This window comes from Calonectris borealis, chromosome 16 (assembly GCF_964195595.1).
Source record: "Calonectris borealis chromosome 16, bCalBor7.hap1.2, whole genome shotgun sequence".
In the NCBI taxonomy this organism is placed as follows: domain Eukaryota; kingdom Metazoa; phylum Chordata; class Aves; order Procellariiformes; family Procellariidae; genus Calonectris; species Calonectris borealis.
In genome coordinates, this window is record NC_134327.1 from 3,978,419 (window position 1) to 4,122,597 (window position 144,179).

Consider the following 144,179-nt stretch of genomic DNA (forward strand, 5'->3'; position numbering starts at 1 on the left):
CTATAATTTCTCTGTAGCACATGGAATCTTCAGTTATAACTACTAATGTCTATACAACTTTTCCTTGTATCTTTTTAATATAATCTAATAAGATTCTAGGGTTTTTTCACTACTAGAAAATTTTCTGCCAAAATACATTTCTTCTTATTTTTGACTTTGATCAATTGTCTATCTTTTTTTCTTTTTCTTTTTTTTTCTCCCCACTATAAACTACTGTCTGGTTTCATTTTAATATTGTTAGTTTCTTACCATGCACCAATATAATATGGAAAATGCTGCTGTGATCCTGAGATAGTCATACCATGAGGAATTTGCTTTCAACACGAAACAATACAATTTGTAGAAAATATGAGAGAGGACCCCAGGTCTCCAGATCATATTGGTTAATAGATTGATTCTGGTCCCAGGGGCCAATCTTATTAGTCTTGTTCACTTGTGGGGGTGTGAGAAGCTTGCTGAGACAGCACACTCCAGCACATATAGGTACTGGGTTTTCTGCTACTCTTTCGACGCATTTGTAAGATTTGAAGCTTGGTTCACTGCAAATAAGAATCTTACTTTTTAACACAAATTCAGATAAATGTTTAAGGTATATCTCTTCTAGAAAGATGTCCAAAAATGTATTCACTAGGGCTGAACTTCTGAGTGGACAAAATTGGCCACATCTTTCTTAATGCGTTTGTTTATAACTGTATTAATTGGAGTAGGAAAAGGGAAAAATGTCCTGAATCTGGGACTTTGGCCAGAGCTGAGCCCAAGAGATGAATTATTTAAGAAACAAAGCAAGATGATAGGTTCCAGTAAATGTGGTAGATAATTTTTTTTATGAGCTATCATATCGCAGTTGAAGAACGCTGTCAGAGCTATGAGCTGCCTGCCCCAAGGGCACTAATGGGTCTGAATGGCCCTGAACAGGCTCCCTTGGTCCTAACCACCCTCTGCCCCCGGACCCAGGAGCCCCACGGTGCTCGGCCCCAGCCGGCCTGGCCTGAAGCCGGTATGGAGCACCTGCCGCCATCGCTGCCCGCGGGGCCCCGGGGCCTGCCCTGCGGCTCCTCTCCAGTCCTCCGTTCTTGCTGCTCCTGACAGGGCTGCCCCGCAGGCAGCCGGCCCGGTTCACCCCCTTGTTTGGGGCTGTCGATGGTCCCTGCTGGCAGCAGGGCACCCGGCTCTGTGGGCAAAGTCTACGGGGCCGCACCCTGTTGGGGAGGGCATGGCTGGCACTGGGGCCACCCTCCACTCCCAGCTGCCTGACACCCCTCTGCGAGCTGAAGTTTGCTTAGAGAAACCTCCTCATAGAAAACTTCTCCCGAGTGCTGAAGCTCTCTCGCTCTGCCAGCAGCAGCATGAGCGAATGAAGGCAAGAAATGACATAAGTAAACTGGAGCCTCTGGAGGCACTCCAGTGCCCCAGCAGCGTGTCATGGGATAAGCCAGGAGGGAGGATGTTATGCCATCGTCTCGAGTTCTGCCATGAGTGCAGGCGTTCATGCCACACCTCACAGCACTTCGTCTAGGACGTCTTGGCTCATCAGGAACCCACTGGTTCTGGCTACAGGATGCCCACAGCCATGTGCTGTGGTTCAGGGGAGCAACACGGGGTTTTTCTGCTGTGTGAAGGCATGGTGGGGGCTATTAGATGGTGGCTATGGAGGTGCCCAGTGGGTGCCTGCCAGGAGTTGTCGGGGCTCCCCTTCATCCTGCCAGATGGGAGATTTCCCTTCACCAGGAGACAACCTGCCCATTGCGGGGCACAGAAAGCAGGGAGGAGATGGTCGGGCCCGCTTTCTCCTGCAGCATTGGCACAGGCTGACTCTCCCCTCAGCCTTTAAAGTAAATTCGGACATTTGGACTAACTGCTTTTTTTGAAGGTAAAAGGTTTCATAGTTTCACCTTTCTGACAGGCAGCCTGTGGCTCTGCTTGCCCCTTCCCACAGCTGTTCCTGCCATTTTGTTCCCCTTCTTCCCCAGCTGCGGGTAAAATGCTAACAAAGCAGCCAGTGTCTTCCTCTCAGATGGGTCTTTATTTTTCCCCTCCTGTTGCTATTGTGTTGGCAATTCTGGCTGCAAATGTTGTGTTTGACCTTCAGTAAGGGAGCCTGGTGATTTGAATTCATTTTGAGCAGTTTTCTGACAGCAAGCCTTAACCAAAGCCCTTAAGGTTTCCCCTACAAAAGCTTCATGACAGCTTTGCTTGAGGCTTACAATGGTCAATGCAAGTGGAAGTAGTTTGTAAACTGTAAATGGCCTTATTAGCTTCCTTGCAGTACTGGAACAAAGCCCAGGTCTTTGCCTAGGCTAGGTCTCAGGAGGTGAAGCAGGAACCCCCTTGCACTTATCATCATAGCAAATCAAGCTGTGTGGGAGATGCATGACACTGCTGAGGCTCTCCTGACACAAGAATGAGATGGAAAATGGGAATATTTGGAAAATACGTTAATTAGTCAGGGTTTCAACCTTTTGCTTATTCATTTGTCATGGTCAGAGCCAGACAATTGTCAGTTTTCGTGGTAAAACCAGGTGGTTGCATTACCAATACACTGCTGTGCCTGGCCATGCTTACTATCAATGTGATAATGTAAAAGGCAGCCTTGCACTTTATCCTGCTTTTGGCTGTTGGGCTGCTTGCCTGTTTTTTTTTTTATTCCAGTTCTGCAGCCACAGCATTAGGACAGTTTCATTGGAAGGTCCAGGAGGAAATAAGTAGTGTTCAGACTCCTCTCGGGTTAGGTGCTGGGACTTGGCAGTTTAGCTCTAGTATGTAAAAAAACCATTGGGTGAGATGCTTATTTTCCCACCTCTTGATAGTTTCCACCTATCTTCCCTTTATTTTTTCTTCAGACCAGATGCTTATAAACACTGATTATGAATGCTAAAAATTCTGTCTTACTAACCATAACGTTAATATCTATGTCGTGTCATATTTGTTACTCACCAGAACTGCTATGAATACACATCACAACTACAAAAAGAGGATTCTGTCCTCAAAAATAATTGCAGTCCTTATGAGAGCGAGAATTTTTTTCTTAGCTGCCCAGGTAGGCAGCCACAACCATGAATTGTATGTTTGTGAGCTAAATTACAGATGATAATCTGGAGCATCTAATCGCTGGCCTAAACTTGTAGTTAATTTATACCTACTTGTCTTGCTGTTCAGGTGTCAATTTCTTCCTTCTCAGTATTTACAGTTTTCTTGTCTCAGTATATTCAGGGAGCATCCTCTAAACTCTTATCATTAATTTTTTTCCCTTCAGAACTTGTTCCATTGTTAGACGTACCAGCTTGCAATTACCCAACTTGCTTTTATTTTTTGCTTTTTAAATTCAACATTTGCTATTCTCCAGCTGTACAGTAGCAATTCCAACATCAAAGGGTTATTTAAAATGCCCTGAAGCCAAATGAGTGACTTCGGAGGGAGCGGGCAGATCTAGCAGTTTACAACTGATATGAGGTCAGCCTTGGATCCTTTTGTCTACCACATTTTATATTTCCTTGTTTTTGTGGGTTCAGCGTAACCGAGAGCTGTCTTCTAACAGAACTTGTTCTTCATGGTTTCATTTATTTTATTTTAAAACGCTTGTGACACAAGAATAAGGTTGGAAATGAGAGATTTCTCTACAGAGAATATTATAGTCTGAGAACATACCTCTATAGTATTTCCAGTTTTGCTTTGGAAACTAATTTACTAGTTTATTATCTAATGTGGGAAATTAATGGTAGAAATTCTTGGGAAACAACAAAAGGATTGGCACCATGTAGTTTTATTATTTCAAGCAATAGGAAATTTTTCATAGGCAGACATTTTTGGCTTAGGAATTAGAACCAGATGAAATATTGAACTTTGACTTTGGCAGAATTCCAAACAAAAACATATTGTCTGGAAAATTCTTGGAGAAAAAATTGTTATCTACAACAGACAATATGGTCTACATTGCTCATAGCCTCTAAGGCTGGAAGGAAATCAGAGAAAATTTGGGATGAAGATATCAGTTATGGTGAATAAGAATCATTCTCATCTTCTTTTGAAATTTCAGCAAGATTTTAATATAGCCTTTTAATCTGTTTGTTTGTTAGGTTGAACAACTTGATACAGAATTCTCAGTAAGACTGACGAGAAGTAAAAGTCTTGTAATGCTGGCATATTGAGAGTACCTTCATTACTTTTAGCTCAATTTCTGCATTTAAACCAAACCTTTAAGCATTCCAAATGCTTTTCTAAACCAGACCTAAAATGACATTATAATATGGCTATTCTTAATCAGTCTAATTGTTCTCCGTCTTAGGGAACTTGGCAACGGTCAGGCTCTGTACTGAGTTCTCTTAGAAGTAGGAGCTTGAGTTGTCTCAGCTCTTCCGGGGAGCTGTACTCACACACGAAGGAGAAGTCGAGCAAACCTCAGGGTGTTCCAAAGCTTGAAAGACTTCAGCTTACTCAGACTTAGTATTTTGTTTTTACATTGGTAGATAATATAAAATATGTCCTGTATGCGTTAGTTAATTGCTAATGTTTTAAATCTATTTTTAAAATAATGTGTTCTAAATTTAACAGATTCAGGAAGTCTAGAAGAAGCAGATAGTGAAACTGCACGAAAAAGAGAGCCAAGAACAGTCTTACTTAGTATGTAGTCATTGTTTTTACTATTTTTCTTGTGTACTAATAGTACCAAAGAGGTTTATACTGTTTGCTGTTCAGCTAGGAATTCTAAGCAGACCATTCTGTTCCGTTCTAACGTTGTATGGCTCCACCTGCTTGACATGTTTGTAAATAGGCCTAGACTTATTTTGGTGCTGATATGTGACATTTTACAGAAATTTTGAGCAAGTTCATGGAACTCCTTGTGGGCTGTCCAGTGACAGCACTATATTTCACTGTGAGTGCCAATTTCCCAGAGCGAGCTCCTAACCTTTCAGAAGCATGTCCAGGGAGACCTGTCAAAGATCTGAATGTCCTTCTTCCTCAACTCCTTCCCCCTGTAATTTCCCCTTGTGGATATTACTATCAAATCCAATACGGTTTTTGGAAAAAAATTTTCCAGCTTGTTCTATGGCAAGAGAAATGTCTTTTCAGAGGAGCTTTGAAAGTTGTAACTTACTACCTTCTAAGCAATTTGGAAACACCTAACTTTGGATATTTTACTTACAGTGCAGGAATTCTGGATTATGTTTTCAGGAAACTTAATAGCATTTTATATATCTGGAGAACTTGCTTTCAATGAAAGACTGCTGTGGAAAAAAAATTGAAAGCAATGTTATTGTTGATATGGGAACTGTACCTTTCACAAAATCTGTTTTCTTTCTCTTCCTTGCAGCAATTCAGAAATCTCTGTTGAAATCTCTGGAGAAGAATGGCAATGTGGCTGACTTCTCTCAGAATAATCGTGCAGATGATATGCACAATATACTTGTGATCTGTCATTTCCTAAACATTTGACTTTGCACAGGAATCCATTTCTATTTAAACACATTGCACCCCTCGACTATGGTTCAGATCTGTGTGAGCTGGCTGACTAGAGTCCATGGAAACCTCCTAGGCACTATAGAAAGGTGAAACCTCTGGTTAATTAACATTAAGCGTTCACTCACCCGAATGTTACACATGCAAATTTGAGAAGGCTTTTTAAACTTTGGCTTGATGTGTGATGTGACAGGGTATCCTGTGATATTTTATTGCCTAGAGCCATAGGGTTAATGTGAGCTACTGCTTTTTCTCTTTTTTTTTTTGGAATTAATATGCTGTCATGCAACTATAGCAAACAGTGTTGTGTAAAAGTGTTGAATTATGAAACCAAAGTTGGATTAAATCTGGACTTCCTAACAGAAAGTGCACTTAAGAAATCATTTCCTCCTCGGTGGAGTGTCACCCCACAGGCAGGAACACTGTTTTTGTGCTCTCTTTCATCTTGCTTATAAGTCCAATGATAAAAATCAGTTTGATCTGTGCACTCTGTGTGATCCTAGGCAAAATACTGGTTCTGCCATCTGTAATAACAAATTGGAGTCTGCAAACATACTTAATTAACATGATAAAATATTTACTGTTCAAAATTTTAAGAAAGTAACACTGCTTTAATGTTCTAAAAGAAACACTTTTTTTTGTTGTTGTTACAGCTAAGTGGATAAATTGCTTAAGGCACTACATGCTTAGAGAATTGAGGCTAATGGAATAACTTCACTTTTGTAGTGTTTCGCTAGCTGGTAGAATTAATCTAGAAAATGCTTTTAAGAGGCGCACTTTGTGCATTGTGGTTCCTTCTGCCTTTTTTTTTTTTTTGTAAAGAATTAAAGTGCTTCCAGAGCTCCTACATTGTTCTTAAAAATACAACAGAATTTACAAAAAAAATCGCATTCATTTTGGAGAAACAAATCAGGTGCTAGATGCTAGATTTTAGAAACTTTCAGTGGAGGGAAGAAATACTTATCAGTGCTCTCTTTGCAGAAGGAAAGAAACTCTAAGTTAATTTAATTAGGATTTTGAGCTGATGCATGTGTGTGACAAAAGCGTGACCTGTATATGTGAATTTTTATTTCTTTATTTTGGGTGACTGAATCTGGAACCGACTCTGAGCTTGTGACATAATTAGTACAATAGTGCAAATCAGCCATTTTTGAAAAGAGTAATTTACTCCATATACAGCTTCTCAGCAAGAGCCCTCATTAATCAAAGAAGGCCATGTACATCAAAGTGTTCCTTGCTTGCTACAACAACATCCATCATACAGCTAGTAAATATGCTGTGGCAGGGTTTGATAAATATAATGCCTTTGATGTGCTGATAATTCTGTATATTGGCATGCTGCTGCCTGGAACACCCTGGGTATGCACAAAAATCTAAACCAGCCCAGGTCTCTGTTCTAAAATTGTACCTAGGTTCACTCCTAACTCTCTCAAAAGCCAGCTATATCTGAAGTAGGACTCAAGTGCATTTTCACTCTCACTTATGATTCAATGGGGCCAATTTTTTAATTTATTTTTAATCTAGGTCCCCAGATGCTACAAAATTCCTTTGTGGATATATTTATGTACAGATGCAGCTTTAGCTGACAAGAGCTTCTGTTTGTTGAGGCACTTGTATTTAACAGGGTATATTCATTATTCTGTATGAATGTGCAGTAGAGATTTAATGTAAAACTTGTGAGAGACCTCATGTGATATGAGAAGATAAAGCATAACGTGGTAGACATTGGAGGGGGTATAGTTTTATGGAAAAAAATCGTAAATAAACTTTGTTAGATGAAAGTGAATTTGTTTTTTAGGAGCTCAGTCCTTCAGGCACACAGAATACGATCCATTCATTTATATTAATTCACTGCCCTCTCTACAGTTTGTCTACTGCCAAAGTGAATGACTGAAAACTCATCTTCAGCAAATAACAAAAATGATTACATATGAAGATTTGTGACATGTCAGAGAGGGGAACTCAAATTTTTGCTCCGTTTAATGCAAATTGTGATGTTTCAGGTCTGAATCCATAAAGAATAGCAGCTGTGCACTGAAAAGCAGTACTGGTGCATTTTCAGTTACACTATTTACTCAATTATAGTTTAATTGATTTACTGAATTGTAGTTTAATGGAAGGACAAATTACAAACTAGGAATTTTCATCCTGTGTTATAGGTACAGTATGTCAAGTCCCTGTTTCTTTTGCTTCCTCACAAGCTGCAGAAGCTTGCTTTCCACTGCTGCTCACATTTTTTCCTAGAGGGGCGTGTGAAAGCAAAGCAGGGAAGAGGCTTGGAGAAAAATCTTTGCCCCCAGGTGTAGCAGAGCCCCTCAGCAGCTGCCACTTCAGCCTGTGGTTTAGAAGAACATCTGCCATCCTTCCCTCTTCCACCATATGTGGTATGTTGGGGGTTACAAGACTAGCGTAAGTGAAGATCCCAAAGCCCTCTCCTCCCACTTTCTAGCCTGCTGGGTCCTGCTTTACCTGCTTGGGCCTGTGGTGACCCTTAAGTGGGATGCATGGAAAGCAGGGGCAGATGTTACCTGCCAGTGCCACAAGCAATTTCATTTACTCAAGAGATATCTGAAAAGAAAGGGAGGAATGGGGGAGTGGAAGAGTGTTTCTATGCAAGATCTCAACTGGCTGCTCCTCTGGGAGGTTTAACAAACTTTTCTTTGCCCCTCTAGGTGCTTTGACTGGGCAAAATTTTTCTGCCTCATGGTCCTAGTGGAAACTGGTGGAGAGGAAGGGAAATGAGACTGACTGATAGACAACAGGTCTTTAGTCTTTCTGCATTATCAGTGAGTTCTGATCCTTGTGTTAGGGCTTCTAGGGGTTACTGCAGTATGATTAATTGGAGGGCAGGAGAGAACTGTCTTGCTCTATGGTTTTATGGTCATGTCATAGTTAGGAGGGAAAAGTCCTGAACAAAGCCTTTTGCTCACCTTGCTCTTGCGTATGTGTTTGGTTCGAAAGCATTTGCTAAATGTGGCCCTCCTGTGAAAGTATGAGGGCCGCTGAATACCAAGAGGCTTTCCAATGCATCTCAATTACAATGCCAGCTGTGCTGAGCAACTGTATGCTCCTCCATTGTTAACATTTGCAGAGTGTTCAGTCATCCTCTAAATGTGTCATTTGTTATCTCTGATAGCTTGCAGTAAGAAAATATGGAAGAACTTCAAGAAAGAGTGCATGTGGTTCATAAGCGCCCAGAAAATGTTGAATAGTTTGCTTCTCCTTTGACTAGTTTTTTTTTAAAGTTAAGCGACAATTGAGATATAATTTTTCTGTAGCTTATGGCATAGCAACTGCTTCCTAGGAAAGTAAAACTTAAAGTGAACAGATCTTTTAAAAATGTGGTAGAAATTTTAAATGAGACTTGGCAGGAACATACTCAAATTATACTCAGGCAAGCCAATAAATGCATCTCAGTGGAAACAATGGTATTGATGGAGAAGGATAATCTAGACTAGTTTGTAGCCTGAAAGTTGTTGGCTGTGTGCTTACTGCATGCTTGTTATGGTTGGAATGTAACTGGATAAGCACAAATACTAATGCTGTGACTCCTGCATTTTGTTAGTTTGAATATGCATGTCTGATGTGCAAGTACAGTGTGCTGCTTGCATTGTTGCTTCTCTGTGAGCTAGCTCTGCAATTAAACATTAAGATATTATTAAAGTAATTTAAAAAATCAGAATGAGGATTCACTGGAGTTTTCTCTGGTTTCTCTCTTTCTTGGTGTGATCTCTGGTGTTCTTGCATGCTAACTTTGATGTTGAACTTTTTAATGGCAACTGACTAAACTTTTCTGAAACAGTTGGGCCTCTGCTGAACAATGTGTTTATATAGATAACTGGTTAAAAGCATTTATCTTGTACCACTGCATCATGTAAAAGAAATTAGGCACTATAATTCTGAACTATGTGCATAGGGTTACCAATACAAGATGCTATAGCAATAGGTAGTATTGGGTAGAAAAAAGGAATTAAGTTCTATCTACAAGATGACTAAAGCCCAGGTCTCCTAGACATGCAAATAGACTGAATAGTCTCTGCTCCATGTGAATAAGATGGAAATCAACATGAGGCTTTGGCAGCTCCTAATCATATAATCATAAATTAGATCAAATGTGCTTTTATCAGCTCTGTTCTGAAGGCTGAGATGCTGGGGTTTGTTTATTCTTCTGACGATAACAGAGTAGTTTAAAAATTGTACAAGAAACATCTATCTTACCTTTTCCTATTGCATCACCTCCCATATGCTTATAAATACCTTCTTGATTGGCATCATAGTTTTGAATAAAACTAGGAAAAGCTGGGTCCTTTTTGCTTTAGAAAGAGTATCTGAAGCTACAGCTTGGTCTTTTGTCCTTCCAGATAAAACTACTGAATGACTTAACAATTGCCTTGAAGACAGTAATGGGTACATTTAAATGGTATCATTTGGAAACTGTGTAATATCTGGAGAAAGATATCCATTTTAATGGAATAATCTAGCTAAACTATGATAAAAGTAAAAATGTTCCAACCTACCTTGTCTTTTTTTAATAAATTTTGAAAGCGTAGAAATTTAATCTTACTCTGTCAATCATTCAATTTAAACAAAGCCTGAACTCTAAGATTTTGAAACCCTGAGGAGCCGCAAAAAGCGTAGCCATGTAAATTGTTTGACATTGACAGTGCCTTTGCCTTATCTCAACTAGTTCGGTAACTTCTGAGACCAACATGACAACCTTTGTTAAAACCAGGAGAACAAGTGGACTCGATTAAGCAAAGGTCTCACATAAGTATATTAATATGCACACTATAACTAAGCTTTTCAAAAGTGACAGGTGATTTTTTTTTTCATTATCACATTTTTGAATGATTGATTAGCAAGGATAGCTGAGTATCCATCCTCAGAAGCCGGGTCTGCTTCAGGATGTGACCTACATCATGAACACAAGAGATGAGTCATTCGAAATCAGTTGATTACTTTTGAAAATCTCTGTTTGCCTGTCCTAGCCTGGTGTGTAATATTGCTGCTAGGGAGTGTGCCATCTTTTCTTTAGGTAGCATGCAAAGGGCATTTCATATGTTGGAAAAGTGGTCTTTCTTCTGCTTTGTCACAACCTGAGAGAGAAAATCATTTATGGTGAGGAATCAACTAACTGTGAGAAGCAGTGGGCTTTTCAGAGGAACTTGAATGAGGACAGGATATGGCAGTTACACTGCTAACCATGTTTCTTGCTGCTGTAATATTCACAGGGTAAAAGACCCAGTGAAAATTGTCTTCTGTTGAATTTAAGCCTCGGGTATGCTATATACAAAAGTGTACAGCAATGGAAAAATGTAACTTGAATTTGTATATCAAAATAGAGAATATTACTAATTTTAAATTGTCAACAGTCATTTCCTGAACTTGAAGCAAAGAAACGACTGATCAAAGTTTTTCCTTTGAGTGATATGACAGCAGCCTGATTCTTGTCGTCTTTTTTTTTTTTTTAAGATGATGAATGTTTTATCATGATCTGTGCATAACAGAACAACACCTATTCACAGTACAGCAGACACGCATTCATCAGCATACTGAGTCTGGCTGTTCAGTGCCAGGTTCTGGAGATGCCAGACAATTCCAAACTTTTGCTGTATAAAGAACATTCATTATTATTATTTATCTACTTTATGGGCAGAGTGCAAATGATGATACTTATAATCAATTTTTGCATCTTTCTTTGTAAGACTTTCCCCACCCACAATCTGGCAGGCATGCATATTGCCAGCCTAAGGGGGTCTATCAGGAAGATATAATAAACTATCTTGAGAAGTGGGGAGCATTCACAATTGCAAGGCACTGGGTAACATGAACTCCTACTGAAAATCATTCATCAGAATTCTTAGCTTTCCAGTGATAACTTTTTTTTTGTGCCTGTACCAGTGTTTACTCAAATCTTAATAAGTCTTCCCCCCCAAAAATGTCATATTCTGAGCATGGGGACTCCCATACTGCAGGGGAGAAGCTGTGGCACCAAAACCTGTTGTTTATTCCCAGATATTTTAAAAGTGTGATTCAAAATCTTTTCATTTCTTTCATTGGCCATGAAGCATTTTGGGTTGGGCCACTAGGAGTGCAGCCACACTACTGCTTCAGTTCAGATTGGGGTGTGCTTATGAGGGAAATCTCCCAATTTTTCCCTTGGTGAGCTTTGCTTTGGAGCAGTCATGGAAGATGTGGTTTGGATACCTTACAAATGAAACTGTACTGGAAGATATTCTCCAGGAGCATGCATAATGCACCGCAGTCCATGGGATTAGACTAAAGTTAGTTTTGAGTTTTACACACACACACACGGGTGTCTGGGCCTCTGTACTAAGTGCTTCATTCATAGATCTGCTCCTGCTGATCTGTACTACTTGCTAATGTAAACAAAGTCTAAGTCCATGAGTTGTGAAGATCTAGGATTAAGTTTAATTTGTTCTTTAGTATTGAGATAAGGCAAAACTAGGTAGAGGTGAAAATGTCTTATAAATTCCCTGCCTATAGTTCAGGTAGCATGTACCTGAGCAGCGAGAATTCAGTATTGTTCAGATCTCGCTTGAGTCTATTGCAACATATTTTTAAAAGTAGGATGATGTTCTAAAATACAGGGGAAAAATAAATGGTATGAAACGCGTTAGAGGATAACAATCTCATAGAAAATATTAAAATACAACATTATTTGTCCAACTGTAACTGTCAACTTATTTTGCCAAATTACATTACACGGGCATGAATTTACAAAGCAGGAGACTAAAGTTTATGGCTCATTAACAATAACAGTTGTACACCTACACTGTAATTCCTGAAAATGTATTTTCTCCTTTAGTACTGCATATACTGTGTGGAATGACAATAATTACAGAAACTAATTGAATGGGATAGTCATAGCTCTAAAAGTCATATTACTCACTTCAAAATGGTTTATTCCTGAAATAAACAATCTTTACGGAGTGAAGAGACATAACATCCCTTTAAGTTTATTAAACTCATTAAATTTCCTTAAATATGTTGAAAAGTGAATGCTGTGCATTTAATAGAGGGTATAGATACATGCAAGTATGACATTTATAAAAATTAAAATCCTTAAAAAGAAATTTCAGTGAAGCAGTTTTTCTCAAAAGTTTGTTTTTCTATAGCTAATGGAAGATAGGATAAGTTTGCAGAATTTAATAGCAAAAGTTTGTTGAAAAATGAAATCTATGTTTTTGTCCTTGCATGGGCACAAGTGATATCCTCACCCAATGGAAGTTTTAATGATTGCATGGTCAAAACAAATCAATCCTTCCTCATTAATGCAGAGTTATACTTCCTCAGAGGTTGTCCCTTCAAGTGTGCAGTTGCAGGTTTGAGGAAAAACTCCAATTCTGAAAACAAGGGACGTGGATGACACGCGTTGCCTCCCTCTCTCCCCGGATCTTGCAGTAGCCCACAGGAAACACCTACAAACAGTGTGTTGGATGTTCCTGTATCGAAAGGTGGAGGGATCAACTGCAGTGCTTCAGCAAAGGCTCAGTGCAGCGTGAAGCAGTCAGGCAGAGCCCTGCTGCTTGGGGAGTAGCTGAGCCCTTCTTACAATTGCAGCATAACTTTGGAAGGAAGGGAGCTTCTGAACGTTTCATTTCACTACCATGTTGTGGAGGCCTTTTCAGCCAGAAGACACAACCCTTTTCATGCTGTAGAGGGGAGATGACTGTAGGTTGAGGTTTTAATGAAGAAGAGGTAGAGACTTGCATTTCACGGCGTTGTACGGAGGAATGTGAAGGAACTGTTGTATCGGCGAGTTCCGGTGGTGCTGCGTGTGAAGCACAGAAAATGCTACCCTGTAGTTCCTGTTAAAAGATGAGTGTGTAATGGAGCATTGCTTGATGAATGCGTGGTTGGGGTTGGATGGGTCCACCTTCTCTCTGCAATTAGCTTCAAAAACTTGGGGTTTATGTGTTTTGTTTTTTTTTTCTGCTGAAAAGGTTTGAGAGTACATCAGGCAATCCTAATTCTGCACTAGGTTTTTGATTTTTTTTTTTTTTTAAATTGCCGAGTCTTGCTTTTTTTGTTGTTTTTTTAATAGATGATGAAGGGTTATTTGTAGGAGTTAGTAATGATTTCAACAATTCTCATTTCCAGAGGTTGTTTCCTATTTCAATTGAAGATGCTATATATGAATTCGGACTCTTGTTAGTTGGTATGCTGTTGTTTAATAGTAATGGACTACTGTAAAACAATATAATGTATGATGTGTTTACATGTAGTGCAGTTCTACTTTTCCCACTGCACACTTCTGAGAGTATACTTGATTGTTGCTAGTAGTGCACTCATTTTTTTTTTTTAATGCACTGTGTTTTTTAATGCTGCTATTATTTTCAAAGATGTTGGTCTGATCGTTGTATGCTTATCACAGGTGCGTTGTCTTCAGTAAATGGGAGCCCACATTTTGAACTAAGTTAACTGTTGATTAAAGATAATTTTTTATCTGCTTTGCTCCATTTTGTAGGGTTTTTTTATTTATAAAATAATCATGTCATTTCCTCCTGGTGGAGAGTCTTTTAATACAAACTCTTTTACTTGTGGAATGCTTTCACTGACATTGATGCTGACAATCTTCATCAACATTTATCCAGTGTGTCATATAAAACAAGGTGATAAATGTACCCTTGCACCCTAGGGTGTTACATGTACAATCATTTTTCTCCACTCTGCTTTCTTTTACCAGTCACTATATCGTTGGACAGCAAAACCTAATTGTAGTATCTTCTGCTCTCCTAAACAAGCTCATTTTTCTCCAACCTAACCCATCAGAGATGCTGTCAATCAATGAGAAACATGTCACACACAGATCAGGGTGGCAAAGGGCTGCAGTGTGTAGGCTATTCACAGGAAATGCTTTAAACCATTTTGCGTTAAAACTTAGTTTTTTCTATTTGCAGTCTTATCAAATGAATCCTAAATTTTTATCTGCTCTGTGTCTTCAACAACAAATTGTAAACAAAACAGATAAATGCTAAGAATACATCTGTATAATGCAAGAAAAAAATCCAAGGCTAAGAAGGTATTTCCTCCTAATAATTTTGAATATGGTACCTGGATACAATTCCCTGTCGTATCTCAAGTGACTATAATGGAATATAATAACCATTAGAAATTCTATTACTTTGCGCTCTCCCTGTATCTAAGGGGGACAGAAACCTAAAAGCAAGTGGATGGATCAAAATAGGGTGACTTTGACTCAAACTCATTGGCTACAAGTATTCATTATAAACAAAATCTCTCAACTCTTTTCACTAATAAGGGTGTAGATCTTATTACAGCCTCGGGACAGTAGTAACTTATTCTCTGACATATTATGTGAATTTTATGTGCCTACTCTGTAAAAAGTGCACAGGTTCTGTAGCAATTTTGATACTTCTATGATACATGATGTGACAGCATGTACCATTTTTCCTTCTTCCATGATAAATTGTCCCCACCACTCTCACTCACACGCTAGATTGCTGCTAGAAATCAGAATTTCATTTCGATGTCTCTAAAAGCTAATAACAATAATTAGGCTTAGATGTTTGCTCTGGCAAGAATAACTTCTTTATTATTATTGCACTGCTTCATTACTTAGGTTAGCAGTTTTGAAACCATAAATCAAGAATGAAAGGATGAAGTCTAAGAATTGATTTAGAAAACATTAGGGATAATCCCAAACTTATAGGAGGAAGAGGTCCCATATTAATATTGAAAATTTGGGGGTGTGGGGGGGTCATTTAAGAGTATCTCCCCACATTTCTTTGTCTCTGATCAGCATTTACACATAGCTAAACAAGAGATATGAAAGAAAGGTATCAGATGGCTCCTTGCCCTTGGTGACTAATGGCATCTCACTACAGACGTAGAAGCACAGGTTTGAGGTTTGCTCCAAACTGCTGTGAAACGCCTCTCTCCTTAGATTTGGGTGTAAAAACGACTCCCTGATCACGTCAGCTGGGAAATTGAAACTGGTGGACACAGTGCTATCTGTTTTGCCCCTTTGGATGCATTCAGCGACAGACAGATCTGACAAAACTGTTTGTTAGCTCCAGCTGCTGGTTGGGACTGTGCAGACGGTGGTAGGATGCTCTAGGTAAGACTGGAGCGTGTTCTTTTTGGCCAAAACCATGCACCTGGGTAAAAGGTTCCTGAGCCTGCCATGCCCTGCACTTTTCACTTGGCCAAGCCTCCCCAGTGTTCTGCGGCTTCTCTGAAATAATGGTGATGTGGAGTGCTTGAAATGTCAACTTAGTTTTGTTTGGTGGGTTTTTAAACACAGTCATTTTTTATAGTTTTGGTTTTGTTGTTGCCCTGAAACTCATGAAAATTGATTTAGTGCTGGTTTGGTGAAAGCACAAAACCAATATGGGCTCACTGAGATCCTGGGAAAGTTAATTCAGTTCCCCATGCCCCAATTTACTCGTTTGAAAATTTGATATGTACAGTTACTCTCCTTGGAAGGTACTCTTACTAAGTTTTAACTAAGTATCACATGTTTTTGATGATTCTATTAATGAATCAAAATATATTTATCAGTAAATAAATAGTGTAAGCATTTTGCTAATACTTTGTTAATTTTAATAAGGGAAAATATAGACTACATGAAGAAATATTGAGATATGTTGTTAATATAAAAGCGTTTTGGCAGAAAAACCTATTCAAAATATTTCAGCCTTGTTTATTCTATGCATATAAAAGTATCACTTCTTGAATTTCAGTCTGGTGGACATTCCGAGTCACTTGATATCTCTCTTGAAATGTATCATAGAGGACTCTTGAACTAAGAGCATGATAACTCGCTGAACTGTCATTATAGCAGCTTTTTGTTTGGTAAAAGACAAAAAGACCTTTCTTTGGAAGCCTCTTGTGGCATGCGTAGCTCATTGGGTGAGGACAGGGCAACTGAAACAGGAGATGTAGTAGTCTTATAGGCTTGTAAAAATAGGGCCCCAGACAGGACACTAATCTACTGCTACCTGTAAATATGTCTTCCATTAAAATGTAGTGCCAAATCATACCAAGGTATCATCAGGTGTGTCTGAGTTTAGATCCCACTATCTCCTGCAGTAGTTGAAATTAATTGTTAAGGTTAATTTTTTCTGGGAGAAACTTTTTATAAAGTGAACAGACTGTAGATTGCCAAGCATGCCTACTGTTGCTTCACTTTGAAAGTACACAGTAAACTAATTAAAAGTTACATGTCAAAGCGGGTAGAGATGAAGCAGGAATAGGAAAGACATTCACTGCTAATGAATGTGATGTTAACCTTTGAGAGGAGAGTTTGTTTATCACACTCCTGTAGTTCTTGTATCTATTTTACTGTTATACTACTCAGTGTATCGATGCATCGAAATTTTGAGACTGTTCAAGGCTTAATTTTTTTACCTGAGAGAAATGAACATTATTTTGGTTTGCTTTTGCTTTGTATGTTGCCTTTAGCTACAGTGTTTTTCTAGCTGTAACGTTTCCAGCAGTATGGAAAGTCAATTAGCAAAGAAGTTCAGTAGATGGCTAACCCGAAGGACATCTGAATCCCAAAACAATGAGTAGGACTGCAGTAAGACATCAAGGTTGAATAGGAATCATGTACCTACTGTTTGCAGGGCTGAACTTTCTTTTCTCTAAACCAGATTTTAAACACGTGTTTAATGCTATCCATGTTAGTAGCCAGTGTTGTTCTGGATGGATCAATGTTTGTTTGTAATAGATCATATTAAGGGTAAAATATGAGTTTGCGTAAAAATCTCATTGTTTGATGTTATTAAATTATGCAGTATAGAAGGTACATTGATTTACAGGTGTAATATACTGTTATGTCAGACAGCTGTATTGGTTTCTGTTAAGTATATTTTCAGTGAAAATTACTCATTCTACATAAATATATGGATTAATTTGTAGGGCACTTGGAAGCTTTAAATTTATGTTGATTTTTATGTACCAAAAAGTGTTGTTCCATAGTGCATGCCAGTAATATTGGTTTACATTGTTTTTTGTATTAAAAAGAAAAGAAGTTGATCATCTCTCATTTATTGATTTAGCAGTTAATTGTATTGCTTTTGCAAAAAAGCCTCAAAATAGAATGTAATCTTATTCTGATAGGCTAACGCAGATTCCAATTTATGAAAAGTGAAACAGGAGGAACTTGTCAGCATTATTATTGCTTTTATTATTGTTGCAAATATAGTCTTGTCATATTATTTTTCAGTAGAATAAATGCTCCTAGCAAAACCAATTTAACATGACCTTGCTATTGCACATTCCTAACTAGCTAAATATATTTTGGGGTTTCAACTACTGATATTTCAGTTTCCTGGTGACCTAGGGAAAGCTGTTGAAAAGCTTGGCAAGTCTCCATTAAACAAAAAGAAGGGAAAATTGGGCTTTGGAAATATAGTCCACACATTATTTTTGAAAATATCCCTTATTTCTCCTTCAGTTATATGTATCTTTATGGACATAATGGGGCTGTGTTCTAGGCGGCATTATAATATATGTTGTCTCTTTTTGCTGATGGTGTGGGTTCAAGCTCTTGCTGTTCTTGAAGCCTTTTCCACAAGGGCAGGGCAAGCACAGAGGTGGAGGACAGGGAAAGAACAGTGACAAAGGAATGCATCTCCTGTTCCTGATGCTGACTTTCATTTATAAGCTTGGTATAGGAGAGACAGCCCTCTGTCTGTTCTGAGATACCACTGCCCCTTGAGAGAGAGGGTCTCGGAGAATACTGTGAGAGCAGCCCGAGAGCACAGGAATTTAGAGGAGGAGGACGTGAATGGAAAACAGGTCTTATTCTCTGGCGTGACTTTAAACTTTTGTGAACTTACAACCAGCTATTTCAATTGATTCATTTACCTTAGTTTTGGACTTGCATCATAGAAATATAAATCCTGGAAAAATAGCCTGTTTCAGTTTTCTGTTCTTTTCCTTCTTTACTTTTTCATGGATTTTATTTTTGTGGGAAATAGGAAATGCTGGGACATTGACCAATATTATTCTTGTTAAAATTTAGTCCGTCGTCTCTTGGTAGCAAAAGCCCTTCGCCTTACCTTGTTTGCAATGTACTCTCTACTAGCGTATGTGCTAACATGGTGGTAAATTTGTTCCTCTGCACCCTTTGCAAATGCAGTTTAAAAGAACAATAAACTGTATAACAATAGACTGCGTTATCTGAGAAAAAAATTGCCTAGACAGACAATGGGGGTGTTTGGCAGAGCTACGTTGAAGCCTCAGTGAATTCCTGAACTTTGCTTTGTTAAACAGAAGGGCAAGACCTCAATGGTTGGTGTTGATTTTTACCATTTTTGTTTTTCTGGAAGAAGAAGTTTTGCTGAGGTGCAATGATCTAATCCTCTCTGACTTTCGGCTCTGTCTGCTTGCGTGCATCTGCCCCACCACTCTAATAATTTTGCCAGTGCACAGAGCTATTTAACCAGATGATTCTTTAGCAGAGTTACTAGAAAGCTTTTTTATTGTTTAATGGAGGGTTAATGACACATTTCATCATGTTTTTTTCCTGTATGTAAAATTCCAGGTTGGCATGATCTTTCAAATTCAGCCAGGCATTTAGGTTAAATGGGAAGTTGCTGAGAAATTTTGAAGAAAAAGTAGTTTGAACATAAGATGACTAATTTGATAGAAGTCAACTTGTTTTCTGCTTTCATTAGATTCAGATTTGCTTTAATAATATAATTTCTATCTTCAAAGAGTTCAAAACCCAAGAATTCATTTTGTTTATAGTACATTTATGGATTAGATACATCCATTTAATTATCTTGGTAGTTTTCAGTTCCGTGTTATGATGAATTCTATCTGCAACTATTGAGAAATGACAAATCAGAAGTGACAAGTATTGATCAAATATTTTCAGCAATCAAATTTTTTCAAGCAAAACTGAAATGTGAAAACTGAAGTGTTTTTCTGGATCATATCTCTTTTCAATAAGTTTTTCTAGGGAGAAAACTAAAGATTGCAGTTGGTCTCTTTTTGTTATGATTAATTTCATTTTGGTTTTTTTGTAAAGTGAAATCAATACAAATACCTTACCAATCATTATAATATCATTGACTGTGCTACATATAAACCAAATTATATACGTGTAGATCAGGGAACTGCACAGTAAAATCAAACCCAAACAAATAACTGTAAAGCAACAGCCTGGTAGAGATCTCACATAAACCACCATGTTTCATTGACAAAGCAATATATTTAGTAGGCAAAATAATATGTAACTCTAATGAGGTGTTTAAATTTCAGTCCATGTTTCACCTTGTAGTATTTCTATTTTATGAATGAACAGAACCATTAAATTAAAAATGAAATGAGGTGGTAAATCATTGATTTGGTTGTATGTGAAGTTGTCGTATGCCTTTGGATTTTTCTGAGAGAAAAAAAAAGCTTGCAAAGCTGTTCTACAAGTGTTGCCTTCAGCTTGGCTATTTTCCTTTTATTTAACTAAAACCTCATTCCTTCTTTAAATTCTGGTCTCTTGGAAATCAACAATAGTCAGGCACTCTAACTAACCATGGTTTAGTTTAATGGTCAGGTAGCTCAAACCTCTAGAGCACTGGTTATCTCATTACTTTGTTAAGGAGTGGCACTCGCTGGTATTCCAGAAATCTCTTCTATTTTGCCACTTAATGGTTCCAACTTTTCCAAGGATTCTGGCTGCTTTAGAAAAATCAGAATTTGAATTTTACAATTTTAGGCAGATCTTTATATGTAATTAGACAATCAAGGTGTTGCTGCACTTGCAAAAATCCCGGCTGACACTCGTAGTTTCACTTGTGCAGCAACAAGTTAGTTTGGCCCCTGGTTTCAGGAGTGCAGTGGCTGGTCATCTTCCTGCCAGGGCTTGTTCTCATACTACCGCTTTGGAACAGGCCAGTCTTAGGGCCTCCCCGTAAACTGATTGCCATAATGTTGAATTCTTCATGGGTTTAATGGCATAGTGGCATGGGTCTGATTTCAAGAAGTGTCTGAGGTCTTGCTAATGCTGTACTTATTCAGAGGGAGCACTGAAATGGAAACTTCACACAATTCTGATCGTAGTCAACATATTGAAACCTTTGGGCTGCACGATGTTCAGAATTTCTGGTTGGGCATAGCATGATAGAAAAAAGCCTTAAAGCCTGGGGTTGATAACTGGCTATCTACCTATTTCTTTAAATACCTACCATTGTAGTAATATTCTACTTCAGTTTCAGCACTTGAAAGATGATGTACTGGATCCTGTTACAGTAGGTGACACTGACAGGAAAAAGCAGTATGCCATTTCTTTGGGCAACTGATGTTTTCTCCTGGCAAGTTGCTATAACTCTTCAGTAATTCCCCTTAAACCTTCAAATCTGCGTGTCTTGCTGGAATCTGCCTCTTCAAGATATCTCTTAAATCAAACATACTGTCAAAGAACCAAGAAGTTAAACCAAGAAACACCTGCTTCCTCTGTGAAAAGTGGTCATTCTCTTAATCTTGGTAGTGGCCCTAGGTGAAAATTGTTGCGAGAAACTTGTGAGTCCTAACAAGACTGTTATTGCACCTGGCTTATTGTCTTCCAGTTTAGCTCAGAGCTGCTCAGTGGCCTTCAAGACATCACACACAAATCATTCCATCCAGGTAATTATTCTTTTTCTACTGTAAGAATAAAGGCACAACAGTTCTCTACAATTGTAGTCTCCATAACATTTAAAGGCTTCTTTAGGGTCAGCAGCCATGGAAGTGAGGGTATTCATATGCATTGTGATGATCCCAAAGTCTGCAACTGTCACCTCTAAGTGAAACAGAAACAAATGGTACTATCTGTCTTTGGAAAATTTTTGACGGGCATCAGGCATAAAACCCAAAACCTCTTTCTGCCATCCAACCCCAGTAGTACTGGCCTGTCCAGTACTGCAGGTGGGTTAGTCAGTATGATACTGCAGCCTGTACAATGGTAGAATTTACATTTGAAATAGCAACTACATGATAAACTTCAAACTTAATGGGGAGACTCTGAACTTCAAAGTTCTTCTTTTTCCATTAAATCGACTGGATTAATAGAATCTCCTTAGTACCTTGAAGATAAGGGTTATTCTGTCACTGATACATGTAGCTACTGGAAGTAGACTTGATTAAGCATGTGCTAAGGATTTTGGTGACTGAATTTCTGCATATAAGTGTGTGTACTTGCGTTTCAGCTTTCCAAAGTTCAAGATCTCTTTGTGTTCACTTTCTCTGAGCAGCAAGGCCTGAGTTTTTGTATTCAACATTCTGGTCTTGACGTCCAAATCATCAGGTCCCAAGTTGTGGAAGGGAACTGACTTTGCCTCTGAAAATCAGGCTCTTTTAAGTGCCTAAAAGCAGTCACTGTGGGGAAACTTGAGCCTGAAACAATACATTTCTACTGATGCAGAATGACCTGCGAGTAAGTTAGCATTGTGTACTCGGTTGTAAAATGTATGTTGGATACATGACATGACATTTTTGTTCGTTCTTTTCCTGATTGCATGATCTATGTACTTTGCTGTCACGCAAAAAACTTCAAATATGCACATGCTAAATGGTATATTCTACTCAAATAAATTGCAGAGAGAATTGTGTAATTTACTTGCACTTTTGTAACTAAGCAGTCTACGGAGAGAGAATAATTTGTTGAAAGAAAAAAGTAATTTTGAATGACAAAGTCAGGACAGACTCTTTTGCAAGACAGTTCATGAACAGAAAATGACAAGATCTGTTGCAAATCTTCTTTGCTTTTTTTTAATACAAAAAAAAGCTGGTTGTTCTGAGTCAGTATACTTACCAAACTGATTTCTGACAGTTGTGTACCTTTAGCATGTTCCTCAAAGGCTTAGAAGTCTGGCAACTTCCTGATCAGGAATCACAAAAAGCAGTTAGATAGTTAATTAATCACTTGCAAAATTTAGGCTGGTTTCTTAATGTTTAATATATTTCCTTTTCCTAGGAACATGCTGAAAATGCAACACGCTGTGAGATTTGCGTATATATTACAATTGGTCTTAAGCTTTTAACACCCCAGCACAGAAATGACCCATGGTTCTTTTGTGGACGTAGTGTGCCTGTCTCCTGTGCCACCGAGCCTTGTCATTGATGTGACGTGGCCTGGATTTGCCAAAAGGGGCTGCCTGAGTTACCATTTCTTGGTCATTTTTCCACTGGAGGTCACTTACAGCCTTTTTTCCCCACTGTTTGAAAAATGCTTTGTGAGTCTGTAAAGAGCCTCTGAAATGAATAACAATGAGATCAAAAGAAATAAAATGAGCTTGTTACCATGATGGCTATTGAAAAATTATGAGACCTGCTTTGTGCCAGCAAAACAAACTCATCTGCCTTCTGCCTGGCTGCAAGAAAAATGCCCTGTATATAAAAAAAAAAACAACCCAAAACAAAACCAAAAAACAAACACCACCAAAAAACCAAACCCAAGAAATCTTACATTGTTTAAGTGCAAAGGTGTGGGAACTTCTCAGCTGGAACAGCTGTTAGATTCTTCATGCTTCAGTTTTCCTTTTTCGTCAGACATCATTACAGAGCTCTGTTTGATTTGGGTTGTCTTTTTAAGGAATCCCATTCAAAAATCAAACAGAATCCATTTGCTCATTTAAGGGAAAAAAAACCAAAACAAACCACCAAAAGCAAAACTGGTTTGCATTGATTGATAAAATCCTAAAGCAGGTATTCTGTGATCACTTATTCTGTGATAATCCATTTATATCCGGCATTGGAATATTGTGGAAATTGGGGCCTTGCTGTGCGAAAAGCCACATAAACTCATGCGAGCATAGTCCCTGTCTTGAAAGCAAAATGGACATAGAGGAATGGGAGGAAAAGGGTGATTACAGAGGGAAGTGTACAGACATCAAGTGACTTAAACTTAAGGTCATAGAAGGAATTTGTGCCAGAGCTGGGAGCTGTAGATTGGCTGAACCCTAGTCAACGTCCTTGTCATGGAGTTATCTAGTCTTCTGAAGATGTACTTTTTTTTTTTAGTGAAAAGTATTATTTATGTGTCAACATATTTACTCAGTTCCAGTCATGTTTGCAATGATACATATTAACTTTATCATTATAATTCTGCTGAATGGACACTTACCACAGCATCCAAGATCCAAATTATTATGAAAGTATTTTTGTCTTATTTTCCTTTGAAAAATCCTGTAAGGTCAGGGTTGAGGCACAGTGGTGAAAGTAAGGAAACGCAGCTCTGCCATTGCTTGTGCCACCCCTGTTTTGCTATATCCACAGCCTCTTTCCTGGGATTTCAAATGAAACACAAAGAATGGCAATGTGCTTTAGAAATCTTGAAGATCAGTTTGCTTCAGAGATCACCCAACAAAGAATGTTGGGATAGTCTATAGCCTTTAAGGAATGTTATTGTGTTGACTCTGATTTCTCCATACAGTGTTAATACAGTGTTCGATGCTGCGGCACCTCATGTATGCTGACTAGTATCATAGAAATATATATGCTGGGTCTGGTTGAGATGGAGTTAATTTTCTTCATAGCAGCCTGTACGGTGCTGTGTTTCTGATTTGTGACCAAAACAGTGTTAATAACACACCAGCATTTTATCTGTCGCTGAAGAGTGTCAAGACCTCCTCTGTTTCTTACTCTGCCACCCTCCAGCAGGTAGCATAGGTGTGGACAAGAAGGTGGCAGGGAACACAACTAGGACAGCTGACTTGAACTGACCAAAGAGATATTCCATACCATATAACGTCATGCTCAGCAATAAAACTGGAGGGAAGGGCAGTTAGCTTTGACTGGCAGTTTACGGCACTGTCTTCAACTTCCTCTGTTTTATTGGTTGATGTGTGATCAACACTGTTTTGGTCACCAATGCAAGATACAGCACTACGAAGAAAACTAACTCCATCCCAAACAGCCCCAGTACAGTTCATGATCTCAGCTTGTCTTTGCCGAATGCAAAGTTCTGGGGTAATACCCCTGGGTCATGTGAATAAAGAAACGCATAGCAGTTAGAAGCGCTGGACCAGCTGGGGGGAAAAACCCAACAAACAAACAACTGTGCACAATCTTTTAAATGAAGTGTCCTAAAACTGGCTTTGTGAGGCTTATGAGGCATGTGGGGCTTTCTTAGTAGATTACTGTTTTTCTACTTCATAGCCAAAAAACACTTGTTTGTTTTCTGAGCTTACTTGCAGAAATGAATTAGAGGAAAGCGTGGAAGAGAATGGGGAATTTAGATCTGTGAAACAGTTATTATACACAAACTGGGTCTTTTTTGGTATTCTTTTTTCATTCTGTTCCACTTATAATGTGATCAAATTTCTGTCTCTCCAGCTGATGAATCCAATTTCATTAGAAACTCAGTTTTCTGAAACCTATGTCCCTTTCTCCTCACCTTTGAAGTTTCCTTTTAATATAATTCATTTACACGTTTGACTGTTTATTTCCTTCATTGTCCTTTTTTATCTGTCTGCATTTCATTCTCTTGCTGAGTCCTAACAGGACTCATTTTTCCCCACAAGGTCTATATCAGTACAGTGCCACCGGTGCAAGACATTCCAGTGATGTATTGCACCTATATATCATCAAAGCAACAGGGTTTTGATAAACAGCTTTCTAATACATCATTAGATCATCACTGATGGCACTTTGATGATGTATTATATTAGTACATCATCAGAGCACTGTCATTCCAGTGATGTATTTATAAACAGATGGTGCTGTCATGCAAGAAAGAAGGGAAAGAAGAAGAGAACATTTCACTCTGTTACAGTACAAAATGTGTCCCCACCATTCGTTCAATGAGATTCAAGACAAAGACCCTGTGAAGGCATAATTGTCTCATTAGGTGTGCTGGCTCTAAGTCCATTGACTTCTCTATCCCAGCACCCGGAAAGCAGGCAGATAATCTTTTTTGGCCAGAGCTCTTTGAAATATATTTTCATGTTCGTTGTCACCCAGTCATAATGTTAGGATTATATATAATTTTTCATAGTTGTATGTATAATTAAAATAAATATTGTTTTATATAGACATACTAAAATTGTATTTTTAGCATAGGTTGTTGTGCTCAAACAATCAAGTTAGGAGACTCCAGCAGCAGCAGATGCACCTGGCACACCACTGGACGTTAAGCATTTACTCCAGAAGCTCACTAGAATGTTTTCCCCTAGTTCCATAGCATTGTTTTCTCCCCTCAAAGCCATGGCTTTGAATGAGTTTGAAGCTGCAGAGATTGATGAATCTCTGATGCTCCTAAGAGCGAAATATCTGTACTTGTTAAGCAATCTTCCTCTGTAGTAGGGGCAAATTTTTTTAGGTACAAAAAAAAAGAGCAAATTATCATTTTCATTTTAAGAGATACAGATCTTGTTTTGTGTAGTATCATAACTGCTAAGATAATTATTGAATTTACAGTCAATATTCACCGTTTTGAAAACTAGCTGTGTAGATTGTTAGATAAACTCTTCCATTATTATTTCCCCTAAATGAATAAGATCAACACTTTCATTTGCTGGTTTTGTGCAGCTGTTGCTCTTGTATTGTCTTGTTGAACTGTACTAGTTTAACTACTTTTGCTGAGGAAGTCTTTTCATGTTTCTTTTATAGGTGAGGAAACTGAGAAAGACAAAGATCAGGTGAACTGTCCAAATCACACAGAAGTTGACACTGGGGCTGACGAACTCCAAAGACTCTCAACCTTGGTCCAAAAGCACAAATGATGCAGCAGGTAGGCCAGTTTTACGCCATGATGTATTTACAAGGCTATGATTTGGGATGACTGTGGTGCAATATGACCAAAGTTCTTACATAATATTATTGTTGAACGTCTGTTTTGGACATTTGATTTTCATATACTTTTGGTAGAGTTCTCCCTTTCTCCAATTAAAAAGGAGAATGTTTTTAGGAAGATATTTTTCAAGATTCTTTACAAGTTTAGTCATCAAAATTAAAATTTTGTCCCAGCAAAAGATACACTTGCAAATATATAATATACTTAAAAACAATTATTATAAAAAATGTATTCCAAATATCTAGGACAGGAGGTGATATGCAGTGAGATTTGCTTTCCTAATTGTGTCTTATTCCTATAAACTACGAGTAAAAACTTATTGTGCAAGGTTAAACATAGCTTCATTTTGCACATAGAGAAATTTGCCACATAGAATTGTGGATGAATCTGTGCTTTCTGAGAAAGGACATTCCATCAAAACTGGGGGGAAAAATGTACATTTCTTTCAGCAAAGATTTGTCAAAAGGAACATAAGCATGCTGCCTAATCAAAACAGGAGCCAGCGCAATGTAGTATCTAGCTAGAAGTTTATAAAATCACTGGCAGTGTGGGGCTAATTCCCTTCTTGTTTGCTTTGAGTAATTATTGTTCTAGTTCTTGTATTCCAGTATGCCTTGTAAAGTCACAGAATAGAAATAATTTCAAGGAAGTGAATTTTGTGATTGAAATACATGAGAAAAATTAGCAAAGAAGGAGATACTGTTACATTAATTCTACAGATAGAGAACGGAGCACAGAGAAATAGAATATTTTCCCTGACATCCCTGTGTCTGTAGTAGAGATGAGACTTAGAGAGGAGAAGATATGCTGATCTTCAGTGTTTGGTTCTAGCGTCTCCACTATAATTTCATCTTGCTGCTTGCCACACGCAGTGAAAGCACCGTGCTTATATAGAGGGAGGAAAAACCAAATCAAAGGTGTACTGCAGCTGCATTCTTTTTAATGCAAGAGTCTCTGACTTGGGAAATGCTAACACATTCCCAGGTCCGCAGGGCCCTCCTCAAAACTTCTGTTGTGGAACTCAAGAGCTGGGGCAAGCTCCAGTCAAACTGAGCTTGTGCTAAAATCCTTATTGCATTGAGGGAGGAGTTTGAAATATATTACCATATTGCATTTTACCAGACCTGAAAACAAGTCACAGAAGACATCAGTGCTAGGTTGTGTTAGCAAGAGTGTAGCCAGCACCTCAAGGGAAGTGATTCTTCTCCTCTGCTGCTCTCCAGAGTACATCTGGAGGCTTGTGTGCTGTTTACGGTACAAGTCAGGCATTGACAAAGTGGAGTGAGTCCAGCTAAGGGCTACCAAGATAGTCGGGGGCTGCAGCACATGACTGACGAAGAGAGGCTGAAAAAGCTTCCTCTTCTGAGGAAGACCTCGTACTTAGTGCAGTGGGTCTTCAGGGACAGCTCAATATGCCTAAATATTGTGCAGCTTTCCCTCCTAGAGGTGCTGTTCTATGTTGCTTGGGGATTCAACCAATATGGTATGAAACAGGGAAAATAGTGTTCCAGCTATGTTTGGTAGAGGTAGTGGATCTTATACTGTGGAGATTTGCTGGCCAAATAGGAAACAGGAAACTGGATATATGCAAGTTTTGTGAAATTCTCTGAAGCTTGGCATTTGGAGAAAGATAATTTAGTTTATTGGAGGTAATGAAAAATATTGCTTGGCAATCACTGTTCAGTGGTGTTTTGTGCTCAGAGAAGAAACAAAACTGGTGACAAAACCATTCATGTTAGATTTATGTGGTCATTAAAATTGAGAGTAGTGGGGTACTCTGTACTTAATGTATTTTCTGATGTGGAGATGCAAACAACTTCTTTTAACCCTGGTGAGCATTTTCTGCTTGAAAGGTCTATCAGGTTGAACTGTAATGTATAAGCTACTACGTGACTATTCAAAGAGTGCAGCAGACTCTGAATTTTTCTCAGGTCTTTCTGTATAGCATGCTGCAGTAGCCATGACATTTGTAAGAAGAGCAGGCAGGGTCATCTAAGTCATAGTAGCAACCTGATTAGGTGGTTTTAATCACACAAACGTTTTTGGCTCAGTAGGGAGTGCAGGATGGTTGTCTCTAAATCTTCCAAAAATCAGTTTTAGGGAATATTGTGACAGTTATTGTAACAAAGAGGAATAACATGATGTAGTAGAAACATTCCCTTCAGGAGGGAACAGTCTTAATGCTAACAAAAGGATCTCATAGGTCATTCAAGCTTTTTTTTTCCCCTATTATAGACAATGCGGTTATCTGTTTTAAGATATAATCATATATTAAAACCAAAATTTACTCAGTCAAAATGGAAATTGCCACCAAATATGAGTATCCGATTGCTTTTTATACAAATGGAAATAGAAAAATGTATTCTTAATTAATGGTCACTTTCCCATTATTTTGTACAAAAGGTGGATGAAAAGGAAACTGAAATTCTCTTCATGTTTTAAAAATTTCATTCATTGGTCATTTGCTTCTTTAGATTACGGTCTATTTGGTGTAGTCAAAGACAAACACATAACTAAATGGAAAAAATTGGCTTCAAGGAATTGATGAGTATAGGAGCATAAAATAGTGCTAGTGCTTGCAGTCCAGGCAGGCTCACCCCAAATTGAGGTGTATTTTATGCACAAGGGTGAAAGCATATCTAAAGAAAGCATGAGATTTTCTAATTTTTTTTTTTTCCTCCCTTTGGTGAAATTGAGAGGGATAGCAGTGTTGGGCTACTTGAAATACATACATTGCTCTGATGACAACATTTTAAAATAATGTAAGGATTTCTGTTACGTGAAAGGAGATAGTGTTCTCTGGTAGAGAGAAGTAGACTAGATCATGTAGATAGAAGGAAGTATACCATGACATGCAAACATTTCCCTTTACTTGGCACTTTTTAACTCAGATTTGTGATACTGTGTCTGGTTTTGGACCCCCAGTACAAGATGTTGATAGACTTGATCAAGCCCAGAGATGGGCCCCAAGATAGTCGGGGGCTGGAAGGGAGGAAGGCAAGGGAAAGAGGCTCCATTAGAAAAGTTAAAGGTGGCTTTAAATTTATAGCTGTAGCCTTTCTCTGGAGTTTTCTTGTGGATAAACCTGTCATAACTGGTTTATCATAACCGGTTTATCATAACCATATTCTTTCCAAATGTTACATTAATTGATATGACCTAACATTTTCTACTCATTTGAAATGTGAAGCCTTCCTTTTTGAAACAGTGAGGTTTAAATGGGAAATGCCAAAATTTTTTGGCATGTGGGCAATAGGGAAATATCTCCCAAATGGATGTCTGAGGTTGTGTGTGAAAAGATTGAAAATATATTTTCATTTTAAGTATGCAAAATAGAAATATGAGATATTTGGAGTCACGGTAGGATTTGTCAGCTGCAAGAGGCAAGTATTATTTAATACCAGTTATGAGTAAAATGAAATAATTTGTTATTCTCGACTTGTCTCGTTTGTTTTTTATCCAACATAAAATGATTCCACAAGCTTTCAGCAATTATTTTCTGTATTGATCCAGGTTAAGGAAATAAACTCCTTTCTGGTCTTTTGCTTTAAAACTAAAATGAAAGTGTTGGAGGTCTTAAGCACTTTTTCAGATACAAAAGAACATTTATATCAATGTAAGAATAAAGGAATAGATCTGAAATGTTGGTCAGCCAACTGTGTGTGTCGAAATTATTAGTGAAAATGGAAATCATGCAGTTTGTTGCTGCAAATGGGACAGACAAAGGGAAATCATGCTTTCTGTCAGAAATGTGAAATAAGATTGATACTGGATAGTATTCCATTATTTCAAGATGCCAACAGTTTTGACACTCCAATTGCAATTACCGGAGATAGTGGCTCAGCAAATTGAGACGGAAATTAGGTTTGATCGCATGAGAGAGAGCGAGCCATAAAGAGCCCTCCCTCCTCTTTTTTAAAGGCATGCAGATTTGCCAGTAAGCTTTTTCCTCAGGGGGAGGAGGGAAGGGGAATAAAAAAAAAAAAAAATCAGAGAAATCTCCGACACTATGGAAATTCAGGTGAGTTCATCACCTCCCTACAAATAATGTTGATAAACACGTTTGTTAATGTGGCCTGCTGTTCTATGTCACGTCTAATTTTCATCTAGGGCCAGGCTCAGGCTAGCTCCTTGTGTCCTGCCAACATATTCGGTCAACTCAAACAGCAATATAAATTTTTTTCTTCTACTTTAGAAACCATGATCTTGATGAATTTCTTTCCCTTGTTGACATATGGTGGTTTTATACAGTTCCTATAGAGATCTTTACAGTTATCTGTAAAATTTGTTTTTCAGAAATTTCTTTGGGGGGAGCTGGGAGGTTAATTCCATGGTTGAATCAAGAACAAATAAAGATGACATATATGGCAAGATACATTACGCCATTTCAAGTATTTAAGAATCTAAGTAAGCCTAGTACTTTGCACTGGGTCTTCAGAACTGATGCAAAGAAAAAAGGGATCCTTTTGACATCTCCCCCTGTAATATCTTGAAAGATATTTTAATTGTTTTGATACTGGCATTGGTAAAAATGAAATGTAAAGATAGAATGCAATGTTTGACGTGGAGAGCGGGAGAAACCCTGCAAGCCAAAAATAAAAGCTGAAGCAGATGCCATCCTTTCCAGGCCAGCTGAATTTAACACTCATTGCTATGTATTTAGGGAGGTTATTTTGTTAGACTCGCAAAAGTCTACCATACTGCCAAACAAAATAATAATCATTCAGTTGTCCAAAAAGATAAACATACAATATTAGAGGCATAAAAGCACATTGTTGCATAGTCGCATCTGAGCTGCTGCTGTTGTGGTTCTGTAACTCATATCATTTGCTGGTCAGTTGCTATATAAACACATTTTTGCACAGTATTTTAAAGTTTGAATTTAATGTCGTCTTTTAAACCTAAGTGTTGATGATAAACATCTAATATGTCTAACTACATGCTTAGATATATATGGTTAGCAAACAATTTCATGACTGTTTATTTCAAGCCAGGATTTATACATGAGGCTTGATTTCTTTTCATAAGTGAGCAGTGGATCTAAATCATGTAGAACTGGCAAATTCCCCTGCCTCAGATCACTGGTACCCTATGCAGATGTGGTGAACCTCCCCTGGGAGTCAGGTTTGTAATGGCCAAATTTCATCTCATTTTACTTAGTCTGTCATGCACTATTAATTATAGCTTTACAAGCACAGCCTTTCCTTAATGTGATACAGGATTTTAAAAGCTTATGCAATTAAATGGGCATACAACAATCAGCAGATACTACAGTTTAGAATAATAATATTTATTAACTTGTATAAATTACAGTGATTACAATCCAAGTAAATGTTACAGAAAACATGGAAAGCTCTGGCTCTGCCTCAGCTGCAGTGGTAAGGAGCTCCTGTGTCCCTGCCCTTCAAGAACTGGACCTCACTAACTTAGAGCAAATGTACTTCCCCAAGTAAACTGCCTGAGAAGTTTAAAAAAAAAAAAAAAAAAAAGAAGGAAAAAAATAAAGCGCTATTGCTGTGGGCCTCCTATTCTCAAGGTATAACTAGCAGAAACGGCGGATGGGCGTTACATCTGTCGTAATGTTGTTAGGTGAATGCAGCACATGATAGTGCTGAACCCAGGACAGTTTCTCTATTCTCTAACATCCTGCATATTCTTGGAAATGTGGGCCTCTGATCACCTCCCAGTACTACAAAAATAACTGTCTAATGAAAGAAGGAGGCTTTAAATGTCATTAGACATAACAGAAAGGTCATAATTACAGCAGAATGCTGTGTGGTCATGCAAGACGTCAAAGTCTGAGGTGGTTTTGCTGTAGCATTTATGTAGCCTCCAGGGACCATTATTCTTTAGGAATATTCAAATTCATGACGCTGCTAGCAACAACTGTCATCTCTGTCACCCTCTGTCATCTTGGCAGTGGGGGGACCTTGCAGATAGTTATCTTGAAGATTGAGAAGTGTGTGCAATTTTTGTATGAGAGTTTGGGGGGTGAATCTGCAGTCAGTGCCCTTTGTTCTTCTGACCACATATTTTTCTCTGTGAGGAGTTAAACTCTGATTTCTGAAGCAGCAGGCTGCTGTGGTGTGAGGTGGAAACAGAAATTTCATCTTTACCAGCAGTGAAAGCAGGCAGTACGATTCACTGCATAGAAGCAGCAATAGTAGGTTTTTGTCATACCAAGGCTGTGAGAGGGCTTCATTTGTCTTGGGAAGGAATTATGTTCAGAAGAGTGGTTGTGCAGTGTACCCTGCCGCTTTCAGAGTCTGTATCACTATAGAAGGGGGCAACTGCAGGTAATATCGACAAAAATAGGCGTGGTTTTGGTCACTGGAATTAAGTTAATTCCTTATAGATTCCAAAAGGCATGCTAATTGACCATCACAATAGTAATATGAAGAATTAGTTCTGAAACACAAGGTGTAAAGTACAGTTAAATTTATAATCAAATAAGTACACAGGATTCCAATACCTTAGGTACTCCGTTTACTTATAAGGTGACTTAACCTGTCTTCCCAGGATACAATTTTTTGTCCAAATGCTTGTGCAGTAGTTAAAGTATCAATCAAAAATTGCTGTAATTTGTGGTTCCAGCACAATCTAAAAATTACAGGGAATGAGCCGTTACATGTATGTATATAAAGAGACAGCTTTTGCAACTGTGTCAGGCTAACTCCTGCTTGTTGACCTTTATTGACCTTTCTGTGTCAGGGAGTTCCCTTTATAACCTTTTTCCATTTATCTGCCTGCCCACTGCAGTCCTTTTCTGAAGGACTAAGGGAGGTATTAAATGCCTCTCGAAAGCCATGGATAAACAGAATAGAGGTGATACAATAGAGGTGGATTTTCACCATCTTTAGATAAAGGAGGAGAGACTTGCAAGTGTATTTTAGGTTTTTTAATTTGTTAATCTAGGGTCTACTCTATTTAAAGAAAATTATCAGAACCTTACTAGGTAAGACTTATATACCATGTCAGTGGGAGGTTTGATTTAATGACCTCAGAAGCTCTTTTTTGGAGACGTTTCAGTGATATCTGACAATCTGCTCTAAAAATGACCAAATGAGTACCTTTACTATCATTATAGTACACCTGTAGGTTTCAAAAATATGCAGAAGGAATAAGTATATTCTAGACGGGAGGATTTATGAATAACTCTTAAGAAAATTATTACTGACAGATAGCATTAGGCATTTTTAGGCAACAGTCCTACCAAATGTTGGGTTCATTAGAGAAGTTTAAACATATGATTTCCTTTCCCATAAGGAAATAATTTTAAATGTCACATTTAATTTTTGTCATTATTGTCTCTTAACCTTGTATTGCTAGTAAAAAATGGGAATGCAAATGACCAAATTAGCAATTCATTAAAAAAAAAAAAAAAATCAGAAATTTCAGGACTTAATTCTATCTTTTTTGTGAAATAATTTCTTATTGGGGAAAAAAGTCATTAGTACACAAAAGCCAATTGTTATTGGAACAGAAAGGCCAAAGGCATTCCAGACACAACTATAGATGGTATCTATGCATGTGTGTTTGAGAGAAGGAGAATATTTGCAATAAGTGATTAAGAGACAAGATAGTTTATATTCAGAATGTCATGGGTCATAATTTTTTTCAGAATTGCTTAGCATTACCCATGTTCAAAACAGCCAAAATTGCAATGTGGGGAGCTACAGGTCAGCTTTGCTTTGGTCTTCCTGACCGTGAAAGAGAAGATTATAAGTGGGAGGATTCACATGAATTTACCAGGGGTAAAGCATGCCTGCCCAACTTGATTGCCTTCTCTGAAAAAGGACTGGATTTATGAACAAGAGGAGAGCAGAGATATCACTTGTCTTGACTTTAGCAAGGCATTTGACATGGTTTCCCACAATATTCTTGTATCCAAGTAAGGATATTCCAGTCTGGGTGGGTGGGCAACCAGATGGGTAAAAACTGGTTGTGTGATCGTGGTCAGAGGGTAGAGGTCAATGGATCAGACTCTATCTGGAGACTGATACCAAGTGGAACACTGCAGGGTCTGCATGGAAAACCTGTCCTGTTTAACATCTTTATTCACGACCTGCAACAGGTGAGGGATCACACTTATGTCAAGTTTGGAGATTAATGAAACTGGAGGGGAGGGGACGAGTTAATAGAGCAAAGGCAGGGCTGCCATCCAGAGAGACCTGGATAGGCTGGAGGAGTGGGCTGACTGGAACCTTACAAAATCCAACAAGGAGAAATGTGAAGTCTTGCACCCAGCAAGGAAGAAGCCCTTGTGAAAACAGCCTGAAGAGCAGCAGCTCTGCTGAAAAGGGTCTGGATGCCTTAGTGGACAGCAAACTGAACACAAGCCAGCAGTGTGCCTTGGCAGCAAAGTGGACTGACAGTATCATGGGCTGTGTTATAAGGAGCATAGCCAGTAGATCCAGAGACGTGGTTAGTCCCCTCTACTCAGCAGTCATTAGTCTGTGTCTACAGTACTGCATCCAGTTTTAGGTCCTACAATACAGGAAAGGCACTGATAAACTGGGGGATTTCAGTGAACAGCTCCCCAGATGGTCAGGGCTGGAGCACATACTATGTGAGGAGAGACTGTAGGAATGGGGCTTGTTCAACCTGGACAGGAAAAGGTTTAGCAGGACCTAACAGTAGCCCACTAGTACCTAGAGGAGGTCATCAAGGGCACAGAGGCAGGCTTTCCACAGAGGTCTATGGCAGGAGGAAGAGATACATACACAAATTGAAACAAGAGAGTTTCAGACCAGAGATAGAGAAAACGCGTCCATGTGAAGGAATGGAGCACGTGGCAGAGAGGTGGTTCAGCCTCCATCCTTGGAGGTTCTCAAGCCCTGATGGGATCGAGCCCTGAGCTACCTGGCCTGATCTCACAGCAGGCCCTGCTTTGAGCAGGAGCTTGGGCTAGATACCTCCCAAAGTCTCTTCCAACCTGAGTTTTCCTCATGTTTTGTGAAGATCTTAGGGTTTCTCATACCATAGGTTGGCAGAATTAAGATAGCGTTCCTCAATTTACAACTGCATATCTACAAAAGCTAGCAATTTAATTTTAATCTTAACCAAAATTCATGGCTCTGTAAAACTTCTTGGTTTTTCTGCACCTATGTATATCTTACACATAAGGTACCAAAATTGGCTCCCTAAATTAATTCAGAGCATGTTTCTATCTAAAAATTAGAATACCAATTGTAATAGATATTGTATGCTAAACTCCTCAATACAAACTTTTCATTTAAAATCTGCTTTCATTCATTTATTTCCAGGTTATTAAAATCTAGAGTTACCTGGTTTTCTCAGGTGGTCTTTTGTTTCTTTAGGCAGAAATTACATGAGCACTTCCAAAACACCCAGGCCATGGAAAGAAATATATATTGATTTATTCTGAAATTGAATGAACTACAATATACAGATGATATACAGAGATAAGAAAATTATGATTCCTCAGCATTCTGATTGGCTACTGATGATGTAATGGTGCATTATTAAGTGATAATTGTTTTATTATGGTGTTTACAAGGAGACAAATGGTTTGTGAATCAATGCACATGGAGACCGCAAAACAAGTTGCTTATTGATCCACAGGCTGTTTGAGTCAGTTTGCTGCTCAGAAGAGAAAACAAAACCAAAGTACTCCAGGGTGTATTCATAAGGATAATAATTTTGAAAGCACAGAGTCTGAATTTACATTCTAAATTGGCTCAACTCTGAAATATGCTTTGCTCTTTAAAATATTCAATTGAAACACACATACTGAGCCATGGAAAGCAAGTCATAGCATACCTTTCTCTGCCATTGACTTTCATCAGCCATGAGGTTGTGGGGGTTCAGTAAACTCTCATTTCCTTAAGTTGTCTCAGAAGTATACTTTGTCACTATTTCTACGACATATTAAAGTTAAAAATGCTTTGCTAAAAAGATCGGCCTTTTTGGAGACTGCAGACCTTTAAAAGTTGGTGAAATCAGATTAGTAGAGGGGCACATTTCCACTCTTTCAAATGGAATATTAAAGAGCATAAAATTGTTGGCCTACATAAACAGAGAGTGCTAGATCAGCCCTTTGGTCTCATGCACACAACTTCCACTAATTTCAAGAGTACTGCACTGGAATATTCTACCAATGTAATCTATCACTGGCTTTCTGATTTTGCAGATCAGTGTCTTTAAGAATTCATATTCACAGGCAAGTCACTGAAGCTTAATCAATGGCTATCCATCTGCTGAATAGGCAAAACCCCATTTACTAGGTACTGCAATTTAGCTTATATGTTGGAAATCCTTAGGAAAAAGCTTCAACAATGTCAGTTTAACTTGCAACTAAGATTAAAATAGGCAACACAGAAGTAGATATTGAGTTTAAGCAGGGCAATGTAGTGAATCGCCTTAACTCAGCAAAATGTTTGAGTCTTCATGGTTTAATAACACACTGAAAAAATCCCAAATCCCTCTTCTTTCCAAAGTCATATTACATTCTACATTGAAGAGAAAGTTTGTGTAAAACTAAGCCACCTGAAAGAGGAAAAGAGTTGAATGACGTTTTGTACCTGAGCATTTTTGGTAGAATAGAAATATTTTTATTCAAGGCTAAGGAGTAGTTGTGTTCCTTTGATGTCTGTTTTTTTCTTTAATAAGAATTGCTCACACATTTGAGGGCCTTTGCAAACTGATGCCTGCTTGTGTTCAACAGCTTGATCTTTTTGCATGCGTTGTGTAGGGACTATTACAAAAAATATGGTCTATTGAAATGTCTTATTCTGTTTCCTTTAGAGATGTTTTTAATCTAAGCACAATGTCAAGGAAGGTATTAGCAGATAATTCTAAAGTAACAGTTAAGAAAAAATACAAACTTTTAGCAACTAAATGATAAATATCTTGGGTTTGATTGTATATAAATACAAGGTGGGGCTTTATAAGATGCAGATAATCTCACAAATGTGTCTTCTGTACCCAAAACAGGCAGGATTTGAATGGCATGATCATGTACTGGTCATTATCTCCTGCAAACCCCTCACTGCAATCAGCAGGAATTTTAGGAAGCTTAAATAGACAATATAAAGCTGTAAATTTCAATACGAGATGGTAACTTGATTTTTTGCATCCTGACACTTGTGTATGAAGTCCAAAGCATGAATAATTTTACTCTAGAGTCTCTTAATTATTCATGTGCATAAGCATTTTCAGGATTGAACCTTTGCTTTCATTTTTATAGCTTTTGGTTTTTAACATATCGGTCAAACCTAGTATAATAATTCCAACTTTTTGCTTCCTAGTGAAAAATCAAATGTTAAATATTACTTTATTTCAGTTTATTTTACTTCAGCATTTTATTTATTTTTGTTTTATTTAAAGCTGTATGAGCAATGCTACAAGAATACTAAAGACTCTTTGATATGTTTAGACCAATTTGCAGAAAAAATAACCCAATTAGGGAAACTTTTCTAACAGTCTAACAATTCTAAGTTTTGGCTCATAAATATAGTCTTCCACTACCTGGTCTTAGGAAAATTACTGTTCTCATAGAACAGAGGGAGTAATAGTGAATTGTACTGGGCTAAGAGCTATGGGATTAAAAATATTTTCTTAGAAAGGGAAAAAGAAAAAAAGAATCGCCAGTGCTACATCCTTTGCCAGCGTAGTCACTGTCGGATTTTCTCTGGTCTGTTGTACAACTGCTTCAAATCTAATACTCCTGCCATAACATAACACACAGTCAGCCTGCCTCTTCCTCTTCCCCTTTGAATTTCAGAAGTGTTGGAAGTCTTGACTGTCTCTGCTAGTAGAACAACTTCTTGTCTCCACTGGTGCTTTTTTGTCTCCACCTGCAATGCTGATTTAGAGCCTCTTTCTGAGAAGACAATTAACAACATCTTAAACAAGGCCTGAGCATTTACCTAAAGTCAAACACCTTGTTGTATGTTTTTAGAAAGACAGCTGGCCTTGGCATATTCTTAGCTGTTTTCCTAAATCAAAACTTAAGTTCTTCCCATCTTAAGTCAGGTATAGTAGATATTGCACTGTATCTTCACATTATCTTCATTTTCTTAACATCACTGTTTCTGGAAGTCCCTAATTTATTCACCCTGTGACCAAAGGAGACTGAACTTTTTCTCCACAACAGTATCCACAGTGACCTTCCATGCATCTCTTCCTCACTGAAAATCTGATTAACCTCTTAACAAACCATACGTTGTAAACAGGTCATTACTGTGTCCTGGCTCAGACTGCCCTCTTGCCCACTATCCCACACATGCAGTTCCTGTGGAGAACAGCTATCGTACCTGTGTTAGCCTTCAGCACCTTGTACAAGGATCACACACGTAGCTCTTTGAAACTATGCTTGCAGACAGGAAGGCCCATTTTGATATCCAAGGGAGGAGTGTGTGTTGAAAGCTGACTGCCACTTGCTGAGAAGGAATGTTTGGGGGAACATATATTTGTACAGTTTGTTTGTAATCACAGGTACCTCTTAGATTTGCAGTCAAAGGCACTGGACCAGGGTGAGTCACAAGGTGTCAACTATGTATATATAATCCTTTTATAGAATCACAAAATGACAGAATGGTTGAGGTTAGTAGGCACATCTGGAGATCATCTAGTCATCCTCCCTGCTAAAGCAGGGTCAAATAGGGCAGTTTGTTTAGGGTAATATCCAAATGGGTGTTGAATATCTCCAAGAATGGAAAATTCACAGCCTCTTTAGGCAGCATGTTCCAGTGTTCAACCACATCCGGGGAAAAAAGCTTTTTCTGATATTTAAATAGAATGTCTTTTATTTTGGTTTGTGCCTGCCATCTCTTGTTCTTTCACTGGATACCACTGAGCTCCATCTGGCTTAGACTTCACTGCTTGTGAATAAGGAATTGATAGGAAGACTAGAAAAGGTCTATTGATTATTTATTATTTAAGTCAGCAAAAGGACAGTTTTTCAGGCTGATGAATAGGCAGAGGTCAACTACAGTAGTGAGAAATAGACATTGAAATGAATGTACAGGACTTTCTGGCACCCACATTGCCTGTGTTCTGCTTGGTAAGGACCAACTCAAGAGCGGAAAATAGATTCTACTATGTGGTTATGTCCTTACTGAATTATTTGGCAAGGTGTAAAGATCTGGTTTACAAACCTCTATGACCCCAGGTGCGTGGTTAGAAAGCCAATTCTTTTTGTTAAATAAAAGCCTTTGCTACCAGACTAAGCCATAAACTTGTAAAAACTATTTGTTATGCTGCTTTCTTCACCCACCTGTGGACTGTGTTCTCTGAAACATAATCCTGCAGAAACATTTTTATCAGATTATTGCCTGCCTTCCTTGAGACATGGCCAAAATACCTCTGCTCCTCTGCTATTCCATCAGTAGTACACCAATTGTACCCAGCTTTTGAAGCATTTTCTCATTGATCTTTCCTCCTTCAAGAACATGTGGAGAAGTTGCTAATAGCGTCATGTTTCTAAAGGCTTCAGCTGACACCAGTTCTGACGTTTGTAAAGCGAATGACACGCGTTCATGGGTATAATATTTTAGAGTCCCAGTAACTGTATGACTTGCAGTATTCTCTATTCTCCCCCCTACAACAGACTTTTGTAATATTAATAAAAATCACAGGATCCCAAGATATGCTCAGTAGAGATATTTTGCTGAAACTTGAGGTATAATACTATGCTTTTTAATTCTTTTATCAAAAATAAAGATCCAATCAGGAAGGACTAAATTTTTGTGGAAAATGAATTATTGTCAGAGTTAATCAGGAAAAATCATTCAGCAAAATTATTCAATTCAGTTTCAGGTTTTCCCCACCCTGGGCACAAACTGAACATGAAAAAGTGAATAATGGCATCTTATGTGATTTTTGGATGGAAATAACTGTCTATAGATTGATTATGATCAGAATATTAGGACATTCAACATTCAAATCGCATTTGTTTTGTTTACTACGTGTTTTGGACTGATCACAACACATTTGAGTCCAACATTGTCCCTGTTTCTAATTACCTTACCTCATGAAGTAATGGTAATAGCACTAAGCTTGAACCGTTTGACACTCCAGCATATCACATGGTATTCAGAAATGCATCCATTCAGAAATTCACCCATTACATTAATACATTATTATTTATTTCTAAATCATTAAGCATAATGTGATTTTTTATGCAGGTTTACAGATACATCAGTAAGTAGTAATGACTGTTATTTCACTTGAGCATATGCTTGGAAAGTTTTGGGGTGTATCAAGCTTTTATAACATGACAAACCTATATTTTTAGTGGGTGGGAAAATCAGAGGCAGAATTTTTGAGACCTGTCAATTGAAAATAACTGGTTTATGAAAACTCTTAGGAAAACTGTTGAACACTTACAATTTTTAACTAGGCTTAATGCCTAGTCTCACTTGACAAATTTTTGTGGTCATGTTTGGTATCCATTCCTTTCTTTCTCTTAGAGATTTTGGTGGTATGTTTCAGCTTTTAAATATTAATTTGCAGTCTCCATAATTCTTAACATTTTATATACTCTAAATGGCAAATTAGATCCACAGTGATGGAGGTTTCTCCTCTGAATCCATGTAGTATTCATTATGAAATCAGCCCAACTATGACTCAGTTATAATTTCTTTACACATTTTTCTCAAAGATGCACTGTTATATCTTGTACTGGTTCAACTCAGTGTGTTGTCTGAAATTGCTGTTGACTAAGGCATCATATACAGGTGTGGTAAAGAACTGCTTATATAAACTGGATAATTTTAACACAGCAGTTTTACATTTATCTTTCTTAAATTCACTGTATTCTTTTTCTCTTCAATGCCATACTTGAAATTCTTTCTCAGCTCACCTCGTAGAAAACCTGTAGCAAGTGTTAATCACGTTAAGCATAATAATTATTGGTTTTCACTCAAGAATTCAAGCACCCCCTTTATAGTAACCTCCAAAAAAAAGAAGACTTGAGATATGAAATTCTTGAGAACACTGAAGAGCAGCACAATATACTGTGTCTCAGTCTCTTAGATCAGACTCTACTTCCTTTACTTCAAATAATTTTCCAGATTAATTTTTTGAATAAACAGTGTAAGAATATTAATAATTTAGAAGTTGCATATGCTCTGTAGGCAAAAAATAGGAATAGATGGGATAACTCTGCATATGGACTGGAAAGTGGAATAATACTTGATGTTGAGTTGAACGAGACAAAAACCTTTCTCTCTATATAACTATACCTACAGACATACATATACATATATGTATGTATGTATGCATGCATTTTTTTCTTCCAGCAGGTACATTTAAGTTAGGTTCCCATGAAGGTTTCTGTAACATACTCCTTTTTTATTTTCAGACCTGCTTGTCTCTCTTGTATGTTTAGCAAGTTGTGAGCTACATCGATTGCAGCAGGCTCTTTCCCAGAGAATTGCACTGAGTTTCAGCAGCAGCAGAACACTATTTTAGTACCGTGCCCTGTGACTGGGAGGGAGAGAGGGGGAGAAGCCATGGCTGAAATGCATCTGCAAGGGCTCTTTTATCACCTCTGTAGCACAAATGTTAATTCAAGCCATTTTGTACCAGCTGGAAATCTGGCCTCTGATTACACTGCTTGCCCAAATGCTTTTGCAAAATGGATAAAGTTTCTGAATTTCTGGTTTAAATTAAGATTTCCTTCCCCTGCCATTTTTATTGTAAGCGGAATGCAGAATATAGTGTACTTGGAAAGGTGCTATACAGAGGACCGCCCCCCCAGAATGTTTTATGCATGCTGATGACTTCCACAAGGCAGAAACAAGTAACTTAAACAATACAATAAATTTTACTGAGACATAGATACAGGTCTTTTCTGGCTTGTCTATAAAGTGAAAAATATGGAATGATTTGCTTCCCCTTTAAGGAGGTTATTAGCTTGCTTGTATCTACCAAAGGAATAGAGGTGCACACAGTCTCCCATTATTCACCGGGTTTTTAATCTTGATCCCTGGCTTCTGTGATAAGTTATTGCTGGGGACTGAAATTGCTTGGGGAGTGATGCAGGTGCCTGAGGGCCAGCAAGTGGCTCTGTTATGAGAACTGGCTCTAATGATTAATGGTAGGATGCAGTGCACTACTGCTGACTTCATTGGGAAATACAACATTGTTAATTTTATCATTATAAACTCCCAGCACTGCAAGAGAATGTGTCTGCCTCCAGGATGGTGAATTTGATAAGAAGGCTTTTCTGATAAGATATCTCGTACTCCCAGGGAAAAGCATTCATGTTTAATCAGGGAGTATTTAACTTGCAATCCAAATGTTACCAAGTAATATGTACAGGTCATTTTAAATTTGTGCTCTGCAGTTCAGGTCATAACATTATAAATGAGTTTGTATACACACTGAAGAAAGAATCAATATAGCACTGCTCTTTACAAAGACCGTCATAAGCCAGAGAAACTAAATATTTTTTCACTTGAAAAGGGGACAGACTTTTTAATGATTAGTAATACTACAAGCAGATAAATACACATACACTGAGAACATTCTGTAAAGTACTTGGTAACTTTTGCTCTTGCTGATGTCAGTGTCTGTGATTTCAAAGCAAACCACTGAGGACAAGAGGGATTGCATGCTCTCCCTATTGAATACATAAAACAGTCATAGGACTAGTATGCAGCATTAAGAATCATAGAATCATAGAATCATACAGGTTGGAAAAGACCTCTAAGATCATCGTGTCCAACTGTCAACCCAACACCACCATGCCCACTACACCATGTCCCTAAGGGCCTCATCTACACGTCTTTTAAATACCTCCAGGGATGGTGACTCCACCACTTTCCTGGGCAGCCTGTTCCAAGGCCTGACCTTGAAAAAAGAAAAGACTATAGTCCTTAGCATGCCACCTTTTTTAGGTGTTTGTGGGATCAACATATACACTGCTGACTTGCAGAGACGTTTGTACTGTTTTTGTCTGGGATAGAGTTAATTTTCTTCACAGTACCTTGTATGGTGCTGTATTTTGGATTTGTCATGAAAACAGTGTTGGTAACACACCCGTATTTTAGTTATTGCTGAGCAGTGCTTATACAGCGTCAAGGCCTTTTCTGTTTCTCACGCTGTCCCACCAGCGAATAGGCTGGGGGTGCACAAGAAGTTGGGAGGGGACACCACTGACTCCAACTGACTAAAGGGATATTTCATAATACATGACATCGTGCTTGGCAATAAAAGCCCCAGGGAAGGAGGAGGAAGGGGTATGTTCCCCAAAGATGAAATTCCTCTTCCATCTCAGTAAATACCTAACTTATATCAAGGATTTTGTCCAGTCTTGGCTCAGCCTCACCTTAAGCGTTCCTACATCTTCGCTACTCTTTACAGTATCTTCACCCCAGTTTAGATCTGTACCTTTCCTTCCATGCCCTCATCTCCCACACCTCCCCAAGTACCTCATACCATCCTAGCTACTTTTTTGTTTCCAAAAGCTGTTGAATGATCAGTATTTTGTTCATTCAGCTTGTGTTACATGTCTTTCTCCTATGTATTGTTTTTTTTTTTTCTCTCTTTAAATTAAAATTCTTCAGATTATGGTCCTTCTGCCTTTTTACAATGCCTGGAACAGTTTGGCTGTTATTTAATAGCTTGTTAGGCCATGCTAATACATATGATGAAGACTTTATCAAATTTTCCATGAAGGTAATATCAACAGTTATAAAAAAAATTTTGAAATAGTGAAGAAGTTTGTCTTTTCATGAAAGATATCCCGTCTAGGAGTTATGACATAAAGCAGAGAACAGCATTTGAACGTAATAAGGTGATTTTTGTGGAAAACTTAATAGGGTAGTGTGACTTAGTAGGTCATTTTAAAACTAGGATTACTTGTCTTGAAACTGGAATAGCTTTATAAAACTGAATGCAGAATGTCTTGCATTGTGACTCATATTCTCTATGTACTATTTTAATCATTTGATCTGACTCTAACAAAATAGATTTTGTTAATAATGTAGATATTGCACTTGCCTTTTGTTTGAATGCAAACTACTTTGTTGTGACTCATTTTGTAACCTTGTCACACTTTTCAAGTGATGTATTTGGTACATGGATGGGGAAAGCTGTGGAAACTTGAGAGTCCTGTCATTCAGTGGACCAACTGAACAAAACACTAGAGCGAGAAGAACATGTCTGGTTCTTCCATTCTGGTTTAGACCTATAGCAAGAGTTTCTTTTGTGAGCGAAAATTTTGACATATCAGTACTGAAACAAGTATGGTTACCTACTGATAACCAAGAAATCAAAATTATAGCTAACAAATTCCGAAGCTTAGGTTTTGCCATTTCAGGTTGTTTTATAAGCTCTAAGCTAAATGCTGCAACACTTCCTGACTTTACATCCTCTGGAAGAGGGAGGAATGGCAGGTTGATGTCTAACTCCAGTATTCATAACACAGAAGTAATGGCAGCTGGTAGTATCAGCTTAAGTTAAGTGGATGATATAGTAAAAGCATGTAGCTAAGTGGATAATGGGAATGCCATCCTGAATCTCCGGAGAGAATGGTAATCCATAGCAATCGGGATGACTCAGAGGCACAGAAGAAGTGCTTAGATGACTTGGATGTTAATATGTGCAGACAGAAACTGCTGTGCACTTTTCCTGATAGCCCTGAGACTGTTGTATTATCTGTGTTGTATATGCATCTGTTTGTCAGCCTTGGAGTATCCTTTGGCGCATTGTTGGAAATGCAATTTGTGCACTTGCACAAAAGAACTTCATGGTTTAGTAAATGAGTAGCGGAAAGAGACAGCTGACTACTTGAGAGGTGAATCTCAAAAAGCTGAAGCTTTAGAAGTCATCACAGGAAGAAAGAGTTGATGTAGGTTTGAAAAGGGAACATGTGCTGAACTAGACCAGATTTCAAATTGCCTAACAACTTGTGCAAAAATAAACACTAGTGCCTTGTGACTGTAAGCAATCGTACCTGATCAAAACAGTGGGAGTGTTTTAAACTCATTTTTCACTGGTATAATACTATACAATATACAGAGCCATTGAAACTCAGGATGAGATTCTGTGCTCAGTTACTTGTACCTTAGTCTCCTACAGACATTAGAAGGATTTTTTTCCTCCAGTGTGTACTTGGCTATATGTATTCTGTTTGTTTTTCTCCCTTCCTCTGAAGCAATAAAAATCAGCCATGGCTGGAAACAGAACACCAGATAGGATAGGAAAGTGCTTTGAAGCAATACAGAGAATCCTGTACCCTCAGTGTCTGAGGTCAGGAATGAAGGCTTGTTTGGGTTTGGAGGGTGATTTTATTTTGTTCTCCTCTTCTTACCCTCCTTCCTGCCCCCATCCCCAACACCAGTCATATTGTCAGAGCCCTTTGAGAGAGATTTATTCTTATGGAAGGTGGAGAGTAGTTTAAGAGCTGACTTCATTTAGATCTATATCTCTCCCTCAGAGTGTGTCTAGTGTCCTTAAGAAGAAAGTAGTAAAGTGATGTTTACCTCTGACAGCTTTATTAAGAGATTAAACATTAACTTTTATGTGATTCTTAAGAAACTGATGAGCTAGAGAGCCACTAGTCCCTCAAAAAGGCTGTTCCCTGATGTGGTTAGGGCTGCACTGGTTGTACAGTGCAGGCTCGTGCAGTGCTCAGGGCAGACCTGTGCTGGGTGGAAGGCCTTCCAAACGCCTTGACACCAGGAATATAATCAAAGACAAGTGTGCTGGCATAAAAAAGGCCTGGATGTAGTAAAGACAGACTGAGGTAAATCTGAACCATGTCGATGTGCTTCGTTTCTCTGCTAAAAAGTTTGTCTCTTTTAGGTTTAACTTGAAGCCTAACAAATGAGAATCTGAGCAGAATACGTTGATTAATATTGAAGTTCTAGCTTGACTGAACTATGATCCTGTTTTGGGAATTAAGGCAGGCTGCAACCACCACATCACCTCAGGCAGTAAGGAGTATCTGTCCTTATCACTTACTACTCACTATGTGCTCAGATATCCAAATCATTCTTGGTTATTTCACAGCAGCTGAGCTGCAGTACTTTTCCTCTTTCACAAATATGAGGAAGAACAACTTCGGTTGAACCCATTCATTTAGGCTAATGCATTTAGAGGTGTTTTCTGCTGTAGGCTAGGAGTATGAAAACAGCACAGCTCAAGCAGTGAATTGTAACTAAATGATGCATCCTGACCCTCTAGTCTTTCTGGCTATGCCATGTTACTTAGTCTTCTGAGGACTAAAGTTTTTAGGAATAAGAGGATATTTGGATGAAACATGACAGATGATTGGAGTGGATGGTCAGTTTTCCCTCTCTAAAACAAAGCTTTACAAAAATCTACATATCTCTACACGGCATGTAACCCAGTACAAGTACTGCTGTCCTTGTAGTGTGACATGCATATGTACATTGTACTTCTGATACATGGTTGACAGGTCTAAGAGAGACAAAGGTCTTATATTAGCACCACAGACTCCTTGGGTCCCAGTGTATAATGGCAACATTTCATCTTGAAGGTGCCCAGACTACAGTGTTCCTTGTTTAAACAAAAGAACCAATTCTCTTGTAGCCCGCTTTTCCCATATCTACTTGCAAAATGCATATCTGACAAAACACTACTATTATATGTAACCCTTTCCAAAAGACAGAAAATGCCACCAAAATAGTAATAATCCTTCCCCACCACTACCAAACTGTGCACTCTGATTTTTGAGAGAGGGAAGAGCAGAACTTTTTGAAGATTTCGTAGGCAACATCTAAATTCATCCTGGATATAGTATTCCACTGTGGTTCTGGGGCCTTGCTGTGCTATTTGAAATACCATTCTTCTCCTTATTTTCCTATATGTTATTGTTTGATCTTATCAATTATATCTTCTACCTACCTCAGGAAAGCTCTTGATGGTATAAAACATAGCTTAGAGTTTTTACCCTAGCAGACTTTATTGAATAGTCTGTTCGGGTGTCAGAGTAGTTAGGAAGTGATGCACTTTTCAGTAGAAACAAACTTGATCCAATTTAGAAGAGACAATATATATTGAAATACAATTTCAAAGCCCGCTTGGATCATGAAGGCCACGTTCTTTGCCAGCTCAAGTATTCATGTACAGTTGACTAGCACAGGTAGGAATAATGGCACAAAGTGTACGGCAGTGGAGATTCAAACTGTGAATTTCTGCTAAAAGAGAGAATCTGTATTTTTGTGAAACACTTAGATTTGATATGAATGCTGAGAAATAGAAGCATGCATCCACCTCAAAGTAGTCACAGACTTACCCTATTCTTGTCAGTCAGGCTTTGTGATCTATAAGAGCAGTTTTCTTGTAGTCTTTTACACATTGGTAGTTACTGTAGCTATGCATGAACAGGAGTATGAAAAAGGAGCAAGACATGGAATGGAGGTTTTTTCTTTTTCTCTCGGAGATAACAGTGTGAAGCCAGGAGGCTGTTCTCTGCTCTGTGACATGTGTGTTCTGGGCTGATGTGTTTTCACATAGAAGTTGCAGAATGACAAACTGAGGCAACATTAGGATTTTGCTGTTCCATACCCTGTGGTGTATGAAAAATAGTCCAGTTATTGACATAAATAGGCTTCCATTTTCTACTCTATTGCTCGAAAAGCCCTTACATCTCTCAAGGCATCTTCTCATCCGGAGTTCTTCATAGAAAATGGAGAAAAATCATTGCTTCTAGGTTGTGATTCCTCTGACCTATTATAGATGTCCCTCTCTGGACAAGATGATCTATGCTCTAGTAGAAGTGTCAGTTGCCTTCCACTGGTTATGCAAGGCTAACTAACTGAGATGTCACCATCTACTTTGTGAGCACCTTAGATTAGGCAAGATGAATCCCCTTGTGACTGAGTAATACGCTATGAGTCAACATAGAGCTGCTTCTAGCAGTGGGAGGAACACAGGTGTTGGGCTTTTCAAGTGCTAGTTAACTCCGTATATCAGTGTGTCCCTGGAGGCATTTGTTGTCTTGCCTTCTTACATACTTAGGATCATTGCCAAGAGTTGCACTGCTTTGTTTTTCGACTCCCATAGTGACAGTAGCTATATAGTGCAGCATCCAGCCTAAAGTCTTGTTTGCAGAGGCTTGTTCGTGAACTTAGGACAAAACTTACTTGCCCTGTCAGCATCCTCTGCACTGCTGAGTGTTTAGAAGCAAATGTGATAAAGAAAGTAGAAATGCAATTAACAAAGACCAATAGATACAAAAGCCCAGAGCCAGTTTTAGCTACTGTTTGTCGATCTAGGCTGCCATCGTACCAATGCTGAGACATAAAGTTATTGCAAAGTCAATAGTAGTGGCATGGCTTTCAGTAATGATTTCAAGTCAGTCGTGATATGCTGCGGAAAGTACTGCAGTTGGTTTGTAGTGTTCATCCTTGCCGTAAGAAGTTTTGAAGTAGAGTCTTTTCTCCTTGTTCCAGTGACATATGCTGCCTGAAAGCTTTGTAGCCTGCCAATGTAGGCCACACATCTCATTGTCTGCTTTATCCACAAAGAAGGTTTTTTTTTTTTTAAAAAAAAAAAAAGTCTTGACCACAATGCATGTGCCTCTTTGGATGGAACTAACCAATTTACTTTTCACCAGTAACCATAGAGATTTGTCAAACCCTAGCCTAAGGGCAATTGCTGCCCTTTATGGAGACCCCCTTGTATTTTCCTACAATATTTTGAAGATTTTTAGAAAAGAGTGAGTTTCCACTTTCGGTTTCTAGTGCTGAAATATTAGGGTAATCCTTGTCATACATTGTGACTACCCTATGAAGATTAGACAGTCTTTAAACAAAAATCAGAGATCATCTGGGTGTATGTTAATGTTAATGCCCTACAGTGGAGCTGAAGCTCTCTAAACAGTAACGAAGTTGGAAAGCATCTGTAAGGAGCACCAAGGACCTTGTGGCCTGAGGGCTTAAAGTTTACACTTTGTGTATCCCAAACACCATTTAGTGTTTTATAATATTTACAGTGCTTCTGGTGTGCAGGAGATATTCAGTCTCCCAAGGCTCTGTTCAGTATTCTTTAAAAATGTCTTGAGAACTATTATCATCTACTTATCAGGGTTCTGCAAACAATATCCCTGTTGTTTAGGTTGCTGAAATACTTTTTGAAAAGTCCAGCACTGTGACAGAAGAGAACTGTGCGTGGGTCTTCTGTAATGATTAAGGAAAGGCGCAGAAGAGAAAGAGAATCTTGTAGGTTATATGTGATTCTTTTTTCAATGTTTTGTTGCTCCATAAAAATACAAAGGCTGAGGTAATCCTTGATATGAAAAATGTAAAGGCTGAGAAAAGAAGAGCTGCATAAAGGAAAAGAAGGTGTTTTTTGATACAGAAAATTCAGTGTAGTATTAGTGCTAGTGGTGTGATTTATACTTTACCACAGAATCACCAGAAATAAGAAGGATCTTTTAATACTGTAATACGCTTTCCACAATAGCAGAAGGAGTTCTCACGACAGAGGTTGGGTCAAGGAAATGTATTTAAGGGTGGAAAAGCAAACTGCTTATTTGCACTGAAGATGGAGGCCAAGTTGGACATCAAGGCTTTCTGTTAAGCTAAAAGTACGTGCCAGGCTTTTTTATTATTTCACTCATTAAAATTTATGGAGGTAATGTTTAACCACATTCACAGTCACAACAGAGGGCCATATAAACAAGGATCTGCCTCCTTGGCAGAGACGTTTGGGGATGTGACTGGAAAATACTGAACACCAATTGTGGGGAATCTCCTTTCTTCAATTCAGCAGTTTTGGAGACTGGTGTGCTTACCAGCTAGTCCCACACCTGAATGCCTTGTAGAGGCCAAAGGAATGCAGTTCTTGGTTACCTCACTAATTTCACTGAACCTGTTTCAATGAAGGGTACCAGTAAGTCCAGTCCTGTTCACAGAGTTCTTATTTCCAATCCTTTGAAATTGGGTGGAACTAAATGTAGAAGGAGAGGGAAACCCAGTGTTAGAAATTTTTGCTATTAAAACAAAAAAAACCCACAACCTCCATACTTGGCCATAATAAGCATAAGGTAAATAGGTTGATCCGAGATTGCAAACTACAAATAAAAGAATAAGTGATACTTATTCCTTGCCCGTTCCTGTTTAAAAATCAGTTGACTGTTGGGAAGAATTGGATACATCAGGAGAAAATGTCAAGAGCCCTGCCTCCAGACTATGGCTTTTGGGTTTTCTGCTGTAGGCTTTAAAATTAGCTCTGGGTAGGATATCTTCAGTTGAGGCGAGTGAATCTGGTCAGCATGAAAAAAAAATTGAGCTTTTTTGAGAGGATGGATTGACTCATGACCAAAATAGTAGCTTTGATTTCATAGTGTTTTGTGGCATTTCTGCTTAATTCTTTTCATTTCAGAGAGTCTTGTTTCTTAAGGTGTCTTATCTAATCATGACTTTTAACTATTATGATGAATAAGATCCATTCTGAATGCATCAGCCTATTTCAGTCAAGTCTGATGGAGAATTAATAGTTTAAACATATTCACTTCTTGAAAGTAGCTGCTAGCATCGAGAATTAGTTCCCCTTCTCCTTCCCTTCCCCCATAGCAAAATTTCCATCAAAGTTTCAGAGTTTACACTGTATTCAATTTCAATAAAATCCCATCACAAAATAGAAATCTATAGGAAACCAGCTTTATTAACTCTCCTGTGCACTCAACTATTTCCTTTAAAAAGAAACAAAGACAACCTCTAAAAAGACCTTGAAACGTTAGAGGTAACTCGCCCACACTTCCCTGGAACTGTACCTGGACTACCAGTAAAATTACTTTCTTGCTTTACCTGATCACTCTTCTGTCTGCTGAGAAGGATAAAGGTGTGCAAGAGAAGTTGCCACAGCAAAATTCCCAAGCTGACCTTTATCTTTTTCTTTTTCTTTCTTCTTTTTTTTTTTTTTTTCTTCCCTTCTTTCCTAGCATATATAATCACTCTGCTTCCAGGCTGCAAAAGCCAAATGCTTCTCCCTGTCATTGGCCCAGGATTTAACATTTATCTTTTCTCTGGAAACCTTTTTCCCCTTTGCTGAATTTGGAGCCAGCGTAGCTTAATCTCTTTTAAACTCAAATCTATGCGAAGTGCAAGTGAGAACACAGGTGTGAGTGGAGCTCTGGCTTAAAATAGCAAACAGTAGTAAAAGTAGCTGCTGTTCATTTGGGAGAAGATAACAAATGAGACCTCCCAGGAGTCAGCACTGCGACTTCACACTGTTTCTCATCTATATAAATGATCTAAATAGAGATAGCAATGGTAAACAAGCAAATTCTACTGATAGCAAAAGTATCAGGGAGTAATAAGCCCAGAGCAAACACCAGAGCGTTCAGGGGATTTTGATCTACTACATCTGCAAATGCATAATTGTCAGTCTTTCCTGAAAAAAATAACAGCATAAGATAATAAACACAAATAAATGTGACTGAGCAGCAATATGTTGTACAGATATTTTAGCAAAGACCTTGAAATAAAAAAACAGAACTGTGATTTGAACTTTAAAATGTAACTGAAGTCCTAAGGTGCTAAGCGAGCCAGGGTAACACAGCAAATTGCTATAAAATACTCAGGTTTGAAGGGCTATTGTTTGTAAAGTTGCACCATTATAAATAGGACCTTTCTGAATATGAGCACCCTTGTGATGAAACAGCCTGTCAAAATTAAATGAAAGTTTCCTTTCCTTAAGTTTGTTTATTTTTTGCCTGGGGTTTAATTTATTTACACTATTTTGATCAAAACATTAAAACCAATTTAGACAACCGTGAACTAAAGATTGTTCATCAAATAACAATATTTTGCTCCTGTGGTTTTTTTGTTTTTATCTCTTTTATAATGCTACGAGATGAGTAAGTATATTCTGATGACCTTCACGATGCTGCTTCTTATTTTAAATGTCTCTATAAGCTCTGTCTCATAAGCAGATGTTTTCCTGATCATTTCCCTTTTACTCTGCTGCCCTTCCTCTATTCCTGTTGTATGTTTTTTTGTGAAGGGTGGGCAAAATGAAACTCGATGGTTAAAGCATCCAAGAATACTAGCATCTAGAAGACTTTAGTTAGAATTATTGCATGGCACCAAATCATATGAAGATATATTGCATGATCTTAAGAAATGCTGTCTGGATCATGGAGTATGTGAACAGATGGGTAAAAGAAAACAAATCTACACATATACTTTTTGTGAGGGACAGATGCAAGGTGTTTATTTCGGAAGCAGAAGGGATACCAAGCTCCAAGATTATTTTATACTCTGCATTTGTAATCTGAAAGTGGGTGAGGCTCTTGGATGTCTGAACAAAAATCAGACTTCAGAACAAGAGAATTCTGTGGATTTCTGGTCAGGAAGAGAGAAGCCTGAGCATGCTGGCCAACAGAGCTGGAAGAGAAAGGGAAGCAAGTAAAATATAATTTTGCTGAATATCAAAGTATTGATCTGCTGATATTGCAAGATTTTTTTTTTTTTTTTTAAATATTTCAGACGCTCCCCTCCAGGATGAAGGCTGTCCCTGTTTGATACAGTGAGGAAAATTCTAAGCAACTGTAGAAGCCCTTTGCCAGGGAGTAGCCCTGGTGCAGTTACCCACAGTGCCAGGGAACAAAATGTGATGCAAAGGAGGTTTTGGGATTTTGGTTGGTTTGTTTGGGGTTTTTTGGGGGGAAGAGGGGTGGTGGTGTTTTTTTGTGGGTTTTCTTCCACAGATACCTTGTTCTTGACAACCCTCTCTGCCTTTTGGCATTATAATACAATGCATTTTAAGCATTACTATTACTGAAGAAACTTCTCTACTTCAGTTGACAGCATGTCTTCTCCCTTGCGTGCTTGCGATACTTTAACTGCTGTTTGGTACTTTTCGTGTAGTATTTCATCCTGTAGATCACCTTTGTATTACTCTGCATTCCCTCTTACCCTCCCATCTCTGATCTGCTCTCAAGAGCTCTGCTTGGTTTGATGTGCTCAGAAAGCCCATCTAGCACCCTCACTTTGTGTGTTGCCGTGGAAATCTATAGCATAATGTAAATAACTAATAATGACATGGTACTGGGGAGATAATTTTAACACAAACTTAACGAAAGCAATATTGGAAATGATAGTTACCTGAAAATGACTTTATCAAAACCAATTAGGTGTTACAGTGTATGTTAGAATCAGGTTCTTGAGTTTGCCTTTATGTAATCAACTATTAAGATTTTATTCTCATCGGTGGCATTAGTGGTTTTGGCAAGCCTTGACACCTCCCTTTGTACAGCAACTATGAAGAACAACTAACAGCTATTTTGGCAGTAAATTACTGGTAGCCGTGAGAGACCTGAAGATTGAGAAAACAGCCAGTTGTCAGGGGACAAGAAAAAAAAATATTTAAAGAAAATACATATGTTTAAAACTTTTAAAATACTGTTATTTTTGGACCTTTCAGGCTATTCAGTTTTCCTGAATAGAAGACATTTCTTATTTATTTGTATTACAGTTGTGTCTGAGTTACTGTCATGGACCAATGCCCTGTTGTGCTAGGAACTCCAGAAACATCAAACAGAAATATAAAATCAAACAGATAAGGAGCAGAAAGAAGCCACAAGACAATCTTGGTTAGTCTCATCTTGCCATTGTTGAGATTCTGTAGGCGGTGTAAGACAGGAGCTGAAAAGAGAGGAGATTATTTTGTTATTGTTTATGGGGGGTAAGGGTGAGGGGTCCTTTCACTTTCAAAAGGAAAACTATGGAAAAAAAAAAAAAAACAGCTTGAAAAGTAAAGGTTTAGAGCTTTTCACCCTTTTCACTGATATATCACCTCATTAAAGTATAAGGGAAGAGATAGGTAGGATATATACTTGTGCAAAATTGTATAGTGGTACTGACCTGAAATATTGAATGAGCATGGTCCATCCTTCAGTTTTCTTTAATTAAAACAAATGTATTGAGGACATAGTGGTATAATCCATCACTGGATTAATGGGAAGGAGAAAAGCTTCAGTCTGAAATTCTATATAAGTACACTAATTTTCCATCTTATCACCTTCTGATTTTTACCTAATTGTTTTGTGGAGATATGTGTTCTCTTCTGCTGATATGTCGACACCATATAGAAGCCACCCAAACTGAGCTTCTTGGCCTGATTCCAGCATGTGCTCTGCTTTGTTGTTATGGTAATTCAACTAGCAGAGGAACAATATCCATCAACTGAGCAAGTGTGGATTTTTACTTTACAAAACTTCCTGACAAACAAAAGCTGTGAAAGACCTGAAGTCTGATGCAGCAAAATCTGGGGCAGAGGGAGGAACCAACATCCTTCTCTTTCACTCCTTGCTGGGCATATAACTCATATAACTCGGTGAAGTGCGTTTTGCTCCTATTCACATCTACAGCCAATCCATCTGTGTGTTTTGAGATGTAAATTATAGAGGAAGTAGGTTCAGATTCTGCTCTGGTTTAGCTCTGATGTGGGTTACCTGAAGTATCAAGTGAGGCATTGCTTCACTATGTTCATCTCTGAAATCTCTTTTCCTTAACTCTTTAGAAGCGGTGATGTGTTTTCTCTGAAATGCAAAATGCAGTACCACTGATACTGTGCAGTCTGAATGACTCCTATAACTGACCTGATGTAATACAGGACCATTTTCTGCTGGTGGTTGGCACCTCCGTGAAGTCTTAGGAAAAGAAACAAAAGCCTTCTAAGTAAATTGCAGCATTTCTGGAAAGGTTTAACTTCTAATTTTTAATGACTTTTTTGAGGAGAAAGAGCTATACCAAATTGTAAAATTATATTAAATAATTTTCACAATTTTTCTCAATCTTTCTAAGCTTATGGTATTTTATAAAAATGATTCTTGGAGGCTTTTTGCTGCGAATTTCTATGTGTCCCATTGCTTAACTGGAGCAAAAATCGTATGATATATAGCATAACTAATTAGTGACTGTGAGATAAAAAGGTACATTTGTGCTCTACATTTGCATCACACAAGGTTAGGCCTTGTAAATTAGATGAAACACCATTAATAATCAAACAAATGAGGTCAGATCCATTGTTCTTTTCATTTTCTCCGCTTCTGTTATGACAATTTTACACTTGTGCTCCACAACTGAACAATGATTAGTTTCCTAAATACTACATGAGTTTTGACAAAACAAACCCCTGCAGAATCAAAATAAGTAATTTCTATTCAGCAGAAATGATTTCACATTAGCCTGCATGGGATATTATACAACCCAATTATCACAATATGTGGACATGTATAATAAATAAGATACAGGAGATCTAATACACTATGATGCTGTATCAACAGTGTTTTGCAACAGAAATGCGTAATGGTCTTATCTGTATCCAGTGAAATGTGAGGTGTGAAGTAATAAATTGCTTCCCCCAGTTGAGTTTTTGATACCCAGAGAGTGCAGCACCAACGGTGGGGAACGCGTGTCACCCGTTCTGCCTAGAGCTTCTGGTGTTTTCTGTATGGCAACACTCTTGGCCAAAAGGGATGTGCTGATATTTCCTCTAACAGAATTTTCATAAATTATTAAATCTAGTCTAGGTGTTGGTTGGGGGGCTTGGGGGTCAGGGATGACTTTTTATTAAGGGAGCAGGAAAGGCATGATTTACAATTGTCAATAATATGTAGTTGTTTCTGTTTGTGAAAGTGAGTGTGGGTCCGGGAGGAGATATTGCTTGAACAACCCAAGCTTACGTCAGGGCTGGGGAAGGACTCGGGCTCCTGGGGAGTGACACAGGCAGTTATGGAAAACGCTGTCTGCCTCCTCGACCAGTTTTGTCGTGCATGTGGAGATGCGAGTTACCTGGCAAACAGAAGAGAGCACAGCTGATAAAACTGCTTGGAGTTTAAGTAAAAAGAATAGACAAAATGCTAAGAATTAATTGGGAAGAAGAGTGCAAGGATTGAGGGAACCTTAAATCTTATAGTTCCTAAAAAGATTTAGAACTAATAAAATGTACGGGGTGCCCGTGCCCAGCGCTGGCAGCGGGGCTGGGGGGGGCCTGTGAGGAGAGGCCGGGGCTGCTCCGTGCCGGGCACAGCCGGTTCCAGCCGGTTCCGGCCGCCCCAGCGCAGGCACCACTGAGCCCCTCGGCGAGGCTGGTGGCACCTCTGGGAAAACGCGTTCAAGAAAGGGCAAAACGCTGCACGGCTGTGAGGAAAAGGGTGTGAGAGCCAGCCCTGCGAGCCCCCGGGGAGGGCAGGAGAGGGGCAGGGGGTGCTGCCGGCGCCGGGGCAGAGATTCCCCTGCAGCCCCTGGGGAGACCACGGCGGCGCGGGGGAAGCCTGTGAGGAGGGAGGAGCGGCAGAGAGGAGCTGTGACGGGCTGGCCACAGCCCCCATTCCCCATCCCTCCGCACCTCTTGGGGTTGGGGAGAGGGTAGAGGAGTCAGGAAGGAAGGAGTGAAGTTGAGCCTGGGAAGAAAGGAGAGGTGGAGAAAAGGGTTTTGTCTTTGTTTCTCACTATCCGATGCCATTTTAATTGGCAATAAACTAAATTAATTTTCCCCAGGTGGAGTCTGTTTTCCCCATAATCGTAGTTTGTAAGCAATCTCCCTGTCATTATCTTGACCTCTGAGCTTTTCCATCCTATTTTCTCCCCCATCCTGTGTTGAATGGAGGAGTGAGAGAACAGCTGGATGGGCATCTGGCAGCCAGACAAGGTCAGCCCACCACATTAGACAATGTGAAAAATTTCATCACCAAAAATCCTGGGAAACTAGTTCATTGCATCATATACTATAATGTAAAGAACAGTTATAACTCATTCTAAGCCAGGGCTCTAGTTTATACGAGCATGCTCTCTGTACGTTGAGTTGATGTTTATCAAATTACACTTTTGGAAAACTGAAGTTAGAACTACTGCGTAAAACTAATGTGTTAGATTTTATTATTACTTGTGATGGTTGATTTGGTTTGTATGATGGTTTGGTTTGGGTCCCCGAATGAGACATTCTTTGCAATGTCTTTTCCAAACAGGATGATGTCACATTCTGCTTTTTTTTAAAACATAAGACAAAAGGCATCTCCCCTTCACCTGCTGAATACTTTTGAAATTTGGAGGAAATGCTACAGTATTTTTCCCTCATAGTTAGGTTTCTACAAGTAGCTTTATTTTCATCTGATGGTGAATCAGTTACGAATCTTCAGCTTAGGAAGGTATGGAATAAACAGTTGTTCATTTTTTTTATGAGGGAATTCTCCTTGAATTATCAGATGGTGGATGACTGTAGTACTGATTGATCCCAAATATTCAGGTACCTAGATTCTTAACCCCATGAGAAACCTGTGAATGGGCTGTGCAGAACGACTTACCTGGCCTTTAGTACCATGGAGACCATGGAGACCCAATTCTGAAAGACATGACACCTTATTCACAACCAGTGGCAGAAGCAAGGTGCTATTTCCTTTTATGCATAGGTATATAATTTTATCTTCATAAATTAAACATGTATTAGGAAGCTGTAGATTTGTTATCCCTGCCATTCCTTTGCCTTTCTAGTTAAGCCTAGCTCATGCTCATTTTCGTCTTCCAGTCCTATTCATTACCATTTTATCTTCTGGCTCTAAAATGCTCCAGTAGTCCATCTTCCCTTTCTGGCTAATTATATTTGCTCCACGTGTTTCCACTTTGCCAGTTCAGCACCTCTGGGAGCAAAATCAGCTGTTGAACACTTAAGACTCTTTTCTTTCACATAAAGTATTTTATTTAACATAGTTGGACAGCCAGAGGACAACAGGAGAGTCAGGATGAAACAAGAAAGAATTTAATGGCCTAACATTTTTAGGCTAACTGTTCCAGGGTGATGCTTCACTTGTATTGCATGTGATGTAAAACAGTACTAAAGTTAATCTTCTTTCCTTCCTCTTTTGCCCAAACCCATGTTGTTATTCTCCAATTATCTTTTTTTCTCTTAAGAATACTTTTAGTGAAAGTTTTACACCAAGCCTGTCTTGTTTTATACTTGTCCTCAAATCACAAGTCTTAGCAGTAATTATCAATAATTCTTAAAATTTTCACTGCATGTTCAAAACAAGACAAAAAAAACCAGATTAACCAAGAGACTGAATTACAAAACAACGGTGAGACAGCACAGTATTTTTTAAAGATACACGTTTAAAAAGGGGGACTTTTAGAGCTCTAGAGCTACATGGAAAGGCAAAAAGGATCTAGATCTTAATCTGTCAGTTTTTTTGCTGATAAATCTGTTCTTTGTTTAGAGTACTCTGAAAATCCTAGAAAAGTGTATTTGCAGTTAGTCCTAAAGGGAAATAGATTTAGGAAGGAATTAATTTTAGTGAGTTTCAGCAGAAGATTTTTGGGACATTGCAATTAGGCTGAGATGAAAAGCACTGCCAGGAAGTAATTTACCTTTGTTACGGATGTGTTGTGTGTATTATTGAGTAGTTTCACACTTTAATCTATATAAAGTTAGCATTTCAAAGAGAAAGGAATCTCATTTTCTCACACATGCATTATGTTTCGGAGCTCCCAGATACCTTGAACAAAAGTGTGACCCTTACCCCTAAGCAAAGTGTTAAAGACTCAATGCATTTCACTTTAATTTTGGGGGGTTTTATATGTCAATAGCGACAATTGACTAAAAAAATATAATTAAAAAATCAAAATTGTCTGATGAAAAGTGACTTTTGTTTTCTAGGGCAATAAACTTTGCCAAAATCTTAATTTGTCAGTGAAGATCAGAATATAAGTGTCTGAGAGACTGGAATTGAGAAGGGGGCAGGGGGATGTATTTCACTCCTCTGCTAATTGTAACCAGGTTATCTACCTGGCATAGCAAGTTTATGTAGGTATCACCAGGCAGTCAAAACACTATTATAGTCTATCAATTTTGTGGGGATTTTTATATACAAGTAAGTTTACCTGAAAAAAGTAAGTGTTTCTATGAGTAAAGCTTTTCTGAATTTGTGCATTGTGTGATTGACAATAGGATGCGAGCTTCAGTGGATCAGTGGATTCTGTTTGACCTACTAATGAGTGACTTTTGTACTGCAGCTTCTCTCTGTGTTTTGGTGTGTGCCACCTTTACCTAACAACCTACACCCATAGAACACACAGGAAAATAATTCTTTTTGCATTTTTTGTCTGACTTAGTTGAAATTAGCAAATAGGTTCCAAAGTTGCTAGGTTAGGCATACTCTGGTGCAAATGCAAGCATGAATGTGTACTCTTTGCTTTAACAAGACTTATTTCTATATGAAACCTGGCTAAAAATGGGTTTTACAATGTGCTAAAGACCTTGCTAGCCAAGTTAAGTCCATAGAAACCTTTTCACGTCTGAGTTACATGCCCTCAAAGACTGATTTTTGTATTGAAAATACTGAGACAACCTTAATGTAAAAGTCTGGACAGCATCGTTCTAATTAGAGTTTACCTTTTCATTTTATCAGAATTCAAATCCTGAGTACTTTGTGTAAAGATTCCAAAAGAAACAAAGGATTAAATACTCATATCGCAGCTTAAGGTCCCTTCAGATGTTTATTGACTTTTGTAAGTTCACATACTATGTACTTTTAGAGGATTCAGAATCCTTAATGACAGCTATGGAATGAATAATTCCTTTATGGGCTAGCTGCCCCAGCTAAGAGGCAGTCCAAGAGATGCAAGGTTGATTTTGTCAAACACTCTGTTCCACAGGACAATTTTATCCATGCTGAACATGGTGACAAAATGACACAAGGGACAGGATGAGGAGAGAAGAGAGGAGCAATAAGGGGAGACTGCTCCAAAATTACATTAATTAATATAGCTGGAGATTACATTATGTGTGACACTAACAGTAGAAGTCCTATGAATAATAATAAGATTCAGTGATCAGTAGAAGCTTAAGACTTATTTTAATATATCTCCCCGAGAAATTCTGTCTTCTCAATTAGAGATGCAAACATTTAAGAGAAGTTAACTGGCCTCGTGTAGATTATACAATAGATACATTTCATTTTTGCTATTGGGGTTGGCTGTCCTCTTTCATATAACCACAGAACACTCCTATCTTAATTAAGCAATTTTTGCTTGATTGTAAAGAATTAGTCTTTTTATATAACAACCTAATTTCCAGAAGTCATGGTCCTGGTTTTGTTATGTTAGTGCCCAGGCTTTACTTGGATTAAAGCATAAATTAGAGCCATGGTTTCAAATAAAATTTAACTTACCTTCAACTATTCTCTTTTTGTTGAAAACTCTTACAAACAAATATAAAATGAAACATCTTTAAGAATTGACTGTGCTATACACAATAAATAGAAGCATTTCTAAATATTTCCCTTACAGTAACTGTGTTTCTCACCTTCCAGCAAGTGAGAAGGCATCCTTAGAGACTGTATCATCATTTTTTCAAAGGGGTAGCATTCAGCTAAACTGCGAGTTACGCTGCAGATTTTATGTTCTAATGCTCTTAACACATCTGTCTGTCCCTCTAGTTTCATTTTATCCTCATAATCTGACTGATTCTTGGATAATTTACTCAGCGGAACTAAAATCAGCTTTGAAAAGTGATCAAGGTTGGGAAAACTTGCATAGGGAGTTTTGTGTCCTAAATCGCATTAAAATATGGGATTTTTATCCTTAAACTCAGTATAATCCTACTTTACAAAGAACTCCGGTGGCTTATTCTTTCACGATAAGCCAAGGTCTATATTTCCTTTTCTTCCAAGACATACAATACTATAATTCCCAAATAAAAAGAGTTGCCTAAGCATGTTTGACAAATTGAACTGTTTTCTTCCATTTGTGGTAGCCCATTGTGTGCGTACAAGGCTTCCAAGTACCTTCATAATCATATCTTTTGAGGCATACCTGAAGGTGCTTTACAACTGACTTCCTCAATCTATATGCAGATTTATACTAAGCTAGTAAATAACTTGTAACTATTCGTATGGTTTGTACTCTTTGCAGTCCAATTCTGTTCATTTGTAAACTGCTTCTGTTCTTGTGCACATCAACAGTAATAAGATTGCTAATGAAAAGCAGTTAATATAATATATAATGGGAATACCAAGTGTAACTTAGAGGGGTGATTTTTGACACAAAAGCTTTTTCAAGCTTTGGGCAAAAATAGATTAATACAATTTTATTTGTTCTTTTGTTTTGCTTTTGCGGTCTAAATACAGCCTTGTGGCAAAACTTCTGTTTCTAATCCCATTTCTCTTTCTCTTATGTATGTTATGACTCTCTCGTTCATTTCAATATTTCTGTGCTTTGACAGTGTCTTGAGGTCAGGTGCCAAAATGAGGCAATTGTACACTTCTGAAAATGTTCACACAATGTTTTCGGTCAAATTTTGTTCCAAAACAGAAGCTATTGAAAATGGACCTCTTCTATACTGTTGACTCTGAGCATAAACAAAACTCGCAGTTGCAAAGTATATGTACGGAGACTTCCTTGGTAACAGCATCATTAATGGTGCCCATGCAATCTCTTCAGGGGACGCTCGAAATTATTTTGCCATCTGTGTTACTCCAGTTTCCAAGAACATCAGTATATGTTGGTGGGAAGGGAATAATCTAATCTACTGTAAAAAAAACACCTCCAATCTTCCTCCTTTGAGGCAGTCCAAAAACTAGTTTACTTTCAGTCTTTCGTTAGTCTGATTTGTAACGTCTAAGGACTAAATTGTCTCACTGTAGTGATGAGTGCAGCACTAAAACTTGAAAACCTATTTTTTTTTCTAGCTAGCGCAATGCAGCCAATGTGTGCAGATTGTCTTATGTCATGCTGATTGTGGCTGTGTCCTAGCTATTGGGATTGCTTCTCTTCTCACCACCACCGCTGCAGACATACTCCTGGCATTTTGATTGCATTGCTGTGACCTGAGTGGCTTGAATGCTGCAATCTGATTTCTCAGAATCCTCTTCAGATCTCTGCACATAGTGAAGTCCCTGAACTTCTCTCCATCTAAACCTCAGAAGAATAGGAGAGAACTCATCAGGAACTGATGTTCTATGGGTCCGAGATAAGGCTTTGTCAAGGGGAAAACTGGAAAAACACATAATTTTTTCAGTTTCTCCTTGCATAAGGAGAAATCTCTTTGAAGTACAGTCTAATGATTTTGGCTGTTGGTTTCCGTCGAATTTAATGCAAAACCTTTCACAACTGTTAACATTTACTTAGAAAAGACCATATAGCCCTGATCCTGTGATGACATCTCTATGCTTATATTTGAAGATCCCCACAGGAACTCGGGGACTTTAAATGGAACCCACTTTCACCAACATAATTATAGGTGTGGGCTTCAGAACATATTTTTGCTCAGCAGCAAGATATCAAGAGACGCCTACACTCTCACTTTTTCTGCAGTTGAATCTGTGGTTTAATATTTTCATAGAAGAGGGAATGATTGAGAGTGGGAATTGCAGATCAGAGGAGAGGTAGTGAAATGTCATTTGTGTTGCATAATTTGTACTATCACTTGTCAACAGTGATCCCCTTAATGCCATCCCTTTGACAGATGAGCAAAGCAAACTTTTAGAATTTTAAAGAGTAAAAGCTGGGATAAAAAGACAACCATGTTTGATTCCCTTCTGCAGTTCAAAGGATTTGAAAGTCATGACACTGGTTATTACTGTGGTCTTTGGAGAGATGCACAGAAACTTAATCTATCTGATCAAACTGTCTCAAAAGATAATCCTAATCAAAACTTTTACCTACACAACTTCTACTATGCTTTTTTTTTCCCCCCCAGTATTTATTATTAGCCAAGGGGATAGCACATTCAGTATATCAGCAATGTTAATTAACTGCTTTGCTGCTACTAAATGCATTAGGTACGTTCACCTGATACCAATAGCCTATGCTTCTGAGGACCTCAGTGGCACAATGGGCAGATTTTAACTGCGGTGAAAGACATCACCATGAAAATCCCACAGGAGAGGTGGAAAGTTTGGTTATGTTGTCAGATAAAAGGTGCCATTTCTTAACATGATTTATTCCAGTAATCGTACTTGTCCAAACAAAATGGGAGTCCAGCGAGGAGAATCTACAGTATGAAATCTTTATTCAGGATAGGGCTGTGTTAGATGTAGGTGCATATATGGACACAAAAATAAAGACTTCCAATACCATCAGTGGGCCTTGGACTGAGCTGAAGAAAGTTAGGTAAGCTAATGCAAAGACATAGGCCACTTCCTCCTCTTTAAAATTCACAGAGGGTATGGACAGTCAGCATAAACTCATTGGCCACACAGTTTTATCAAATATATGGATAAGGCTGGGCTAATCTCTCTAAAACACACGATAGAGTGATGCATGGGAGATTATTAAAGCTGTCTAAAATGGAAGCTATTGTACAAACTGAAATTGTAAGGAGTAAGTATTGCCCTTGCTGCAAAGAAGGTGAATGGTGTCCTGGGATGCATTAGACAAAGTATTGCCAGCAGGTCAAGGGAGGTGATCCTTCTCATCTACTCAGCACTGGTGAGGCCACACTTGGAGTACTGGGTTCCCCAGTACAAGAGATGGATAGAGCTACTGCAGAGTCCAGCAAACAGCCATTAAGATGATTAAAGCACTGGAGCATCTCTCCTGTGACGAAAGGCTGAGCGAGCTGGGACTGTTGACCTAGAGAAGAGAAGGCTCAGAGGGAGATCTTATCTATGTGTATAAATATCTGAAGGAAGGGTGCAAAGAAGATGGAGCCAGGCTCTTTTCAGTGATGTCCAGTAACAGGACAAGAGGCAATGGACACAAACCAACACGCAGGAGGTTCTGTCTGAACATCAGGAAACACTTTGTTACTCAATGCTCAGCATGACTGAGCAATGGAACAGGTTACCCAGAGAGCTTGTGGAGTCTCCATCCTTGGAGATATTTGAAAGCCATCCGGACATGGTACTGGGCAGCTTCCTGCAGGTGACGCTGCTTGAGCAGGGGGGTTGGAACAGATCCAGAGGTCCCTTTGCACCTCAAGTTTCTGTGATTCTGTGAGTTTTGGAAGCACTGCTTAATATTCCAATGACGGATCATCAAGTAAGAACTAGGCAGATGTATACTTAGGAAATTTGGGGGTGACATAGTCAATAGGTATTGCCATTACTGAAGATGCGAAAGTTTCTTTGAGGAAGACTTAGAGCAGGATGAAACTTAAGACTACAAAGTGCTGTGCTATGCTGTGTGCTCATGACTGAGTAAGAGTGCTGACTAGAAGACTGAAATATTGAAAGCAGAGGTGGAAAGAAAGATCAGGATGTGTCATTCAGCTCCAGGATGACGGTGAGCCATTAGCACAATGCAAATGCAAAAATAAGTTAATGCAGTTTTAGAATTTTGCAGGTCAACTAAAGAAGGACTAAGATCATTAGAAAGATGTTGGTATGAATATATGCAAAATATTGCATAACTGCTGGTATTCTATATTTAGAAAAGATGAATGTAAAATGAAAGAAAGCCTTTAAGGTCTAGAGGATGTCCAAAGGAATGGAGAAGCTATTTTAGGTGATGAGACTTAAAGAACTCGGTTTAGCTTAGCCAAACAAGAGCTGTATGTGAATATGATTATTCTTTTATGAGTATGACAAGCATAAAAGTTAGTGCCAAGCTGGAAAGAGAACCATTTAAATTAAATGGCAATACCAGTACAAGATCATATTTAAAATGACCAAGGTTTCTAACGATTACAGAAATTAAGCTCTAGAACTACTAGAACACAAAGCAATGTAGAAAGGAGCCTAATTTTTTTTTCAGGGCAGTATTTAATAAAGTCCACATAAAACGGACTTCTATATGCTTCCAATGTACTTGCACTGCATTCATACACTGTTATTAATCCAAATGGCAGAGTTATTGCCAGTCACTCTTAAAGACCGAAAATTTCCTCTATGTTTGGCTTATTAAAGCTGGAGTGGGAGTAGTCTTTGGAGCATCAGAAATTGTCTGCTGTTAGTGTGTCAGACAGTGAGCTTTTAAGCAATACTGAGAAGTTTCTGAGGCATATACCTATTGTTCCCTGCTCATATGGTAGAATTAACCCAATTACCACATTCAGTGGAGGAAAGGATTGTAACGCCAATCTGCTTTGCTGGGACCACTGGTGGTGTTTTGCCACTGTGTGGTAAATCATTGCTTACATCCTTAGGCTTCTTTACATGCATGGAACTTTTTAGGCAAAATATGTCCAAAGTTGTGCTTTTGTCTTTAATTTGTGGCACATTGTAGTTCTGAAGCTCTTGGCTGCTTCCAATATAGGTCTTACATTTATTGCAAACTGTTGGAAGATATTTTAAGCCTGCTGTCACATAAAAGACTTGAAGTAAGTGTCTTGTGTATCCTGGAATTAATGTCTATGACTTAGTCACTTGTCCATTACGTGAGTCTGCCCTTCCAATCCTGGGGCTGTAGAGAATAACCACCATTTCTCACATGTGCACAGAGTACCAGTTGCTGAAATTCACTTTGATGTATCTTCTTTAACCTCAGAGAAGTACAAAAGTGTTAGTCTGTTACCGCTGCCAGAACACATGCACTTGTTCATAGGATATCTATGTGTTATATCACATCCTGGATGCAGTTTAGAAGAGATGGATTTCACTCCCTCAAGCCACTTACTTTTATGTCTCTGAGCAGAGTCAGAATACTTAGGCTTCAGGAAAGTAAAGTGAATTTCATGGTAAGAACATAGAAATTAGTTAGCAAAATAGTTGCTCTTTTCTACGTGCCGAAAAACATTTTAAATTACTATTTTGTGAGTTGGTTCTAAATTTGAACTCTCATGTACTGTGTAATAAGTTAAAAGTCAGATAGCTATGAGAGAATTTCCTTTGCAGCTTGAATGGCAGCTTAGTTGTTTACATATCTGGTAAAAGTGAGTAAATAAATCGGGGAGGGGACTGTATGTGGCTAGAATTTTGCCCACTTTATTTGTTCTTTGTGTCTTTTTTAGTTTATTCTTAAATAATAGATGTTTCTAGTAAGTTGTAATATAATACAAGAAAGTACGGCTATAGTTTCTTCTGTCTGAGAACAAACTTATTTGACACTAGATAGAATGGTATGCCCAAAATGTTCCTCATTTTTAGCCATTACATAATAACTCTGGACTGCCTCATGTATTCAATTATCTTATTTTTGCTAAATGGATACTAATATGTTAATGATTAGTTGAAATTTTGGGGACTGGAAGGGCTTGGGGATTTTGAGTTTTTAGTATTAGGGAGGCAGGTTTTGAGAATGAAATTGAAATGCTGAATAATTTGGGGACTGGAATGATAAATACTGCAAAAGGATTCAAAAAAAATTCTAATTTATATCATTTTTGATTGGTAGTCATGAAGGATATTTTCAAAGGTCAATAGAGAGGTGGAATGCATAATTAAATACAGATTATTCAGGGGAAGATTGGAGGTTGAAATATGAGCAGGTTAAATTTGTATCAATAAATACTAAACATGGGATGACATTATTTAATTTCAGTCCAGGTTATATATCACTCCTCAACAAATGAAAATGATGTATAACTGCAGTTTCAGAGCTGCATATTAAATGTAAGAGAAGGAGTGAAGATTTGATGCGTGTGATTTAGAATACAGAAAGACAACAAAATTGAGTATGAAGAGGACCTGCACAGTGTGTGTATGATTTAATCCAAATATTTATACCTGTGTGCTAAGTAATGTGTTAAATAATTGAAATTTGTGGAAGATGCAGGGGCAAGACAATTTATATCCCATGTTGGATATCTCCAATGTATATCTCCAATTGAACAACAAAAAATTGGTTTAATTCTGTTCTTTATAAACCAGAAATATCTGTTTAGTTTGAAGATGTTTCACTATTATATAAAAATGATGTGAAAACTGAATCACACCTCTCGTGGGCCACAAATTAGGGGTGTCAATGCATATTTCCAATTAGAATTCATTACTTTTAGTGGTACAGTAGGAAAGGCCTTAAAGAACATATAAGACTAGAATCCAATTTTAAATGTGTTACATTGTTTAATGGTAAGGTTCTTGTCTGATTCACCCAAGCAACTCTTTTATGTGTAACAGTGTGGTTCTTGTAAACACAGTGGTTTAAGAATATAAGTGAGATGGAGTTTGTAGGGAGAGGCAGTATCTTTTATTGGACTAACTGATGTGACTTGCCTGTGCACGTGACTGTTTTGTCTGTTCTTTCCTTCCTAATTCAGTTGATCCAATAAGTAATATTGCATACAAACTCTGCTTCGTTCTTAACCATACCCAAAGCTGGGGGCGGGGGGGGGGGGGTGTATGAGCACGCATGTGCGTGTGATATGTTAGCAAAATGAAAAAATGTTAACAAAGATGAATGAAATTCTTAAGCATTTAGCCTGAAAACTTACCACTTTCAATTATTTCACAAAATTTTACCTTAAAAACCTTTCCAGAATGGTGACAGGAAGGACAGTAGCAGAAATTCTTACTCACTGATGATTCTTTATGGAATCTTGAAAAATGCTGCTGCTTCACAGTTCTTCTGTATTAAAACACCTAGGAAATGGCCGAGATGCATGTTCAGGAGCACGTGCCGAGCTCCTCTTTTAATTGATTGAGTTTGGCTTGTACAACCCTACTACTCTGGACTGTCTAGGTGCTTTGCTGCGTAACTGACTTTTCTTTGCTGGACTGGAATCTTTAGGTCGTCTTTGCAGAAACAACCTCACAAAGTCCAATTTGTCCTCTTACTGGGTGCTTAAATTCAAGTAATTTGCTAGTATTCTCCTTGTGAAACCTTGGATAATTCTTTAGTACTGATTTACCCGTGACCCTAATGTGGGGAAATGTGTGACTTACTGCGTTATGTCTGTGTAAAACTAATACATTCAGCTCTAAGAGCTCATTTTGAGTTCTGGAGAGCTGATAAATCCCTGTCCTATGATACATTGATGGAGGATGGCCTGGTACCCTTAGGACTGCACTGACAACTTGCCATCACCTGAGGCTGTTTGTAGCCAGTGGAAGCCGGAGTGCAGGCCTGAGGGTCCCATATCCACTTCAATCCTGTGGCAAAGCCTCGTGATATTTTGTGTTCTTGTTTAACTTAATATAGACTGCTTCAGCTTTCGCTGTGACTCTGGTGCCTTTACAGCACTTTGCACCTTCTCAAAAAAAAAAAAAAAAAAATTAAATGTAACTTAAAAACAGAAGGTGTCTACTAATAAGGTCTTGTATATTTTTTCTAAATTCCATTAATATTTTTTATGCCTCTTGGCCTAAGCACCCCCTCATCATCTTTCATAGTAGCAATATTTTTATCTTGCCTAGCCTTGCTTAGGGGACAACATTTCTCTGTATACTTTTAATAGGAATGTCGTCTTAGTTTTTGTTAAAAAAAAAATTGTGTGAAATATCTAGTATAGTTAATTTTAGTCTGACATATATCTACTTTCTGAAATGAATATAGGTCTTTCATATCCTTTTGTTCATTCCACTCAGACTATCAGGCTGTTTGTCTAAGGTTAATTCCTGTGTTCTTTTTCATAAAAGTAACATAGCTAAATGTCCTATGTGATTTATAGAAAATTATTCACGTAATTTGCAGCATTTTAATAAGAGCTTGTATGTGACTAAAACTGTCTTAATCCAATAATATACCACTTAATTTTGTGTTTCCTTCTTAGTGATTTTTTTCTTAAAAATAGTTTTAGAACAATTCTATAAATATAAAATAGAAGAAGGTTAGATAGTACAAGATGTGCAAATATTTTTTTTTAAACAATAATGGTAACAATAAAAAGACTGACAAAAAATAAGAAGAAAAAAAAGTAAAGCAAAAAGTCAAGGTAAAGCTGCTTTCTGAGATAACGTGCCACAGCACTGGGTGCCCGTGCCCAGCGCTGGCAGCGGGGCTGGGGGGGCCTCTGTGAGGAGAGGCCGGGGCTGCCCCGTGCCGGGCACAGCCGGTTCCAGCCGGTTCCGGCCGCCCCAGCGCAGGCACCGCTGGGCCCCTCGGCGAGGCTGGTGGCACCTCTGGGAAAACGCGTTCAAGAAAGGGCAAAACGCTGCACGGCTGTGAGGAAAAGGGTGTGAGAGCCAGCCCTGCGAGCCCCCGGGGAGAGCAGGAGAGGGGCAGGGGGTGCTGCCGGCGCCGGGGCAGAGATTCCCCTGCAGCCCCTGGGGAGACCACGGCGGCGCGGGGGAAGCCTGTGAGGAGGGAGGAGCGGCAGAGAGGAGCTGTGATGGGCTGGCCACAGCCCCCATTCCCCATCCCTCCGCACTGCTCAAGATATAGAGGGATAGGAGGTAAAGAGTTTGGGAATGAAAAAGTGAAGTTGAGCTTCAGAAAAAGGCCAGGATAGGGAGTGGGGGAAGGTTGTTGTTTTTTTTTTTTTTGGTCCTTGTTTCTCACCATCCAATGTCATTTTAATTGGCAGTAAATTAAATTAATTTCCAATGCTGCCTGCGTCTGTTTTGCTCATGATAGTAACTGGTAACCAATCTCCCTGTCTGTACCTCGACCCACGAGCTTTTCCATCTTATTTTCTCCCCTGATCCTATTGAGGAGGGGAGTGAGAGAGCGGCCGGGTGGGCGCCTGGAAGCCAGCCAAGGTCAACCCACCACCTCCGAGCATTATGTCAATCTATTGTTGCCACAGAGATTCTTCAAGGAAACTGAATTTTGAGACCTATGTCGTCTTGTGTCCTAATCTAGTAGTCCAATCCAAAAGCCATCCTGCTTTCTTTAAATATGTGTGTCTGCTATTAGCTGTTATAATAGTATAAAACACATGCCATTACCTTTTCCTTTTGGTCATCTCTCTGTTAAGGATGAGGTCAAAATGAAGTCACAAATTGATGGACTGTACTAAACAATTTTTTCCTTGTCCTGGTCGTTTCTTTTGCTCCTGCATTAGAAATACATGCCTTTGAACTGACTGTGAGTGACCTTTGTAATGTCTATTACACGCAATGTCATTACTTGTAATGTCTATTACCATGGACTCATAACAGGGGTTTCCAGTTTGGAAGGGAAGGGAGCAGGGCTGAGTTGACACTTCCTACTAAATATAGGATCAAGCATGAGGAAGTCAACCATTAATTCCATATTCCATGAATTCTCTAACTATACGTTACATTTTTCATCAATTACCTAGGCAGTTAAACATGGCTAGGAGGTATGTGTGTCCAGGAGCCAAAATCAATTAGTATTTTCCCCCAGTTAATAAATGTTAATAAATTTATTAGGTGGAATAAAATAGTTTAATGATATACCTCATTGACTATAGAATAAGTTATGAAATTAGAAGTACTCCCAGTTGTCTGTTTGTATATATATATAGAGAGAGAGTTCCTCCATGTACTCTCTCTGTACTTGTATTTTAATATTTAAATATAAATTGCATGAGACGTGCAAGAACCCCAAAACGTTTTACCAGATTCATCCTTCATGTGGATGAAATTCATCCCTGATGGACTACCAGTGCTATTCAAGTTAGCAGAGGGAATAATGATGTTAAGTGACTTTCTTAACCAATCACAGTCCCTGTTTTAAATTAGTAGTTACAAGAGGAAGAATTTTTTCTCTGTAAGGAATGTTGTAAATAGAAAAACGTGTGTAAGTTAATTATGAATAATTCATTCAGCCTGTGTTCTACTGGATTGCTTGATATCTTTTTTTATTTACAACATTTCAGCTGTTTTATCTTACCCTGAATTTACCCCAAGTCTATCTCCTGATCTGTGAAAGTGCATTTCCTTCCTTTTATTCTTGAATAAAAGGCTCTTAGTCTCAGTACCTTACATTCCCATACACTGCATAATTCAGTTATCAAACTATAAGCCTAATTAATCCAAATAATTTCAAATTAATTTGCATTATTCCTCCTTATTTTCTGCATGTCTGACTGTATATGTGCTGTTCAAAGTAAAAGCACAAAAACTGGGCATCTTTTATGCCTTGTAATCCCTTTCTTGAAGATTGTTCTGCATTAGAACCCTGAGACTCAAATGTAAGCATACATGGGAATCAAATGTAACTCCTTGGTTAAGGTGCTATAATGGCCGACAGAAACTCAGCTGCCTTTATTATGTTTGAATTGAAAATAAAGAAATTGCTTGAGGTATGATTCTCTTTTTACACCACCTAAGGCGCTAACGTACCCTCCTTAAAATATAATTAAAAGGACTATAGAATAGTAACAATTTACCTCTAATTGAATGTTTTTAAACATTTGGTATTCATTATTATTTTGCACCATTCACATAGTTTTGGGAACAAACGTAGGGAAAAAGCCACAAATGAAGAAACAAATCAAATAAATAGAAAAAGGGAAAGGGCATAAAGCATGTCATTAAAATCCTGATATTACCATAAAATAGGGAAAAAATGTCTTTGCTCTATATTACTTTTGTGTGCTCTCATGCTGCTTTTCGTCAATTTCTGATGAAAACTCACTCGTTTCTGAGTGGCTGAAAGGTGAGTGCAGATTTTGTGAGCTTCTGCCATAAGATGTTAAATAATGTAATTCTTAAGAAAATCATGCACCAACAGGCTATTCAAAGAGCTTGCAAAACATGGAGCATGTAAGACTTGACTATCAAAAACAATTTCTACAACACTGATTCTTTTGTCAGTCATAACAAAACCCTGGAAAGTGAGGCCACGTGAGACATGCAGTCATTTCCTCTTAAAGCTGTGCTGCTGTGTTGGCTCCCATGCGACCTTGAGAAGCCAGCGTGGCAAAGTGCAGCTTGCTTTTGTGACTTGATCCAGTGGCTGGTGAGACAGATGCTCCCTAGAAAGGGTAACGTTCACGCAATGCACAGATCAAAGTGGAGCGTGCTCCCAGTTACACTTGGGTGGGGCTTGCTTGATGGCACCTGACAGATGCTACACAACACCAGATTCGGTGTGTTGGAAAAAGATGAAAGAACTTTTAATGTTACAATACCTCCATAGTCGTAAGTTGTTGGGACCAAATATTGTGCCCCAAAGAAGCTCAACCAATGAGCACCCGTCCTCTTAGCTGTCAGAACAACTTTTGGAAAGTTTGAGTGCAGCAGGACTTTGTGTTCTACTCTAAGGCTTAGTCATATCAAGTACAAACTGCTGATACCCCACTGAAGTCAGTCCTTTAGAAGTGTGCTGTTTAGACCTGCAGAAAAGCTGGCCATAGACTTGCTTTTTAGTGGTATTATTGCAGCCTGTTTAAACTCATGCTTAAGCTCTGTTGTGAAAAAGATGCTTTCCAGAAACATCTGAAGATATAGGCTTTCAGAGGTACTTAGGATTCTGACTCCTGTGGAAGTCAATGGGGTTTGACATCTAAATAGTACTGAGCCCTCTACCTACTTTTGATGATCTGGTTTTAGGATACTTTTCATGCTGAAATCTCCGAACATCCTCTTCTTTTTACTGCTCCTGAACCCGTGTTACAGAATATTATATCATATTTCTGTCGAAAGATGAAGAAAGGCTGCTTGCAATTTTGGGGTGGGTTGGCTGTTTTTTCTTTTTTGTGGTTGCAGTTGAATTATATTCGTTCTGACTTTATGAACAGAGAAATGTTTTTATTGGGTAATCAGTTTTGGGGAAGAGGGGCAATTTTGAGAAGCATGTTCCTGGAACTTTAGATATTATGTGGAGGAGGAGAGCAGAGTTAAGGAATTCCCTCAAGCAACTTGGTATCTGTAAGCCAGTAGGTGATTTCACTAGCTGGAGGAGGAGTGGCAGGGAAGAGAAAGCTATAGGAAGTAATTCTCTTAAAACTTCTTAGTTGTAGCTTGGTTTTCTGGTGGAAAATAATGCTGATGTTTCTTGGTAAAGAGTTTTACAGTTCTTAATGAGTAAACATGCTTACAACTACCACTGTTCTCTACCTCTCCCTCAATTTTACCTGTAGGCAAAAAGATCCCTCATATACCTACGGGGATGAGGCCAACCTGATCTAAGCCCTGCCCAAAAGGTGGCACAAAGCCAGCCCAGGCACTGGCTGTCTCTGCTTCACCTGGCATTCCTTGCCATCAGATTATTCTTATAACATGGAATTATCTTATTCTGCTAAAAGTACCACAGTGCATCTCACCATTAGCTGTTGGAGGAAAGCCAACCAAAACTGCACAATGTGTCATGTGTAGTTTGCCTTTTCTATGATATATTAGAAGCTTTTTAAACCAGCTCACATCAGAGCGTTTAGCTGCGGAGGTCCTCCTGAAGCCTGTATTTCACTGGGGAAGAGGAGCTCTCATAGTGCTGTGATGGCTGTTTGTCAAAGGAAATATATGCAGAAAGTGGTGCCAAAGATCTACCTCATAGTTAGGATGGGAAAGCAAAACCAATGTAAGAGAAATCTGTTGGGATGTTACTGTTATTAGACAGGCAGACAAATGAGTGGATAGTTCCTGCTTGTTTTCTTACCAAAAAAAAAAAAAAATAGTTCTCATCAGTGTTATCAGCTTAGCCTCAAAATGACTTTCCTCCCCATTATTGCTTATAAACAAACCTTTATCACAGATAGCTAGCCTGCTGAATTAAGACGCTGTATTAAACAGTATATTGCTTCTGTCAGGGCCGATCGGCTGTTTGTGCAGATAATAATGCCAACTGCAACAACAACAATCAGCTAGTGTAAATTAACTTAACTGTGTGAAATAATGCCTCCTATATCAGATTAGCTTGCTGAATGACTTTATCCTTAAATTAAAGCTTGCTGGGGCGTAATAGTAAATCATTTAAATGGTGCTGGGCTTTTCAGGTAATGTCTTCATATATTACTGTAATTTCAATTCGCCAAGGCATGCAGATGGCTGTAGTCTCTAGTTCCTTGTCTCCAAAGCCTCTCCCGTGCTGCCATTTTGTAATTACAGCGCAGGCATGCTGCCTGCTGCTGTTAGATTTCCCATGGTGCACCAGCAGCCAAGGCAATGTATTTAAAAATTATTATTCTTGTGTGGCCCTCATAACATAAATGTAAATCTTTTATGCTAACGCTGTCAGGGGCTTAGCACTGGGGCTCCAAGGTGCTCTGATGTAGAAATCACCAGCAATCCATCAACCAAACATCATTTGGGATCCGGCAAATTACTTGCATTTTGGGAGGACTGTAAGCAGAGCGTTATTGTAAGGTTAGAGAGTGATTTTGTTACTAGGTGCTTGGAAGCCTTGAAGGTGTTCTTTATTTATTTATTCTGCCATTGTACATGGGTGTTTAAGTAAGAAATTCTGCCCCTGCTCAAACGCCCAGCGTATAACTTGATGAAAGCTTACTGTACTTAATATGCTGAAGATAACATCTGAGCAAATAACAGCCTCCAAATTAAAAGCCTTAAAATATATCAACAAGACCAGACTAAGACAGATAGCTGTTATAAAAGCAATATAGAGAAAGAAATTCTCCTGGGTCTGTGCTGTGAGAAAGAATGGGATTATTTAGTTCTTCATACTCACGTGCAAAGGTTCAGTGATTGCTTGGTATTAAAAATTCAGGTTTTATTGCCTACTGTTTCATAATTTTTTTAATTTGCATTTTATAAAAGGGCAACAAAATCAAATAGTTTGAGAAAGCCTTGCGATCGCTGTTAACTCTGTGTGCAGGATATCCTTGCCGCTGAATGCCATGTGTGTTAGAGCTCTTCCTCAGCCGAAGGTGGCATCGCCAAGTGCCGCTTCCTGACTGAGTGGTTCGGGAGCACAGTAATGGGAGAAATGGCAATGAAGGTGCACCCATATATTTATGCAGTTGAGGGTAGAATGAAATTAATGTAAGACCTTGAAGGTAAATAGCTGGGGAGCAGCACTGTGTCTGTGCAGCTACAGGATGCTTATGCTGGGTCAGTGTTAACTCAGGTGAACTGCACTGCTCTGCACTTTTTATTTTTACTGACAGCTTGAGCTGCCCATATGTTCACTGCTGAGTGACATATCCCACCCAAATTTCTGTTTTCAAAGCGGGGGGTTTGGGCACCCCCGTTTTCCGTGTTCATTTATGGCAGGGCTCAAGAAAAGAACCTGCTCACAGAAAACCTGCAGACCTTCAGGTGTCACGCAAACCCAGTCACTTTTGGAAGCAGAAGCCAGGCTGCCTAGCTCTGAAGTTTTTGTACAGTGTTGTGCATAAATCAATCCAAGATTTTTCTGATGATGTTAGCCTTGGTTGGGTCTGTGTACAAGTAAAGATTTAAGAGCATCACTTCTCTTGCAGGGAGCAATAAAATTCAGCTGTTTCCATTTCTTCCACCTGAGCACTTCTGAACCTATGCACTAAGTTTTGCTTCTCCCATGGTAGTTGTAACCCCCTTGCAAATTGCAGGTCAAAGCACATTAGTCTTTTTACACAATGCACAGGTAGAGAAAACAATCCTAACATTTGTAAGCAATTGTGGCATGTTGTAGCTCTGCAATTCCCAGGAAAGAACAGAAAAGTGCTAGGTCAATTGCCTCTTGTCTTTTGGCTTCTCTCCAAAATTTGCCTCTCTTGTCTTTTGGCAACTATCCAAATCTGCTTGGACAACACAGAACAGAATATTTGAGGACTGGGCACACACACTGCCACAAAGTGGCATTCCTCCAGTTTTATATGATGCTGTATGTGCAGTCAGATCCTCATGAGCAGATCGTTCCTCTCCCAGATGGACAGTCAAGACAGCAGACTCTTCAGAAGGTCCTGCTGAGCTCAATCTATTTCTCTTCCTGTGCCAGAACATATTAGACTTGCAGCTGGACAAAACAGTGAGCTGTGCTAACTAGCTGATGTATTTAAAAACAGAGATGAACAATCAAGTCATCTCAGCATGCACCTCTATCAAAAGAATAACGGATGGGGATAGCACCTTTTTCTTGCAGGCTACAAAGAGTAGCAGAACTCTGTTAGAGATGAGAACTCTCTTGAGTCTGGTGTTTTGAGGATGTGGAAAGTTAACTGTTAACTATAACAATGTAAACCCGCTAAAAACTTTGAAATCTTAAGAACAGAGAGATACGGCACAAAGGAAAAATATCAGAAGTCTCACCACTCTTGCAATGCTCTCCTTTGATATCACAGTAGCCATTACTGGTTTTCATTCTGCTTCCTCCCTATCCACTAGTGGCTTCATGTCAATACTGGTTTAATGTGAATATTGGTTTTTTTCCTCTGCATAACTCAACAACTCTGCTTTTTCTCTTCTGGAGATGGGTAACATAACAATACTATGTTATTCTGATTCTACTTGGGATTTTTACTAAAAGCGTGCATATTGAAAGTGTTAAATACCAGCATTATCAAGGTATTTATGATATTGATACGTGGTCCCACTCTGTTTCTGTGCCCCAGGGGTGGACTAATGCTTTTCACACAGCATCATAGCTCCAGTAATAGGAAGAGTGAAGTCTGAAGTGAGCTGAACTTAACTCAGCCTGATGCCACTTCTTTTATCTGTCAAAAGGATAGAGCGGAAGAGAGCTGCTCTGCACTTGGGGTCTCTGGGTCGTGAAGGATGGGGGTAACACAAGGTTCCGCAGTGGAAGGCTTTTTCACAGAGCGAGGAGAACAACAAAACATCAACGGTGCTGACACCAGCGTCACGGAAGGGCTCACTTGTGTCCTGCGGTGGAGCTGGCTGGAAGTGGCTGTGTCCGGCACGGGGCAGCCCCAGCCATTTCCTCACAGAGGCCCCTGCAGCCCCCACTGCCAACCCCTGGTCAGGGACACCCCGTACACCGACTTTCAGAGGAGAACTACACTGTTCATGCTATAGATAGGTACTACTTCTCCAGATGAAAGAATCAAGAATTTGTTTTTAGAAAGCAATAGCCTGCTTTGGATTAAAATGACCATATTGAACTGACCCCATACCAATCGCTCTGCCATTAGCGTCTAGAGGCAAAGTCTAACGGACGTGGCCTGAAATGCTGCACGTGGCACATGTGCAAAAGTGACATGCCAGTGTCGTGTATGCCAGGAAGCGATGAGTTAATTTGCTTGATGTTTCTTGCAACACTGTTAGCCGAGCTGAACATCAGGACAATGCCGAGCTGTACTCTTGAATGCGCTGTTCCCTTGTAGCCACCGATTGCTATGTGATGGCTGGGAAGCAACTCTTTCCTAGTTACCTTTCTACAGGAAATACTGGCGAGGTTAACACAGGTATCTTTCGGTATACATTGAACAAGAATATGCTTCAGCTTCCATTAGCTGTTCCTGAAAAAATTGAAAAGAAAAACTTGTATGATTTAATTAAGACTAGAGTAATATGTAATGCAGCAAAAAATATTAAAAGTTCCTGTTGTATTAACAATGATGGATGGAAACAAATACACAACAATACTAGAGATTAAAAAATACACACACCAAAAAATATTACATAAGCACGTGTGATGTGCTGCCTGATTGTGTAACTGTTTTCTTCTCATACCATGATTCTGTCATTTTTAACTGGGGATTGAAACCAATGGTCTTCCTGGAGAAGACGATGGAAGACTGAGGTTTGCGGCCTCAAAAAAGAGTTCTGAACTTCTTGCTTCAGAGTCACTACTCAGGAGGGATCATTGAATATTAAGACCTGCTTTTCTTCTTTCATCAGCTCCAGCGGAGTACACTATATGTTCACTGTAATTTAACCATAGCTAATTAGAGCTGGGAAAATGGGAGTTTTGCCGTTGTTTTCAGAGGAGCCAGGATTTCTCCCAGCCTGTTTTTCTGCAGAGATCTAATACTCCCTCAGTGGGCTTAAGATTTTGATAATGATAATGACATGGCTGTATTATATCTCTGGGGGAGGAAGACTGCTAATTGTCAGCCATGACAAAAGTGTGATTACTCTTTAAATGTGTTCTTATAAAAAGGCATTATATGTATTTCCTGTTAATTGCCTAAGCACAAGAACTTTGCTCTGAAATATGGAAGTTTCTTGTGTTGGAAGGCCATAATAAAGCAATTAATTTGGGATAAAATTTTTGTCATAGCACAAAACCATCTAAGGCTCAATCTTCACAAGGGTTGTACCCATAATTTTGGTAAAAGTGGTGCTAGTAGATATTCACCATAATCAGGTGGGACCACAGATGCTTTTCAGACCTTAATATTTTCATAGTTCTGATGTTATAATAGTTTCTGCCATATAGTGTGAGTTTATTGACTGACTGACAGGGATCTGAGTTGGCTATAGGATTCCACACTGATAGCACTTTTTAATATTATCAGAAGTCACTTAAACTTTTCAGTCTGGCTTGGGAGAGAGATAGAAGTAGAGTCAGCTTAGGTCTTTCCCAAATGGCTTTTCAGAAAGTTTCCAGATTATGAAAATGTTACATTTGCAGGCCTATTTCATGCAGTTAGGTTTTTCGATAAAATGCTCCATTTTACATCTCTCTTCCCATGCAAAGTGCAAACGTCTGCTGCTAGAGTCCCTGGCACTTCCTCTTGTGTTATGTCTCGCCATCCCCAGCTTTGCCATCATCTGACCTTGGGCACTTAATTCTTCAGCGGTCATTATTCTCTTTAGGAAGTTAAAAGGCACACTGAAACACCCATGCAAAATTTTCTAGAGCTCCCATTTCAAATTTAGATTGTTGCAAACTGCACTAAAATCAGATGACAAAAGTTGTAATCCATCTTTTTGTGCAATTAGGAAGGAGTCTGTATACCTTTCCTTTTCAAATCTAAATATAAGATTTTTTTAATATCTTTTTCTTTATGATCTTTATCTACTGTATACGTAATGGAAAACTGGTCTCCATTCTGTGTCTGTGAATTTTTAAAGAATTTATTAAATATAAATATGTCAAGTAAAATCTCCTTACTTTCAGCTACTTAAGCTGGCAGGACATAATACATCTGTGATAATATTTGATAACATGATCTGTAAGAAAAGTTAGACTCCTTGAAGAATAATGGAAGGCTAAAAAAGTAATTTCTTGAAAAGTTGTGTTAAATGGGAATTAAGATAAAAGGAAAGTTGTAGTACTGAAAATTAGCCTCTCTCCTTGAATTTGCAGGGATGTGGACAAAGGAAATGCTAATACTAATCTGTAATTGAATATCATAGTAGGCTTTGTTTTATACCCAAAAGGTTATTTGTTTTGAATCTAAGCAGGGTGCATTGAAGAACATTCCCTGCTGACTTTTCAGTGTGGGCTGACTGATCTTGTCTCCTTTCCTGCTAATCAATATTGTACTGTCCTGATGCAAGTGAAGGTAATCTGGGATTTCAATGGGGTAAAGAGAAGAAGAATCTGATCCTCCATATTCATGTGTAGTTTACTTAATATTTTGCTCATAATTTTCTAAGACAATTTATTTTTTTCTGTAGAAAATAGGTTGGTTTTGTATGCATGTAGCTTAATCTTTTCCTGATTATTTACCATCCTTCCTACTGCTCTAACCTGAACAGAACTGGGAAAAAAGCAGGGGAGGGGAGAATCCTGTTGAAGTGTGTGTGTGTGATTTATTTACATCACTGATTGCTGGGGAAATAGATGGAGCAGTTAATGGAAGAACACCTGCTATTGGGTATTCATATGTCCTTATTAAGCCTTCAGAATCCAAAAAAGACTTTATTATCATTAGCTAATTGAAACTGAGTTCAAAATAAGGAATAATGGCTACCATTTTTCTTAGCACTAAAGCTTGGATTCCCTCCCCAATCATTGTTTCTAATTGTAGCCTCATCTGCTGATTACATTTACCTTCTTTTTCATAAGATCTGCTGTGGAAACACTTTTGTGTATAGTGTTAATGGAAAGTAGATCAATTGCAAGTTACTGGAAGCTGATTTTCCATAATAACAGAAATCATATCAGTTCCATTTATTTATTAAAAATTAGACTAATTCTGGGCTTTTAACACACACACGCACACACACACTCTCCTCCTCCTCCCCCCTCATAAATAACATTTTGTACAGTTATGGGTCTGTAGAAGTCGATAGAATTTCTCCACTTACTCCAATGGAGCTAGAATCTCACCTTTACCTTTTATACAGATTTACAAAATATAATTCTATCTTTTTTGTTTGAATCTGGGATGCGGACATCTGCCTGTAAATGCTTCTGCTGCATACATGAGTTCCTACTGAACTAGGTAGAAATTTTTGTGGATGGCAGGAGTCACTACTGTTAATGACCAGTTTCGAACATCAGTCAAAACTCTGGCATTTTGTAAGGTTGATGTGCAGCCCTTTTTCTTCGCCTCCAACACCATCTTTCTTCCTGAGACTTGGTGATATTTTATGAAATCTATCATATAACCTCAGTTGCTCTGGACATTTTCTTCTAGGTCTGGAATGCAAGAGTCAGCAGCACACTACTATCAATTGTGCTAAAAGATACTGACAAGTCATGTATTACGAGGTTTGACCTCTAGCCATGATATAAGAAGCCTGTGCAATGTGCCTTGAATTTCTGACCCTGAAAAACAAATAAAGAACAGAGAAAGTGTTTCTTCAGCTTCACTTCTCACAGGAATGAGCAGGGTATAAGTGCCTTCTGGTTTATTGTGGGCACTGGTGGAACTTTCTTTTTCTCTAAAGTCTAAAAAAGTATGTGCCCAGACTATGAAGAAGCAGAGAAGACTGAATAGTAGAACACGAAAATCATGAGGAATCTCTATATTCGTCTCTAAATCTAGATGAATATTTGGAGAATTTCAAGAGTCTGATGAAAAAGAAATAGTCCTTGCTTCAACTTAAGGTTAAATTAAGGTTAATCTTTTGACAATGGCAGTGTGTTATAAAAATGGTTTAGTGACTAACATTAAGATGAAAAAAATTATCCTATATATGGGGTAGTCTCTCACAGACAATGCTGAGAAAGCCTGTTGCTGTGGTCTATTTGGAATTTTGGATTTGAAACCCTCCCAAACCAGCACATACCATAATTGGACAAAATCAAATGTGTAACTATTGCTGTGTAGAATGAATTATCTCACGTAAGAGATGGTTCCAATAATAATTTTGTGAGCAATGAATCTTTGACGTTAAGGACATGATTATTTGGCCACGTGATTTCCTTCAGTAAAAGAATGAGGGGACACTTGGTACAGACTCTGACTTGTATTTGCTGGATAGAAAGTTTAGGCCCTGGCAAACTGCTTTTTTAAATTCCATTGCAAAGAGGGATTGCAGAGGCTTTTTCTCTGTGGTTTGCCTTTCTTGGCAGGAAGATAGCCTGGATAAATTGCAAACTATGCAAATAAGGTCTGGGAGCCAGTTTTGGGTGCAGTCCTGTAGGTTATGTAAAACAAAATGGAAAGGATTCTGGCCTTCATTTAACATCGTTGTATGTGAAAATGGGAAACCTTTATTAAGCAATTATTACAAGCACATATTAATTTTATACAACTCAGGGGTTGCAAACAGAGTTATGGTGCACTAAAGCCTTTAATAGGTCTTCAGTAAAGACTATGCTAGACTGTAGAAAGGAGAAGGGCCTGAGGATTCAAAAAATTGTGGTGGAGAATAATTGGACTTGGTTGCAATTCATCTATGTGAGGTGTAGGAAAATGTCAAATGCTTATTGGTGCGGCTCATAGTATCTGTATTCAATAACTTTGCATATGATTGTGCAAAAGAGTTACTGGTCTCCCTTTCCATCTCCTCCAGAGTGCATACTGTGCTAAGCTAGAGACAGGGCATCCTGCTTTACCAGTGTGCTTCTCACACTGGTTCAGATTGTTGCTCAAGCATGGCTTTTATATTCTCAGAGATGATCAGAAAGCAAGTGCCAACATGGGAGACAGTCAAGGTTTTGTGTTTCTTGTGTGCCATGGGAGTGTGGTTTCAAACTGATCCTCATGGGGAGGTGTAGTGCTCCCTTAGCAATCACTTCTTTCTTTTTTTTGCTGAGATTTCCAAACATGACCATCTGAAACAAAATTAAATGACTGTGATATACTAAACTAAAGTGACAGAACAGACTTAATGGGGGAAAGTGCTGTACTCCCTTACTTTTACTGCTTCAGAAAAAGTGTTTTTATAATCTCTTTATATAAAACCTCACTATAAGATATGGCGTCTTAGTGTAGTTGGTAAACAGCCTGCCTTTTAGTCAAGCACATCTTTAAAAATATGATGCATCACCTTACAAAAAGAGTTGAAGATTTTTCCACAAAAATCCATATCTTGTCCCATAAATAAGAATGTTAAATGATGAGCGCTTCCTACATTATACACATCCCTGGATGTGATGTCCTTCTTGGTGAATTTTTGTTAAGAAACAAAATACAATTTTTATTGAGATCAATAAAAGATTAAGGTGACAAAGTGATTTATCGGCTGTACTCTGTACTCGGCTGAATGCTCATTTTTTCCCCAACAACAACACAACCAACCAAGAGAAAAAAAAGAGGATGCCATGAAATGTTTTGTATTTAGCTTTGTTTTTACCTTGGGTCCTTGGAAAACTGGGAAAACAAAGCTAAGTCATCCATCAAATCTTAAAATAGTGCTTAAAATGAATAACTGCTGCTCTGGCCCTCAGACTACAACATATGGAGGAACTTATTATATGACCCACTACACACCAAAGTCCATGGAAATACTCCCATTAACTTCAATGAACATAACTCCAGTACTGCATAATGAAAGCAGGAGAGAAACCAATTTATCAGTGCATGAGAGATGGTGCTCACCATCAAGTTTTTCTTTTGATTACTGCAAGGCTGCAAAGCCAGTTTGCCTCCTTGATGTATGATTTGATGTGCCTCTGAAGAAAACTTTATTTAAAAGCTCTCAAAGAGGGGTGGATTAAATGTCCCTGGAAAAAGATCCCCTGAATGCACTTTTTCCCTTAGGATCGACATCTCGTATTGGTTTCCCCTTGTGTGACTTTAAGTAGGGTCTGTAATGAAGCAGTATTAAAGTCGTTGTTTCTGACTCCTGCAGCTCCTGCCCAGTGTTGGCAGAATTGCTGTCAGTGACAGATCCCACGTGAATCAGCGTATAGGAAATGAAACGGTGTTTTGTTGTGCGGTTGCTGAGTATTCCAGATGAGCTATCACCACTGGTGCTCTGAGATGCTCAGGGCACTGCAGGGGAAGCTTCAGAGCCACTCGAAATTGGTGTAACCTGACTCTCACTGCAGAAAATTTTTGCACCATCTATTGATTAAGTGGCAAATACCTAAATCCAGGGATGGGGCATCTACCACCTCTCTGGGCAACCTGTGCCAGTTTCACCACCCTATTCAATGTTAACTGTAATTTCATCTTAATTTTTAATATCAGATCCTTTCCATTAGTTAATATTTTATGCAGATTTATTTCCACTGTTGTTGCAGTGTCCTTGAAATTGTTGATACCGTTGATTGGAAAGGAAAACACAACATTTCATAGAAAGTGTTGGGGAGGGCATGTTGTAAATGAGAAAGCTCAGACCCATCTTCATTGTTGTAGTCTTCTGTATGAGTGTTACAGAACAGAAGTGTTTCTGCTTATGTCTTTTAGCAGTGAGATTCCCAGCCTTGTGAACCTGCACCAGTTGGTTGTATCATCCATCAGCTATTCTTGTCTTTTCATGAGCTTGGCTTGGTTTCTTTTCTTTTACTGCTGATTATGTAGGTTACGACCAGCTGTAGAATATACAGCAGGAGGGGAGGGCAATGTCATGTGAGCGTGGCAGAATGAGGCGCTGGGGTCTGTCTAAGCTGTTCTTTACTTTGAGGGCTGCTTGCCCCTCTGCAACCCCATCTCAACACACAGCAGGATTCGATGAACTTTAAAAGCATTGGTGCACCAGATTTTGCTTGGTGGTTATTTGGTGCACTTAAACAAAAAGGAATTTTTGTTCACTGCACATACTGAGCATCAAAACTGGGGATTTGGAGTTTAAGCACCAGTTAGGCTCAATCCCTAAAGAAGGTATGGAGTTGGAGAGAAGAGTCCCTTTTGTATGGAAAGTGTGGCCAACTAAATACCAGTGAGAAGTGCCTGGAGAAAGGACATCAGTGCAACACACAGATGGCCCACTACTAAAAGCGAAGTAGTGTGGTGGCATTAGATTTTTTTAATATGTAGTAAAAAATTATTGCGCACCCAAAGTACTTTTTATATGTTTCTTATTCTCATCTGGAATATACAGAGACTGGGTTTTTATCAAGTTTGGTAATTCCTGAGACTTCAAAGTTAAAGCAGCCATCTGTACATTGCTTTAAAACAAGAACTGACTTTTCAGCATGCATGCTTATCCAACTCTATCAGAGAGGAAGAATACGTGAAATGTGTAGTATATCTTTGAACTAGACAAAATCTCAGCTGGCAAAAAAATCTGTTGGGATGCTTTTGAGCATTCTGCATATTTAGAATGAGCTAGTTCGTGTGTGCTTGTATGTATACACAGCAGAAATGCTTGCATCAGGCTTCATGCTTTTTGGAGTGTTCCTGCTATTTGACAGTCCCCGAGTCCAGTTACGATAGGTAACGTGGTGTGCAACTTCAGTGGAAAGCTCACTGGCGCTTTCTTGCAATGAAGAATAAAAGGAAGCGGGGTAGAACAGGACAGTCAAGTCCAGTTATTAGTTTGATGATCTGGAGACCAGTCTCTGCACTTAATCTTCCTGTATGACTGTTGGTCAAGTCATGTCTCTGAGCCTCTGTTTCTCCCCCAATGAAGGAGCTGGTAGCATTGCTCTACTTCACAGACGTGGGTTTTGAAAGTAAATGAAGCTCAAAATTCAACTTTTAAAATTCTATTTTAAACTGTATGACTGGTACAATGATGAAATAAAAAACGGGGCTATTGTAATTATTGAACAATTTGTGTCTTTCCCCTGAGATAACTGAATTAATTTGGCTTAGCTGTGCATGCGAAATTGTGGGAATGCAAGCCCATGCCAATGTGTATCACTTCTTTGTTTGGCATATTAGCCTGGCCAAGAAACCCTGTAAAGCATGTTTGTAAAATGCATTTTCATGTCTTAAGGCTGTCTTGGAGCACAAGCAGGTAAGTTTCTATCTTCTTCCAAAATATTATGTAAGTTCTTAGCACAGATTTGCAATATGGATTGTGTTTCCCCTGCATCGTCCTTCACGGGGTCTTCACCTCTCAATTTGGTAGAGGTAGTGGCCAGTCTAAATGTGCCATTTTTTTTAATCCATCTACACATCTTCCTGCTAAGATAAACACTTTTTCTTCTCCATCTTCTCTTTCCTACTGCAGAGAGAAAGGCATATTAACATTGCTTTCTCTTTATGCACCCTATGCATGTTAATGAACATGTGTTCTATATTTTGTTTGTTCATTTTGTGATGCTTTCCAATGGGATAGTAATCAAAAGTATGTGTAGCAAAATGTTAGTGACAGCATGTGAATTGAAAAGTCTTTGCCCATGGATGGTCAGATGATTTTGTGCATCATTTTGAAAAGAGCAAGAATACCTCCAGTGTTTTGAGGATCTACTCTGATTTGCACAGAATTACTCATAGCAAAATATGCGCAGATGTGGAGCTCTTATCTTATAGATAGCTTAAAATTTATTGCTTTTTAATTATTTGAAACTACACCCTTCTTAAAACAGGGTTCAGGGAAAGTCACAGACTGCTTATTAGTGTATATGTATTTTATTGGAGGAGATTAATAAATAATTTCTGTTTAACTAAGGCAGATAAGACATTCAAAATAGTACTACTGTTAATAGTTGAAAGTTAAAGCAAATGTATGACTGTGTTGCCAGGATTGCAGAAAGCAATGAATCATGCATTTATTATTTTAATTGATATGATACAGTCAGCAGGGAACTTTTATGTAGAGAGCTGGTTAGTGTCTGCTGTGCTGGTTAAAGCCAAATCCAAGGTGATTGTATTAATGCAGCTCATGGAATGAGTCTAATACATAGAAATCAGAGGGCAGAGACAGAGAGCAATGTGAGATTTTGGGGTTTTCCTTTTTTTTTTTTTTTTTTAGAAACGGGGTACTCCTGCTTTACATATATTATTTGGCTTGGTTGAAGAGCACTAGTGGAGGACAGAGGATAAATAGAAGTCACTTTCCTAACAGAGCTGGGTTTTGCATTAATGCTGGGCAAGACTCGTGCTATAGGGAGGTATTTTGAAACAGGACAATACCTAAATGTCCTTCACACAGGTGTCACTGCAGGAGAATCTTTCTCTTATATGTACTTCATATAGCTGCCTGAGAGGGAGACAGTAGCAACAGTATCAGATAACTGTTTAAGATGGGAAGTGAAATTCCAGGTGTTCATGGTCTAATACTTATGTATTAATTACTCATATTTGCATAAAAGTAAAACAATTTAACTCATGTAAAAAACCCTCTAAGCCAAAATGGCAGATCTACCTGCTTATGGTCTCCCTCTGCTCCTTTCTTCCCATATAAAATTCTACCGACTCCTCCTTGGGGAAGGAGTCTGCCATTGTAAGAAGATCAGATAAAGAGAGGAGAATAATAACGGCAGCATTAGCAAGAAGCTCTGGGTAATACCACAGTACCTCTGTCCTCCCTAGCAGGTTCCCTGAAGCAAGGTGCAATATATCTCTTAGTTTGAATATTTCATTTCCAGTGATACATCTGCTTTTCTTTCATGTTATATTCAGCATTACCTATTTATAACACTTTTTAAAAACGATTTTCCAGCTTCTTGATTTGGTACAAGAGAAACAGAAGCTATGTATCAGTGTAACGATAAAAGGCATGAGGAAAAGGGGAAAGTAATAATTGGTTGCAAATCAAGTTATGAACCTCAAGCACAAATAAAAGTGGAAGAAAGAGAGAAGAGAGTTTTATAACCTCAGTAAAGAGCAGAAATTACAATATGCTGTGTACATTTGGTTTGTACTTTTATACCGAGTTAGTGGATAAGGATATTTATCTGATGTTGTTTCCTCTACACATAAACTCTTCTGATTTAGATGATAGATAGAAACTATTTATACAGATAAACACAGTAGGGGTCTAAACACAGATCCCTGTGGAACACCAGATGTGAGTAAATGAACATTTGATTTTCCTCTTGTCTGCTTCTGACAACCTGATGGATAAGAAACCATCTCCTGAATTCCCTTAAAACCTGATAGCACTAATGCAGATAATAACATAGTGTGAGATATGGTATTTATTAAATCTGCTCTCTAAATATTAATACGACAGCAGCTGTGATCTTTCTACTCTTTAACTGTACTCTTTAAGCACTGTGTCACTTGCTAACAAAGATAAATGCACAGGGCTGATGTAGAGGGTTTAGAACCACAGGGGTATTCAAATACTTAAGATTCATGCAATTTAGAAATTAATATTCTACATCACAATTGATTAAATATAAGGAGTGTGAGAAATTTACAAAATTGCTTTTAAAATGGAAACAGATTGTGTGAATGGAATAAAAAGCAGCTATGTTAATTCTTTTTTGTCCATTGTCCCAGGTGGATCTAATGCTAACCACTGAAGAGTGTATCAGCAGAAAGGAGCTTTAGTATTTCAGAGGTTAGAAATATCATTTCTGAAGTGTCAGTAGTTTTATATCCATTTTTCTCTCCCTCTCTGTTTCCTCCATATTTCTGAGAAGAAAGTCTTACAGAGGAAGAGGCCACCAGGGGCCATGTCTTGGCCAGATGCTTTTATTCACTATGTCATGTCTTTTCCAGAGTTAACTGTCAAATGCACTTGTAGTTCAAGCATGCTCGGGTGGTGGGAGGTGACTTCCAGTGCTATAACTTCTTACCTAAAGCTAAGCTCACCAACTCCCTCTTGCTAGAAAAGCCCCTAAGCCCAGCACCTCTCCTAGGTCACATGTGCTTCTTATTTATTAGCTCATTTTGATTGACTTTATCGGAACTGGGCTTCACATTTATCAGTGAAAGCGTAGCGAGGATCAGTACCAACTTTTGCACAGGCAATAATTCTACTTTCTTTTATGTAGCGTAAATGCCAGTCTAAGGGAACAGGGAAAACCGAAACCTGTATCACCCAGACCCTTAGGAAAGCCCATGATCTGCTGCCTTAAGCAGTTGGTTTCTTTATATCTCTGGGAGAGAGTTACAGTGTCCAAACACAAACTGTGGAGCTGTGTCCACATTTGTGTGGAGTTTGAAGAGCGGATCATGTGCAGCTTGTGTTGACTACGGGCAGAGCATGAGGTGCTATTTAGCATCAATGTTCAGGCAACTTTTGGAGTCCCACATTAGGTGCTTGCATTTAGTGTGTTCTTTGTGTTCGGTTGCATACATGTGTGGAAGAGGAGGCCCCATTTGTTTCTTATCAACTTCTCTGGAAAGAAACTCAGTCCACAGAAAAAAACCCCACTTGTTTACATCAAGACTAAATTGCTGAGATGACAGCTTTAAGAGGAAGAGACTTCTTGGAGACTTTCTTGCTAGATTCATTAAGGATCCTTTCAGCTCAGCTTTGTCCAGCCCGATTTGAGCTGTTACGCTTCTGGGTACCTGTTAATCTCTTCAGTCTGATGTTTCTGATACTGCAATGTGTGTGTGTATTGCAAGTGGGCTATCGCTACCTTCTACTTCATGGCAGCATAGCCTTGCTCTTGGTGAGATAGTGCAGCTTTATAGGCTCTTCTGCATCAAGTCTATCAGTCCCAACTTGAATGTGTTGATTAGTGATTTCATACTGGATTCAATAAACACAGTAGCAGGTACTTAGAATAATTCTACTGTTAGGAATGAAAAGCTAATTGGCTTTGAAGAAAATAACCCACACACAGTTTGTACCACTCCACTGATCAGAAACTGGACCATGGATAATTGAGATGGTATGAAACACCTACTGCCTCATGCTCACAATTTTTGGATCCATTAATTCCTACAGTGTTTTGTGCCTACCTACAGGAGGATGTTACAACAGCTTAGTTCATTATAAACAATTCTGCCCCATTTACTTTAGGATTTTGTGGTTGTTAATCCATAAATGTGTAGAATGCAAATTTGCAAACAAAGGAGCTTGGAGATAGTGACTCTTCTCTGCAATCCACAATTTCAGTACAATGTTAAAGATTAAAATTTTATAAAAAGGAGAACCACATTTTCACATAGATGCCTGTATGGTTATACTTGAGCCTAAATGTGAAGATGGTTTTGGATGGTAGGTGGTTTGGGGGGTTATTTAGGGGTTTCTGTTTTGTATTGCTTTGGGGTTTTTTTGAGGACGTGAATCACAAAAACATAATGCAAGCTTGTGTGTTCAATTCCAAAATGAAATAGAAGTTTGATGTGGATTATGGGAGCACAGAGTTTGTGGGCAGTATAATTACATTTGATTCTATACAAATAAAAAATTGAGTGAATTCTGTTTCACTCAATAAAAATGTTATTCAACATTGTTATTGCTGCTCCTGTTCTGCTTTTTAGAAAGGGGAAGGAAGGGGTGTCATGGTGCTTCAAACTGTCATTGAGCATTGTTATTTTCAATATGATTTTAATGTCAAATTAGGGGCAAATTTTCACAGATTTAAGATTTTGTCTTAATCTAAATTATACATCTTGAAAGTGTTTTTCTTCTCACAGCTTTTATTAAGTGATATATTTTTAAGTCTTTCCACAACATTTCAGGATGCTAACTGATACTTCAGATGCCTTTCTCCCAGAAGACAACAAACTCTCTATCCCACTGTTAAGTAACCAGCAGATTTAACAGCTTGTTTTGTACATGGTATTTTCCTAGATCAGAGTTTTTTCCAAATATTTTTGATATATGGTTTATAAGAATTTTGTAGATTTTGTAGAGATCCAAACTCCTGTAAGGAAATTTAAACCAACGGATAGTAGGCTTGAGTTGCTTGGTTTCCTTTTATGGATCCCTTACAAATAATCCTCAGATGCCTAAGAGTAAACCCCTTGAAAATCACTGTTATGGGTTAAAATAGTCTCAACAGATAAAAATATCTTGTTTAAAAGGGAAATATCTTTCATCGGATCTGGTAAATTTATGCTAACCTTAATTTTTCAGCCAAACTAGCAACAGAGTAATTGCTAGGAAGGGCAGTAATTAAGGTTCTGATGTTAATATTAAAAGAGGAAACCTTCTTGGAATATTGGAGTCTTATTTTCACCTGGGATTTGATTCGATTTCACTTTTTTCACTAGCACAAGTCTAGATAAGAGATTGCCCATTGGAAACAGTATCCTGAGTGAATAACAATTTCTATGAATGAAGTGGAGTCGCCATACTTTTTTGTCTGGGTCTGCAAGAAGCTGATCCAGTCTAATGGGTAGAGAGAGCAGCAGCATTATTCATAGCAATATGTAAAGTACCCTCTTGGGCTCACCATACATTTTATCTTTCATTATCAAATTGACACTCCTGCAAGGGTAGATTCATTCTCTGGCAGGGAACACCACAGGCTATATTTCTGTACTTTTTCTCCCTCCATACAGGCATTCTCTCAGTGCCTTGGTAAATCATCATGTTAAATCATTAATAGTGAAGAAAGGCATGCTACGTAAGCAATTATATACTGATTAATGTCTAAGTTAAATCCCTCTCTTCAAAGATATTGCTGACCTGCTGAGTATCTCCATCATATTCATTTTCTTTGTTCTTTGGTAGAAGCTGATGGCTTAGCAACCCAAGCACAAAGGAGGGAGTGTTCTTAGGTTCAAGTCCTCATGCACAGCAGTGAACATGAACAGTTGACGTTCTCTCTCAAAATCAACACGGGGGGACACAAGGGCTGAAAATCTTCAGTAAAGCTTTATCTAGCAGGTAAAATTCTGTGTATGCCCTCAAAACTCTCATCCTTGTTAACATCATGGCAGTTCCAGTGGTACTAGCAGTGACGGGAGCTCTCACAGAGATGGGCCATTAGTGCTGGCAGTACTGCATCAATTCAGCCTGCTGTGAGTAAGTGTAGATGACATGGTGCTTAAAATGTGGGCAAGCGTAAGTGCATTTCTCCAGTGGAGCTCCCGGTGTTGCTACTAACATGAGAACCAAACAGGCATTGGCTCGTGTAGGAATGGTTTGAATCACTTAATTATCCAGGTGTTAGAGTCTGTACAACGCAGGCAGAGAAACAATAGAATAAAATCCTGACTGGTGAAGCAGGGAAGGATTCAGGGGAAAGAGATTATATTTTGGTGTTTTCCTAGTGATAAAAGATAAAACACAGAACCTGTTGGAATTCCCCGAGGTGTCTATGATGCTCAGTCTGTATAAATACAATGGTAGCATCTGTTATTTTAGAGGTGAAATTCATTCTGGAACAGTACCATGTTAATCCCTATGTAATTTACTGAAGGGTGGCTGTCCTGAGCAGAGGAGGACATCCATGACAGACACCCACTAAAATCATGACCCTCTTTTGCTGCATTGTTGTCGTGGTTTAACCCCAGCCGGCCACTGAGCACCACACAGCTGCTTGCTCACCCCGCCCCAGGTGGGATGGGGGAGAGAATCAGCAGGGTAAACTAACTAACTGTTTAAATGCACTGATTTCTCCTTGCTGTATGTGTAAATGTTTAATCATTTACACCCAAAACTGTGATCACAATGGTGACCTTATGCCACAGAAATGTAAGCCTGTACTATTAGCTCTTTGGGATGTAGGTGGTGCTTTTTTTTTTGTGCTGAGGGGCAAATTACTGACAAATAGCATTCACATACTTAGTAGCTAAAAAGAAAGAGGAAATACCAATATTGTGTGTCTGCTGACAGAAAGAAATATTTATAAGACATTTGCATTGATAGTATTTTTAGACATTTTCTGGTTTTAAATCAGAATAGATATATGAAATATGACTGACAAGTTCCACCTCCTCTACTCCAGAAAATAAGAATCTAAGACCAATCTTTCTTTCCCTTAGCTATGCTACCTATTCCTTTGCATTGGAATTGTGTGTTCTCTACTAGACCAAAGCCTGGGTGAGAGAACAGGTTCAGTACAGTTGTGCTGTAGTCAGGACTGAAAAGGCAGTAGCATGCTAAAAGGGGTATTTTCTGTAACATCAGACCCCGCTTTGCCACTCTGCATGAAAGAATGGTAACACAAGAAGGATGGTTTGGCAAACTCTCCTTATTTAAAGCTTACTCCTCTCCCATCAAGGTTCAGATCTCTCACTTTGGTATGCAGGTATCAACCTTTGATTGCTGGGAACGGTTTCCAGCTTTCAACTGGGGACAGATGCCTCCACAGTTATGTAGCAGAAGTGAAAATATACCTTTTAGCATGACCAGGGATATGCATTTTGTCAGAGCCACCGAGGTGAGAAGCTATCACTTCAGAATTGTTACTCAAGCTATCTTTTGTGCTATTAGTGCTAAAATATTCATTGTACATTAATTTCTGATTATACTGACATCCTGTACCAGGTTCTGTTATAGCCCAAAGACCACATTGGATTGTAGCGTTGAACTGGAAGTTGAATGTATTTTCAAAGATATTCAGATGCTGTACTGAATGCAAGCCCAGCAGAAAAGGATCAGTTCCTTTTGCTTTGTACAATGAATTTTTATCGTTTCACACATACAGCTCTGCACATATTTAACAATATTCACTCTGTTTCTTTAGCGGTACCAGTGGTAACATTATTTGTGAAACAAATATTTCTCTGGAATTTGAACTTTGTGCTACAGTATTTCAGCTGCTGTAGTCCATGCTTTTTGGCAATGCTGATTACCTGTAAATCCTCTTACCTGTTTTTCCAATTGAAATTATTCAACACCTGACAAAGTCTGGCACAGGGATTCCAGAAATGTTGTAGCTATTAGAAGTTTTTTCTTTTTACATTATATTATATCCGAGTAAGAATTTTCAGTCAGTCATCATGAAGCACCATAGTAAATTGTGCTAAGTTTGCGCTTACTGAAAGTGCCACTACTCTAACGTTTTCTCATCTCCTTCCCCCAGCACCTATTACCACTCCACCTCTGTTATCCGCTAAGAAAATCTGTATTTTGTGCAAGCTTGACTGTACTAGTAATAAGCAATGAAGTACCAGAGGCAAAATCACTCAAGTGGCTCATGGTAGGGCTCCCAGCCACACTCCTTATGCTCCTCCAGAAGAGACTTGTATATTGCCCTATAGCCTCCTTATAGACACTAGCCAGCCAGCCTGATGAGAAAGGTCCTGGCCATGCATCCTGGGGCAAAAGCTGCGGTCCCTGCTGAGGTCCACCTGATTGTTCCAGGAGGTGGAGGGAGGAGGTTTTCTGTTAGCACTTACCTCAGTGCAGGCACGTGTGCAGGATAGAGGAGAGCATTAGCCTTCTGGATGAGCTCAATTAAAATCAACAAAGAGTAGAAAAGCAAGCACCTAAAGTGCTACAGTAGTTTGGGGCTCATGGGTCTGGAATAAATGAAAGAATGAAATATTCAGTAAGACTTGCTGCAGAGAACATTTTATTGCACACAGTGTTTCTCCCTTTCACGTTCATTTTCTCCATTGTCATCGTTTATTTTCACCTGATGCTTTAGGGTGAAAAGGTCTATTAAAACAATGGAGTTTAATGTTTGAATATATTTTTCATCCCTTCTTTCTCTTTCCCTCCTTCTCTCTCCCTCTCTCTCACACACACATGTATTTCAAAAGCATGGACCAAAAGCACAAAACAAGACCAACCTCCAGATGAGGGCTCCTGAGCATGCCAGAGTTTGAATTGCTGACCAGGTGGATGATATGGCTGTTGGTGTTTTTCAGAGGTGGCTGGCTGACTTACAGGAAAACTAGTAAGTTCTCTCAGGCCTGCAATGAAAGGTGAAACTACAGGGTAGTAGCAATAAACAAGTAAGATTTTAGGGGCTCCCAGTATTCTTGAGGGGAAAATGTGGCAAGGGAATAGAGGAGGCAAGAAGAGGCAGCTCTGCTTCAAAGGAAAAGCAAACAGGCTATAGTCATTCCAGAAGAGACATAAAATTAATAGCAGTTTGAGGCAAAATATTCTTTCCTAAGCGATGTTTGGAGAACACTATGCCAATAAATTCAGTGTCTCTTAAAAAGTCTATTAATTTCACCAACTTCCTCAATGATATGTGAAACAGGATGACTCATAGATAGTGGTGGAGCTCAGGATACCTGCGATCTCTTGCGTTTATTGTCCTTGCCTTTGACTAGTTGTTGCAGCCCTTTGCACCTCAGTTTTTCTCCCCCCTCACCCCATTTTACCCTCTGTCTTTTCTACTGTAACTTGCGCACCATTTGAGAGAGAGGCTCTTCCTGCATTATACCTACCATAAAGGGCTTGATTTCAGCTGGTGCTTCAAAATGTTATTGTAATTTTAAAAAATCAGAGTTATATGTATTTTTATTAGGACAGGTAATAGACTTTCTAAATTTTTATTTTGGTGATGTTCCCTTTTTTTGTCAAACTTACAAATCAGACAGTCCACCCTCTAAGTTGCCCCCCTCCTTAATAAAAGGGAAGTAATCACTTGTATTACACTGAATCTGTTCCTGGAGGAAAAGTTGTGTTAGTAACTTCAGAGGAAGAGCATTGAGGCTTAGAGGAGCCAAAGCTTGTTCGGTTTGTCAGAAAGGAGAAAAGCATGGATGTAGGTTGTTTCATGAAGCGCTGTACGTATGTTTTAAGCTGCGCATAATCATGCGTTAACCTTTCTGATCGTGCTGGAAATACTATAGACTGTGTCTCACAAGCTCTCTTGCTTTCATGGATGGATAACATTTACAAGCATCTATGTATTTCCCTGCTAAATCAAAACCCAAAATGTCTTCTGGGCTGAGATGTAATTTATATTATCAAAACTACAAGACCCAGTAAATCTAGAGCAAATGGAAAGCAACTCAGTTTTTATTTAGAGATGCAGTGCAGAGCAAAAATAAAACTTATATTACCAATTGATGATAGGCATTGAAGCTAATCCTGTGCAGCCAGAACCAGAACGGCATGTCACGAGATAGAAGGAAAAAGCAAAGACATGTTATTTGGTAAAAAAGTAAGCAATTATAAATCGTAAAACTTAAAGTATTAAACAATGAAAATGACTATGTGAGTGATGCAGCAGTAGAACATAGCAAAGGTTTGTGAGATGCTGTTAGTTTATCTCAGGGTCCTGAAAATGTAATTTTATTATTGCCACTGTTTTATTACTTGTGCCCAATAATGTTTTTAATAGGCAGAATGTTTCCCAGATGTCCAAAGAGTGGTCCAGACTTCACAGTTTAAAATAGATGGGGAAAATATTCAGGGAACATTAACTTCAAGTGGGACTTTCTGCTCTGATTGACAGAATTCATTACAGAAGGGGTGTTAGAGTTTTCATGCTCTTGCAACTGCTGGACTTAAAGCCTCACTTCTCCAAGCGTGATTCAGCTCAGATCCCTGCCCCCACCCTGTATTGATATTTTTTTCCCTGGTCTTTATGTGGCAACACAGAAAACTTAATTTTGGGTAGTTTCTTAAACAAAACCTTGCTACTTCCAAATTCTCTGTTAAATCCCATTCAAAATATAACCTGATCTAAGAAACTCTCTATTTCCTCTGCTCTCACTCTGCCTTCGCCTGTTGAAGTTGGAGGCTCCCCAGAGCCCAGTGGGGTCCCTTGTTGCTCACTGCCCCAGCTTATAGGTGTAAGCACCATAGGAAATTTAACCATATCTACTTAGGAATCACCAGCATTTTTCACATCCCGTGAGGGCTGTCCCAAGATGACACTCAAAAGCATGACGAAATCAATCACTAGAGGCAACTCTCTTAGCAATGGCAAAGTGCGTGTTGGAAGATGCGGTGTTTGGGGAGGTCTCCCAAGAAAGGAATTTGCCTACTTACCTAATAAGGCACATCCTGCAGTTTTCCTGGAGGTCTGGCTAGGAATTTTAAGTTGTTCTTTATTTGTTTAAAGGCTTTATTTAAAAAGAGAAGCAACAAGACACCTCCCCAGACATTTCCAGATGCAAAGATTCCTGAAGTTTGGGAGTATTTCAAAGATGTTTGAAGCTGATAAATCTTCTCAAATGCTTGTGACCCGCTTGCAAGTCAATCCTTCCTAAATGGGAAGTATATTGTTAGGTATTTATCCATCAGCAGCTCTTATCAGATTGCTCTAAGGTGATGCTCAGAAGAGAAAGCTCACACAAGGTAATGTTAATTTGGAGGTCAGCCTAGAAAATTGTAAAGGTCCTTATGGGCCTTAAAAATCTATGAATCGATAGCAAGTACTGGCAAATGGTCACTGGTCACAGATAAAAGGCTAACTATCAGAGCACCTAGCAGAGCTATACTAACAATTTTTTATTATAATGAGGCTAAAATAAATCCTAGATTTGGCTCTTTGGATATTGTTCAGTCACTTTTCTTCCCCTTGAACAGTTTCATGCAGATGTTTTCTACCTGTAGGTTGCTCCTGAAAAATTACCAGCTACTCCAGAACAGCATATAGAGATTCCTGTGAGCCCATCCCAACATTTCCCAAAGTATTGTGCAACAAGCAGTAGAGCAGCTCTCCAGTCTGAGTGCCTTATGATTTATGAATAACTATGGTTTCCATTAAGCTGCAGAAAGGGGATAGTGTGTTTCACCCTGTGCTGAGAACCCCATTTGTTTCCGTTCCTGTCAGCAGTTTGCATAAGTGAATGATTTTATTTCATGTGAGAGAGAAGGCAAACACACAAGTTATCCCAGCAGTGGAATATTTGTCAAATAAAGCTTTTAATAATGGTGTTATTTGACAGTTTTATAGTGCTTCAACTTTTGAGCAGTTTGAAGGTGGTAGGTTTTCAATAAAAATTAAGTCCTTATCTAGAAGAAACTCGGTCCCTGTTGTTTTAAAAGAACTCGTCCTGGTTGCATTGGAGCACCTTAATCTACTATTGAAAGTAAATCTCAATCCTTTTCTGTATTAATATATCTTGCAATCCATCATCGGCAGGTATTCTGTGTATTTTTTTGCCCTAGTATATCAAGGTGGCCTGATAAACCACCTTCCTAACCAAACTTGTTGGGTGATCATTATGTTTCTCACAAGAATAAATTATCTAGTGTAGTTCTCTGCGGCTTACTTAAATAGTCCAGCAGTGTTTCCAGTCACTCTTACTTATTCCTTTAATTTGTTTAAGGGGTCCAGTAAGTTATTCAGGTGAGGAGAAAAGGAACAGGGAACTTGCTGGTTTTCACAAGGTCAGAGTTAATCCTATCTGTGTTCATAAATCATTGTACATCATAGGATAACCACGTAGCGGCTGAGAACATGTTAATAGAAAACCAGTTCTGCATTGAAAGTTCCCTTGCTTAAGGGAGGGATTTTCAAAAGAATCTAAAACTGCCTGAAATTGCCTGCCAGTTAAATAAACATAAGTTTAAAGGGTTATATTATTTATAGATCTGCTACTTTTGTTACATAAGTTGGTTGATCTTCACTATCCAAGTTGTGGAGAAGTTAGATTTTAGTACAAGCCTTTTACCAAAATAATTTCTGAGAAAGAGAAGGCTCTATAACCTTGATAAGTGTTTGATTTGGACAATCAGAATAATAAACAATGGTATGAGTAGAAGTGGCGTATCGTAGATTTAAATTATCTGCCCAAGTTCACATATAGAGATGTGAGAGCTAAGATTTGATGCAAAGAGATCCTGCCTCCAATGGTCTTAGAAGCTAGGCCCACGCTAGTTGTGTAGACACAAACTAGCTCCATTAAGCACAGAGGCCTTTCTCATGCTTAGGAATTCAATTTATATATTGCTGTACCAACTGACATTTACAGGAAGAGTGCTCAGCTGGTATATACCTGGCAAAATTCATTCCTATCCTATATCAGACAGAACATCTTGCATCCCAGCGATTCCAGCTAAGTTTCAGAAATCATTAGGGTGAAACCTTTCTACTTGATATTCTCATTAGCAGTGTTGTTAAAACCAAACACCCATATGGCGTGTTTTCAAATGCAGTGCCGCAGTTTCTGTTCTAGAGATCATAGAATCATAGAATGGTTTGAGTTGGGAGGGACTTTAAAGGTCATGTAGTTCCAAACCCTCTGCCATGGTCAGGGACACCTTCCACTAGACCAGGTTGCTTAAAGCCCCATCCAACCTGGCCTTGAACACTTCCACGGATGGGGCATCCACAACTTCTCTGGGCAACCTGTTCCAGTGCCTCACCAGCCTCATAGTGAAGAATTTCTTCCTTGTATCTAATCTAAATCTACCCTCTTTCAGTTTAAAGCTGTTACCCCTTGTCCTATCACCACATGCCCTTGTGAAAAGTCCTCGCAGATCTTACAATCTGGTCCAGTAAACAAAATGAGCAGAAGACAGGAGCTGAAGGGAGGAAGGACAAAAAAACACCAACAAGATTGTTAGCTGATGTGCTGAAGCTCTTTTTACAAGTTGGTGTCTCCCCTAAGAAGGCTTAGGGGAATTTTTATTTTCTTCTTTTCATTAGAACTTGCTGAAAAATATCTGTTAAAGCTCTTGAAAGAGATTGTTCAGTTCGAAGGCCTTGAAATCTTACAACCTGCTCTAGAAAGAGTTATTCGTTAGGTATGCTCAGTCCTATCCTGCTGCCTCCCCTTCCACTGCTCAATTGGGGTGTGCCAGCATGGCATGGGGAGTACCCATGTGGTTAAAAGCAACCTCTGTTTAATTCCAGGGGAACGCCTCTCACTGTTATCTGATGACTTTGATTAGCAAGGATCAGACTGAATCATTCTATGTTCAACAACCCCTTCTTCTTGTCAAGCCCGGGAGAAGAGAGGGACAGAGACTGGTTTTTATTTATTAATGACTTGAGGCAATGCCACCAGAGAAATTGCCACCATTGACTTTGTGAAACTTGGATAGCGTCTTGGACTTGTGCTGTATGTATTGGTTTTTTATTTTATACACAGTCAGCTCCGAGTCTCCCTCATATCTCTTCCTCCCACAGTGTTCGACTCCTCTCTCTCATCACAGAAAATTCTGACAGGAACTTTCCTCTCTTATCTGTCTTTTTCTCTGTGCTCTCCTCCCCCTCCTTCTCATTCTTTACCTCCCTCTGTCTCTCTCGTTCTCTCCCCTGCTGCTCTCAGATGGCTGGCTTTGCTCAAGGTCTGCAGGCTGGCATAGAGCATGCCTGGAACAATATGTTCCTATTAAATTTACCCTCTCTCATTGCTTCCTGAAATTAAATTGAATTTTACTCTCAAGTTTGTTTGTTGAAATCGCGTAATAAAAACATCCCTGAATGCAATCACATTTAATCAGAAAGCTTTCCAGCATTTATAATGATAAAACACTATTTTAAAAAGGCTTGTTCTACTGTTTTACAGAAAAGAAAAAGCATGTTTCATATTTACAACTGAAATTAATATCTAAAAGTCCCTCTGAAGTCTGAGTTCCCTCCATGGGTTTACTTCCATGGCTTTCACACCACTTTGGCCACTCCAAGATCACCAAGACAGACAGAAACAAAACTCAGGTATTTTCAGTCTTAGTCCTGAGCTTTATTTTGTAGCTTGTTAAAATTTACACTGATATTAATTCCTTGTATATATTTGGTCAATATTAGTAAGTTCTGCATTTATGCTAATGACTGCATTATACTTACTGTAAGACTGTTAGGTTTGAAACTAGTTAAAGGCCTCACAAAGAGCCCAGTAATGCTGTTCAGAGTTGGACCTTTCAATGGGATAAACACATTATCACACAGATTTTGGGGTGCTGAGCCACTATAGTTGTGTCAGTGAAAGTAAGGAGTATTCAGCACTCCTGAAATGCTAATTGTTTGCACATTTCAGGATCAAATTTATAACAGCTGGACAAGAAGGTGTTCATGATTTTGAGAGATAGGTATATAGAATAGTATGCATTGCACAGCTTAAAATTGCTGTGGTGTTAAAAAGCCACAGGAATATTTTATTGTTTCAGAAACATTCTTCTTTGATTTGACTACAATTTGAAACAAAACCACAGCGGTATCACCATGGTGATATATAATAGGATATATTTCAGAGAGAAAATAAGACATGTAAAAATTGCAGATTGATCACTCTGGAAGGTCCTGCAGATTTGGGCCACTCATTGGCAATTCCAACATCTCAAAAAGTAGAACCCTGCTGCAGGAATATGCAAAACTCCAGAGCCATGCTGTGCCTCTCTCTTATGTACCCTGCACTTGTTTTATATGCTGAAGACATCTTGACATCAATGGGGTGTTTTCAGAGCAGAATATGTTTGAAGTCTGTAATAGAAATCCATTGTAGAGAGAAGAGGAAGATGTGAATGTTGGCAACAGTTTGACAGATCTTTTTCCAGTAGTGCTTCGCGAGATCCAGCGCTCATCTTTTTTTATTACAAATGGTGGTGTTCATCAAAGCAGACTGTTGAGTCTCTGGCCAATTATGATTTTTTCAGTAGTTTGCCTGGAATTTGTATTTGTTCCCTTATTGGACAGAGTGGGCACTGCAATTCAAAAGTATCTTGCAATAGGGATGCAGTGTACTGTACAGACGCACACACAAAAAAAGACAGACCTGCCCTGGCAAGCTTACAGTGTAAAGACCATAGCAGACAAAGGGTTAAGGATGAGAACGTACCAGATGATCCAGCTTTGTTAGTTACATACAGGGTATTTTACTTGCAAGTAGTCAAGAAGGAGAAGGAAAAATGAGACTGGGTGCTTTTTGCAGGCTACCTTATTAAGCTGACAAAGCAACTCTAGTGGGTTACCCTGACAAAGGTAAGTGTTGAGGGAATGATCTGAAGAAGCATGAAGCTATAGCAGCTGTTGACATTTTGTCCGAGAAGCAAAGTGAGAGATCGTGGAGGAGCAAAGAGATGAAACTTACAGCAGAGAAAGCAGGAAGCAGCAGTAGAGGAAAGGCAAGCATTGACATCTAGAAATGTTCAGCAAGTACCTACTATCCAATTCTACTGCCAGCTTTTCCTCAGTACAATGGAAAGGCTTGGCAGCAACTGGTTACTGCTCCAGAAATATCTGGATAGCTTCTTTTCTCAGCTACTAGAACAAATTTCCTTAATAAAAATCCCAAACAAAGTAACTCACAAAGTGACTAGGCAGCTGATTACCATTTGAGAGTTTTTATAGTTTGTCCTTATTTTCAGGGGAGATGGTAGCTAACCTAGGGTTATCTACTTGCACAAAACTCAGCTATAAATAGGAATGAAGGCAGCAGTGTAGGCCCAATCACTGCTACATAGTTTGAGAATAAGCTGAACAAACCTTTGCTTGGAGAAATCAAAGGATATAATCGTAAGCTGCTGTTGCAGGGGACAGGCTAATGATGTGCCAGTGATTTTTATTGCCTTGGGTTATAAGACCTTGAGGGACCTTATGGTCTTCCCTCGGACCTGAAATATTTCCACAGTTCAGTGTTACCCAGTAGATATAGAATGGCAAAAGATTACTTCTCCATCACCTTAAAGATAAATCTTGAGGCCTTGGCAACCTTTGGGAGAAAATATAATTGTCTTCCTAATTAAAATTGATTTTTTTCAGTGAATGTGCCCTTCTATTGCTATCCCAGCTGTATAACTGACTGTATCTCCCTTATTACAACAGATATTTATGGTCACCAATTGACAGCATGCTCAGCACAGTATGCGGCGTGTATGATGCCGGCTTTGGCAACAGATCACAGAGCAGTTAATCCCTTTGGAATATACATATCTCCCTAACTAGTGCTAAGAATGGCTGCGTGATGTGGTTTTCTTTGTTTATCGGACTGTACCTGTGAGTGTTTCAGGTGACATGTTAAGTAAAACTATCGACCAAGGGACTAGGTTCCTCAGTCCTATTGTCAAAAGGAATTGGGTACTTTCCTCCTTCAAACGTCTTCGAAAATCCTGGGAATTAATAGTTTGAGTATGAATACCAGTCTTGAATATAAACATTTGCAGAACTATGATGTTAGTATTCTTCATGGTTTTCATTGCCTTATTAGCTCTCGGGGTATAACTTTATCTTCACAACAGTCTGCTTTATGAAGAGGGTTGTAGAGGTGCAAGTGATGTTGTGGTTTGGCCTTCAGCGTCTTGTATACTGTAGCAGAGGTAATAGATGTATCTATATTGTATATCTTATTGTACTTTAAAGGATAATAAGAGAAGCTCTTGCGTATGTTTTTAGGGCTAGCACTGTTTTAGGAGGAAACTGGGAAAAGAAAAAAGAAAAAGGGAAATGTTTCCATCTGTGAACTAAACAGAAGTCCTTTGGTTACACTAAAGTATAATAAACATGATAGCTCAAAAGGCATTTCAGAGTGATACCTCAAAATACACTGCAAGTTTAAAGGTAATGGAAAATGCAGCATGAGAAGAAAAAAAAACAGAAGGAAATGCTTGCAAAAGTTTCATTGAGAAGAACTAAAAAAGTTGAGCAACCTACAGAGGAGTTTTGCTGTCACTGGACTTTTTTCCCCTACTCTTCACGTGTAGTACATCCTCTGACAGGTTGCAAATGTAACAACCTCCAGCCATGAGTCATCAGCAAGGACGGACCCCCTCGTCCTCAACACTAAAAATAAAGATCTCACTCACTGAGCCTGAGGAGCAATTCTCTATCTAGTAACTTAGTATCAGCCAGCAGAGCAATACAGAGGGAACACTCTGAACCACTGATTTATTCAACCTGAAGGCCTTGAACTTGACATGACTAACCCGAGTGCAGTAAATGGGTTCAAATAAATGCTGGCATTACAGAAGGCACCATGTTTTATGACATATGGGATACGGGTCCAGGGGCTCTGAGGCTGGTACCTTGGGCTACTAGTCCTGAAAATGAAGAGCTCCATCACCAGCATTCATATTGTTGAAAACTGAGCGCAAGAGACGATGCTGTGGATTACATGCTAGTAGAAAGAGATGCATTTTCCTTATCCTTTATTGTCTGAACGTTCCTTTTTTTAGCATGACAGTAATTATTTAACCACTGTTCCAGGAAGTAGATTTGAAATCTTCTTTTCAACTTGTGGTGAAAGCTGTATCAATACTCTCAGATGTAGGGCAGTGGAGGTGAGGGAGAAATAACTCAGTAGCTTGGCTTAAACCTAACTGAACATATTAGTCATGAAATATTTAAACCATCAATATCACACATTGATGTGCAAAATGTTTAATTATGTATCATTTCAGTTATTATTCATGTTAGATCTTAGACCTTAAGATGTACATACATTAAAAAAATAGCTCAGGAGACGTATCAGGAATGTAGAGCAGCATGAAAAATCTGAAGGCTGGCTGTACACTTTCGTCTTGAAAGTATGTGTCAGAGTTCCTTTTTTTTTTTTTTTTTTTCCTAAATTACTGAATCCTTTTCTAGGGCTTAGTGCAAACAATGTTTTTGCCTTTAGTAGATGTCTCTGGTAAAACAAGACCATTTCAAAGGAAAAGCTTCAAAGTTTTAAGCTTAATGCCTCCTCTATTCTATTTAGGTCCATATGCTGTTTCCGTCACTGTATCTTAAGTGTGTGTAACTAAGTGTCTTCCAGTATTGCATTAAGCAGCACGACTACCATCTGTCACAAATGGTTTGTTCTCTCTTCCCAACAGCAAAATTGTATGTACAATGCCATGCTTCACATGTACATACCTACTAAGCATTTACTAGAGAAGGCAGAAGCGAAGTAGATTGTTTACCACTTGTATTAGAAAATGGCGAGGGCTGTGTTTGGTGGCCCTTTGCTGAATGCCCACTAATTCCACATAGGCAGTGGGATCTTTGCCTTCCAAGGGCACCTGATCGCACCCACAGTGCTGACTACTGGGGAAATTTCCTTGCTGTCTGTAGGACTGCTCATGTGAATAATAATCGTAATGAGGGAACAGGCTATTTGGGTTCTGGGCCTGAATTCTTACGTTGCTATATTTTTATCGCAATAATTTCGGAAATGCTGCTGTGAAAAACACTCTACCTGTTTGTTTCTGTAGCTACCTGTGGTGCACCTGCATGCCACTAAAAATTTGTATTGCCAAACCTTATGTTAGCAGGTTCATGAGCCAAATGAAGGGGACAGATGAGCAGCAATGGTGAGGACAGTAGAGTTTTGAAATTTTTCTTTAATAGTTTTTAAAATATTGGAATAAAAAATGTCAGACATGTTTATTCTTTATCAGTACAGTAAAAAATAGTGAAAGGTGTAAAATAGCCAATTTCCAGACTGTTGGGCTTGAGATTAGAATTTATTTACAGGGACAGAATCTGGTCCTGCTGTATTAGCAGCTTCGTTCAGTCATTCATATGCAACAGTAGTGTCACATAGTGACTATTGAAACGAACACTAATGGACCTATCTTTTGTTTTCGTAGAGATTAACACATTGCTTTCTTCTTATCTTTAGGAGGCATTCAGAAAGACTGGATTGCTGATGCCTATATCCAGTTCCATCTTTCAATTAGCGATTTGCTTTTTCTTACAATCCAAGTGCTAGTGGAATTAACCTAAGCTAATTATCACTCCTCTTTCTGTGAAGCCTAGAAAGTAAGGCTGTCATATTTCATCTGAAATTTGCACACACATTTGCTTTGTGATTGGATTGCTCGGTTTTGGAAGTCTATTTTAAGGCTTAAACAGGCTCAACTTCTCAGAAGTTTCATAGATTTCAGCTTCAGCAATAGCATCTGTGTAAAATAAGCTTTATGTGTATTTAGTTGGAGACCTAAACTGTGAATTGTAGATGCTTGTTGGACATGGTTTGAATCTTTGAGTCTGGGTTGATGATTATTAGTCTGGTATTGCTATTTTTTTCTTTGAGATGGTTCTCAGTGGCTGTCCAGTGCAGCTACTGCTAGCACAGGTTGTATGCCTTGAGCAGTGTAACAAAGTGCAGTGCCTGCATCTCTTACTGCCCGCTGTGTAGGTGCATTATCTGCTGTAGGAGTAAAAACTGCGTTATTATGGACTGTTCGTGTTGCAGCACGGCGCCGACTCCTCCTACCTCTGTGCTGTCTCTCGAGCTGTCTCCAGAATCCCTTCAGCTTCTGCAGAGCCTCCGGGTGAAAATACGACATTAGTGGGACAAATTAGCCTAACTTCAGCTCTTGATTGTCTTCTCTGCGAGCGTAGTGAGATCTCCTTTTTTGTTATGTACCTCATTGGAGCAAAGTAAATCCTTCCTTCTTGGTGATATGGTGTTCAGGTAACAACAGAAGTGAAACAATCCATGTAAACGATATGCCCACAGGCTGCCTGCAATGCAGTTCTGGAAAATATTATTTGTAGATTGTATTTGTAAATACAATCTGTGTTCTCTTGCACAGAAGGCCTTACTTGCACATCCCACCACTTTGAAGCATTTGTTAGATTTAACCACATTAAAAAGTAGTCTTTTAGGGAAATTTCCATCTTACCTTTATAATTTACACTGTTTCCCAGTAAAATGACACTTTCTTATCTGCCCAGGCAAGATCTGCAGCTTCTAAAATCTATTCAGAATGGCTGCTCTGCATACCAGTTGCCAACTTGTAAAGCTTTTCTGAACACCGTTGTGGCTCCAAAGGATTATTTATTGAACAGTCGAGTTTGTGAAACCTTCCCAAAAGCTGCAATGCAAAGCTGTCACAAGCATGATTCTATTGAAAATTCTTTGCAGAAATGCGATCCTCCAGGAAGAAACAGGGCATTCAGGTCCCACCAGCCTTGTAAGAGCACTTTCCTTCCCCATGAGTAAGATGACTTAACAGAAACATGCTACACAGAAACAATGCGGTTTTCCATTGCCTGACTGAAAGTTTTCTTACCTACTGCGGTGAAGTGCAAGTATAAAACATTTTTGTGATGGGGGAGTTATGTCTGTTTGTGCCCTGTCTACCTGAAGGTATATAGTGCACCAAGGAGAAGGCACTGGAGAAAATGGCCTAAGAGCTTGACTTGTGAGTTCATGTGTGCGTGGTACATGACGGACATGCTCAACAAAGCAGTGAAAAGAGCACATGTTGGTAATAGTTATATAAGTGTTTTAACAATTTTCTGTTTGATTTCAGATGTGTTAGTGACAGCTGGAGATTCCTTATTCTCAAGTATTAGCTGGTTAGGTCTGTTCCATCTTTTAAGGAGATACTGTTGACTGTAGTAGACAACACAGGTCATTTTAAACTGAAGCCATTTTTGTACTTAATTTTGTCCTTTCTTTGTCTTGGCAGTGATATTTTAAGAACAAGTAGCACTCCATCCCAAAGAGAAATGAAATAATACCATGCTAGGCATGGGGTCCACAAGTATTTTTTTATATTCTTAATTGGAACTGTTCTGGTTTACTTCACTTGGACCAAGATTTCACCTAATAAAAGAGCTCTGAGATAATCTGGGCAATTGTAGACTTTGACTGATCCTCAGATCAGATTAGTTTATACACACAGCTCCAGCTGGAATGCGGGGAACAGAAGGTATTATAAACTGTGCCAGCCAGGGGCATTTGGTGTATCTTTTTTGCTTTTGTGTGCCAACAAATGATGTGTTAGAGATCTAAAAATACAAAATGCTGATGTAGAAAACAAGAACACGGAAGGTGGAGCAGGTGACTGTTGCAATTTTTACATAGGAAGGGTGGAAGGACCAGCATAGACACAACTTTGGGTTTATCACATGTATGCCACCATAAAATCCCAACAGCACACAGATCTGTAAAGCTCTATATAGCAAGTTGTTCTCTTGGCGACAACTCGGTTGCATGCCCCACTCAGCGGTGCTAATTGTAACACGTATGGCAGTAAGTCTGTGCAGCAGCGCCCCACAGTCAGTCAAATTGGAGCATGAGGTATCCCTAGGTCTGTCAGTTTGGCCATAGATACAGGGAGGAGGAACTTTTCACCTGTAATAAATAGTCTCAGTTGTACTCAGTGAGATTCCACCCGTGGGGATGGTGGGGGAAAAAAAGAGGAAGCCTGCCAATATTTTTGAGCTTGCTAGGCTAAGAAAAAAATGTATTCTTAAGCATAATCTTCCTTTTGCAATTGTAAAACAGGTTCCTTTAGCAGGAAAAGTCTAGAACTTAATATGCAATTCTTAAGGGGGGGGAAGAATGTTTATTCCCAGCACCTTGCAACAATCAAACTGACTTCTGTACCTATGCATGCATTTTAAGTGGACAGTTTCAGTGCTAGTACGGTGTAGTCAGGGCACAAAATTCAGCTGAGATGCAGCAGACCATCTGCCAGAAGGAAAACTAGGGGGGTGAGTGGCAAAAAGCCTCTAAGCTCGTGGGAGGGGTGGGAGCGTTGCTGGTTTGCTGGAGTTCAGAGCTCTGGCAAACAGCATGCGCCGCGGTAGCTCTTGCCAAAAGGAGGAAGGGAGGCAACAGAAGGGCAGTGAGCTGGATGGCTTGGAGAGTGACATTCTTTTGTGTCAGAAGTGGTCAGTATTTTACCAGCTGAGTTCCATAAATTGGCCCTGGGCTGTCAATGCTAGTGCCAGCTGTTAACTTTGTAGCAGCCATAATCTCAGCAGGGACAAATAGGGAAAGATGTATTGACAAATGGCACTGAGCATGATAAACTGCTCATCTTTATGAATGCTGGGATCCAAATGATCAAAACAGATGTACAGTTTCCAGATCTTAGCTGCACTGTCAGAATATTCCTGGTTTCCTCATGCATAGTCATCCATAATGAAAAGAAAACAAGCAGATTTGCCTTTCTCTTGGGTCTGTCTTTATTGCTCACTCAACATTAATTACAGAATATTGTTGGAATAGCAGACTGGCAGGCACCAGCACCCTGAACAGAGTATGTCGCTTACTCCTATCACTTCTGCATGTAGCATATAGATAAAATTATCCTCAGTACAAGCATAGCATTGACATGGTCATGTGGGAAAGCATCGTTTTTGTCTACCCCTTTGTAAATTTACGTTATCCCACAAAAACACGTCATGTTGTAAGGCATGCAAAAGGAAAATGAGTGAAGGCTGCCATTTTCCCATTGAAGCCATAAAAAAGGAGGTAGGGAGCCAAAGTGAAAAAATGTTTAATTCAGATCAGTTAACACAATGATTTCGTATATTTTCATGTCAAGGGAATTGTAGAGGGCAAAAAAGAAGATACAATGGAAATATATGCCTCTAAAAATATTTGGACACAAAAATTCTCTCCCGATTTATATGTGATTTGCAGGTTCATCAAAATGACTTTTATACTTGGTGTTGCCTGAAGTGTTTGGGGTCATTAGGGACTCTTCAGCTTATCAGATAAATCCTGTGTATCCTGCCTTGCTGTTTGACTATAGCATTTTTTAAAAGACTTGTCAAGTCAATGGGTTACCACATCCCTAAGGCAGTGCATTTAATAGTTATAAAGTGCTGTCCTTTGCTAAGTGAAATACCGAGTGCTGAGAAGAGTATACAATTCTTATGCCATAAGCGAAAAGATGAGTTCTAATATATTTCCCATGTACAATAGGCATAAGAAATTCAGAATACTGCCCGTTTTCACTCTGCCCAGAATGATAACAATATTGCTTATTAAATATTAATATTATCAAGCTGATGCATTAAGTTACAAGCAGAAGTGACTCAAAAATCAGAACATCTTGAACCTTAGACTTCCCAGTTAATTGAAACCTACCCTCATACAAATGGTATGACTAGCGCAATTTCCTGGTGGACTTCAAGTCATGTTCCAAGGGAATTTAGCCTCTCTGGCTCTAGGCTCCCAGAAAAGACTCGGATTATTGACAAGGACTTAGTGCATCCAGTGCTGCCTAGGGCCATCCTCAGCAAGCCACAAAGCTGGCTGCCATGGAACTAGGCATTTTAAAGCCTTAGTACCCATGGACAGAAAGTTGCACAATTCTTACCAACTTCCCTTCTGCCAACCATTAGATAGCAGTGATGAAAATTTCCAGATTCTCGTCTTCAGGTGACTAATATTTAGTAACTGGACTCAGTGAAGCTGACAAGAACTGTGCATCTCTGAGAACTGAGATCTGTAACAACAGCATCCTATGGCCTGCCAGGTGAATGGCAAGATGTTGGCAGGCACCTTGCAAGTCAGAAGCTCCACAGTCTCCGAGATGAAGTATTTGTGTGGAATTGAAATCCTCTGATTTTCAAGGGGCTTCTGTTGGTTTTTTTCCATAAATCGATGAGAGAAAATAGTCTGAGCTGCACAAATATTTCTTTTTCTCCACTTCGTTTTGCTTTCCATATAGAAGCCTGACACACTGGGAGAATTATTTTAAAGCACTTTTCTTCCCCTACAGTATCCCAGAACCAGGAGCAAAGTAGCAGAGAATCAGGACTCATGTTCCCAAAGAGGATCTTGTTTTTTAACTTCCCTGTGCCTCGTATCCTCTGGTTGGCAATGTGAAAGACACTTTAATACTTGAAATAATTTAAAATCTGTTAAATTAGAAATAGCGATTATACTGATCTTTTCTGGGTATCTGCTGGGTCAGTCTAAGAAGTAAAATCATTAAAACACTCTCCTGCTGCCTGTCGAGAGAAATAATATTTAGTGGGTGTTGAATTTCATATGATTCAGCTCAGTCTTGAAAATTGGCAAACCTTTTATGCTCAATTAGATTTAAAATCTGCTTTCAATACTTCATTCTTCATAGACCTGACTTTTAACGGAACTCAGAAACAAAGCAAACACTGACCACCTCAGGTAGGGATAGCTGCTGTCCTCCTTAATGTAGCACAAGTCCCGGACAGAACCACTGTCTTTCTGGGTTTAGCCAAGCAGTTCAAAGAATGATCTTTTGGCCCAAAATACCACAAATAGCATTACAGAAGAGCAACTTAACTACCATATTGGTCAAGTCAAGCGTGCATGAAGTTACATGGAAATACCATCAGACTTTAATGCATTCTCTTAGTAGCTATCTAAGATGAAGTTAACCATACCACAGATTATGTTAAGGCAGTGCACAGAATGAATATTACTTGTATTTTTTATATCCTGCCAAGTCAGGATATCCTGCTGTGAGGTACAGTAAGTTTTTGGTGGTACATGGCTTATTTTTCTCTGCTTTCCTTTACATTTATACTAAAGGTAAATTTCAGATCTGTGACTTCCTCTGCTTCATTATACTCCGTCTTAACATTTCACTTTTTGTCCGTTTGGCGTTACTGTCTGGCACCAACTCAACTGCAGCACCCGTTTTACTTTTTAAGACTGTGTGATTAAGACTTCTGTTAGTGTCTTGGTTTTTTTGGCTTTGGGACATGATACTCTCTTTTAACCTCCTACCGTGTTTATTTAAGTTTGGCCAAATCAAAGTCATTGGACTGTCAATAAATTTTAGCTCCTCTAACAAGAAAAATGTAGGCAGAAAGGATTTGAAGAGGGTTTGGGTAGGTTATGAGATTTGACAGTGTGGAAATTGAGTTTGTGAAAATTGTTCTAACTTTTTAATGCTACTTGATCTTCTCCAGAGGTTATAAATAACACATGGGATCCTGCAGAGATTATAAACCTGGCACATCTAGATTTTACCCAAGACCAAAAGTAGAAATTACTTATCTCCTAGATAAAGCTGTTCTCACAAGGTGGCCAGCACAATTTTAGAAACTTAAGAAATTCAATTTAGCACAGCTACATTTTTTAAATGCATCTTCAACTTAAAGCATTTAAAGGATATTTATTCTAACAGTATAATCTTTATCTGGTTCATTCTACCATCAAAAAGAAACAAGTCTTATCTTGGAAGTTTACAGTCTAAATAGACAAGAGGGACAGAAAACAGGAGAATACGAACATTATTATCCCTATCTTGCAGGTAGGGATGTAACAGACTGCTTTCTCTGCCCCTTCACATCAACTGAAGGACTGAACCCTTATTTTTCAAGACTAAGTCCAACTATCTTGACAACAAACCTGTTTTGTTTATACTGCCACCAAAATTCTCAGTATTTTTTCTAGAACAAATGATGATACAGTAGCATTTTTAATCAGCCACATAATAAGCCACATACAAAAAAACTCAGAAATATTCAGGATTAATCCCAGTCTGTTTTCATTGACTGTAAAGAGTGTCCACTATTGATTTTACAGAGAGTTTGGTCAATAAGTGATCTCTTGCAAGTTACCACTCCCAAAACCCAGTAGAGTTTAATTCATGGACAAATTTACAAGTCTTTTCGGATATTCAGATGTCTTCTAAGCATCTGGCTTTCTCCTTATATTTCATTCTTGTGTAATGAAACTTGTTCACAACCATTGACCTGACTATTTCAGAATTTTGCTTGCCTGAATTTAATATCTGAAACCACTCAGCAATGTAAATCATTACACAGTTATTGCAGTGGCTTTCTGCATGTACAGAATAGCCTTCATCTGTTTCGATACATTGTTTAGCCTTATTGAGAAAGCTGCATTTCCTCCGTGTACGTTCTATAGAATTATAAAGTTTCTGCTGCTATTGAGTTATAAATTATTATATGGCATTTAGTTATTAAGGTAATATTGTTGCTGCTGGAAAAGTGAGAAAAAATATAAGGGAGAGAACCCAAGATTAATTCAGAGGTGCTATTTTCTTTCTATCTATGGTCAACTAAAACCTTTTTTCAGGACGGCACACAGTCATTGCATACAAAGAAAAATGACACTGGAAAAATACGATGGAATTTGAACTTCCATCCTTTTGGATCCTATGGATCTATCCTTTTTCCTAAATCGGGTACTCTGGGAAATCCAGAGGCCAGATTTGAGCCTTTGGGGCCACTTCTTGTCCAGTGGTCCACAACCTCTAGCTGCACTGTGCGCTGAAACCTGTTTTCTATGGAATTCTGCTTTGGGACTGAATTGTGGTTTGGGGTGAGCTCTGCCTGAACCTGCATATGCAGATTTTTCTGGAGTCTAATGAAGTGTGGACATACTCTGCAGCTGTTCTCCCTGCTGGGCCTCCATTTTCTACTCAGATTTCTGCATCCATGAAACATTAAATTCTCTGTCAAATTTGGTTGAAATCAGGCAATGTGTCCAAAATTCTTAAAGACAGAGGCATGAAGACTGTATGAACGTATGTGTCTCTCCTTTGGGAAACAAAGCTATAACATCCTTCCTGACAAGTCAGGTAGTGAGAAGTTAAGCCTATGTTGCTGGGGTGATAAAAACTCCATAGTGAACACTCACAGTAGCTTATGGTACAGACTGTGTAAAGCAGATGAAATCCTTACCTCTTCAGCTCCTTTAATTCAAGAGCTGATCATATCCTGGGAGTTGTCTTCCTTCACCTACGGCACTGGGAATTGAGCATGCAAAATTGCAAGGGTGTACTCTGTACATCCCAGCATTACCACTGAATTTTTTAATCTTCATGGTGATCAGCTCTATTATTACTTCTCATCAATTTCAGCTGTTTCATTTTTTGTAGGTTTTTTTTTAAGCGACAGTTTAATATACTGCAACTCAAAACAGTAATCCTAAAATAGAGCAGCTAAGAGTGGGGATTTGCCTGAAGAAATGCATTACAGAAATCATATTTTGGGTACGAGGATGACATACCTTTATCCTGTCCTTGTGTGCTGCCACAGTAATAAGAAGCTACCCTGGGCGGAGGGCCAGGAAATATAGGCTTCGGGGTACAATCTAAACATGTGAAAGAGGAGGAGGAAAAGCTGCACGCTAAGCAAGCACAGATGGTATGGCACTGTGGGACAGCAGGGCTTGTTGGAGGCAGTGTTAAGTAGACAGTTTGGGAACTGGCTGAGAGTTTTAGCAGCTGATTCAATCAAACCACCTGCGCATAGCCTGGTTCCACCTTATTTTGCCTACTGCAAATTAAGAAGTAGAGTGCTTACTCTGGAAGCTTGTACCTGAAGTATCTGTGCATAGCTACTAATACCACATAAGTGCATGTACAAGCATGTATATGTGCATAAATGTATGTAAAATATATGATTAAGGGTATGTTATAGCAACATAAATAAGGAACTTAATTTGTCTTCTTTTTCATTCCACCTTCTGATCTGATCCCAAGATTCTATTTTTAATATAGCGACGTAAAAACACTCAAGACAAAGAGATTAAAAAACTTTTAGGTCATGCTTATATTGATTTTGGTTTTGGAATATTAATTAGAGACTAGGAAGCTAGATTTGTGAGTGGCATGACCATAAAACTGTAAAATGTGTCGGAGAGAGATGATCACTGCATTTTGTTACCTCTGAATGCATTGCTGAGTTTCAGAAGCAAGGAGAAAATAATGGTCTGTATAAACTGAGCTCTTCACTAGTAATTTGGATAAAAATTTGGCTTTTTCCCTCTTTGTAAGCTCCTGGGTGAATTTTCTTTCTTATAGAGGGGCGCAGAGGTTTAAAGGTTTATTTCTAATGCTACAATTGGCTTTTTGGGCACTTAGTATGCTCTAGAGACATTAATATCTAAACCATTCAGGGATAATTGCATTAGTTGTCTTTTCTCCCAACTAAATCATTTGAGTACATTAACAGTCAATTTTGTGTTGACAGGGAATGAATTTCTACTGATGGGAATAGAAAGCTTTGTATTATCTCAAGCAAAACATCAGTCTAAACTTTCAATTCTAAGAGTATATCATTGGATCAGGGACTTTGTAGATGATATATTGCAGATGGGAAAGAGAGATCTCATTTTAGCCGTAATGGGAAGCAGTGGATTTAGCAACAAATAAACCATGTTTCTAGCTGGAAGTGTTACTTTTAGCCCAGTAAAGCTTCAGACCACAAGCCACTCCTTCAAATTAGATTGTTAATTTTTAATGCATGTAGCAATTACTGATGTGACAGATAGCAAATCTGATCTTGCTCCCATCAAACTCTGTGGGAGTTCAGGCATTGATTTCACATGGGGAGACAGCAGGTACAAATGCAGTTAAGTTAACAAGGCATGATGTATGTCATCTGCGTATGTTATTGTCTATATATTTGAATGCCAGTAATATGTACCATGTGGCTTTTGACATTAGAAGGTCTAAAACCAGTCTAAAAAGCAGTTTAAGAATGGGTGAATATGTTTGACATAGTAATTCCTTGTTTCTGATCCAATTGCCTGTGAAAATTTCAGTAAATTCACTTTTTGTTGAATACAGGCAGCAGGCAGACTTCAGCCTAAATCAGAAGTGGATCCCATCTTCATGCTGCCTACGTTCTTGTTCAGTTTTGTGTTTTTCAATCTTCCATCTCTTTGACAAGATTATTTCTTCTTCCTAGAATAATGCTCTAACTCATTCTTTCACAATTGCCCCTTCTTGATATCTTCCTTTTGCTGCATCTTCAGATGCCAGTGGCAGCTCTCTACCCTGTAATCTACTTCCACTTTTTTGGAATACAGACAGTGCCTCCTTTCTTTTTTACTACAAAGAGTTACACATAATGGTCACCACTTTCCTTCTCTGATGTCCAGAACACCAGCCCTTTCCTGACCTTGCAGGTTTGTCAACCAAAGATGTCATTCAAATAATGCAATTTACTTGCCAAAAAAGTGAGCTATTTTGAGAGCTGTTATTTACTATGCAGAGATGCTGCTTCTCAAACTGAAAGCAATAAAAATGTATGAGTAGCCCATAAGTTTTGCTCCTCCCTCACCCCCCACATCCAAAACAGAAATGGAGAAAATAATGTAGTATTAACTTTGTTTCTGTTTCGTCAAAGCAAGGGGAAAGAGAGAAAGACCACAAGGCAGAAACCACACCTGACCCTTAGAGTCGAATTCAATATAGAAAGGTATATACTCAGTATTGACATAATTCTGAGGAGAGATTGACTGCTATGAACTTGTTGAGACTGTTTAAATTCATCTAGCACTAATCTTTTACCTGTTCTTTAAATACTGCTGAATGTAATATAGAAGTCAAAATAGCCACTTTCCCTTTTGTTAAGGGGTCTTTGCTAATACGAGATAAAAGGCAAAAATTAGGGAATATCACAATAGTAGCTGACATTCTTTGTCAACAATTTTGTGCGATAAGAATGAAAAATAATTGTATAATGAAAACTGTATCTTCTTGCACTAGGAAACAGAATCAATGTTGTATATAATTTTGCAAATTCCTGTTTGGAAACATTAAGGATGATTCATCGCCAACTGAGGTAATTGTTTGTACTTCCTCCGCAGTCAACAAAGAAAAGGCACTGCCACCTCCATCCCATTCTAAAAGATTTTTCTAAAGTACAGAGTGTTTGCAAAGCTGATAATATGGGCAGTTCCCAACTTCTGAATATTTATGACATTGCAAAACTCTGCTGCAAATCTTGGTGGATGTGATTAACAAATTGTGAAAATGTTTATTCTCTTAATAGCTTTAATATTTTTATAAACTGGGATCATATTTGCAATGTCTTATATTGGATGGGTAGTTACAATGGAGTTTAACTATGATTGCTCAGTTTTTAGCTGAATGTAGGTATAACTAGCAGCTAACTGATGAGCAACGGATTGTCAGCTTCTGCTTGTACACAGGGGAGTAATATAACTTTTCACACTAAAGTAAAATTTGTTATCCAAGATAGTAGAGAGACTGCCATTGTTTCATATTGTGAACTTCACTAAGTGAGCTTTTGAGGACTGCTAGGCAAACTGTTGCTCCATCATATGTACAAATTCTGCACGTGTGGATATATGACTTGAATACAGTATATTGGTTCTGAATAGTTTAAAAGTAAGAAGCTGTTATAAATCCTAGATCTAAATTCTGATCTGGATGTGAATGTTTCATGGGAACTTGGAACAGAGACTTTGTTGTGGACCCTGTCCCACACTTGTAAATGAATGACAGAAATTGGAGGTGTGTTCCTCTTTAAGGACTAGATCTAACACCCTGGGTATATGCTTTTGTAATAAAAGGCAGGGCCATGTTGTGGCAGCTCTTTTTAGGCATTAGTCACCATTGAATTCACTGTGAAATTCTGCATAAAACATGATAGCATGCTGTGGCATACAGCAATTGCTGTGATGGGATAGAAGAGTATGGAGAAAACATATTAGAAATGCAGTGGGTAAATGAAGTTGACATACCACATGGGATATTTTGAACTACATTTCTCATTTTAGAGTAGAAAAAATCAATGTAAAGGGAAAAGAACTTTTGCAAAATGAGTATCAGGGGCTGATCGCTCTTGGAACTTCTTTTTGGTCTCTGTTATTTAACTCCAGCGTATAGTGAGGGATGCTTTTTCTGTCTGTAATGTATTCTGCTGTTTTCTTTATAGTGAAAGAGCAGCTGTTGAGCAAAAATTCTGCCTGTGGCAATATCTGTTAATTTGATGTGTTTCCTCAAAAAAACTCAACCAACAACAAAACTAAAAAAAAAAAAAAGGAAGGAAAGTACTGCAAGGTGTTTAATTTCTAAATACATCAGATGACCCAAACCTGTTAAAAGTATTTAAGAAAATAATTTTATTGCCATTGTTTGTCAGACTTTGTGTTGACTTTACAAGTGGGAGTAAATGGGTCATAGCAGCCACTTGGGTTCTGCTGACGGGGATATCAGCGGCAGGAGCCTCCTCCGTAGGAGGGAGCTGCAATCCTTCACCCCTTGCTCTTTCAGAGAAACCTGTGCCAGCTGGTAGCACCTGCAAGTGGATGGAGATGCTTTTGGTGGGCAGAGCCACAGGAAAGGAAACCAGTGTCAACTGGGCACCTGATTTTTCAGTTGTCCACATCCATGCTAGTAAAAGCTGTTTATTGTGCAGAGGAATTCAACATGGAAATGAATGCTTGCATTAGGTCATCTTATTTGCCCTCTAGCCAGTTCAAAATTTTCCTTTATGTTCAGTTTTCCAGTGATTTGCTTTGTCCAGTTTTAACTGACCCAAATAACCAGGCTTTCATTTTCCTCTATTTTTCAATCCAGTTGTTCTACATCTTAGCAGCTGTTTCCTGTACCTGATCTGAATTTGCTTTTTCTTAATTTTGTGGTATAAATGGGGAAGAAGTGGGGTGGGGTGGGGAGATAGAAACAATTGAATACAGTTTGTGGGCTTTTCTGTCTTTCTGATTTTTGCCTAGAGATTAAGTATAGCTTTATTTATTGTCATCTTACCACAGTGCTAATTTTGCATCCACTAAGACACTTGGGAAACCAAATGAAATAATCTGATTTGGTTCACATTCTGTCTGGAGCAAGACAGCAGGCTAGGTCTTGAATGCAACAGAGACAAGCTCTTGCAGTACCTAATCAGGAAAAGGAAGAACCAGAAAAACTGTTCCTATGAAATTCCCGTTGCAATTTTGCCGATAAAAGTTGTTCAGATAAGCTCCAGATAACATCCAAGCTTATAAGTGCTCATCTGCACCATCTCCAGGTGGTTTTGAGGTTGTCATCACTAATGAAAAGACGTGATTGAAAACAAAAGAAGATATGAAGTGTCCTCTCCTCTAAACCAGTAGCTATCACTTACTGTAACAAAACATTGCAGATAACACTGCTGGCCACTTTTCTTTATCCTTTGCTTCAGTACCAACAATACAGAGTGAGCTATCTTACTGATTCTACTGTTAAAAATGAAAGTAATTAATTTTTATCATTACTTACCAATAATTATTCATTTAAGTCTTGGCAAAAGAGGATCACAAAATTCCAAGCTGATGGAAGAAGTTCAAAGCTTTACACTGTGTCATGAAATCTCATGCAGAAATTATGTCCTGTGAAATGTTTGGCCATGGAAAGTTCAAGTGTCACCCAGCTGTAATTATAGCCTTGGTTTCTGAGAGGTTTATAATTCAGCAGCAGAGATGATGCCAGCATGAACTGAGCATGCTGTACTGGGCACGACTCTAAATAAACCTCAATATTTTTCTTTCAGATTTGTTCCTAAGAATGCTTGGGAGCTTTTTTGTTTGCTTGGTTTTTTAATGACAGCTACTTTCTTTTGTTATTATTTACCACTTATTATTATTATCTTACCACTAGAAAATCCTCTAAAGAAAATGCAGGCATTTAAATCTGGTCTGTATTATGCCTGCAGGAGATAAATCAAAAATTATTTAGTGTCTTTGTACCTTCTGGTATCAAAGATTTGGATCCGTAGTATAAAAGCAGACTTCTGGCTGTTTCCTTAAAAAAAGAAAGATTCTTGCCCTGCCTACGGGTTGTGCTGCAGACAGAGCTTACTATAGTGCCCTGCCTTACAGACCACTGTATTTCTTCCCCTGAATTACTGGGACCCTGGAATTTGCTGTAAAAATGAGACCTCCCAACTCTCTGCTGAGTGCCATGCCCTTTCAGCAGGGAAGGGGTACATCCTGTGGCACCTGGCCGGAGTCTTTAGCCATGAAGTGACTGCACAGAGCAACTCTTAAGCATTTGCAAGTACTGTTGCTGGGGCGGGATGTTATAACCTCTAGAACTGTTTTACTGAAGGAAAAGCTGTAACCTTTCTCCTTTTTCTGCAGTGCATGTTGTAGAATTGCAACCTTGCTTGCCCTGTTCACTCAGCCCCGCAGAGCAGAGGTTAGTCCCGTATTAAACCTTGTTAAGGATGGACTCCTTCAGCTATGGCTCAACAGGCTAGTTTTATGAACACGTTAAATAACAAATAACTCCTGATTCATTTTTAATTGGATTTTCTTCTTCTTCTTGCCAACGTATTTATTAGGTGGAGCCACTTTTTGAGACTTGAGAACAAGGAATTCTCTTCTCAGATTCCTCTGGGGTTTTTTTAACATCAATGGAGTAAAACAAAATTGCGTTCCAGTTTTCTAAGCAACTATAGTTAAAGAAAAATATTTCCTTACATTGGCCCATCCATTCTACTCACGTCACTTACCACTCTTCCTCCTGCTGATTTTCTTCTAATTACTCCTGGTGAGATTCTTTTACTACAGTGGCACTTCTCAGCCTCTTCCCAGAGCATGGTCATATTTTCAAAGTGTGTCTATTATCTGTTTTCCATCTGAAATATTTCAACAGGTATACACACTTGGGGATTTAGAAGAAGTCTCTAAATGAGTCTGTAGGGTTGAGTGAAAGGATAATTATCGTCAGCTTCATATCCCCATGGCATTTGCCTGCTATGGTAACAACTACTGGAAGAGTCGTGCTCCGTACTAGCGTGCCTGGGAAGCTGGAGAAGGACGGCCCTTCTGTAGGGCCTGTGCTCTAAAGCACTGGGCACCAAGAAACCGTGGTGGAAAGCATCTGTCTTGAAAGCTTTTCTTTCTAAGTGAAACACAATGGAAAGATGTGCGTGAATTCTCTAAAGGCTCTTAATTAATATTTATCTTGTTAATTATCTAGTGTAAACAATAACTGTGAGTAAAAACGTGTGCTTTTTTTTGTTTCGGTTTGGTTTTTTGCTGGGATTTTGGTCGGGGTTCCTGATTTTTTTACATTCTGACAGAGATGCTGTGTGGGGGTATAATGGTTTTATGCAACCTTTGTCTTCCCCTGTTACCTGCTCCTCCGTGGAACAGTTCTGACTTCAATATGAGGTTTGAGGCTGTTCTCAGTGATGTTTGGATTTATTGGATCCTTAAAGATAGCTTTGAGAGAAGAGAAAAAGCAGACTGCAGCAGATCTGTAAGGGAACCTGTTACACAGGCAGCAGATTTCTGGGCTGCTGGATTTCTGAGCTCCGCTAAGCTCTTTGTTGAAATGCTCTGGGAAAACAATTTCTCTAATTATGCTTTTTCTTAGGTTTTGGCCACTACTACCAGCATTCAGCATCTGAAATCTATACTGTTGTTTGTTGGTTTTTTTGTTAATTTATGACTTTAGACTTTTTCTGAGTATCATAACTTTCTAGAACAAATCTAGGCTGCAGAACTTAGGAATGATTCCAAGTACAATATCACTTATATAGCAAATAGTGTAAATATTTAGACTTCTACCCACCCAAGCATGAGAGCAGAAACAAATTATAAGCAGACATTTTAGGTACATTCTAATCTCCAGTACTCAGATTTGGGAGAGCAATGTTTCAAGAATTTGCTGATCGGTTAATGCAGAGAGACATACATTAGATTAATGTCACAGCTTGTGCTCAGAAATACACATCACAAAAAATAACAGTACAAGTGTTTCTTCAGGCTCCTGTATTCTTGTGCCAAAAAGAGAATATGTAAGCGGATCTAGATCTGGGCAAGAATAGGTATCTTATCCCATGAAAATTGTCATGATTTACAATTGTTCCCACTCTGTTTTAGTATAAAACCTTGAACTTCAGTTTCCTATGTCTCAAAAAAGAATGCAAATCACCAGCTATCACCTCTTCTTGAGGTACTGGATATTTAAGAGACAAGCCCATCCTCATGGAAAATTCTTAGTTGTGTAATGTTATAATCTGGTGACTTCCAGAGTAACACAAAATTAAAATCTATATTCAGAGGCACACATATGCTAGTTTCTCCATGGAAAAACAGGAATAATAATGCTTCTCAGACTTTGTTATATAGTATAATTATGGTTTTTTTAACTTTATGAGAAGATTATTTCATTTCTGTAAAACTTATTAATATAAAAAGCTCCTATTTTTCAACTGAAAAGTAGCAGCAACATCAGCAACACTATATAGCGGGCATATGTAGACAATACCACCAGTGTGCTTTGTTAGGAGGGAAATAGGATAGATAGCAAGTTTATATTAGGTGTTTATATCCCCCTGAGTGTGCCCCATCTCTAAGTCTGATCAGTGACACAGGGAAAAAATTAACCAGCACTTTTTGAAGCTTGGTGATAAAAACTGATGACAAGGAGGAGAATCCAGCATGGAGCTGCTAGGTCAAGACAACTGTGAGACAGCAGTGAAATCCCTGGATGCATCAGGCTATGTATTTCTAGTACATCTAGGGAATGGGTTTAGCACTAGTGCCCAAGGTACAATTGCCATCTCAGCAGGAATGCTCCCTGTGACTCTGGTCATCTGTGCCCTCAAATAAAAGACAGAAACTAGAGCAGACGCATAAGGTGTAGTTACAAAAAAAAGATGGTGGATAGCTCCTCTTTCTAAGGGAGACTAGAAAAGCTTAAGTGGTACAGGGTAACGAAATAAAGGCAATGAGGAAAATAACACTACAAATACGGTTCAGAGTCTATTCCAAGAAAGAAGAATTTGCACCAAATAATGGTGGTATGAGAATAAATAAAACTTAACTGGCTATCAGTAATTTTAGATTGGAGATTAATAGAGGGTTCCTAATCACAAGAATAATTTTGGAAGAGCTTTCAGTCAGGGATCGTGGCAGTGCGGCAAAACCCCAGCTTTTGGCAATAGAGCAGTCTTATGCATTGGCTTGGCAATTTTAAAGAGCAAGAATTTGCTTCAGCCGTGTGCAGAGGGATTTATTATTAAACGGCAGTTCAGATTTCATTATTTTTCTTGTTGCTCTGAAGAATCAATATAAGTGTTAAAGTTTAGTGAATAGCTTTACATAGAATCAAGTAGTTTTAAAATTAGATTAACTTCACTCTCTGATTTACAGCTATTATAACTTAGGTGAGGTGTTAGCAATATTGCAGGTAATACCCCTTCTAAAAGAGATTAATGAAGCTTTAATTACAAGTAAAGAATGCATACCTAAAAATACTTGCTGAATTTTATTTAACTTCTACTGTTATGTCTTCATTATTGCTGACCAAGAGGTACCCATCGAATACAAAATGCCATAATCAGCATAAAGATGAACTGAAGAGTTTCTTGCACTATATTATTAATGTAAATGAAAAGTAAGATTGCAACTAAAATAGACCCTTCCGAAAACTTCATTAGAACTTTAATGTACCTGGGAAATAAATTATCTGATTTAACATGTACAGTAAAAATAGTTCTGGAAACACCCCAAATAATTTGCAAGAATATTTGATAAAACAATATAGTGCGTTGTACCTAAGATTTCGCCTAAGACTTTCAGTGGTGGAGCAGAACTGGAAATGGTTCTACAACATATGTTTTATTAAAAATCTTGCACTTTCAAACACGAAGACAGCAATTTACCTTTATACAGGGAGATGTGCGGGAGGATATACATAGCTTTTCATGACACCTAGCCCAGTCTTGAGCACTGGTCCAGTTCACAATATATGTTAGATCTATCCTAATATAAATCATGTCTTAATATCTTCAGAGCTCTTCTGGCAACTGAAAGTCTGTTGGGCACCAGGACACATTTTCCCCTTGTCCACATTGCTGCAGTAGGTCCTTTCTGGCATGGAGCAGCTGTTGCAGTTGCAGGGGACTTTTTTCCCACCACAATATTCAAAAGGCAGGAATTGCTCATCAGAAAGTTTAGTTGCAATGACAGGTCTCTTCAACTTAAGAGATACATGCACATGCAAACCAGGCCTAGTGCCGGTTCATTGCACACCAAGACAGACAGCTGTAAAAAAAAAAAAAAATCATCCCACAGTAGTTGCTACCTGAGTAGATTAAGTATAAGAAGGGACTGCCAAATCCCCAAATGTCACTACAGTAAACGTTGAAAAAAACCCTGACATTTTAATGGCAATAACAGTCATTCAAAAGTGGTGCCACATTTTTCTTCTATATTATGAGGAAACTTATTTTGCCCCTCAGTTAAGTTCCTTTACAGGAATAAGCACAGCCTGGAGTGCCTAAGGTACCCTCAATGATAAGGCAGCCAACCTAAATGGTTAAAAGAGAAATGTAATGACAAACTTCCTAGATTTTATTCTGGACTGTGGCTGTCTCTGTAGGAAGCTCCCTAGCATGCATTAATAAGTATAATTCATGATAGCCAGAATCAGTTTTTGAGAGCTACGTGATCAGCCAGAAGTTAATACTAGTACCAGGAAATCAAGATCCCATTCCAGTTATTGGTGTCTTTTGGGGAGAGCACCACAAGAAAAGAGTCAGTTAAAAATAGACAAGTTGTACCTCAAGTTTTTAGTTGCAGATGATCTTCCACAAGGACAAATTTGAGGTTATCCTGTAAAAACCAGCCTGACTCTTCTCTAATACACAAATCTAGATGATTATTTCATCCAGAGTCCTTTTAGATAAAGGTCAATGGCACATTTTGCACTTTCTTTAGTTTGTCAGAATTCATTGCCTTTTTTTTTCCTTCCCCTCAATTTTGCCAACTATTCAAGCTCGGTCTTTTTTCACATTAAGAGAAGAAAGAGGTGAGTGACTGAAGCTATTTGACAATATTAATGTTTGTCCCATGGGATAGCTTTTATATTATAAAGTGGATATTGACTCTCATGGAGGTGAATATTAAGGTTTATCAACCCTAGAGGTATGTATTGACCAAGACAAACTAGAGGTCACTGCAACATCAAGAGTAAATAAATCTTAATGCTGCCAAAACAGGAAATCAATATGCATATTTTTCCACTTATTTTGAATGTCATTGAACTATCTGGAAATATCTTGATTGTGTACCTGAATTCCAAGATAGTGGAATTTTTTTATTACTGTGAGTAACCCTCCAAAGGCAAGTCAGAGGCTGGGCAAGGGTTCAAGAAAAACACTGGCTCCTGTTGTCCGTTTCTGAATAAGACAGGAAACAGGCTCTACTTCTTTAAAAATATGTAATTTTTTATTTAACCTATGTTGAAGGAAAGTACTGATCTGTACTGATTTTAAAGCCAAAAATAAAATCTTTTCTGGGGTAAATTCACTGGTAGTCAAATTGTCAGAAATCCAGTTCACACCAGAACTGTAGTGACAAAAAGCTACTTTGTACCATTGCGCTAGCCTGACTCTTCTTCAGATGAATAAAATCTGAAGTATGCTGCTGAGATGTAGCTACGATTTTGGAGTACTAAACAGCATTACATTGTTATAGCCTCTGACTTTCCTAGAAATAGCTTTTATATTCATGCCCTCTGAGGAAATATAAGGTCCTTTGTAATTTTTTGTATGTATGTGGCTAGACACTGTTCAAAAGCCATTGGCAACACTCCTTCAGAATCCTGAGCAAACAGGAAGAAAGATGGCTTCAGTTCTTGCTAAGCAACCAGGTACCAAGATGTGAATTAGAATCCAAAAATTAAAAGAAAATGCAGTTGGATAAGTAGACAAATGGGTACAGAAAGCAATGGTTTATCTTAAATAACAAAACATTTACTGTTTATTAAAAGACATGTGAGTCCAAGAGGGTAAGCAAAATAAATATGTTTAACATGCTTTTAAGCTCACATGTGAGTAAATGGGTGAGGGAGAAAAAGGAATAATGGAAGGGGAAGCGGAGGAAGGATGACCCTGACTAAAAAATGAGCTTTGATAGTTTAAAAGGTCAACTAGAAAAAAAGCAGCTGCTTCAGGTAACGGTGTGTAAATTCATGATTGAGGATTTCAGACTGATGGTAAACCATACTGACAGAAATTGAAGGTTAGCAGCACGAGGCTCACCGGGGATTTTGGCTTGGCCCAGGATTAAAAGAAAATGGGAGGTGGGGAAGAGAATTGAGAAAGGTTATTTGTTCAGTTATTTTGAATTAAAACATAGAGCCAAGCTCATGAAACCAGCTGGCATTATCCCATAGCACAACTCCTAATAATAAGTTTTTGGTTTCATCTGGTTTTGTTTTCAAGTGTCTACAATTATTAAGAGGCAAATTTCAGCAAAATATCCCAAGGTCAGAAGACTGGAACACTTTATCTGCCTGTGCTTTTGCAAACACCTATGCACATGCTTCACTTTCAGGCTGCAGATTGTGCCAAGCAGGACTCTTCATCCTCTACTTGAATCTCACTGATCTTGTTGCAATAGAGGCTGGTGCTTGAGAGAAGGACCTGCTGAAGTTTAGTCTAGATGCTTGAAATCTGGTGTGTTTTTTGTTTGGTACCTAAGGCAAAAAGTTCATTGAAAGTAAAAAATGAGCAAGTCTGACCTTAATTTAGAGCCCAATGAATCAAAAAGCGGTCTTCAATTAGGCCCTTGGCACTGAAGGATTATTTACACCTCTGCAGGTATGGGACTGCTCCTACAAACAACGCATGGCTGACATTACAGCTCATGCAGTTGCTTCTCTGCTCCTGCTGCTTCCTTGGTGACAGCACTGCTGCTTGTCTGACCTCGCAATAAACTGGCTCAGAGAGCTAAATAGGCAACAGAATAAACGTACTAGAAGTAGGGAATAGTTTTCTGCCGGCAGGGTCCAGTCCTCACCCAGAGAAGGAAAAGCGTGACCAGGAGAGGCCTTGAGGTTGCAATCATGCCCCTTTCAGTGGCAGCCAGCTGCAGGATCATCTTGGTTATAGTGTGAAGTGCCCCCAGAGGCACGGTTAAAGAGTCACATTAATCTGGCATGAACCTGTGCTGCTGCCATCAAAGGCTGGTCCCATCATGTCCTCATGCTTAGCCCTTCCTGCCATTCCTGGCATTCACTCAGCATCAGCCTGAATGGGAGAAGGGAGCTCATGCAGCTCCCTGTCTGCTGGCAGTAAAGAAGGGGCTGGGAACAAGCAGTGGACTGGGGGGCGGAAGAGTGGAATCATTGCTTTTGTCAACAGTTCGGATTCATGGTGGGTTTAAATGGATGTGTAATCATGTCCGTGCCATTGGCTGTGAGGCTTATCAAGGCACGTGGGGTTATGGGCCCCAGGGGATTGCCTGGATGACAAGTAATGGACATCCCATGGTGCTATTACACATATTTGACTTCACCATAACAGCAGCTCCGAAGAGCGTGCTCAAACTTGCCAGACTGGTGGCGAAGTAAGGAAAAGAACAAGGAGCTGTGGAATGCCCCCAGTCTCACACCTAGCTCGTACTGCCCTCTCTAAGCCATGCTAGATACTTTCAAGTAAGAACCATGTATCTAGTTATTTACACAGTTTAAATACAAACCAAGCCTGTTTTTCCCTCTGTGTATTTTTTTTCCAATTACAGCCTTCTGCTACAAAGAACAAGCTATGTCTCCCTGGACTTGAGAAGAATCTTTTGAATTGGGAGAACTTATTTTTAAAGTCAAGTAATAAGTTTGTCAATCACTTCTTTATTATCAGTCACTCTCTGATGAACAACATTCAGACTTTAATATCAGCAAAGAGACAATCTGAGGAATGAATGCTCAAGTAATAACCAGTAGAAGTTTTTATGGCCTGACTCTGTTTCTGAAGTGTATACACGATGGCCTAATTTAACATCAGTGAATGTAACAAATTCCCTGTGGCAAATGCAGCATATGGGAATTACTTTTTATGCTTTTCTTGAAGTGCACAAAACTCCAATTAGCACCATATGTTACATATCGGGGGGGGGGGGGGGCCACAGAGGGAGAAGCCCCTTAATTTGTGTTAGGTTTGGGGTGGGGTTTTTTGGTGGGTTTTTTTTTAGAGCAGTCCTACATGCTTCTAGATTGATTCATGTGCATGACTATATTGAAAGAAATCTCGCAACTACATTATTGCAATGTAACTGTTGTTAGAGGAAAATACTCCTTCTAAAATTTGTACTTAGTTATTTTAACAGTTCAGGCTCTCAACCACTTTTTTCAGCAGCTGATTATTAAAATATTTTTTTGTGTTAACACCTCCTTTCTGGGTTTAAAATAGGGATCTGTCCATGGCAGCATGCTGTGCAGTGCAGGTACAGAGCTACTCATAGAGCCTGAAACATCTGCATAATTAAACAGGACCTCCAGACAGCCTCAGAGGTGTCCTGGCTTTTTGTCCTAGATACAAAGCAGAGTTCTTTCTGCTGAGTTCAATAGTTGGCCTAATAAACTATAGGAAAGCAATTTCTTGCTTGTATTGAAGCTCACTGGAATTTTCCATAAATCATATTTTCATTAGTTGTTGTTTTTTAATCTGAAGATCTAACAAGTGAATGAGGGGTTACATCATGGCTCGGTACTCTTTGTACTTTTGGGGTTTTTTTAAGTGTTATCTATGGTTCTGTGAGAGACTGTAGGAGTGTTTATGAGGAACTGTGGTATCTGAAGAAAAAAACCTTTTTTTTTTTTTATGGTGAATAGGATGACATATGGTTTAAAGTATATTTTGCTGGATTTCCATGAGCTGCATCATTCAGAGGCAGGAAACCATGTCCAGTGCTTCAGTCTTTTCTCTAAGTTCTGAACTGAAATGAGTTTGACCCAGGTAGATGCAATTGCTCTCCGATATAAATACATCCCTAGCGTATATCATGTTTAAACTTGGTCTGCTCATGCTCACTTAAAAGAGTACCGGAAATTATTTCATAACTTACTTGTGACTATCTGGAAATAGGCAAAATAATTGCATAAAAAGGGTGTCATGTTGGTCATAGGTTGATGACACTGAGTTCTTATAGAGTATCTATTACATCTCGGTTTTTAGTACCTTTCAAAACTCTAATGCAAACATGTACAAGACTATCCTCATATTTTTTCCTTAGAAATGAGGACTCTGAAATAGAAATTGCAACTCCAGGGAAGGTTTAGTGAAAGAAACATCAGAGATTTGAAGACCGAGTCCAGGAACATCACAAATTTGAATTGTGAGAAGCGTCTATCTTCACTGTCATGGGTCTTTCACAGGAATCATTAAAAAAACGAGATTCTGTTCATGGGAATTAAAGATCCATAGAGTTTTTCATAGGACTGGGAGCTTAACATCACTTTCTCTGGCCGGGTTTTTCTCTTCATTAACTACTTGGCAGTGTGCTAAATATCCAGAGGTTGTATTCAGCCTTTCAGAATCTGTGCAGTAGGTATCGTCTATTTAACTGTAGTGTGATTTGAAGCTCACAAAAGTCTTGTGGGTTTTTTTTGTCCTTACTTTCTTTCATGATGTATTCAAATTAGAGGGCAATTGTTTTCTTTTAAACTGTATACAATTTAATGTTTGTGGTGTGGATTGACCTCTTGTCCAAAGAGAGCAATTCTCTTCAAATGCAATCAAATTCTGAATATGCAGAGTAAGGGCTGCTGCAGTAGTTAACGTAATTCTGGCTTTATGGACAATTTTGTAAGGCTTTTCCAGACTCTGTCTGTATTTTTAATGTGCCTTTAGCAATGCAAGTCTGATCAAAGGGAATAATTTGTGCTTGTTTCTAAATGGCTGGCAAGAATTTTAACAGATATTTTGAGAAATAATTAATTAGGGATACGATATGATAATTACTACAGAAATACAGGTCTTTTATTTAAATAGGATAATAATCATTGCTGCAGTGAAAGAGTTGTTTTGATTATTCAGAGAATCTCATTTCTCAAATAGAAATTTGTTTTATGGAATTAAAAAAGCAACAAAGGATTTTGAAACCTTCCATTGTCAGAGTGACATTTCATTTTAATGCCTATTTTTTGTAATCGTATCTTTTTATTTCTGAGTTTCTCTCATTTGTTTTCCATGCTCCCATGGGGAATAAGTACCCAGTTTTCTCCTTTTTGCCATCACAGTAACTCCAGTACAGATTTGGTGTTGTTTCAGTGACTCTGTTCAGATCCTGAGCTAAAATCAAGCTCATAAGGAAGATTCTTGTCTTTTTCCAAGAACAATAGATCATGTAACAGAAATTTTCATTTTGTTTTTCTTTTTCTTTTCTGAATTCCCAGTCTCAAGTTTAAATCTGGTTATTATTCTACATTAGTCAAAAGATTTTTAGTGAGTTATATTTGTACATTTTCCTACCTACTGCTGTGTATAAGGCAAGGGATTATGGCCTCATTATATGTTTATTGTAAGGTTCTTAAACTGCTAGCTAGGACCAAGCTGGAAAAACTTTGGTAGGGCCATTTTCTGCTGGAGTTTTCCTTTCTATCAGAAGTAAAATGGTTGTTAAGTTATCAATTGTGCTGCAATTCTGCAACTGCAGAAAACTAGGACAAGAGAAATGCTGACAGTGTTAAACCATCCTGTTTGATAGTATATAATACTTGGACCTGAATTTTGAGGTTGTAATCTCTTTAGAGCTGTGGTCTGCTTTGGAAGAAGTGGAAAAAGGCGAAAAGGAAACTGTTAAAGTTAAATGTTCCTCTGAGTACAGTTCTACCTTCTTGCTCTAATGCTTATTCTTCTTTTGCAACTGAAATTTTAATAGTGAGTTTCTTCATCGTGCTGCCATACCTAAATTCCTGGGCTGATTGGGTGTCCAGTTCCAAAGTGCTAAGGTATAGCTCGTAGTCAATACATCATAACGACAAATAGCTACATAACGTCGTTATTTGCATTGTAATTAAACAATGTGGAATATCTTCAATGGAGTTTTTCATTTGACAATTTTGGAAAAATTTCAAAAACCCAAACTATTTAAGCCAAAAGTTTTTGTAAGCCTGTAGTTCTGAAGATTAAACAGGTTTGGGTTTTGTTGGGGTTTTTTTTGTTTTGGTTTGGGTTTTTTTTGGTTTTTTTTGTTTTTTTTTTTTTTTTAAACCCAAACAGATTAAAGGCAAATGCTGTAATTTCAGAATCATTGGCAAAATTACTTCTGCACCTTTTGCATATGCCCACTGGTAGTGCCATGCTCCTCTTATTCAGAAGGAAACTACTTGCTCAGAGATCCGGGGCGCGTACAGGATGAAAAATCTTTGTTACACCATTCAGGAACAATGACTACATTGTCTTCTCCCTACAATGAGCCTGCTGCCTATTTTCTAACCATTAAACTGGCATCTTGCAGCCTTTATATACTGTATTATGAGCCCTAATTTCCATATCTCTTCCAAAAATTCTTCTGTGACTTGGTGCTTTGCCATTTTCTTTCCCTTTTTTGATCAATAAAAAAGAAAAACGTTGCTTGCAATTTTGGTAGGAAGTGAAAGGAAATAAAGCAGCATTGTTTTTGGGGAGCTACCTTTGTGACTTCTAGCCGAAGGCCAGAAGAAAAAAAGTCATTGTGGACAGAAGACCAGAATTTCTTCTAAGAGCCACTTTAAATCTGTAATTTGTATCTAAACTTAGACCTCTTGACATGCTACTTAGTCTACTTAGAGTCAAGGTCTCTTCAAGCCCTCTTCTCAATTATTTTAAGACCTCTTCCCCCAAAATCTAGCTGTGACTTGGTGTGAGTGATGAAGGAATTGAAAACCTGCATTCTCTTGCTGGTTCACTCACGCAGAGAAGGAGCACGCAGCACTTCCCTTTTGGGTGCTGGGTGGCTGCAAGTACAAGCTCTCGCAGCTGAGGGTCTGGGCAGACGAGAATAAGCTTTCTGTGTTCAAACATAAGGTGCTTTATTTTTCTCCAATCTGAAAAGACGTTTTTCAATTTTTTGCATGAGCCAGTAGACTGAGCAAAGATGAGTTTTCTTTTAGCATCTCAGCAAATTTAAGCATCACAATGCAAGAGCTGAAAAAAGACAAACTTGAGCAGAGAATAATCTGGTAACAGTAGTTTAAGGTGGCTGTTTGCGGGAATGCCCTATTCATTCAGAGCTGAATTCCTAAATCATACAGGTTTTTACAATTTGAGAGACAGCAGCTTGTGCGTATGTGTGTAGAGGAGATTCCCGGCTCTCAAAGCCTGTTATTATGAGGCCAGACTTTCTCTGAATGCTGCCTGATGCCAGTGCAGATGAAATCAGCAGATTGTAGTGTAATATGGTAACTGCTTACAGAAACTGGTGCGAACAGGGAGGTAGCAGCTAATCGGATTAAGGAAAAGTCTATCACAGCCGCAGCTGTCAGTGGATTTTAGCAGATTTTTTTATCACTGTTTGTGTGGGAAAACACACGATAGAGGGAATCTAATGAAGGAGATTGAACTAATAAACAGAAGTACTTTTTGATCTGATAGTTGCTTTTCTGAGTAAAGTACTCTGGAGAGGTTCAGGGAAAGTTTTGATATAACTCTTATGTAGAAGAAATAAACTGGAGACGTTTTAGGAAGAGGAGGTTGAAGTGATTGAAATGTTCCCTTCACATCTCAAAAAAAAAGTTAACAAAAATGTTATTTTAAAATCCAAAAGCTCTGCTTTAGAATCTTAAGAAAAGAAAATCCTTGAGAACCAAGCACACATGTTGTTACTGCCCCATCCCACCCCACAAACACACACACACACACTTACACTTTTCTAGGAGAAAGAAAATATGTATATAACAAAGTCTGTGGCTGGGAAAAAAGCATATGAAAATAACTATTCTAAGATGTATGGTTAGGATCAAGCACACTGCAAATGGAGCAGAGATGGCCACCACGTCTAAAGCCTTAAAAATTTTCATCATCTGACTTGAATGTCCCCAGTGCTTGCTGAGTCCACAGCTGAGATGGGGCTTGGATAGAAGATGAGGCAAATTGTCAACCATTAGTTTTAGCCTCATGTTTGAAAGAGGCTGACTAGAATAGGTGGCATAGACATGATGCACAGGGAATAAAGATACTTTGAAGTCAGACCAAAACTGAACTAACAACCAACTTTATGTTCCCAGTCGGAGATCTTCAGAGCCTGATTTTTCAGGGAATATGTTGCATTGTGCTTATTATATTCAGAGCACAGACCTCACTGACTTCAGTTCCTCCAAAAAAGAAATATATCATTGGTAACAACCAAGAAAAGTTGATTCCAAAGTCTCCCTTTCATCTTGCAGGAGCTCTATAACAGGGAGGAAAAAAATTACCGAATTACAAGCGAGAGCTGTGTTTTCGTGGACACCAACCCTCGGACATTTGTCCTGCTTCCTTGCAGGACTGCTTAGCTCAGGCAAAGCTCCATGCAGTGACCGATATACACTTTCCACTTTTAGGAGTGCTGTTTTGAGGGGCTTAGTATCTCTTTTAAAGCTGCAGTATAATAAAAGTTGGTGCTTTGCTCCAATTTTATGTCATAGGAAATAACCAGCACATCTTACAAAAAAAACATGCCAGGTCTTCATTTAAAACAAGTGCTGCTACTCCTGGTATGAATCAATGTAACTAAGACACGAATCAGAGCCTGTGTTTCAATAATTAGATCATGACAGAAAAAGATCAAAGTAACATTCACAGTTTTGTTGGTTTAAGTTGTAACTTCCATACTGAAGTAGGTTTTTATTTCATTCAGATTCGTGGCTGTATGCAGGTTGAGGTGAATGTACTTTAACCTTCCAGTTCTCCTCTTCATCATATATTTATATCTGAATCGAGCAGTAACTAATTGAGGTTAGTTGAGGCAGAAAAACACTTTGGATTTGCTGAGTAGTTGCTGTGAATGAGGCTTCTAAAAGTCACAGCAGAATCCTTAAATCCAACTTTTTTTTTTTTTTTTTAACGCATGTAAAACAAACTGCTGTATCAGTGCGTTCAGTCCTGGAACTAATTGAAGGGAAGAGATTTATTCTGAGCTACTACTGAATTGGAGGAGAGGAAAAAAGACCTTGTAGAACACGTGTGTTGTTTTTTAGAAAGAATAAACAAGACCAATACTGAGGAAATGCAGTTTTCTAAAGGTTGTTAAATACTTCAGGTTTTTTTCCTGGATATTTTTATAGTTATATTTAAAGAAAATAATTATAAAAATATCCTACTAAATATTAATAATTTTACTGGTATTGCAAGTTCTCCTTTTGTGTCTCTTATGCTCTTTGTCCACTGTTCTGCAGAGTCCATACACAGAGGACAGTCTCTTAGCAGATAATGAGATTACTATGTGTTATACTGTTGAAAGTACAGAAACCTCTGTGAAAGGTTGCAGACGACTTTTTTTGCAGACTTTTAGTCTCTTTGGAAAGGGAAAGGCTAGAGCTGCAGCTGGAGTGGGGCTGGAATGGGGAGGGCCTTTCTCTACACCCTAGATATCACATGAAGTTCCTGAGCAATGCTACAGTACTAGTGACAAAGAGCAACAAATGGCAAATCAAAACATTGTTCTGTGATTTAAATTTGGACATGGAAATACACACAGGCTTTTTTTCTACTTCCGATATCTCAGTGCTTGTCCCGTGTCTTTGTCCCTTCGCTGTAATGTCGCTACCAGGCTAAGAAGAAAAGCTCAGTACGTTCAGATCTCATTTTAATCCAGCTCCTGTACTGGCTGCAAAGCTGGAGGAGATTTTCAGACACTGTTGCGTCAATTACCAGCACCCTTTTTGTAGAATTTATTCTCAAGAGTCCAATTTTTTATGTTGAGAACGCTTTATGCTGCCAAAGTGACTTAAAAATATCTTGGTGTAAGACCTGCTTTTCAAAGATAATATCTCTTTGCTCAGTGGAAGAGTCCTTTGGCCCTGAGGGATCTTTCTGTCTGTCTGCTCTCTTTTTCCCCTGCATGCACACTCATCCTTTGCGATCTTTTCTTCTATTCCACTGTTCAAAACAAGAAAATTGCATATATGTCATGTTAAAAATGTATGAGAGTAAACAAAAATTCACAGCATTCAGTGTCTTTGAGATAATAAAATAACTAGAAGAGCATATCTGAAATAACTTTCCACATCTTTGATTGGAGGAGGAGAGCAGAGAAGAGGGTAAAAACGGAAAAGCAGCCAAATAGGGAATATCATCTTTTCATTTCAAATGCTTTAGTGCTCAGCTCCATCGCACTTTCATCCCAGTCCCGCCTTCACAGTGTTCAAGCTTTGGCAGGTATTTCGCAAGACTTTGGTTTCCGTGAGCAAGGCAGAAACTGTGTACAAAGATGCTTCTGTGTGTTGTCCTTTCAAAACATAGGCTTTTGCTTTCTAAATTTTCATTTCATCACAGTAGCCGTATATGTGGAGATGAGATTCACTGAGGTAAGAACAGAAAATGAAGCACTGGGTTGATTGCAGAAATGTTGCTATTATGCCCAGTAATTGTCTTGTGTTGAGCAAGTTGGTCCTGCCAATGCTGAATGATACGAGACAATAATTTATTTTTAACCTAGGAAAAGAATTTGCACAGCCAAATAGGCCTTCACGAGGGGCTGATAGCAAAGCATTATCATGCATCCTGTTCATGCAACTACTAAAATAGGCAGTAGTGGCAGATCTGTGGTTGGTGGCTTCAGCTGGAACTCAGCAATGTATGTGTTCAGAACACAAGAAAGAATTGATGTTGATAGGTAGAGACTAACAAGAATATTGTGACTGGAGAATGTTTGCAAAGTGTCATATGACTGTTAAATATTGTTGTTTATTCAATTCATTTCCAAGTATAAGCATCTTGCACTTGGCATTAATGTGTCATACAAGTAACATTTTGGTCAGTCTCGGCACTTCTTAGAGAACAAGGTCCCAGCTTCCTGTGCTTTTCTATTCTACGGCATTACCCAGAAAGCCCAAAAAACTTCTTTCTCTGGTAAACAGTCTGGGAGACTAGAAATCCTGAGGAGCACCAGCTTCAGATCTTTAAGACATTGTTTGGGTTTGAGGGCTCTGAGATGCCCTTTATATTGTTTGGCTAAGTGATTGACTATTGGATCAACTGTATCTCGAAGATAGCTAACTTCAAGAGCACCTGGCTCTCTGTAAATTAAGAAATTCAACTCTTGGGAGCCCAAAGGGTGCCCAGTTCGATTTGCTCTCCAGAGCAGATGTGCCTAGGAGAGGAGCCATGCAGTGAGAGAGTGAGCTGGTAGGAAAAAACTCTTGTGAACTTCAGTGGGACTAATGAAAATTCAGCCGCTCCCATGAATTGTCTCACTTATGGAAGATCAAAAAATCTGATTTAACATTTCTCATCTTTCAGAGGTATTTTCCCAGCCAGTTCCACTCTCCATTAACTATGTGCAAATTATTACACAGCAGTTTGAATTCCTGGCCAGATGATATTCCTTTTGCTTTACTAAAATCTACATCAGTTTTCTCAGTTAAGTCAATGGCAAAATTCCTGTTACCTGTAATGAAAACAAGCCTGAGCTTTTGGTGCTTCCAGAGGTATTTCCCTTTAGGAATATTTTAAACAATACTAACTTGCTATGTTCCACTTAATGCTCCAAATGGCTCCTGACAAACCCCCCTGTTATCTTTCTCTTCTTTCATCATGCTGACCATTGCATCCTGCGCTTCGCAGGCACATGGGAAGGTGCCCGGTGCTGTGCCTGCTCTGTGCAGCTGAGTCAGCAGCAGAACACAAGTGCCAGCGGTCAAGTACTGGTACTGCACCAGCACCGTGCGGTGGGATGCCCCGGCTGCGCTGGGTGCAAGGAAGGCAGTCGGCTCTTCTGGTGTGAACATGCACGCCTGCAGGGGCTGGGTGGGAACCACTGCAACAGGGCGATGTGTGTAGCTCTCTCCAGTGCCAGGCCAGGGGTCAGCCATGCTCACCTCGAGCAGACTGAGCCTTCGGTGTTCCCTGAGACCAGAAAAAACATCCTCTACTCTGCCTGGAGAGAAGTTGTTCCAGAATCTTTCTGTCTCAATTGTATTCTGAGCTGATAGTGCATATATTGCTGTGAAAACATGTGAAGATTATCTATACGCTCCAGTGGCCATAGGTAAACTTACACAAGATTTCAGAGAAAGCAGTAACTTCTTTAAACTTGTAAAAAGAACTTCTCCTGGATTCTTCTTCCATATTTTTGTGTAAGAAGGAGGATCCAAATAGCCCAGCATCCCTCAAACAGGCTGCATAAAGCACAAAATATCAACCCCAAAATTCGTAGTCTACACTAAGTAAGAATGTAGGATCAATTTTTCAATCTGATGGTATCACATGCAAATCCTATCCCTTAGTTCGGGAACAGATGAATTTTTAAAAATATTACAACCCCCTGCTGTTTGTTACAATCCCTATTAGCTATGCTACCATAACAGATTGTCAGACTGGATTAGGTTGAGCCACTTAAGAAAAAAGTTCAAAATAAGATGTCTGACTTTGTCCTGAAAGGCACTGGGAGTGTTCATGCAGGCAGCTGGCAACAGCTTTAGAAATGCCAGGGCTGCACAAGTATGTCTGTCTTTGCCTTATGTGACATAGATACTTAAGCCTTATTTTCGAAAGTGATTCAAGGGTTTTCAAGCCTAAGTCTCATTTTCTCCTACAGATCCAAATTGCTTTTCCCACTCCTCTCTCTAAATAAATAAATTATCAGCTCTGACTACCCACGCCAGAACAGATATCCGCATTCTACATGCATTCCTCACTAAATATTTCAGGAGATATCCTAGAAGCTCTTTGTTATTAAGCAGTTTTGTCATTCTGTGAACCATCAGTTACCAAACAGTAGCTTAAAATAAACAATACCTCTTCTATAGTAAAAAATGTAGCTGTTGTTTTAACTCACAGCTGCATTGCCACATCGTCTTTCTGGAGACTTCACTGTTTAGCCAGTTCTGCTTAACTCTGCCAGCGAAAGAAAATTGTTCTCCTTTCCTTCTTTATGCCTTTCCGTAGCGCATTTGCATCCTTAAGTGTTTGAAAAAAACAGCCTGAAGTATATCAAATTGAATAATATACCAGCCTGTCCAATTACTTGATTTCTCTCCTCAGCTAGTCTGGTCCAGACTCAGAGTTTTCATCTCCTTTCTCCACCGGACCCTTAACAGGGCTCACCTCTACCCTCTCTCCATAACTCTGTCCCCCACCTCAGACTGCATCGGCTGCTTGACAAGGAAAAGCCATTCAGCACTCTGCAATCCTTCAGGGCACAACTCATTCAATCAGGATGGGGCAGATTTATGGCTCCTACGCTTGGGTCCCAATTTCCTGCACTGACATCCTGATTTGTTTCTGTGACATTAGGGGTTTGCCAGGAACAGTGTTTGTTCACTCTCAAGGTACATGAAGGAGGTTGTTATGCTAACAGCCTGGGACTGTCCTGCAAAGGGGTGGGAAAACGCCCTGCCAAAAAAGGACCTGTTTGAGTTTAGGACTTCCCTGGGTTTTAAATGCATTTTGTTAATCTGATTTTCCAGATTCTAACAGAGCACTAACAATACAATACCAGTAAGACTGTTTTTAAGGGGGCAGCATGAAACTAATAGTAATACAAAAAGTCTTACTTGCTTTCTAGTATCCATCATGCTTGTCAGATGTGTGTAAAGTATATGCCATCTTGTGTTGACAAGCCCAAAAAGCAGTTGTGATTTTGAAAACTGAAATTATGTCTAACTGTTTGCTGTTTGAAAGGCAGGCAATACAAAAGACCATAGAAAGGTTTGATACAGCCCAATTTTCATCTGCTAGCTTTCCCTCAGGTTTCCTGAGAGAAACATGGATATGAATACATAAAGCATCTGAATAACATTTCTGCTCTCTAGGGCCATACGGATAGGAAGAGAAAGGAACCACAGTTTCCCAAGAACTTGTAAGTTAAGCAGTGACAACTGTGAGAAATCTTTCAAAAGTACAATTAGGAGGAGTTTGAAATGACCTGAGTATGAAATGACCTCTCACTTGCCTCCACAGAAGTGCTCATTTGAGAGATTTGCTCCCTGGAAGTTTATCAGACCTGGAAAAGCATGAACAATTTTGGTGCAGGTATTATCATCTACACAAATAAATGTTGAGTACTGAAACATGCTGTCAAAGTCAGTCGAAGTTACCATGTGTGCTACAGCTCTGAAATGCAGATCCTGTCGTTATCTTGATACACAAAAGCTGTGCCTCGCCTAACTTTGTTGATCATGATGGTAGAGGATTTACCCAGTCAGTTTGTTATTTGCTCTCAAGTGTTTATAAACCCTCTTTTAGGTTGATAAGAAGTTCTAAACTTAGAACGGACTGTCGTAGTGATCCTGATCTGACCTATATAGCCCTGGATATAGAACTTGGTTGAATTCATTTCTGTCTCCAGTCAAGTAGTTGTGGCTGGACCAAATCAATAAGACTAAACCAGGATTCACTCAAGGCAGTTCTCCATTTCCCAAAACAGCAATGGTCCTTGAAACCATTTGGGTTTTTTTTGCCTCTGCAGCTCACCATCAGATGTATTACTGTCCAACATGCCCCTCTTGGTTCCAGGTTCAAAAGGAAAGTGCTGTGAAGGAGTTAAGCAAAGAGGATACTGTTAGATCCTGTTACTGTGAATTAGGCTTCACTCCTTTTGTAGTATTTTTGTTTGTTTTTTCAATGGTTTCTCTTTGTTTTAAATATTTAGTGTGGGGACTCACATAGCTCACATATTGTCACATGCTTCTGAAAATAGGGAGGGCAGGTAATAACTGCAGCTGCAGTCCTGTTTCTTTGTTAGCAGAAGGAGCATGAGTGGAAGCATCAATGCTGTTCCCAGTGCAAACAACAGCTGAACCCACTCCTGGCTTTATATCACAAGGCTGGTTTTTCCTTCTGTGTGATGTACTGTCTTTCCAGAGTTGCTGCAGTGAAAACTCGTCCTGTGGGTGATAGCCCACACCCTAGTAAATCTTCACAGCAGGCAGCATTTCTCTGAGTGTTAATTTGGGGTAAAAGAACAGAAAATACCTCTCTCAGCTAGGTCAGTTAAGGGATCCTGATTTTTGGAGGGGGTTCCTTTGTCTGGATAATTTCCTGTGACATACAGGACAACTTAGGTACGATTAAAAGGAGGGTAGCTGTGATGAGAGGCCACAATGCAGCCTGCCCTGCCACTGGGCAGCAGCATGGATTTATGCTGGATTACAGTAACCATGAGTTGAGGTTTTGTTCCCTGCTGTTGGCAGGTTTCCTGCTGCTCTCCCAGTCTTTACTACTGCCCTAGCTATGCTGTTTTCTGGGTCTTTTACTACCTGCTTTCCGAACACTTTCTCTATTTAAGCATGACGGTGTGTGCTCAGGGAGAGCGGTCGCACCCTTCCTTCCAGAGCAGGTACCAAGAAAGCACCAGTCAGCATAAACATATTTCTTAGTGCCCAGCTGTGCCTTTTTCACCCTGTGTAGTTTAACACACTACACCCACACTGGGAAATGTCCTCTGCAGTATGGCTGATTCTGGTGAGGAAGTTGAAGGAAGGGGAGAGGATTAGGGGCAATGAGGTTTAGAGGAAAACGACAGGGCAATAGGGTGCAGTAGGGGCTCACAGTGCTCCTGCAATAGAAGCGGAGGCAGAAGTTTGTGGGGGGTTGAGGTCAGGCTGCAAGGACCTGCTGGGGAGGGAGGCATGAAAAAGCTGTGCTTTCGGAAGCAGGACTCTTTGCTCCCTACCCTAAAAATTTTCTGCAGACCATGGAGAGGAAGCTTTCCACTCCTCTGCCTGTGCCTGCCTCTGCCATGGGTATGCCTCCCAACCTCGCCTGGGAGCCGTTAGGGCTGGGCTGCTGGTTCACTCAAGACAAATAGGCTGGTCATGAGGGCTGAGAACGTGCTCTCTTGTAAGCGAGATGAGAGGGTAAGGTCGTCTTCAATTAACAAATAGGGTTAGTCACATTCAAATTTATCAGTTGCTCATCCTCCCATGTGTAGCCAAGGTGCATTGGTTAATTCTGCATGGGAAAATTGCCCTGGAAAACCAAATACTTACTTTAGTAGCTTTAGTTGCTTCCTTAAAGCAAACACTGCATAGCTTTAATTATAATTTAAAACCAAAGTCTGATGTCTTTTACAACAGAAGTTTCTTTTTGAGTTAAACAATGATGAAGAGATTAATGGAGCTCTGTAGGAAGATGATTTTTGATGGAGATGAAATACTGTCTGTGCAATTTCAGATGATTGATTTTCGTTGATTAGGTACCCATCAAAGTGCAGTCAGCAATGCTCAGGCTATGATCATAATACACTGAAGAAAGGGGCAGCTCATTAAATGAAGAGAATCATCCTGCCATTCCATCACCCACCCCCCCACACATATTCTCTATTACCGCTTAAGGAATTCAGGCCTCACAAGATTTCTGTGCTATTTGGAAAAGAGTACGGTATATATATCAGACTGCAATAAGAGTCCTTGATATGCAAAATGAGGCATGCAAAGATTTCTCTTCATTTATTTTATTTATTTTTAAAAGTTTTGAACAAGCATAAATTATCCTGCGAATATTCCCTCCTTTGAGTAGAAGCAGTTCAGTATAATCGGAAGAGCAGCCTTCAATTTGGCTATTCCCAGAGTAGGAGTATGCTGCTAAATCATCTCTGTTATCAGTGGAGCTCTAAAAACAAGGCTATTGACCATGAGATGAATTTTGTCACAAGCTTGATGTAGGAGTCAGTTTTGACATTGCTTTAAATGTTCTCTTCTCAAAGAAAAGCTCTATTGAGAGCAGATGTACAAAAGTTAAGCGAGAGATTTTAGATTGCATAAATGAGAATGAGACATCTGATTTACCCAGGCTTCCATTGAGAGTTGAGCGTCTCGCTGTCCTTTATGCCTTTGAAAAATCTTCCCTTTAACCGCCATCTTACGAAATGTGGTAGGAATATAGTAGCAGGATAAGTCCGATTATATCTGTACAGGTTTCTTGATTTTGATATCGCAATGCACGTTCATAACTCTTCCAAAGGACTCAAATGTTTTCATGTCACTTATCCTATGCTATGTGGACCCTTGCTTTTGCCTTTCCCATAAGATGAACGCATTTTATTTCGTTTGAGGATGTTTTGGTGACCTCGGAGAAATTTGTTGGAAGAAATCTTAGCATGTCCCTTTATGCTGGTGGAAAATTTTGTCAGTCATAGCAGTGAGGCCATTAGGCTCTGATGTTACTTCAAACCACTGGGATCTACCTTTGTGCAAGCTTTGAATTTGGTTTTGCCAACTTCATTTTGGATTCATATTTTAGAAGTGTAACTCATAACAAAAGTGAAAGCTGATGTCGATTCAGCACTACTGCTGTGTATTGGGGGATTTGAGAATTTATTACAGAAATGAATTTGTGTGAATATTTTTGCTTCATTAGTTACTCATTGGTGTGGAACATAGTATGGGAACTTTGTACTTACTGATTTTCTCAAGTTAAACTGCCAAACTGTTCGTGACTGATATTCTCATATTAAGTGTGTGCAGCTTTTAACACTTGACTTAACAAGTGCCTTTAATTTCACTGAACATAAGTTATTGATCATGGTGCTTGTTGCCTGGAAGCTCCATTCCTGATTGTTAATTGAGCCATTGATTTTTTTAACGTTATCATTAACAAAAGGGTGAATGCTGTATTGTAATGCGGTCTGCTTAGAGCGGGGAGGGGAGCAGTGTAGCTGACGAAAGAAAATACATTTTTTTTTAAACCTATCACAGCTGAAACCAGTCCAAAAACTCCTATTGCCTGTAATGAAGAGAGGATTTGACTCAATATGGATTTGATTTGGCAAAAATAAAGTTAATAGGAAAGTTCTGTAGATTTCAGGGATGCCAGATCAGACCAGATGTTTGGTACAAGTTCTGCGTGTTAGCATGCTTAGCATGACGCTAAATCCAATCCAATAGGACTTGCTGAGAAAAAGCTCATCTGTATAAGCTCCGGCTTGGCACCACATTCGTACAGCCAAATAGCTCCCTGTTTAGAGCTGGCTTACGGCCAGCCGACTTGCAGCTCAGGCACAAGGAGCTTGCCTCTGACTGCAAAAAAAAACGTTTAGGCTGTGCCAAGGTTGGTGGAGCCACACTGATTTACACCAGCTGGACCAGCCCATTGCTTTGTTTTATATTCACTGTTACCACATTAACCGTAAGGTGTACACAAGCAAATGAACACGCCCAACAGCAATACCACATCTAACTGAAATGGAAAGCAATATCCCCATGCTAGAAATATAACCTGTGGGTATGGAGACTTAGTGATAGTGAGGATAAGCTTAGGATTTAAGGTGAATAACGACGCCACTGGCAGGATGGGAACTAGTGTAATATATACACACATCACATACATATGTGTCGGATGTTATGGATATGACCTATAACTGAATTTTGTATAGTTGGTGACGTACAATGGTATGCAAGTATCTGTTTAATTACAACTGCCTCATTGTCTTGGAGCTATTATTACTGTCCATGAGGTCATGTGCAGGCTTTAGAGAAAGTATGCTAGTTCACTAAAAGCCTTTTCCTTTTATTCTGTCATGCACAGCTTTTATGATTTTTACAATAGAACAGAAACAATGTTTCTGTCTCAAAGGCATATGATGGAATTAATTTTCCCCTTATCCTATGGACATTGTTTTTAAGAGCACATACCACGGTGTTGAGAGAGCAAACTGTTTCTTCTGAGCTGTCTTGCAGACTTACATGGTGATTTTTAATTGGCATGACTAGTAGATGGAGTCTAGATAGTTTGAAAGGATTCGCTATTGCTATCCTTGTAGAATTATATCTGAAAAATAAAAATACCTATTAGAGGCTACTGCAGAGGTGCTCATATTTATGAGCCCCCTGCAAAACACTATTGCGGATTGACAAATATGGTAAGAAAATATTCATGAGTTTATGATTTTGAAGGGTTTGAGTTCTTTGTAGTTCTCCAAACAGTTTCCAGAAACTATTTTATGACAGTTTTACACGACTTCAAAGACTTTTACTCTTGGGTATACCAGCTTTCTCTGGAAGACAGGAGCGTGGCAAGAGGTCTAAGCAGAGGTAGTAATGATTCAGGTGACATCAGCTCTCCTCATTTCCTGACCTTGTGTGGCTGACAGTTTTAGTGAGGATGGAAACAATGCTGATTTCTGAAGACTGTCAAGTGCGAGCAGTTTTCTGCTGAGTTGTAGGAGGCTGGAGATCTATAAACCTTTTTAAGTGCTAGGAGGAACGAGAGGGCATTGTTTTCATTGCAGCTGGTCTTTGAGTCAGAAAGAGAATAGTGTAACTATTGAGGGACGGACTTCTGGAACAAGGCTAAGCTTTATTTATTAACTAGTAAAATTTCTTAAAAGGAGAGTGAGCAAGCAAAAATTTCTTAGCTCTGCTGCTGTGTACAAATAAATAAGAATGCAGAAACTGTTATAATAACACAGCATGAAAATATATTGCTAAGGCAACACAAGTTCTTCTGTTTTGAAAAATAAGCATAAATGTGACAGCATTTCAAGACTATCCAAAACTAAAATACTTGCTACTGGAAAGCAACACCCCAAAAATTTTGGGGAAAGCAACATACCAATGATTATTGGTTGCAGCTTTTCAAAGGATTTGTCTGACTTTGGCTAAGATGTTTCTGTACTAAATCCTTGGTTCTACTCCCAGCCCAACCAGCCAGATTTTTGAAAGAGTTCAGGATGTATTTATTGAAATAAAAAGTCAAAGATTAAACTCGTGGGGTACCCAATAGGCCCTGGATGATCTGAAATGTCACCCTAATGTTCTTTAGCTCATATTTATTGACAGTGTTTCAGGACGGTCTGTCAAACTAAACATACTGAGCTCTGCTGAAGGTCTGGTTACTTTCTTTGTGCCTGAAAGGAAGATGAGGATGTGAAATTACTCGTGAACATTTTGTGGTCTTCCTCTATGCGGGATTCAGCTGTTGACTTTTAGCATGTTTGGTAGCTACCTTTAGAAGCACAAACTGGGAGAAAAGCATATAATACAATTCCATGGTATTTTGTCCATAATCTAAATACTTTCTGAGATACCATTTGGCTACTCACCTCCATGAAAAAATGTATGTGTGTCTGTCTGGGGTTTTTTTGCAGTTGAGCAGAGACGCACAAAGGAGAATTTTTAGGGTAGCACATTACAAAACAACACATTTTGTTCCCAAAATACTCTTCGCTTCTGGGAGGGCTGTACAGAGATCCACCATTTTCTGAATGCTTTGGATCTGTGATCAGACCTGACAATGGAAATAGTCATAATGAATCCTTGCCTTCTACATGAAGAGAACATGAAAATATGCAGAACCAGGTGGAGGTCCCATTTTTTTTCTCGAGGGAAGGCTTTGGTACCAACTGTGTGATAACGATACAGCCAAATCCCTGCCTCTTTGAAACAAAGGCGAAGAGAAGAAAGCCACTGCCTTTGGGCTGGTTCTCCTCCCATCTCTTCCTGCTCCTGGCATAGAGGATGTTAGGACTGTACCTCCCAGGCTTAGAGAGCAGGAGGGAAAGTCTTCTTTGGGTGTCATTTGCGGCTTAATGACAATGTTGTAAGCTATCATGTCCCAGCTAAGAGTAATGCCACACTGTGCACACAACTGCATAAGGTACATCAGTTCTTTCAGGGAACAAGTCCTTCATTAAGATACAATGTAAGCTTAACTTATGGTAATCCCATGGGACACCTTGATTTTATCTCGTACAGTAACTTCCCATAAATCCAGATCCCAGGACCCCTCTGAATATTTAAAGTCTCCCCAAATTAGGTAGCAAGGGCTCTTTTAATACCATGTTGTTTTCCCTACATTTTTCCTGTACTGAATATGTGTATGTTTTTAGATCCTGGCTGGACAAATCACCCAGTCTACGGCATTCACAGCTACTTTGTTCCCTCCATCCTGTTGTGTTAAAAGTGATAAAAAATTTAAAAAAAAACAGCTAGTCATTCAATCATTTTGATTTCTGTCCATCTAACATTATTAATTGAACCTGAGGTCCAATTTTGAGCAAACCAGTGAAAGACACTGGCACTTTGATTCTCACATTTGACCTGTCCAGCTAGACAAATAAGTTCCAAATACTGTCGGTGAAGTTAATATGAACAGCATATAGAATTTCAACCCACCAGAGGGATTTGTTTTTAAGCTTCTCTGAACTCCAGTATCTGGACGAAAGCTCTGGTGTTTAGAATTAATGATGTCTT